The sequence below is a fragment of the Bufo bufo genome, chromosome 1 (genome assembly GCF_905171765.1).
Source record: "Bufo bufo chromosome 1, aBufBuf1.1, whole genome shotgun sequence".
Lineage (NCBI taxonomy): Eukaryota > Metazoa > Chordata > Amphibia > Anura > Bufonidae > Bufo > Bufo bufo.
In genome coordinates this window covers 594,411,098-594,555,276 of record NC_053389.1, presented here as the reverse complement: position 1 = coordinate 594,555,276, position 144,179 = coordinate 594,411,098, and the positions used below count along the sequence as shown (strand labels likewise).

At 45.5% G+C, this 144,179-nt stretch overlaps 1 protein-coding gene across 1 annotated transcript; it reads left to right on the top strand.

Annotated features, from left to right (window-relative positions):
• Positions 1 to 55,951: 55,951 nt before the first annotated feature.
• PRRT4 (proline rich transmembrane protein 4) lies at positions 55,952 to 106,776 on the top strand. Its single transcript, XM_040413506.1, has 3 exons — positions 55,952 to 56,045; positions 72,346 to 73,331; positions 104,287 to 106,776. The coding sequence occupies exons 2-3, from the start codon at positions 72,422 to 72,424 to the stop codon at positions 106,209 to 106,211; spliced, it is 2,835 nt and encodes a 944-aa protein (XP_040269440.1). The 5' UTR covers positions 55,952 to 56,045; positions 72,346 to 72,421; the 3' UTR covers positions 106,212 to 106,776.
• The last annotated feature ends 37,403 nt before the right edge of the window (positions 106,777 to 144,179 follow it).

Here is a 144,179-nt window from a genome sequence, read left to right as displayed (position 1 = left end):
ATCAGGGAGTCTATATGGGGTGATCACCACAGTCATTAATCACGCCCCTGTAAGGCTTCATTCAGACGTCCGGATGCGTTTTGCGGATCCGATCCATCTATTAGTGGATCCGTAAAAATCATGCGGACGTCTGAATGGAGCTTTACAGGGGGGTAATCAATGACAGGGGGGTGATCAGGGAGTCTATATGGGGTGATCACCACAGTCATTGATCACGCCCCTGTAAGGCTTCATTCAGACGTCCGGATGCGTTTTGCGGATCCGATCCATCTATCAGTGCATCCGTAAAAATCATGCGGACATCTGAATGGAGCTTTACAGGGGGGTGATCAGGGAGTCTATATGGGGTGATCACCACAGTCATTGATCATGCCCCTGTAAGGCTTCATTCAGACGTCCGGATGCGTTTTGCGGATCCGATCCATCTATCAGTGCATCCGTAAAAATCATGCGGACGTCTGAATGGAGCTTTACAGGGGGGTAATCAATGACAGGGGGGTGATCAATGACAGGGGGGTGATCAGGGAGTCTATATGGGGTGATCACCACAGTCATTGATCACGCCCCTGTAAGGCTTCATTCAGACGTCCGGATGCGTTTTGCGGATCCGATCCATCTATCAGTGCATCCGTAAAAATCATGCGGACATCTGAATGGAGCTTTACAGGGGGGTGATCAGGGAGTCTATATGGGGTGATCACCACAGTCATTGATCATGCCCCTGTAAGGCTTCATTCAGACGTCCGGATGCGTTTTGCGGATCCGATCCATCTATCAGTGCATCCGTAAAAATCATGCGGACGTCTGAATGGAGCTTTACAGGGGGGTAATCAATGACAGGGGGGTGATCAGGAAGTCTATATGGGGTGATCACCACAGTCATTGATCACGCCCCTGTAAGGCTTCATTCAGACGTCCGGATGCGTTTTGCGGATCCGATCCATCTATCAGTGGATCCGTAAAAATCATGCGGACGTCTGAATGGAGCTTTACAGGGGGGTAATCAATGACAGGGGGGTGATCAGGGAGTCTATATGGGGTGATCACCACAGTCATTGATCATGCCCCTGTAAGGCTCCATTCAGACGTCCGGATGCGTTTTGCGGATCCGATCCATCTATCAGTGGATCCGTAAAAATCATGCGGACGTCTGAATGGAGCTTTACAGGGGGGTGATCAATGACAGGGGGGTAATCAATGACAGGGGGGTGATCAGGGAGTCTATATGGGGTGATCAGGGGTGATCAGGGGCTAATAAGGGGTTAATAAGTGACGGGGGGGGGGGGTGTAGTGTAGTGTAGTGGTGCTTGGTGCTACTTTACTGAGCTACCTGTGTCCTCTGGTGGTCGATCCAAACAAAGGGGACCACCAGAGGACCAGGTAGCAGGTATATTAGACGCTGTTATCAAAACAGCGTCTAATATACCTGTTAGGGGTTAAAAAAAAAACATCTCCAGCCTGCCAGCGAACGATCGCCGCTGGCAGGCTGGAGATCCACTCTTTTACCTTCCGTTCCTGTGAGCGCGCGCGCCTGTGTGCGCGCGTTCACAGGAAATCTCGGCTCACGCGAGATGACGCCTATTGGCGTTAGCGTAGCCTGGGGGAGCCGCCGCAATGACGCCTTTCGGCGTTAGAGTTGCGGGAAGTGGTTAAAACACTGCACTTGCCACCATCAAAGGGATATATAATAGTTATTCAGCCGGTTAACTGGGTCGGTGTGACCTACCTATTTTTTGGGTTAAAAAACACTATACTTGCCACCGCAAGGAGTTCCCTGGCATGGCAGTTCCTCAGGCAGTGTGCTGACCACAGGACATGGGTGGTTTGCACACTGTTCAGTCAGAGCCTGAAGCAAGACATAAATGTTCTCAACCTGAGCACCACCTGCATGATCCGGCATCTAACCGAAAAGCACGAGCTGCAGTGGAGTAGACACCTCAAGAACCACGAAAGATCAGTGGCTCCTCCTGCTCCCTCTTCTGCTGTAGTCTTCGCCTCTTCCTACCCCTCTGGAGCGACAGGGCCACCTGGCACCCCGCAAACAGACGATGTGGCAGCCACACCACCATCACCCTGCATGTCCACACTGTCCCATTAAAGCGTTTAGCTGTCCATCCCCCAAAAACTGGAGAGAGCACCCACCCGCGGGCTCTGACCCAGAATGAGGTGAGTTGCTCTGCGGAACAGCAACATTTCACCTGCAACAAGTGAACTTCCATGCGGGACTTGGGTACCATGTTACGCTGCTTTGAGTACTCCACCAACATGGCCAGGGGTGATGACGCTGTCATCAGCCTTACTATCCCACTTCTATGTCTCCTTGAAAAACCTTTCAGGTGCTGATGGATGAGGATGTGGCACAGGAGGAAGAGGAGGAGGAACAGGGGTCATTCTCACAGTTATCAGGCCAGTCGTTCACAGGTGGCTCAGTGGGTGGGTTCCTGCACCAACAGAGGCCAGGTACCCAACTGTCCAGCAAGGGGACAGTTTTGGAGGAGGAGGGGGATCCCCGTTCACAGCAGGGTGGCACCCAAATCAGCTAACAGGCATCACTGGAGCGTGGCTGGGGGGATACAGAGGACACAGACGATACACTTCCCACTGAGGACAGCTTGTCGTTGCCTCTGGGCAGCCTGGCACACACGAGCGACTATAGGCTGCAGTGCCTGCGCAACGACAACTGAGTTACCCACATTCTAACCGGTGCTGATTACTGGGTGGCCACCCTGCAGGATCCCCACTACAAGGATAACGTGCCATCGTTACTTCTGTCACTGGAGCCAGAAGATGCACGAGTATAAGCGAACGCTGTTAGAGGCGATACTGATGGCGTTCCCACCTGACAGCGGGGGCTCAGTGGAAGCATGAGACCTGAGGAGGAGGTTGGGGCACCTTCAGCATCTCAGAAGGGAGGGTTAGCATGGCCGAAATGTGGATGGTCTGACTGATGGGTCTGCCCCATTTAACTTCCAGGTCTCCAAATTGGGCACATGGCTTGAGCTTGCCCTTTACGCCTTGGAGGTGCTGGCCTGCCCTGTGTCAAGTATATTGTCCGAAAATGTGTTAAGCTCAGCAGGGGGGGTGATCATTGACAGGCGCATCCGCCTGATCACAGCCAACGTGGACAAGCTCACGTTCATTAAAATGAACAAGGCATGGATCCCACAGGACTTGTCCGTACCTTGGGCAGAGTAAAGAGGTATACCGGCTGTACCCAGCCATTATTATACACCATTGCATTTTGTGCGTTCTCTTTGCTATTCACCAATGTTTTGGGGCCTCCACAAAAAAATACTAATATATATATGTACACTGCCTGTCCCACAAAAAATAAATAAAGATTCCCAATGGGGTTAAGGTCTGGACTCTGTGGTGGCCAATTCATGTGTGAAAATGATGTCTCATGCTCCCTGAACCACTATTTCACAATTTGAGCCCGATGAATCCTGGCATTGTCATCTTGGAATATGCCCATGCCGTCAGGGAAGAACAAATCCATTGATGGAATAACCTGGTCATTTAGTATGTTCAGGTAGTCGCTGACCTCATTCTTGGAGCACATACTTTTGCTGAACCTAGACCTGACCAACTTCAGCAACCCCAGATCATAATACTGCCCCCACAGGCTTGTACAGTAGGCACTAGGCATGATGGGGGCATCACTTCATCTGCCTCTCTTCTTACCCTGATGCGCCCATCACTCTGGAACAGGGTAAATCTGAACTCATCAGACCACATAACCTTCTTCCATTGCTCCAGAGTCCAATCTTTATGCTCCCTAGCAAATTGAAGCCTTTATTTCTGGTTTGCCTCACTGATTAGTGGTTTGCTTACGGCTACACAGCTGTTCAGTCCCAATCCCTTGAGTTCCCTTTGCATTGCGCGTCTGGAAATGCTCTTACTTTTACTATTAAACATAGCCCTGAGTTCTACTGTTGTTTTTCTTCGATTTGATTTCACCAAACGTTTAAGTGATCGCCGATCACGATCATTCAGGATTTTTTCCCCACCACATTTCTTCCTCGAATACGATGGGTCCCCACTATCCTTCCAGTTTTTAATAATGCGTTGGTGTCATGCCCTGCTCAGGCTATGTGCGGAGGTCTGCCAGATTAGCAGCACGTGTGTAGCCTTTTGTTTTGTTTTGGAGTTGAGCTTTTGTTTTGTTAAAGTATTCATTGACTGTGGTGCTGGGGTAAACCTTATTGATTTTCTTTTTCTTCAAAATCTGGGTCTAAGTACTTGCACTTTAGAAAGAGAGATTCCGGTTTTCGCAATTGATTCTTCCCCTCTTTCTCAAAGGAGTCTCAGGCCCCTTTCACACGAGCGAGTATTCCGCACGGATGCAATGCGGGAGGTGAACGCATTGCACCCGCACTGAATACCGACCCATTCATTTCTATGGGGCTGTGCACACGAGCAGTGATTTTCACGCATCACTTATGCGTTGAGTGAAAATCGCAGCATGCTCCTCTTTGTGCTGTTTTTCACGTAACGCAGGCCCCATAGAAATGAATGGGGTTGTGTGAAAATCGCAAGCATTTGCAAGCAAGTGCGGATGCGGTGCGATTTTCACGCACGGTTGCTAGGAGACGATCGGGATGGAGACCCGATCATTATTATTTTCCCTTATAACATGGTTATAAGGGAAAATAATAGCATTCTGAATACAGAATGCATAGTAAAACATCGCTGGAGGGGTTAATTTTTTTTTAACTCACCTTAATCCACTTGTTCGCCTAGCCCTGCATCTCCTTCTGGCTTCATCTGATCTCTGTGCAGCAACAGGACCTTTGGTGACGTCATTCTGGTCATCACATGATCCATCACCATGGTAAAAGATCATGTGACGTACCATGTGATGACCTGAGTGATGACATCAAAGGTCCTGTTGCTGCACAGAGATCAGATGAAGACAGAAGGAGATGCCGGCATCGCGAACAAGTGGATTAAGGTGAGTTAAATTATTTGTAAAAAAATTTTAACCCCTCCAGCGATGTTTTACTATGCATTCTGTATTCAGAATGCTATTATTTTCCCTTATAACCATGTTATAAGGGAAAATAATACAATCTACAGAACACTGATCCCAAGCCCGAACTTCTGTGAAGAAGTTCGGGTTTAGGTACCAAACACGTGCGATTTTTCTCACGCGAGTGCAAAACGCATTACAATGTTTTACACTCGTGCAGAAAAATCGCGGGTGTTCCCGCAACGCACCCGCACATTTTCCCGCAACGCCCGTGTGAAAGAGGCCTCACTCATATTGCTCATGGTATTCTGTTAAGGGTGGGTGATTCGCATATTGAGATTATGTCTTGTTTTGTCATGAAGGACTTGCCCACTCCTATAGTCTTAGGGTTACCGTGGTTGACAAAACATAACCCAATTATAGATTGGCAAGCAAGACAGATCATTGGTTGGAGTGAATTTTGTTCGGATAATTGTCTTGGCACATCTATCTCTGGTGTGTCTACTACGGCTCTACCTCAGTATCTCTCAGATTTTGCGGATGTCTTTTCGGAGGGTGGGGCTCAGGAATTGCCCCCTCATCGTGACCATGATTGTCCAGTTAATCTCATCCCAGGGGCTAAGTTGCCAAAGTCTCGGCTTTATAATCTTTCTCAACCTGAAAGAGAGGTCATGCGGAAGTATATTGCCGAGAGTTTGGCAAAAGGTCATATTAGGCCATCTAAGTCTCTGGTGGCAGTGGGTTTATTTTTGTAAAAAAAAAGGATGGATCGCTGAGACCTTGTTTGGATTTCCGGGAATTGAACCGTATTACGGTCCGTGATCCGTATCCCCTTCCTTTGATCTCTGATCTTTTTGATCAGATTGTTGGAGCCAAGGTCTTCTACAAGTTGGATTTAAGAGGGGCCTACAATCTGATCAGAATCAAGGAAGGGGATGAGTGGAAAACGGCCTTCAACACACACGAGGGTCATTTCGAGAATCTGGTTATGCCTTTTGGGTTAACTAACGCGCCAGCGGTATTTCAGCGATTCGTCAATGACATTTTCCAACATTTTGTGGGGAGGTTCGTGGTAGTTTACTTGGATGACATTTTAACCAGTTGCCGCAACAGTAACGCCGAAAGGCGTCATCGCGGCGGCTCCCCCAGGCTACGCTAACGCCGATTGGCATCATCTCGCGTGAGCCGAGATTTCCTGTGAACGCGCGCACACAGGCGCGCGCGCACACAGGAACGGAAGGTAAGCGAGTGGATCTCCAGCCTGCCAGCGGCGATTGTTCGCTGGCAGGCTGGAGATGTGATTTTTTTTAACCCCTAACAGGTATATTAGACGCTGTTTTGATAACAGCGTCTAATATACCTGCTACCTGGTCCTCTGGTGGTCCTTTTTGTTTGGATCGACCACCAGAGGACACAGGTAGCTCAGTAAAGTAGCACCAAACACCACTACACTACACTACACCCCCCCCCGTCACTTATTAACCCCTTATTAGCCCCTGATCACCCCATATAGACTCCCTGATCACCCCCCTGTCATTGATTACCCCCTGTCATTGATCACCCCCCTGTAAAGCTCCATTCAGACGTCCGCATGATTTTTACGGATCCACTGATAGATGGATCGGATCCGCAAAACGCATACGGACGTCTGAATGGAGCCTTACAGGGGCGTGATCAATGACTGTGGTGATCACCCCATATAGACTCCCTGATCACCCCCCTGTCATTGATTACCCCCCTGTCATTGATCACCCCCCTGTAAAGCTCCATTCAGACGTCCGCATGATTTTTACGGATCCACTGATAGATGGATCGGATCCGCAAAACGCATACGGACGTCTGAATGGAGCCTTACAGGGGCGTGATCAATGACTGTGGTGATCACCCCATATAGACTCCCTGATCACCCCCCTGTCATTGATTACCCCCCTGTCATTGATCACCCCCCTGTAAAGCTCCATTCAGACGTCCGCATGATTTTTACGGATCCACTGATAGATAGATCGGATCCGCAAAACGCATACGGACGTCTGAATGGAGCCTTACAGGGGCGTGATCAATGACTGTGGTGATCACCCAATATAGACTCCCTGATCACCCCCCTGTCATTGATTACCCCCCTGTCATTGATCACCCCCCTGTAAAGCTCCATTCAGACGTCCGCATGATTTTTACAGATCCACTGATAGATGGATCGGATCCGCAAAACGCATACGGACGTCTGAATGGAGCCTTACAGGGGCGTGATCAATGACTGTGGTGATCACCCCATATAGACTCCCTGATCACCCCCCTGTCATTGATTATCCCCCTGTAAAGCTCCATTCAGACGTCCGCATGATTTTTACGGATCCACTGATAGATGGATCGGATCCGCAAAACGCATACGGACGTCTGAATGGAGCCTTACAGGGGCGTGATCAATGACTGTGGTGATCACCCCATATAGACTCCCTGATCACCCCCCTGTCATTGATTACCCCCCTGTCATTGATCACCCCCCTGTAAAGCTCCATTCAGACGTCCGCATGATTTTTACGGATCCACTGATAGATGGATCGGATCCGCAAAACGCATACAGGCGTCTCCCTGGAGCCTTCCAGGGGATGTGATCACCCCATATAGACTCCCTGATCACCCCCCTGTCATTGATCACCCCCCCTGTCATTGATCACCCCCCCTGTCAGGCTGCATTCAGATGTCCGTATGATTTTTACGGATCCACGGATACATGGATCGGATCCGCAAAACACATACGGACATCTGAATGGAGCCTTATAGGGGGGGTGATCAATGACAGGGGGGTGATCACCCCATATAGACTCCCTGATCACCCCCCTGTCATTGATCACCCCCCTGTCATTGATCACCCCTCTGTAAGGCTCCATTCAGACATTTTTTTGGCCCAAGTTAGCGGAACTTATTATTTTTTTCTTACAAAGTCTCATATTCCACTAACTTGTGTCAAAAAATTAAATCTCACATGAACTCACCATACCCTTCACGGAATCCAAATGCGTAAAAATTTTTAGACATTTATATTCCAGACTTCTTCTCACGCTTTAGGGCCCCTAGAATGCCAGGGCAGTATAAATACCCCACATGTGACCCCATTTCGGAAAGAAGACACCCCCAGGTATTCCGTGAGGGGCATATTGAGTCCATGAAAGATTTAAATTTTTGTCCCAAGTTAGCGGAAAGGGAGACTTTGTGAGAAAAAAATAAATAAAATCAATTTCCGCTAACTTGTGCCAAAAAAAAAAAAATTCTATGAACTCACCATGCCCCTCATTGAATACCTTGGGGTGTCTTCTTTCCAAAATGGGGTCACATGTGGGGTATTTATACTGCCCTGGCATTTTAGGGGCCCTAAAGCGTGAGAAGAAGTCTGGGATCCAAATGTCTAAAAATGCCCTCATAAAAGGAATGTGGGCCCATTTGCTCATCTAGGCTGCAAAAAAGTGTCACACATCTGGTATCGCCGTACTCAGGAGAAGTTGGGCAATGTGTTTTGGGGTGTCATTTTACATATACCCATGCTGGGTGAGATAAATATCTTGGTCAAATGCCAACTTTGTATAAAAAAATGGGAAAAGTTGTCTTTTGCCGAGATATTTCTCTCACCCAGCATGAGTATATGTAAAAAGACACCCCAAAACACATTGCCCAACTTCTCCTGAATACGGCGATACCACATGTGTGACACTTTTTTGCAGCCTAGGTGGGCAAAGGGGCCCACATTCCAAAGAGCACCTTTAGGATTTCACAGGTCATTTACCTACTTACCCCACAAGTGACCCCATTTTGGAAAGAAGACACCCCAAGGTATTCCGTGAGGGGCATGGCGAGTTCCTAGAATTTTATATTTTTTGTCTCAAGTTAGCGGAAAATTATGATTTTCTTTTTTTATTTTTTTTTTCCCTTACAAAGTCTCATATTCCACCAACTTGTGACAAAAAATAAAAACTTCCATGAAGTCACTATGCCCATCACGAAATACCTGGGGGTGTCTTCTTTCCAAAATGGGGTCACTTGTGGGGTAGTTATACTGCCCTGGCATTCTAGGGGCCCAAATGTGTGGTAAGAAGTTTGAAATCAAAATGTGTAAAAAATGACCGGTGCTCTTTGGAATATGGGTCCCTTTGCCCACCTTGGCTGCAAAAAAGTGTCACACATGTGGTATCTCCGTACTCAGGAGAAGTTGGGGAATGTGTTTTGGGGTGTCATTTTACATATACCCATGCTGGGTGAGAGAAATATCTTGGCAAAAGACAACTTTTCCCATTTTTTTATACAAAGTTGGCATTTGACCAAGATATTTCTCTCACCCAGCATGGGTATATGTAAAAAGACACCCCAAAACACATTGCCCAACTTCTCCTGAGTACGGAGATACCACATGTGTGACACTTTTTTGCAGCCTAGGTGGGCAAAGGGGGCCACATTCCAAAGAGCACCTTTCGGATTTCACCGGCCATTTTTTACAGATTTTGATTTCAAACTACTTACCACACATTTGGGCCCCTAGAATGCCAGGGCAGTGTAACTACCCCACAAGTGACCCCATTTTGGAAAGAAAACACCCCAAGGTATTCGCTGATGGGCATAGTGAGTGCATGGAAGTTTTTATTTTTTGTCACAAGTTAGTGGAATATGAGACTTTGTAAGAAAAAAAATAAAAAATCATCATTTTCCGCTAACTTGTGACAAAAAATAAAAAATTCTAGGAACTCGCCATGCCCCTCACGGAATACCTTGGGGTGTCTTCTTTCCAAAATGGGGTCACTTGTGGGGTAGTTATACTGCCCTGGCATTCTAGGGGCCCTAATGTGTGAAATCCGAAAGGTGCTCTATGGAATGTGGGCCCCTTTGCCCACCTAGGCTGCAAAAAAGTGTCACACATGTGGTATCGCCGTATTTAGGAGAAGTTGGGCAATGTGTTTTGGGGTGCCTTTTTACATATACCCATGCTGGGTGAGATAAATATCTCAGCAAAAGACAACTTTTCCCATTTTTTTATACAAAGTTGGCATTTGACCAAGATATTTATCTCACCCAGCATGGGTATATGTAAAATGACACCCCAAAACACATTGCCCAACTTCTCCTGAGTACGGCGATACCAGATGTGTGACACTTTTTTGCAGCCTAGATGCGCAAAGGGGCCCACATTCCTTTTAGGAGGGCATTTTTAGACATTTGGATCCCAGACTTCTTCTCACGCTTTAGGGCCCCTAAAATGTCAGGGCAGTATAAATATTCCACATGTCACCCCATTTTGGAAAGAAGACACCCCAAGGTATTCAATGAGGGGCATGGCGAGTTCATAGAAATTATTTTTTTTTGGCACAAGTTAGCGGAAATTGATTTTTAATTTTTTTTTCTCACAAAGTCTCCCTTACCGCTAACTTGGGACAAAAATTTCAATCTTTCATTGACTCAATATGCCCCTCAGCGAATACCTTGGGGTGTCTTCTTTCCGAAATGGGGTCACATGTGGGGTATTTATACTGCCCTGGCATTCTAGGGGCCCTAAAGCGTGAGAAGAAGTCTGGAATATAAATGTCTAAAAAATTTTACGCATTTGGATTCCGTGAGGGGTATGGTGACTTCATGTGAGATTTTATTTTTTGACACAAGTTAGTGGAATATGAGACTTTGTAAGAAAAAAAAAAATTCCGCTAACTTGGGCCAAAAAAATGTCTGAATGGAGCCTTACAGGGGGGTGATCAATGACAGGGGGGTGATCAATGACAGGGGGGTGATCAGGGAGTCTATATGGGGTGATCACCCCCCTGTCATTGATCACCCCCTTATAAGGCTCCATTCAGATGTCCGTATGTGTTTTGCGGATCCGATCCATGTATCCGTGGATCCGTAAAAAACATACGGACATCTGAATGCAGCCTTACAGGGGGGTGATCAATGACAGGGGGGTGATCAATGACAGGGGGGTGATCAGGGAGTCTATATGGGGTGATCACCCCCTGTCATTGATCACCCCCCCTGTAAGGCTCCATTCAGACGTCCGTATGTGTTTTGCGGATCCGATCCATGTATCAGTGGATCCGTAAAAATCATACGGACGTCTGAATGGAGCCTTACAGGGGGGTGATCAATGACAGCGGGGTGATCAATGACAGGGGGGTGATCAGGGAGTCTATATGGGGTGATCACCCCCTGTCATTGATCACCCCCCTGTAAGGCTCCATTCAGACGTCCGTATGTGTTTTGCGGATCCGATCCATGTATCAGTGGATCCGTAAAAATCATACGGACGTCTGAATGTAGCCTTACAAGGGGGTGATCAATGACAGGGGGGTGATCAGGGAGTCTATATGGGGTGATCACCCCCTTGTAAGGCTCCGTTCAGATGTCCGTATGTGTTTTGCGGATCCGATCCATGTATCAGTAGATCCGTAAAAATCATACGGACATCTGAATGCAGCCTTACAGGGGGGTGATCAATGACAGGGGGGTGATCAGGGAGTCTATATGGGGTGATCACCTCCGTCATTGATCACTCCCCTGTAAGGCTCCATTCAGACGTCCGTATGTGTTTTGCGGATCCGATCCATCTATTAGTGGATCCGTAAAAATCATACGGATGTCTGAATGGAGCCTTACAGGGGGTTATCAATGACAGGAGCGTGATCAATGACAGGGGGGTGATCAGGGAGTCTATATGGGGTGATCTGGGGTGATCAGGGGGTGAATAAGGGGTTAATAAGTGACGGGGGAGTGTAGTGTGGTGCTTGGTGCTACATATTACAGAGCTACCTGTGTCCTCTGGTGGTCGATCCAAACAAAGGGGACCACCAGAGGACCAGGTAGTAGGTATATTAGACGCTGTTATCAAAACAGCGTCTAATATACCTGTTAGGGGTTAAAAAAAATCACATCTCCAGCCTGCCAGCGAACGATCGCCGCTGGCAGGCTGGAGATCCACTTGCTTACCTTCCGTTCCTGTGTGCGCGCGTTCACAGGAAATCTCGCGTCTCGCGAGATGACGCTTAGATGCGTGACTCTGCGCAGCGCTGCCACATCCGGAACGCGATCCTGCGTTAGGCAGTCCGGAGGTGGTTAAGGAATGTTTTGCGTCTACTCCCATTCTGGTGCAGCCCGATGTGTCTCAGCCATTCGTGGTGGAGGTTGATGCATCAGAAGTGGGGGTTGGAGCAGTGCTGTCGCAGGGTTCATCTCCTGGCAAATGGGTTCCGTGTGCTTTTTTTTCCAAGAAGCTCTTGGTCGCTGAGAGGAATTATGATGTGGGAGATAGGGAATTGCTGGCCATCAAATTGGCCTTTGAGGAATGGCGTCACTGGTTGGAGGGGGCGTCTCACCCCGTTACAGTATATACGGATCATAAGAATTTTGCTTACCTGCAATCTGCCAAGCGTCTGAATCCTAGACAGGCCAGATGGTCACTGTTCTTTACCAGGTTCAATTTTGTGGTTATTTTTCGCCCGGGGGTTAAAAACGTCAAGGCAGATGCGTTGTCTCGCAGTTTTCTGGGGGATGTGATTCAGAAGATCCTGCTCCGATTTTGGCTGATGGGGTGGTGGTCTCCGCTCTGTACCCCGAATTGGAGATGGAGGTGTTGGGAGCCAAGGAGGGGGCTCCTGGTTCTTGTCCCCCAGGGAGGTTGTATGTTCCTGATGGACTGCGATACAAGGTATTCAAGGAACATCACGATACTGTCCTTGCTGGACATCCTGGTGGTAAGTCCACCTTTGATCTTGTGTCCCGGAGGTTCTGGTGGCCCGGGTTATGTAAGAGTGTTGAGGATTACGTAGCAGCTTGGGAAACCTGTGCACGGTCAAAGGTTGCTCATACTCGACCTGCTGGTTCACTTCTTCCTTTGTCTATTCCGTCTCGTCCGTGGACGCACTTGTTTATTACGGATCTGCCGAGTTCCTCCGGCAAAACAGTAATTTTGGTGGTTGTTGACCGTTTTAGTAAAATGGCTCACTTTGTATCGTTAGCCAGTCTGCCCAATGCCAAGACTCTTGCTCAAATTTTTGTTGATAATATCGTGAAATTGCATGGCATTCCTTCGGATGGGGTTTCTGATAGGGGCACGCAGTTTGTCTCCAGGTTTTGGAGGGCGTTCTGCTCTCGGCTTGGCATTCAACTTTCGTTCTCTTCGGCTTTTCATCCGCAGTCGAATGGGCAGACAGAGCGTACTAATCAAAACCTGGAGACCTAATTGAGGTGCTTTGTGGCTGAGAATCAGAAGGAGTGGTCCTCATTCTTGTCCCTAGCAGAGTTTGCTTTGAATAACCGTAGGCAGGAGTCCACGGGTAAGTCGCCATTTTTTGGCGCATACGGTTTTCATCCTCAGTTTGGTACCTTTTCTGGGACTAGTTCCTCTGGGATGCCAGAGGAGGAGAGATTTTCTTCTGCCTTGTCTTCTATCTGGCGGAGGATCCAAGTGAATTTGGAGAAGATGGGTGAGAGGTATAAGCAAATGGCTGACAAGAGACGTATGACTGGTCCGGACCTGTGTGTGGGTGATCTGGTGTGGTTATCTACTAAAAATATTAAACTGAGAGTACCATCTTGGAAACTGGGTCCAAGATTTATTGGACCTTACAAAATATCTGCGGTGGTCAATCCAGTAGCGTTTCGTCTGGATCTTCCGCAGACTTGGAGGATCCATGATGTGTTCCACAAGTCTTTACTGAAGAAATATGTGAAACCGGTGGAACCATCGCCATTGCCTCCTCCCCCTGTTCTGGTTGATGGAAATTTAGAGTTCGAGATCTCCAGGGTTCTCGACTCAAGAGTTCTTCGGGGTTCCCTTCAATACCTGGTAAACTGGAGGGGATACGGCCCTGAGGAAAGGATGTGGGTTCCGGCTGTGGATGTTAGTGCCAGCCGACTGGTGAGGGCTTTTCACAGATCCCACCCGGATAAGGTTGGGCCGGGGTGTCCGAGGTCACCCGTAGAAGGGGGGGTACTGTCATGCCCTGCTCAGGCTATGTGCGGAGGTCTGCCAGATTAGCAGCACGTGTGTAGCCTTTTGTTTTATTTTGGAGTTGAGCTATATCCGCCTCCCTTCAGGTGCACTGGGTGGGATCGTTGGTTTGAGTTTAAATTACACCCACTCCCAGTGTCCTGTGCGGGTTATAGCTTCTGTCTGGCTCTGTGAAAGGAAGGAAGAAAGGATTTTCTGTTCCTGCTCAGAAAAGATAAGTTGGTTTTTGTTTTCTTGTGGTTGGCTGTCTAGGCTTTTAGAGAGACGCTTGCCCCCTCCAGGTTCTGAGGGAGAAGGCTGCCTTTATCTCCCTTTCACCATCTTAGGGATTTTAGGGAATTTTCAGCCCAGGCACGAGGACACGTTATTCCCTCCGAATTAGGGTTTTATAGGAGCTGGTAGCCATAGGCTCGAGGACAGGGAGTCCCCGCCATTAGGGGCCGTCCCTGGGCAGAGGGTATAGCTTAGGGTATGTAACTAGGGAGAGTCTCCCCACCCATAACCAGCTTACCCAGTCTTTTTGTGGATCAACCTACATTAGATAAACAGTATACGTCATGATTGTATAATTATTAAAAGTATTATTTTTCTTTATAAGGGTTAATTTTCTAGCTGTACTTACAGGACACGTTATTCCCACCTTCAGGGTCTAAACGTGGGCATAGAAGTATAGGGAGAGCTGGTAGGGATTTGTCAGGAGGTGACCTTGATCCCCAACTTCTCGCCTAGACATTTGTTTGTTTATTTTCTGTTTATCTGGTATCCTGTCTGCCGTGACAGTTGGACAGTTCTTAACCCAATTTTAGTAGTTTCTGCAATCTCCTTAGATGTTTTCTCTGATTGATGCATGCCAATGATTTGACCCTTCTCAAACAGACTAACATTTTTTTTCGACCACAAAATGTGTCTTTCGACATGGTTATTTAAGAAATGAGAAGCAACTCATTGCACCAGTTGGGGTTAAATAACTTATTGCCAGCTGAAATATAATCGCCCATGCAGTAATTATCCAATAGGAGGCTCATAACTATTTGCTTAGTTACATCCAGGTGGCGATTTTTTTTTTGGACAGGCAGTGTGTGTATGTATATATATATATATATATATATATATATATATATAAAAAAAAAAATATGAAATAAAAAAAAAAAGATTGGTGACCTATTCCGCCTGCACCACCACCACGTCCGCCTCCTCCGTCTGCACCGCCACATTCGCCTGCTCCTCCACTGGGACCTCCGCCTCCAGGCTCAAGATTGTTATGTCTTATATTGGCAGAGTAGAGGAGTGTACTGGGTGCACCTAGCCATTGTAGTCCAGCACAGTTTGTGCGTTCTCTTTGCTATTTCCCAATGTTTTAGGGCCTCCACAAACCCCCCAAAAAAAATGTTGGTGACCTCCTCCGCCTGCCCCGCTTTGTCAGCCTCCTCCGTCTGCACCGCCACGTCCACCTCTTCCGCCTGTACCTCCATGTCTGCCTCCTCCTCTACTGGGACTTCTGTCTCCAGGCTCAAGATTATTATGTCTTATATTGGCAGAGTAGAGAAGTATACCAGGCGCACCCAGCCATTGTTATACTCTAGCGCAGTTTGTGAGTTCGCTTTGCTATCTCCCAATGTTAGGTGGTCGACAGTTACCAACACCCCCCCCCCCCCCCCCTCCCAAAAAAATTTATTGTAATAAGACGACCCATTTTGAATCCATCCAGCTAATGTGGGAGAGGAAATTTTCTGTGGAGTGTGTCTGTAAAAGTCTTGTTTTTAAAAAAAAATTAACAAACTGTTGTATGAGAGGAAATTCTTCTGTGTAGTGTGTCTGTGAAAGTCATGAATTAAAAAAAAAATTAGGAACACCCACTTCATCCATCTTAAAGCCTTGTTTGCATTTCTGTGTCAGTGTCACATCCGTTAAAAAAAAGCGTACGTGTTTCATCCGTGAAGGTGTCCGTAAAGGATCAGCGGTTGGTCTATTTTTCCGTTTCCGTTTTCACAATCCGTGTATCATCTGTAATTCACTGCTGTTGCTCAGCTGAGAATTAATTTTCAAAGAATTTCCTATTAGTCTTCAGTGAAAAACGGACGCAACACCGACACAACATGGATTTGTGTCAGTGATTTTTACTACCCCATAGACTTCAATAGATAAAAAGTAGTGCATTTCCCCTTGATTATTTTACTAACCCACGGTCAGTAAAAAAATACTGAAATGTGAACAGACACATTTAAATGGGTACGTGTGCTGTCCGTGGAAAATGCGGACAGCACATGTCAGTTAAAAATGGAATTGTGAACGAGGCCTAACTGTTGTAGGAAAGGAAATTCTTCTGTGAAATGTGTCTGTGACAAATTCTTTTAATATATAGTCCCCAGATAGGGGACGTGTGAGATCTATAACTGAGACAAATTTTTTACCCAGTTTTAACCCAGAACATGCAAGCACCAAACTGTCACGCCGTGGCCCTTTACAACCTGACACAGAATTGACGGACACATGGAAAAACAAACAGAAACAGTGTTGGCTTCCTCCCCCGCCTCTTTCACCTCCACCTCCACGTCTGCCTCCTCCTCCACTCGGACCTCCACCTCCTGGCTCAAGATTATTATGTCTTATATTGGCAGAGTAGAGATATATACCGGCCACACCGCCAAAGATGGCTAAAGGTCACAGAATTGACAGACAAATAAAAAAAATTAAAAAACAGTGTTGGCTTCTTCCTCCACCTCCTGCGCCTCCTCCACTTACATTCTGATTGCCTGATTGGAGTCGGGAAGGAATTTTTAGTGGGAAAAATTGGCTTCTACCTCACAGTTTTTCTTTTGCCTTCCTCTGGATCAACTTGCAGGATAACAGGCCGAACTGGATGGACAAATGTCTTTTTTCGGCCTTATACAGGTCCTTCTCAAAAAATTAGCATATTGTGATAAAGTTCATTATTTTCTGTAATGTACTGATAAACATTAGACTTTCATATATTTTAGATTCATTACACACAACTGAAGTAGTTCAAGGCTTTTCTTGTTTTAATATTGATGATTTTGGCATACAGCTCATGAAAACCCAAAATTTGGAATATAACTTTGAAACGAAGTGCGGCCGAACCCCGACAACTAGTCATCCCTACTTGCAACGACGTCCGAATTTCTTGTCATTTTTTACAAGCCAGAAAAACACAAAAAAACTGTGAGGTGACACTCTCGGCATGATGCAGAAAATTTGTTTTCGTATCCAATTCCTTCCAATCACATTAAAGACAGTAGTGTAAATTCAGACTAAGGCCTCCTGCACACGACCATTCCCCCCCGTTTACTGGCCGTTTTTTGTGGTCCGTATACGGAACCATTCATTTCAATGGTTCCGCAAAAAAAACGGAATATACTCCGTATGCATTCCGTTTCCGTATTTCAGTTTTTCCGTTCCGTTTAAAGATAGAACATGTCCTATTATTGCCCGCAAATCACGTTCCGTGGCTCCATTCAAGTCAATGGGTCCGCAAAAAAACGGAACACATACGGAAATGCATCCGTATGTCTTCCGTTTCCGTTCCGTTTTTTGCGGAACCATCTATTGAAAATGTTATGCCCAGCCCAATTTTATCTATGTAATTACTGTATACTGTATATGCCGAACGGAAAAACGGAACAGAAAAACGGAACAGAAACGGAAACACAACGGAAACGGAACAATGGATCCGTTAAAAAACGGACCACAAAACACTGAAAAAGCCATACGGTCGTGTGCAGGAGGCCTAAAAGTCATGCATATAAAAATATTCAGAATTAGTTTTGCACAGATCTTTACCTTGGTGCCTGTAGATGCTGCTGAGAGCCTTTATTGGAGATTTGTTTTTTCTTGCAGATTCCACATGAATCAATGAGAATACAAATTGTGGTATGTTCCAGCTCACAGTATGCCATATTACAGAGCTACTGTATGTGCGGCAACGCAGCTAGTGCTCCTTAGTACAACCTTGTCCTTGCAGTCAGTGTGTATGACACTAGGTGGCAGCAGATACAAGAGGTTAACCTGTTCCTGACATCTGTCTCACAGGATTTCTACACGTTCTGTACAGATGTAAAGGGTAATATGAGAAATACATCAACGCCCTAATAAAATTGTATATTAGTGACTGTACGAGAAATTCTGATCATCGTGTTATTACCTGTCTACTCATTTGTGGTCACCCATAGATGTTAGATTATCAGGAGAGTGAAACCAAGGCTTGTTGGATCTGCTAACGAATGCATTTTTTATACACGCATGAGAGTCTAGAGATGTTTGCGTTTTTTTAACATTACATTACTATGCATGGCATGATGTGAAGCCTATACTTCCGGGATTGTAAAGCCCCAGGCCAGGCAATGTAAATACATTGAGCCATTAGTGAGGGCAGCAAAATTTCAGCTGAGCAGCCTTCAGAATTGTGAATGCAGCGCTGGATGATAATGCGCTATAATGCACTCTAGTTGTTTTCACACCTAAACTCTGGAAATTTTAGAAATATCAGGTCAGGAGATTTACCAAAGTTTGCCGTTCACACATAAGCCCGTAGATGTTCCATGTCAGACGCGTTCTTACTGTTCTGGGTACCTAGGCATGGGACGGGTACTTCAACACGCCCACTGTGATTTTGCGGAACATTCACTGCTGTGCTTGCTGGGACAAAACCTGGACTTAGTACTAGTTCACTGGGGCGAGAAAGTCTGGGTAAAGTCCGGGACAGATATTGCGGATGTTTGCATTCACATATACAGTACAGCTCCTCCAGGTAAACTCCACAAGATATCTAGGTTAGGGCATATGCACACAAATGTATTTTTAGTCTGCATCTGATACGCATTTTTTACTATGAGATGCAGATCCAATCTCTTCATTGTGGCCGCAAAAGATGTGGAAAGCACACTCATGTGCTGTCCGCATCCGTATGTACGTTCTGTTGGACCCGCAAAAAAATAGAACATGCCCTATTCTTGTGGTTTTATGGACAAGGATATGACAGTTCTATAGAGGGCAGGACATTGCGTTCTGCAAAATGCGGAACACACACGGCTGGTATCCGTGTTTTGCGGATCCGCAATTTTTCGGACCAGAAAAAAGGCAACGGCCATGTGCATGAGCACATACCCTGGGGCTCATGCACACCATGCACACAACTGTGTCCGTATTGCAGTCCGCAAACCATGGATCCGCAAAATACGGACACCTTCCATGTGCAGTGCACATTTTTTTCACTCCCATTACTAGAAATTATTATTCTTGTCTGCAATACAAACAAAAGTAAGACATGTTGTATACTTTGCTGACAGCACTTGGATGACATGAAAAAACTTGCGATAATCTTGCTGATCATCATCACTCTATAGGCACAGCATTAAGTCCGTCCAGGATTGGAACCAACCCCCTGGACAGATCAGTGAGTGAGTGGAAACCAAGGTTTTGTGTCCGCCAATGTACGATTATTTGTCCATGCTCCTCACCCCTTTCTCCCCTATGTAGTACTATCTAATGTAGTTACTGTACCTAACTTCTACATATCTCCCTGATAAGTGTTCTATATGGAGGAGCACTCACTGTTGTTCTACTATCCAACAGCAGTAACTGCTCAACACTGTCAATATGTTTGACAGATGATCATGCCCCCGCTGCCTAATCCTGCAGTGAGACGTTTGTGTTGGTCTTAGCCTGGTTTATTATTGGGCGTCGGCCACTACCGCATCTTCATGTGGACAGGTCTTGTCCAGCCCCCCTCTTTGACACAGCGGTAACTGTGACTTCCGCCCAGCCAACCACAGGATTCCTGCTCGTCATGATGTTCCATATCACATGGGGACACGTCATTTATACACAGCGCGCCTTCCATCATCGCATGGTGCGCCCTCCCCAACACATCCTCCACAAACCCCTAACCATTGCGGATGAAGAGGAAGGCGCTGCCTGGTGATCGTTTCCATCCATGTCCTGAGTGAGAGCCCCCGAATACACAGCGATTTTATTTTATGGTGTTCATCCCTGCACATCCCTAGGGGCAGGGAGAGTCACACGTTTTTCCAGCCTGGCCATACACGTAGACCACAGACTGCCCTTCACTTGGTTTATACAACTGATGGTGGTGTGCAGCGCTCCATCTTGGTTGCTGGTGCACACTGCCCTTTTTAACTTATATCTAACTAACCTTGGGAGGTGTCTATCTATTGCACAACATGGGGAGGGGACCAACATACTATTGGTCAAGCCTCCTGTCACTTCTAGGTAGGTGGGACAGACACCCCCACTGCCAGGCCATTTAAACTCACAGAAATGGTGGGAGACCAGGGGTGCCATACACTACTTCTGTGCTCCAAACTGCCACATGCAGATAACAGCAATTACTTTGTTTCTCTATGTCCCCCGAGGAAACTGGTCGACACAGCCCTGTCGTAATGCGTAGGGGCGACTTTGCTTCACTTTCTGTCACCTCTGTACAGCAGGACCAGTACCACCAGGGTCAGGGTTGAGTTGAGGGTCTCCAAACCAGAGAGGTACTCTCCAGAGGGGTCGCCCGTTTCGGGGCGGGTGATCCTCTTGGCTGGACGTACAGTTCAGACTAGGCCAAGTAAGGCAATTTAGGGACAAATACCAAATCATGCTGCCTACTCAAGAGGAGCCGAATTGTGACAACCCACTGCATCCTCTGCATACTGGAGTATCCCATACCACTGTGTGTCGACAGGAATGGTAAGACCACCCCGGTTACTATAGAGCACTGTTGAGTCGACAGCACCACTTTATTTGCTGCATTTTGCTATTGTTTTGAGCAATACTTTCCCTTTTTATACACAAGGACATTAAACATTACGTTTTTATATGATTACCCTGGGGTTGCTGGCCCCCTTTTGATTTTTCCATTGTTTTGCCGACCCAAAGAAATGAATGGGTCCATGTGCAAAGCACAAAAAAGGCAAATTGGACACGGATGCAAAATACTTGCAAATTGAATGACGGTTCCAGAGCCCTCCAAGTGAGAGCACTCTTTCTGTAAATCCCATCTAGTGAACACGTTATCATGGCCACGCCAGGAAAAGGGAATGTGACTCATTCTTGCAATTGGAAGGGTCCCCAGTATTCATACCCTTTAACATTTTGCACATGTGAACCTGTAAGGGTACTTTCACACTTGCGTTAAAGTTTTCCGGTATTGAGTTCCGTCCAGTATTCAAATGAAGTTTTATGCGAATCGACTTTGGATGTTTCATCTGAAGTCGATTCGCTCATCCCTAGTCGAGAGTAACAGGTGGTTGAGGTCCCCTGTTGTAGCAATCGGTAGTGACTCCCAGCAACTGCAGCCCCACCATTCTAATATTCATGACCTATCACCTTGATTAGATTATAGATGCTAACATCTTGAACACATCTGTAAGGGGTTAGCTACAAGGCGATCCTTGCCAAATGCTAGAAATGAATAAGGCCACAGCGCTGCTAGCATGTTTGTTGCCATCACAGAATCACACCAAAAAGTTTTTTCTTTTCAATTCTTGGGTCCGACAAAACCCTATTTATTTCTATGCTAGCACCACTTCACTGCGATCCCTCTGCAATTCTTGGGCGTGACGTTATTGGTCTAAATTCCAATAAAAAACTAAAATATATAATGTGACTTGTATAACAGCACTACATTGTATTTCTTTCATATTATTAAGTGTGTGTTCCTCCTGTCTGAGCAATGACCTCATCCCGTTACTGGTGAATAGGGGGATGTGATGACTTTGCTAAATGGGTGTGTGCTCAGTGGTTAATGGAGGGAATCAGTTTGGGGGGAGAGGTTGATGTCACCCCATTCACCACTCTGTCATCTCTGCTCGCTGTTTTCCCAGGGCTTGTATCTAGCTTAGTTGTAACTTATGAATAAAATGCTCATTGAGGTGTAACCACAACCGTATTGTTATTCAGTAGGGAGTTGGGATCTGAGTGAAGTTTGTGAGGAGTTTAGGGAGGGGGTTGTGACATCAGATGTGTTAAATCAAACTGCCACTACTATTAAAGTGCTGCCACACAACTCTGTGTGGGCCCCAAAAATAACACTTGACAACTTGTTTTGTAATTTTTAAGGCATATTTACCCAGATAGTGTGTCTTAACAGTTGTTTTTTTTAATGCGTTTTTTGTACGCCGTGAGTTTTTCAGTAACCCCCTGCAATGTAATTTATAGAGCAGTATGAGGAAAATATATTGGAACAGAAAATGCCACAACATGAAAAACTGCAGTGCGTGAGCGCACCCTTCCCTGACGGATGCGCTCTGCTATTTTAAATAGGCGCCTTTTCTTCCTACACGTGCAACTGCACGCTACCCCTGTATTTTGAGCGTAGCTATCTCCTATACCTCCTTATCTTCTCTAAGCGGCAACAGGTAATGGCTATTAATACGTTCATTGATGCGGATCACCTCTCATTCTTTCACTATCATCCTGCTCCTAATTCACTTGTGGAATTATTAGTTTATTTTCTCTCCTATATCAGATATGGCTCCTCCTAGACTTATATATAGTACCTTATTCCAATGTGATCATACTATAGTTAAGCATATGTACCGTATATATTGTATATATCTGAGATGTTGTATATAACTTTTAGGATTATTTTTGTACTGCAATATCTTACTTATATCCTATACTAGATACCCCCTATGGATCTCATAATCCGGATGGGACCTATTTGTTTTGTATTGTCTTATATTCTTGATAGACTGTTTGAATCATGAGTTGCTTGTATATTGACCCACTGCTTTGTTATTACTCTTCATCACAGTTTGATAAAGGCCATATTCGGCCGAAACGTCACTGTATGTAAAGGCCGCACTTCAATAAAAATTCACCCTTTTGTATCATAACTGCTGGAGTTTTCTTCATTGTTACACATGGGGTGGGAACCCGACTCCAAGCACACATTGGCGGAGTGCCACGAAGTTCTACACCATTACTGATCTTCCCAGACCGAGTGGAGCACCTGCTGCAACATCATGGCCAGTGGAACCCTATCCTTTCAACAGGAAGAAATTTCACTGATGCTATCTTAGGTCAATATTTCCGGTGAATTCTTAAAAACACCACCATCAGAGTTCAAGTCAAGGGACCTAGAGAGGGAAACCTGGAGGCTTTTGAACTACGAACTGCATTGTGTTACATTGGCTGAATACCTTAAAGGGAACCTGTCACCTCCAACAAACATGCCAAGCTGGCAGCAGTACCTTAGAGTAGCCAGCAGCATGTTTGTAACGATCATTTTCTTCCTGCAGGCAGATGAAGCAAAAGCTGTAAAAACTTTCTTTAATCCCCTGCCCGGCGCGCTTCTCTAGTCAGGCTTGAAGTCACGGAGGCAGCGGCCTCCTTGCTTCATGTCACGGTAACCACGCCCCCTGCCCTTCAAAGCCAGCCGAACTGTCGTGCATAAGCGCTGTCAATCACAGCGAAGGGGCAGGGAAGGGGGCGTGGTTACCATGACTTCAAGCAAGGAGGCCGCTGCCTCCGTGACTTGCAGCCTGACTAGAGAAGCGCATCGGCAGGGGATTAAAAGTTTTTACAGCTTTTGCTTCATCTGCCTGCAGGAAGAAACAAACACGCTGCTGGCTACTCTCAGGTACTGCTGCCGGCTTGGGATGTTTGTTGGAGGTGACAGGTTACCTTTAACCTCTTAAGGACACAGGGCGTACAGGTACGCCCTGATGTCCGAGTCCTTAAGGAACTAGGGCGTACAGGCACGCCCTGTGTATTTCTGATCACCGCCGCAGTATCGGCGATCGCAGCAAACCGTGATCGGTGTTGTGATAATACACCACCAATCACCAGCCTTAGATACTGAGAGGTGGTCGGTGATATCACCTCTCAGGATCGCATCCTATTGGCTGGACGGGCAGGCGGGGGTTAACTTCCCCCAGCTCTGCTTTCCTCCTCCACATTGCTTCCATGGAGCCAGGAGAGAGGAGCGTCCGTCCACCTCTGAGCCCAGCATCCCCACGTGAGCCACCATAGTGCTATCTGGCACTCAAAAGTTCGCAGGGACAGGTTTAGGGAAAGGTTAGATTAGGCAGGGAGACTGAGGGATAGTTTTAGGGGAAAGAAATTGCTTTTTTTTGGGCTTCACACTGATCGGGTGTCTGGGGTCCACAGCACACTCAGCTGTGCGACCCTAGACCCACCAGGGGTGCTGCAGCTTGCCCCCCCTGCCAACTGCCCCCCCCCCTCCCCCCCACACACACACACAATTTTTTTTGGGTGCAAGCGCTTTATTTTTATTTTTTTGTGCTTGCGCTGACTGTGGCCAGCACTCTTAGCGTCCGGCCACTGTTAGCGTATCGCCCACCCTACCGCTGATCAGCTTCGGAGCGCTGATCAGCGAGTTTGAATATATATATATTTTTTTCTATTAGGTTTATAAGTGAATGTGAACACCCGTTCCTCCACACACACGCACACTAAATAAAGTTTTACACACACGCACACACACACGCCGGATGTTCTTGGTCGAGGAGGCATACGTCCAGCTGCTCTCCGACTCCGAGAGCCCCAGTGAGGACGAGGATGACCCCACTTTCCTCTTGTCATCCGCGTCCTCCTCATCATCTAGTGATGATGATGAGCCCCCAAGGCGGCGGAGACGCCGCCAGGCGGAGCCAGGGGACCCCCATGCCAGAGACCCTGTGGCCCACACTAGTATGAGCAGCCCTGGAGCTCGTACTAGTTTTCCGCCCCACCAGATAAGTCCACCTGAGCCCCCTACCGGTGAACTTGTCTGGTGTACCCCAGAGGATTTTGAGCCCGTGATTCCTGACTATGTTGGCCAACCAGGAATCCACAGTGGGCTTCACTGAATATGACTTTTTTAGGTTTTTTTTCAGTGACCACTTTGTGAATCTGATGGTGGAGCAAACGAACTTGTTCGCCCAACAGTTCATTGCTCAACACCCGGGCTCCTTTTTGGCAAGGTCCGGTGGCTGGAGTCCGGTCAGTGCAGCCGAGATGAGGACGTTTTGGGGCCTCGTGCTGCACATGGGCCTAGTCAAAAAACCCAGTGTCAGGCATTACTGGAGTGGGGACGTCCTCTACCAGACCCCACTGTACTGTATGGCCATGACACGTTCCCGTTTTGAGGCCATTCGGAAATGCCTGCATTATGCAGATAATGCAGCATGTCCCCCCCAAGGTGATCCTGCGTATGACCGCCTGTACAAAATCAGGCTAGTCATCGATCACTTCGGGGCCAAATTTCTGGAGGCCTATGTACCTGGAAGGGAGGTCGCTGTTGATTAGTCTCTCATTGCTTTCAATGGGAGACTCATTTTCCGCCAGTATGTTCCCTCTAAGCGGGCGAGGGTACACTTACAAGTTTTGTGTGTACAAGGGGCGAGATTCCTGTATTGAACCCCCAGAATGTCCCCCCACTCTGGGTGTTAGCGAGAACCTAACCCACTGCTAGATAAGGGTTACCACTTGTACGTGGATAACTTTTATACTAGTATCCGCTTGTTCCAGTCCCTCGCCGCCAGATCCACATCCGCTTGTGGGACTGTGCGTAAAAATCAACGTGGCCTCCCTACCTACCCCCTCCAGGTACCTATCCCGACGGGTGAGACCCGTGCCCTTACCAGTGGAAACCTGTTGCTGGTCAGATATAAGGAAGAGGGATGTCCTTGTACTGTCCACATTTCACGGTAACGGCATCACCCTTGTCCCTGTGCGAGGTACCGCGGCAATGGTCCTCAAGCCCGATTGTATCGTGCATTAAAATCGGTATATGGGAGGAGTTGATCTCTCTGATCAAGTCCTCAAGCCATATAACGCCATGCGCAAAACCCGGGCATGGTACAAAAAAGTTGTGGTCTACTTGGTACAGGTTGCCTTGTACAACTCTTTTGTGCTGTCCTGGAGCACTGGCAACACAGGGAAATTCCTGCAGTTCTATGAGGCAGTCCTCAAGGCCCTGATCTTTTCTGACCGGGAAAGAGCAGGCCGGAGTACCTCGGGAACTGGAGGCGCCCGGATCATCCCTGGCCAACAGTTTCCAGGCGTGGTCCCCCATATTGGAAAGAAGCGACGGTCCCAAAAAAAGTGCAGAGTGTGTCACAGGAGGGGGATACGGAAGGACACCACCACTCAGTGTGACACGTGCCCCGGTCATCCGGGCCTCTGCATTGATGGTTGCTTCAGGGAGTACCACACTTCCATGGAGTACTAAATTTATGATCCTCTTCCCCAATTTTTATTCTATTTGGCCACAGACAATCGCTCAGAAAAAAAATAAAAACCTATGGCTCTCAGACTTTGGAGACACTAAAGCAAATTATTTTTTTTTCAAAAATGATATTATTTTGTAAAACTAAAATAACTAAAAAAAGTATACATATTAGGTATCGCCTCGTCCGTAAGAATCTGCTCTATAAAAATAACACATGACCTAACTCCTCAGATGAACACAGTCAAAAAAATAAAATAAAAACTGTGTAAAAAAAGGAATTTTTTTGTCACCTTACATCACAAAAAGTGTAATAGCAAGCGATCAAAAAGTTATATGTACCCCAAAATAGTGCCAATAAAACCATCCTCTCATCCCGCAAAAAATGAGCCCCTACCTAAGACAATCGGCTAAAAACTAAAAAAAAACTGACTCTCAGACTATGGAGATACAAAAAAATTTTTTTTTTTGTTTAAAAAAGGATATTATAGTGTTAAACCTAAATAAATTTTAAAAAGTAGACATATTAGGTATTGCTGCGTCCGTAAGAATCTGCTCTATAAAAATAACACGTGAACTAACCCCTCAAGTGAACACAATCAAAAAATAAAAATAAAAGCGGTGCCAAAACAGCCAAAATTTGCCAAACATTTTTGCCCAAATTTCCATTTTAATCCATTTTTTCCATTAATAAAGCAAGGGTTAACAGTCAAACAAAACTCTATATTTATTGCCCTGATTCTGTAGTTTACAGAAACACCCCATATGTGGTTGTAAAATGCTGTATGGCCAAACGGCAATGCTGGTTGTAAAATGCTGTATGGCCAAATGGGACATGGTGTTTTTTGACACCATGTCCCATTTGAAGCCCCCCTGATGCACCCCTAGAGTAGAAACTCAATAAAAGTGACCCCATCTAAGAAACTACACCTCCAAGGTATTCAAAACTGATTTTACAAACTTTGTTAACCCTTTAGGTGTTCCACAAGAGTTATTAGCAAATGGAGATTAAATTTTAGAATTAAAATTTTTTGTAACATTGCCTCACAAAAATGTAATATAGAGCAACCAAAAATCATATGTACCCTAAAAATAGTCCCAACAAAACTGCCACCTCATCCCGTAGTTTCCAAAATGGGGTCACTTTTGTTGGAGTTTCTGCTCTAGGGGTGCATCTGGGGGGCTTCAAATGGGACATGTTGTAAATAAACCAGTCCAAGTCCATCAAAATCTGCCTTCCAAAAACCATATGGTGTTCCTTTCCTTCTGCGCCCTGCCGTGTGCCCGTACAGCAGTTTACGACCACATATGGGATGTTTCTGTAAACTACAGAATCAGGGCAATAAATATTGAGTTTAGTTTGGCTGGTAATCCTTGCTTTGTTAGCGGAAAATGATTAAAATGGAAAATCTGCCAAAAAAGTGAAATTCTGAAATTTCATCCCCATTTGCCAATAACTCTTTTGGAACACCTAAAGGGTTAACAAAGTTTGTAATCAGTTTTGAATACCTTGAGGGGTGTAGTTTCCCAAATGGGGTAACTTTTTTGGAGTTTCTACTCTAGCGGTGCATCAGGGGGGTTTCAAATGGGACATGGTGTAAGTAAACCAGTCCAGCAAAATCTGCCTTCCAGAAACCATATGGTGTTCCTTTCCTTCTGCGCCCTGCCATGTGCCCATACAGTAGTTTACGACCACATATGGTGTGTTTCTATAAACTACAGAATCAGGGCAATAAATATTGAGTTTTGTTGGGCTGCTAACCCTTGCTTTGTTACTGGAAAAAATGGATTAAAATGGAAAATTTGCCCAAAAATTTAAATTCTGAAATTTAATCTCCATTTGCCAATAACTCTTGTGGAACACCTAAAGGGTTAACAAAGTTTGTAAAATCAGTTTTGAATACCTTGAGAGGTGTAGTTTCTAAAATGTGGTCATTCTTGGGTTGTTTCTATTATGTAAGCCTCACAAAGTGACTTCAGACCTGAACTGGGTTTTGGAAAATTTCAGAAAAATTTCAAGATTTGCTTCTAAACTTCTAAGCCTTGTAACGTCTAATCTTCTAAGCCTTGTAACGTCCCCAAAAAATAAAATGGCATTCCCAAAATGATCTAAACATGAAGTAGACATATGGGGAATGTAAATGAATAACTATTTTCTGAGGTATTACTATGTATTATAGAAGTAGAGAAATTGAAACTTGGAAATTTGCAAATTTTTCCAAATTTTTGGTAAATTTGATATTTTTTTTATAAATAAAAATGAATTTTTTTTACTCCATTTTACCAGTGTCATGAAGTACAATATGTTATGAAAAAACTGTCTCAGAATGGCCTGGATAAGTAACAGTGTTTTAAAGTTATTCACACATAAAGTGACACTGGTCAGATTTGCAAAAAATGGCCTGGTCCTTAAGGTGAAAATGAGCCCGGTCCTTAAGGGGTTAAGGTACAGTGGATCCCCCGTGCATTATGCATTCGCACAAGACCGACATTCTTTAAGGACAACATGGAATTCTGTGACAAAATTGAACAGATTTTGAATAAGTGCTCTGTCTTACAGGAGGCCATAAATAAGACAAAGATGGAGATTGAGACAATTAAAGAGCAACTTACAGCCATCCTTCCCACTGAAGAATACCACCAACTAAAAGAAATAATTAATTCAACTCTCCAACAACATCGTAAAGAGGTAGGAGCTACCAAGAGGACTAAGTTCCTCTGTGACACCGAGGACTATTGACTTAATCGCGTCTACAGATGGCCGGACACCGCTACTTCCAGATCAGGCAGATCAAGACTCAATCCCAATCCAGAGAATCATCCCAGTCTGGTTCTAATAGTGACTCTTATACCCAACCTGGATCAGATATACCACGTAATGTAAGAGGAAGAAGAGGATAGAGAGGAGGACCCACCACAACGTCACGTGGACCATCAAGTGTAACAACTAGATCCCAGGTACATTCATTGATCGTTAACATCTCATCACATACATTGGGACCAGGTGAAATGTCTATACTCGAAAAGGGACTATCCTATTTTCCGTCTGGCCAATTGGATACCTTCCAACTTGACCTAGACATTCAAAGACTTTTCAGAAATATTCGTCTCAAAGTACACTTTGCCAATGGTCCTAATACTCCTGATAAGGATATATGTAAACCTACAGTAGATCACAAGTCTCTATACGTGACTTAGGTCTACGGAATGAAAGCCATTTCATTCCCCCTAAAAATCAACCTGCAATAGAAACATTTGTTTCCCTGGTACAACGTGACATGACACAATTTAGAAAAGATCTTTCAAGGGGTAAATACAAATTCACACACAATCTGGATAGTGTACAGAAGCAAGCCCTCTCCTCCTTACTTAAGAGAAAAGACTTTATAATCAAACCAGCTGACAAAGGGGGAGCTCTTGTCTTAATTGAAAAAAGCCAGTATAGGGCAGAAATACATTGCCAACTCAATAATGACACAGTATACCATAAATCACTTGTGATCCAACTAAACAGATAAGAGACAAAATACAGAAGGCACATCAACATTACCATGCACAGAATGTGATCGACGATGCTACATTAACTTTTCTCTCCAATAGCAATCCGATAACACCGGTACTGTATACACTACCCAAGATACATAAGGACTTACATAACCCCCCAGGAAGCCCCATCATGTCATCTACTAACTCCACTCTCCATTCTCCTGGAGAAAGTCCTGACCCCGATCATTAAAAAGACAAGATCCTTTATACTCGATACTTCCACATTCTTGGACATTATCCACAAATTACATTCACTCCCACCCGATACTTTACTGGTCACATGGGATATAACGAGCCTTTACACATCAATACAGCATCAAAAAGGCCTTAGTGCAGTCCACAAGTGCCTTCTCTCCACCAACATGAAACCAATCATGGAAGCCTTTTATATAGATCTACTAGAGCTAGTATTGACCAATAATTTATTTTTATTCGAAGATGACTTCTATTTACAGCAGCAAGGGACCGCAATGGGATCGAATGTGGCCCTCCATATGCAAACTGCTATATGGCTGACTTTGAGGAAACCTACATCTATCCTGACTGACGTTTCAACACACAGGCTCTGGTGTGGAAATGCTATATTCTATAATCTTTTGCATATGGAGAGACCCATTGGATGCTCTCCTTGAATTTCATACCTTTCTCAATACTATCTACTCTGAATTACAATTTACCATCCACTTCCATTCTGAATCCATCAATTTCCTGGACACGATGGTCACCAAAGAATCAATAGGAACCCTCTCCACAGACCTTTACAGAAAACCTACTGATCGCAATAACTTACTTCATTACTCGAGCTTCCACTCACAAAATACAAAAAAATCCCTGGCCCATTCTCAACACACACGCCTTAGGCATATAGTCACATCGGAACAAACACGACAATTGAGAATAACTGAAATAAAGCAAAGATTTCTGGATAGGGGTTATCCTGAACATCTTCTCAAAGACCGAACGAGATCTAAAATTCCCCAATCCGCTACTAAATCCACGCGCATTCTGTTTGTACACACTTACCATCCTAGCATTAAAAAAATCCTGAACAATATCAAAAGCCATTGGCCCATTCTACAGAAAGCATATCCCGATATAACTGAACTCAAGAATCCCATATTGGCCTGCACCCTGCGACCTAAAAATCTACGTGATCTTCTAGTTAAAGCTGATATAGGATCAACCCACAAATTCCCTAAACAGATATTCCTGGCTACACAGAAAACCGGTACCTTTCCATGTGTACACTGTTTACAGTGCTCTAACGTCCGAAAAGGTTTGCAATTTTATCACCCACAATCAGGGATAATAAAGTTTGGAGCGCTCACGTGACATTCACACATGCGCTCCCAGCGGGTCCGCACACATGAGCGTTTACCCATATGAGAGCGAGACTTGGAGCGCTCCTCCCACCATCACGCATGCGTCACAACTGACACGCATGCTTCCTGGTTCGGACTGCAGTGCGCACCCGCCCCTATCGGATGCGCTCTGCTATTTTAAATAGGCGCCTTTTCTTCCTACACGTGGCGCATCTACTGACCTGTGCAACTGCACTCTACCCCTGTATTTTGAGCGCAGCTATCTTCTATGCCTCCTTATCTTCACTAAGCGGCAACAGGTAATGGCTATTAATACGTTCATTGATGCGGATCACCTCTCATTCTTTCACTATCGTCCTGCTCCTAATTCACTTGTGGAATTATTAGTTTATTTTCTTTCCTATATCAGATATGGCTACTCCTAGACTTATATATAGTACCTTATTCTAATGTGATCATATTATAGTTAAGCATATGTACCGGACTGTATATATTGTATATATCTGAGATGTTGTATATAACTTTTAGGATTATTTTTGTACTGCAATATCTTCCTTATATCCTATACTAGAAACCCCTAATGGATTTCATAATCCGGATGGGACCTATTTGTTTTGTATTGTCTTATATTCTTGATAGACTGTTTGAATCATGAGTTGCTTGTATATTGACCCACTGCTTTGTTATTACTCTTCATCACAGTTTGATAAAGGCCATATCCGGCTGAAACGTCACTGTATGTAAAGGCCGCACTTCAATAAAAATTCACCCTTTTGTATCATAACTGCTGGAGTTTTCTTCATTGTTATGCCATGAAAAACACCACACAAAAAAAGCCAATACATTAAAGTTCCAAAAACAAAACAAAAAAACAATAGAGGTCTATCAGAGATAAATGAAAAAAAAAAAAAAAAAAAACACCAGTACCAGAGTACTAAAATATACATGCTGCAAAAGAACACGGTTTGTCCTGTGTTTATATTTCCCATAGACTTCCATTTAAACAGGCACATGTGGATGGGCGTTTTTTAATGGAATTTTTGCACAATTTGTTTTGTACAAATGAAATCCCTATTCGCAAGGCATACAAAAAAAAATTATTAAGGAGAAAAAAAGTGAAGGGGTAGAACCACCTGGGAAAAAAGCCTCAAAGGGCTAAAAAGTCAGGAATTTTTAGCCTTTTTTAGGCCAAAAAACACAACATAAAACTGTGGTGGTTGGCTAACCATTGTATGGGCCATCAGGGGCGTACATAGAAATCATTGGGCCCATAGCAAGAATCTGAATTGGGCCCTCATGCCTTGTTCATAGCCCCTCCCACTACCCACACCTGACTCAACTACTCGTGCTAAAAAGCAATGGACTTTGCCTGCTGATTGTTATATAGTGTGCTACTGCCATACCCCCCATGAACTGTGCCTACTGTGCTACTTATTATATAGTGGCACACTATATAATAGGCAGCACAGCAGACACCGTTCCTTTTGGGGTGGCTATGGTGGCACACTATATATAATAGGCAGCACAGCAGACACCGTTCATGGGGGGGTGGCTATGGTGGCACACTATATAATAGGCAGCACAGCAGACACCATTCATGGGGGGGTGGCTATGGTGGCAAGGCTGTGAACAGGGACCATAACTGCCAGTATGTCGGGGGGCAGAGTTTGAGCACGCCCTTTTTTTAGCACAATTAGTGGTACAGAGAGATGTTATATATTTGAAACTATGTATAGGGAAGTAATAGACTAAAGACAGTATCCGTGCGGGTGGCGACACGCTGCCACCGACGCTGCAGCAAGTGGAATTGTTATGACACTATATGGCAGAGGATAGACAAAAACAGTAGCATCTTTAGATAATTAGTTTTAACATTTACGTTTATCACCTCTATATTATTTTATTATACGTAATAAATAAAAGTGAAGTTTTAATTCTGCAGTGACACGGGTGCTAATAGAGCGTACGTAGTCTTATGACTAATTTTAAAAATGCTCCAATGCTCATGTCAGAGGGGCTCAGTGGGGTGAAGAAGGGGATATGTCCGAGTTCAGCTCTGAACCTGGACAACCCCTTTAAGGCTCCATTCACACGTCCGCAAAATGTGTCCGCATCCTTTCCGCAATTTTGCGGAAAGGGTGCGGACCCATTCATTCTCTATGGGGACGGAATGTGCTGTCCGCATCCACATTTGCGGATCCGCACTTCCGCATCCGTGCTTCCGTTTCCGCAAAAAAATAGAACATGTCCTATTCTTGTCCGCAATTGCGGACAAGAACAGGCATATTCTATTATGTCGGCAATGTGCGGTCCGCAAAATGCGGAACACACATTGCCGCTTTCCGTGTTTTGCGGATCCGTGTCTCCGTGTATCCGCAAAACACATTGCGGACGTGTGAATGGAGCCTAAAGGTCATCTGTCAGCAGATTTGTACCTATGAAACTGGCTGATCTGTTACATGTGCACTTGGCAGCTGAAGGCATCTGTGTTGGTCCCATGTTCATATGTGTCTGCATTGCTGAGAAAAATGAAGGTCTAATAAATGCAAATGAGCCTCTAGGAGCCATGCTATGAGATGAGGGCTGTGATTGGCCAGCGCTACAGCATAGGAGAAAGAGACGCCGGCAGGCTCAAATGGGTGGAGCCTAACTATGACTTTACCGGAGGCTATCACCGGAGAACGGAGCGGCGCCCGGGGATAATAGTAAGTGCAGGGGGGTCCCTGGGCGCCGCTCTCCATGTATGTATATTCAGTTTACATACTTGATTCTGATGAAAGGTCCTCTTTAAGGACTTGGCCATTTTTTGCAAATCTGACCAGTGTCACTTTAAGTGCTGATAACTTTGACTTATCCAGGCTATTCTGAGACTGTTTTTTCGTCACATATTGTACTTCATGACACTGGTAAAATGAAGTAAAAAATAAATAAATTTATTTATAAAAAAAAAATCGCAAATTTACCAAAAATTTGTAAAAAAAATAGCAAATTTCCAAGTTTCAAATTCTCTACTTCTATAATACCGAGTAATACCTCCAAAAATAGTTATTACTTTACATTCCCCATATGTCTACTTCATGTTTGGATCATTTTGGGAATGATATTTTATTTTTTGGGGATGTTACAAGGCTTAGAAGTTTAGAAGCAAATCTTGAAATTTTTCTGAAATTTTCAAAAACCCAATTTTTAGGGACCAGTTCAGGTCTGAAGTTACTTTGCGAGGCTTACATAATAGAAACCACCCAAAAATGACCCCATTCTATAAACTACACCCCTCAAGGCATTCAAAACTGATTTTACAAACTTTGTTAACCCTTTAGGTGTTCCACAAGAATTAATGGAAAATAGAGATACAATTTCAAAATTTCACATTTTTGGCAGATTTTCCATTTTAATATTTTTTTCCCAGTTACAAAGCAAGGGTTAACAGCCAAATCAAACTCAATATTTATGGCCCTGATTCTGTAGTTTACAGAAACACCCCATATGTGGTCATAAACCGCTGTACGGGCACATGGCAGGGCACAGAAGGAAAGGAATGCCATACGGTTTTTAGAAGGCAGGTTTTGCTGGACTGTTTTTTTTTACTCCATGTCCCATTTGAAGCCCCCCTGATGCACCCCTAGAGTAGAAACTCCATAAAAGTGACCCAATCTAAGAAACTACACTCCTCAAGGTATTCAAAACTGATTTTAAAAACTTTGTTAACCCTTTAGGTGTTCCACAAGAATTAATGGAAAATAGAGATACAATTTCAAAATTTCACTTTTTGGGCAGATTTTCCATTTTAATAATTTTTTTCCAGTTACAAAGCAAGGGTTAACAGCCAAACCAAACTCAATATTTATGGCCCTGATTCTGTAGTTTACAGAAACACCCCATATGTGGTCGTAAACTGCTGTACGGGTACACGGCAGGGCGCAGAAGGAAAGGAATGCCATACAGTTTTTGGAAAGCAGATTTTGCTGGACTGTTTTTTTTTACACCATGTCCCATTTGAAGCCCCCCAGATGCACCCCTAGAGTAGAAACTCCAAAAAAATGACCCCATTTTAGAAACTACGGGATAGGGTGGCAGTATTGTTGGTACTAGTTTAGGGTACATATGATTTTTGGTTGCTCTATATTACACTTTTTGTGAGGCAAGGTAACAAGAAATAGCTGTTTTGGCACAGTTTTTATTTTTTGTTATTTACAACATTCGTCTGACAGGTTAGATCATGTGATATTTTTATAGACCAGGTTGTCACGGACCCTGCGATACCTAATATGTATAAAAAATTGCTTTTTTTACACCGTTTTAATTTTTAGTTTTTTACGGTATTCATCTGAGGGGTTAGGTCATGTGATATTTTTATAGAGAAAGTTATTACGGATGCTGCGATACCTAATATGTATACTTTCTTTTTATTTATGTAAGTTTTACACAATGATTTCATTTTTGAAGCAAAAAAAAGTGTTTAGTGTTTCCATAGTCTGAGAGACATAATTTTTTCAGTTTTTGGGAGATTACCTTGGGTAGGGTATAATTTTTGCGGGATGAGATGACGGTTTTATTGCCACTATTTTGGGGTGCATGTGACTTTTTGGTCGCTTGCTATTACACTTTTTGTGATGTAAGGTGACAAAAAATGGTTTATTTAGCACAGTTTTTATTTTTTATTTCTTACGGTGTTCATCTCAGGGGTTAGGTCATGTGACATTTTTATAGAGCCGGTCGATACGGACGCGGCGATACCTAATATGTATACTTTTTTTTTATTTATGTAAGTTTTACACAATAACAGCTTTTTTAAAACAAAAAAAATGATGTTTTAGTGTCTCCATATTGTGAGCCATGTTTTTTTTATTTTTTGGGTGATTGTCTCAGGTAGGGGCTAATTTTTTTCGGGATGAGGTGACGGTTAGATTGGTACTATTTTGGTGGGCAAACGCCTTTTTGATCGCTTGCTGTTGTACTTTTTGTGATGTAAGGTGACAAAAAAAATTGTTTATTTAGCACAGTTTTTATTTTTTATTTTTTACGGTGTTCATCTGAGGGTTTGGGTCATGTGATATGTTTATAGAGCCGGTTGATATGGACACGGCGATACCTAATATGTATACTATCCCCTATTTTTTACCATTTTTTTTAACTTTATTTGGGGAAAATGACGTTTTTGTTCATTTTTACTTGGAACTTTTAATTTTTGGGGGGGAAAACTTTGTTTTTTCTACTTTTTTTTCACTTTATTTTTTTTGTCCCACTTTGGGACTTGAACTTTTGGGGGTCTAATCCCCTTTACAATGCATTCCAATACTTCTGTATTGGAATGCATTGGCTGTATGAGTAATACTGTGTGTATTACTCATACAGCTTCCGGCCTGTGAGATCCAGGGGGCTGGATCTCACAGGCTCGTCACCGGAAGGCAGTGCTGATGCCTAAGGAAGGCATCGCGCTACCTTCCATGCCATCGGGTCCCCCCTACAGCCGCATGGGGACCCGATAGCACCGCTGATCACCGCCGCAAACCTCAGGTAAAGCCGCAAACCACAGGTCTGAATTGACCTGCGGTTTGCTGCGATCACCGGTGCGGGGGGGTCACATGACCCCCCCGGCGTTGTGACAGGATGCCCGCTGAATGATTTCAGCGGACATCCTGTTCCGATTAACCCCCGCCGCGCCGCAATGTAGTTTTAAAGTTAGGACGTACCGGTACGTCATGGGTCCTTAGGGACTCGGCAAACATGGCGTACCAGTACGTCCTAAGTCCTTAAGGGGTTTAACAAGATGTTTTTTATTTGCACGTATATGTTTATATCTGTATGTGTGGTTTGGCGGAGGGGGGCAGGTACATTCTTTGCACAGGGGCCCTCTGTTGTAGGTGTCCGCCCCTGCTTCAAGTAGCTGATCAGCAGGGGGTGCTGGGCATTGGACCTCCACCGATCACATAAACATTTCTTATTCTGAGGATATGTCATCAATGTAAAACACTTGGATGACCCCTTTAATCTCACACATTGACATGTTTCAGATGGCGTTTACACAGTGCAGATTTGATACATTTACTGCTTGCATTTGAGGTTTTTTTTTTACACAAACCCCCATCTGGCTTAAAAAATTGCAGCAGTAGTATAGCTATGTTGACACAGCCTAAGACATCAACATATTTGGGCAATATTTTGCTTCAGTATTCAGTAAACATGGGTGGGTTCAAAACACGGAAGAAGTGTCAATCTTTTCTGTAATACTGCTATATTTTAGCATCTGTATTGTGGCTTGCAACACCTGGCTACCCCATGGTTCTAATGAACCGAACTTTAATCACCTTATGTCAGGTTTCAGCAGCTGTAATACAGATGCTAAATTGGAGCTGTACCAAAACCTTCAGATGAATTTTCAAAATAAGCAGCCATGTGTGTATACTTGAGTGATCGCATTACATCTGATCATCATATAACTTGTATCTGGCATGTACAGTATTAGCAGTTTGTCTCTGAGCTTCTGGGAGGAAACTGGTTGCGCCCCATAAACTACACATTGTCGCTATCAATAAGAGACAGCAGATTCTGCTTCCTAACACCCTCTCACTAACTCATAATCATTTAGTAGCACCATAAAGATCATTATCGAAAAGTACTGAGCAGTATGGATGTCAATAAAGCACTTGGGATGAGATGTAACACTTACTATTAGCCGCTGAATCATTCCTGTACTGTGTCTGTCTCTATTTCTCTCTGCACTTCCTCCTCATTTCATCTCCATAGACTTCTATGAACTGATGTGAACTGATACTTCCTTGAGCTGACAGCCCATCTTGATCTCACTAGACGGATTTCAGAGGGAAAGTTTAGAAAGGGTGGGAGCAGAGGATACAGATGTGGCCACTGTTATTTTGACTGGCTTAGGCTACTTTCACACTAGCAGCACGGACCTCCGGCAGGCTGTTCCATCGGGTGAACAGCCTGTCGGATCCACCCTGCCGTTAGTGAACGTGTGCCCCCGGACTGCCGCTCCGTCCCCATTAACTATAATGGGGGCGGGGGTGGAGTTCCGGCGGAGGCACGGCAGTGCACGGCGAGAAGCTGCCGGAATATATGTTGGACATGTCGTAGTTTTATTCTGGCAGCCTCTCGCCGTGCGCTGACGTGCCTCCGCCGGAACTCCACCCCCGCCCCCATTATAGTCAATGTGGATGAAGCGGCAGTCTGGGGGCACACGTTCACTAACGGCAGGGTGGATCCGACAGGCTGTTCACCCGATGGAACAGCCTGCCGGAGGTCCGTGCCGCTAGTATGAAAGTAGCCTAAGGCCTCTTGCACACTAATGTTTTTTGTTCCGTTTCCGTTCCATTTTTTGCATTCCATAAACGGACCGTATACGGAACCATTCATTTCAATGGATCCGCAAAAAATACAGAAGGTACTCCGTATGACTTCCGTTTTCCGTATTTTCGTTTTTCCATTCCGTTCAAAGATAGAACATGTCCTATTATTGTCCACATAACGGACAAGGATAGTACTGTTCTATCAGGGGCCAGCTGTTCCGTTCCGCAAAAAACGGAATGCCCACGGACGTGATCCGTATTTTTGCCGGATCTGTTTTTTGCGGACCGCAAAATACTGAAAAAGCTATACGGTTGTGTGCAAGAGGCTTTAGGGTACTTTCACACTTGCGTTTTTCTTTTCCGCCATTGAGTTCCGTCCTAGGGGCTCTATACCGGAAAAGAACTGATCGGTTTTATCCCCATGCATTCTGAATAGAGAGTAATCCGTTCAGGATGCATCAGGATGTCTTCAGCTCAGTCTTTTTGACTGATCAGGAAAAAGATAAAACCGCAGCATGCCTGAATGCCGGATCCGGCATTTTTTTCCATAGGAAAAAAGGTGAAAAAAAGAAATGCCGGGTCCGTTTTGCCGGATGACACCGGAAAGACGGATCCGGTGTTTCAATGAATTTTTCTGACTGATCAGGCATTTTTAAGACTGATCAGGATCCTGATCAGTCTCGCTAATGCCATCAGTTGGCATACGTTTTGCTGGATCCGGCAGGCAGTTCCAGCGACGGAACTGCTTGCCGGATCACTCTGCCACAAGTGTAAAAGTAGCCTTACCACATTAACACAGCACATTACAGTAACCCAAGAAATTGTACTAAACTGACCATCCTGGCACATAATGATGGTTACATGAATAACTCTAGAACAAGGCAGTTTTCTCTGCTATGATATATTACCAAGTTTTCTTATATTCACCTGTAGCCCTGTACTACTGTGTGAAAGTACAGTTACCATTTAAACCAGGCATGCCCAACTTGCGGCCCCAGCTGTTGCAAAATGACAACTCCCAGCAGACTTGACAACCTACAGTTGTAGTTTTGCAACAGCTGGAGGGCCGCAGGTTGAGCATCCCTGATTTAAACTATATGCAGTTTATCATGTGCGATTATGGATGTAATAGACTGGAGCAGGTTTGCTATGGCAGTTGTACCAAAGACTGGTGCAAATTGTGGCCAAAAAATGGCATACTTGCCATGCACCAGATTACCTGTCAGACACTTTTTGCACCTCATTAGACACTAACCCTAAGTGTCTAGAAAAGTCATGGAGTCCTAACTGTGGCACCAAATTGTGGTAAAAGTAAGCCGACCAAGAGGTGGTATAAAGAAACATGTCTAACATTTCAAGCAAGATGCAACAAATCTATCAAACCATAGGCGCCTCTGATCAATTTGGCACATATTTTGCCTGTGTTCTCTAGGTTTCCGCTGCCTTTACGTTAGATAGTAGTAAAGAAGTTGTCTGAGATACTTAGGCCTCATGCACACGACCGTTGTTTGGGTCCGCATCCGAGCCGCCGTTTTGGCGGCTTTGATGCGGACCCATTCACTTCAATGGGGCCGCAAAAGATGCGGACAGCACTCCGTGTGCTGTCCGCATCCGTTGCTCCGTTCCGCGGCCCCGCAAAAAAAATATAACATGTCCTATTCTTGTCCGCAAAACCCGCGGAAGGCACACGGGCGGCTTCCGTTTTTTGCAGATCCGGGGTTTGCGGACTGCAAAAAACGGCACGGTCGTGTGCATGTAGCCTTAAAGGGAACCTGTGACCGGGATTTTGGGTATAGAGCTGAGGACATGGGTCGCTAGATCGCCGCTAGCACATCCGCAATATCCAGTCCCCATAGCTCTGTGTGCTTTTATTGTGTAAAAAAAACGATTTGATACAAATGCAAATTAACCTGAGATGTGTCCTGTATGTGAGATGAGTCAGGGACAGGACTCATCTCAGGTTAATTTGCATATGTATCAAATCGTTTTTTTTACACAATAAAAGCACACAGAGCTATGGGGACTGGGTATTGCGGATGTGCTAGCGGCCATCTAGCAACCCATGTCCTCAGCTCTATACACAAAATCCAGGTGACAGGTTCCCTTTAAAAATCTCAGGGCAGCCTCCTAATGGTATAAAATGAAAAAGGATGCTATACATCTTTCTATGTTGCTGGTCCAGTCCTCCTGCTACAGCTTGGTGGCAAACTGCAGTGGTGACATGCCACTATAGTGACAAGCTATATTGCCAGGTTTGCGGTATGCCCACCATGATTGATAATTAACTGCCACAGTTCCGCCACCAATAAAATAGGATTGATCCACCCTTCAACTATTTCCACCATCTACACAACCTGTCCAAACTGCTTCTTCAGTGCTTCCTGCATAGCTATGTTGAACAAGTCTAGCTCAGCCTCTGATACGTCTAGGCTATCACTCCTGTACTAGCCTTTACCACCAAACCTCATCTTTCTGTGGGCTACCACCAAGCCATCTAGTTCTTCCACTAAAGGCACTGTTTTTTGAACCTATTCTGACCCACTCTATCTTTTTGCGGAACAGACATACGGATGCGGTAAGCACATGGATGATCTTTGCGCTTTCCACATACGTATGTCTGTTCAACAAAAGGACTTGAAGTCAATGGGCCAGATTTATCATTACTCTGACAGCTCACTCCACTTTCACATATGGCTAAAGTCAGTTTTAGCCAAGTCAGATTTATGATCGGCCCTTTAAGACTGTAATAAATGTGGTTTGACGGTAGCAGTTTATCCATCAGTAAGCAGCTTTACAAAAGTCGCACATCTTTACGAAAAAGTCACACGTTTTTACGAAAAAGTTGCATGTTCTATTAAAAAGTCTCATAAGATAAGCATGGTCCTCACTGGAGTGAAATTGACCATTTTTTTGCGACTTTTTAGCGACTTTTTAAATAGTCCCAATAGTAAATCTGTCTAGAGATTCATTTACATAAGAAAACACGCCCACTTTCAGAAAACTGGCGAGCATAGTGCAGAGCAGATTTGTGCACAGTTTTAGCGCTTGCGCATTTTTTTGCGACTTTTTCACTCCATTATTCTGACTTGAGTTAATGATAAATCTGGCCCAATGGGTCTACTAAAAATGTGTATGCAACAAGGATTGCATCCATATTTTGCAGACCGCAAAATTCACACGGTCATGTGTATGAGGCCTAATCAGTTTGGTTGTGGTGTGGAAGGAAACCAGAGTATGCAAGGGAAACCCTCCCAGACATGGGGAACACACAGAATGTTCACAACAGCCAATGAGTAGGGATGAGCGAATTTCAGTTTTTGAAGTTTAGGTTCAGGTTTACGCTGAATTGCGGTATGGATTCTTTTACCACGGAGCATAACACAATTCAAGGACGGAATATCTTTAGAGGCATTCCGTCATAATAGAAGTCTATGGCCAGCAGAACGGATCCGTCCCGTTTCCGTCCATAACACAGGAATCCATAACGCAATTCAGCGCAAACTCAAACCTGAACTTCAAAAACTAAAGTTCGCTCATACCTACCAATGAGCCATTCTGCTTCGCATACAATTGTCATCTTTGCATTGAAAGCTTGTAAGGCTGGCCATGCACATTAAATAGCTGTTGGCTGAAAAATATTTTTCCCATCTGCCCCACATACATGGATGCTGAGCTCAGCCGAGCATGCATGTGTTCACAATAGGGGTGTAAACTATTGCCATACCCCTCTGGTGGTGGCTTATATTCCAGAGATGTTGAAATCAAATATGCCTGTCTCTTCTCTCCCCTGGCATCTGCCATTAGGGAAAATTTGGAAGAGACCTCCAAACACATTTTATGGTCAACTGGTTTCACTGAAACTGGCGGGTTCATCCAACATATATCTTAGGCTACTTTCACACTGGCGTTTTGGCTTTCCGTTTGCGAGATCCGTTCAGGGCTCTCACAAGCGCTCCAAAACGGATCAGTTTTGCCCTAATGCATTCTGAATGGAAAAGGATCCGCTCAGAATGCATCAGTTTGCCTCCGTTCCGCCTTGGAGATGGACACCAGAATGCTGCTTGCAGCGTTTTGGTGTCCGTCTGACGAAACTGAGCGAAACGGATCCGTCCTGACACACAATGTAAGTCAATGGGGACGGATCCGTTTTCTCTGACACAATATGGCACAACAGAAAACGGATCCGTCCTCCATTAACTTTCAATGGTGTTCAAGACGGATCCGTCTTGGCTATGTTAAAGATAATGCAAACGGATCCGTTCTGAACGGACACATGCAGTTGTATTTTCTGAACTGATCCGTCTGTGCAGATCCATGATGGATCCGCACCAAACGCGAGTGTGAAAGTAGCCTAATGTGTATGGCCAGCTTAAGAATGGAGCTATAAATCGCTAATGCATATTGCTGCAAATGCAGTTCTTGAATTCAGAGGTATACTGTAAAGATTACGGATGCAAAATCTGTAACAGCTCCGTCTCTCTTATCAGGTGTCATTTATAGTCCCTCTGTCTTCTAAAGTGGCAGAGGAGTCCACAGAGCGCCCGGGCACCATAGCCCATCTCTTCACCCTCCATGGCTACATCTCTGCCTGAATCTACAGGTCCATCCTGATTTCATTTCCTTTTCTAATCCAGCTGCCATTCCTGGGCTGGAGTTATCTCCTTGATCTCACCTACAGTTATAGGGAAGCGTCCCACCTACTAGCACTATTACTTAGCTTTGATGTCCGCAGCTATTCTGTACCTGTGAAATACCTGCATAGTGTTTACCTGTGTTTTATGCCTGAGGCTCACCAAAAGGTCCACAGGGCGAGTGGTTTGTGGATTAGGCTGAGTTCACATCAACCTTTAGCTTTCCGTTCTTCTGATCCGTCAGAAGAAGAGAAAACCACAAAAAGAAATAAATGGATCCTGTTGCATCAGTTGGAACCTGTTTGAGCCATTTCTGTCTGAAATCCATTTTTTTTTATGCAATTCTACAGAAAGATCGATCCAGCAAAAAGTTTTTGTGTTTCTCATAAGAAACGGATAAATCCTTAATTTGCAAATTGGAATAGTCTTTATACAAAATGGACAAGGGGACAGGGGGTCGTCTAAGATTATTAAAACTCTTGGACAAGCCCCCGAATGCTCTGAAATAAGAAAGGGTGCTATACTTACCTCTTGTCTGTGCAGCCAGCCCTCCTCGCTAATGGTTTACAGACTGCAGAGCGATGTATGGCACGTGTGGAAGGTCTCCATTTGGACGGCCCAGCTCGTCCTGTAATGGAGCAGAAGAACCAAAAAATACAGGGCAAAATAGCGCCGGTAAAATGCCATGCTCCCGAACCGAAACACGTCAGACCCCATTATAATGAATGGGGTCCATCTGGGGCTGCTTATCTCACTCATGTGTCGGATCTAGCCCCTATAATGGAGCAGAACAAAGTAAAGAACAATGCTGGTGTGAACCTAGCCTTAGTGGATTATATTTGACCCCTATCATCCCAGAGTCCTCAACCTCAAAACGTACTTATCGTATTCCGCCAGTCTGTGTTTCTTCTCCACCTTATGTTCATCCCTTTCCAAGTTTCCATCATCATATAGTGACCATTGTTCCTATACTTTATTTGTATATTGTACATTGATAATTTAACCCCTTTCATTTATTTATTTTTTATTCCTAGAGATCATCAATGTATGTCCATGCAATACAAGCTGCCACATGAGCTAGAGTCTAGGTAGGTGGATCCACCTACTTGTTTGTCTACAGTCATGAGAGTACTCTGGTATTCTTTTTTTGGGGGGATGTGGCTGTTATTGTCATGAGGGTAGTGAAGTTAAAGGGGTTTTCCAAGTGTATTTAACTGACGACCTATAGGTCATCAGTACCTGATCGGTGGGCTAGGTAAGCTGCAAGAAGGCCGTGGTGTTCACTAGAGAGCCGCGGCCTCGTCAAACAGCCTGGGTGTCAGACCCCAACTGATCACATATTTTTGACCTATCCTGAGGATGAGTCATCAGATAGAAAGAGTCAGAAAACCCCTAGCTCCGGTCTACACATGTGAACATCTGGTTTGACACGAGTCACGTGGCCACTGCGGTAAATTGACTGGCCGCAGTGGTGACGTGTCCCCCATGGGTCACGTGACCAGCGTGGTCCAGTGACGTGACACATGCCTGTCATTGCATGTTGATGTTTACATGCAGAGACTGAAGCAAGGAAGCAGCAGCGGGAAACTGGATCCCAACAATGGGGACCAGGTAGATATGCTTCACTCTAAGTCTGGACTCGTCGGAGGGGGGAGGATGTCTGAATGAAAGGCACCCTGACGGTGAACAACCACTGTAAGGTCCTTTTACACCAGCAGATCGTTTGTCGAGAAATGAGAGCCAGTCCACGGTATGGCATGTCAACAGAAGCTCATTTAATACATTTACAATGCATGTACCAATCATACTGCATGATCCTTCGGCCCTAGGGGCGGACTGGGAACTTAAACTGGTCCTGGAAAAAAAACTAAAAGGGACCCCTATGTTGTAGGCAGGTGCAAATTGACAGAAGGGGGCGTTACACAAGTAGGCCGGGGTAATAGAAGTAGACGGGTCCAGCAATACCCTAGCGCAGCACAAAAAATACGAGTCCAGCAGAACCAAACACCACAGTGCAGCACAACATGCTGCCTCAGCAGAACCAAATACCACAGTGCAGCACAACATGCTGCCTCAGCAGAACCAAATACCACAGTGTGACACAACATGCTGCCTCAGCAGAACCAAACACCACAGTGCAGCACAGTATACTGCCTCAGCAGAACCAAATACCACAGTGTGACACAACATGCTGCCTCAGCAGAACCAAATACCACAGTGTGACACAACATGCTGCCTCAGCAGAACCAAACACCACAGTGCAGCACAGTATACTGCCTCAGCAGAACCAAATACCACAGTGTGGCACAACATGCTGCCTCAGCAGAACCAAATACCACAGTGCAGCACAACATGCTGCCTCAGCAGAACCAAATACCACAGTGCAGAACAGTATACTGCCTCAGCAGAACCAAATACCACAGTGTGGCACAACATGCTGCCTCAGCAGAACCAAATACCACAGTGCAGCACAGTATACTGCCTCAGCAGAACCAAATACCACAGTGCAGAACAGTATACTGCCTCAGCAGAACCAAATACCACAGTGTGGCACAACATGCTGCCTCAGCAGAACCAAATACCACAGTGCAGCACAGTATACTGCCTCAGCAGAACCAAATACCACAGTGCAGCACAGTATACTGCCTCAGCAGAACCAAATACCACAGTGCAGAACAGTATACTGCCTCAGCAGAACCAAATACCACAGTGTGGCACAACATGCTGCCTCAGCAGAACCAAATACCACAGTGTGGCACAACATGCTGCCTCAGCAGAACCAAATACCACAGTGCAGCACAGTATACTGCCTCAGCAGAACCAAACACCACAGTGCGGCACAACATGCTGCCTCAGCAGAACCAAACACCACAGTGTGGCACAACATGCTGCCTCAGCAGAACCAAATACCACAGTGCAGCACAACATGCTGCCTCAGCAGAACCAAACACCACAGTGCGGCACAACATGCTGCCTCAGCAGAACCAAATACCACAGTGTGGCACAACATGCTGCCTCAGCAGAACCAAATACCACAGTGCAGCACAGTATACTGCCTCAGCAGAACCAAACACCACAGTGCGGCACAACATGCTGCCTCAGCAGAACCAAACACCACAGTGTGGCACAACATGCTGCCTCAGCAGAACCAAATACCACAGTGCAGCACAACATGCTGCCTCAGCAGAACCAAACACCACAGTGCAGCACAACATGCTGCCTCAGCAGAACCAAATACCACAGTGCAGCACAACATGCTGCCTCAGCAGAACCAAACACCACAGTGCGGCACAACATGCTGCCTCAGCAGAACCAAACACCACAGTGTGGCACAACATGCTGCCTCAGCAGAACCAAACACCACAGTGCAGCACAACATGCTGCCTCAGCAGAACCAAATACCACAGTGCAGCACAACATGCTGCCTCAGCAGAACCAAATACCACAGTGTGACACAACATGCTGCCTCAGCAGAACCAAATACCACAGTGTGACACAACATGCTGCCTCAGCAGAACCAAACACCACAGTGCAGCACAGTATACTGCCTCAGCAGAACCAAATACCACAGTGTGGCACAACATGCTGCCTCAGCAGAACCAAATACCACAGTGCAGCACAGTATACTGCCTCAGCAGAACCAAATACCACAGTGCAGAACAGTATACTGCCTCAGCAGAACCAAATACCACAGTGTGGCACAACATGCTGCCTCAGCAGAACCAAATACCACAGTGCAGCACAACATGCTGCCTCAGCAGAACCAAATACCACAGTGCAGCACAGTATACTGCCTCAGCAGAACCAAATACCACAGTGCAGAACAGTATACTGCCTCAGCAGAACCAAATACCACAGTGTGGCACAACATGCTGCCTCAGCAGAACCAAATACCACAGTGTGGCACAACATGCTGCCTCAGCAGAACCAAATACCACAGTGCAGCACAGTATACTGCCTCAGCAGAACCAAACACCACAGTGCGGCACAACATGCTGCCTCAGCAGAACCAAACACCACAGTGTGGCACAACATGCTGCCTCAGCATAACCAAATACCACAGTGCAGCACAACATGCTGCCTCAGCAGAACCAAATACCACAGTGCAGCACAACATGCTGCCTCAGCAGAACCAAATACCACAGTGCAGCACAACATGCTGCCTCAGCAGAACCAAACACCACAGTGCAGCACAACATGCTGCCTCAGCAGAACCAAATACCACAGTGCAGCACAACATGCTGCCTCAGCAGAACCAAACACCACAGTGCAGCACAACATGCTGCCTCAGCAGAACCAAATACCACAGTGCAGCACAACATGCTGCCTCAGCAGAACCAAATACCACAGTGTGACACAACATGCTGCCTCAGCAGAACCAAATACCACAGTGTGACACAACATGCTGCCTCAGCAGAACCAAACACCACAGTGCAGCACAGTATACTGCCTCAGCAGAACCAAATACCACAGTGTGGCACAACATGCTGCCTCAGCAGAACCAAATACCACAGTGCAGCACAGTATACTGCCTCAGCAGAACCAAATACCACAGTGCAGAACAGTATACTGCCTCAGCAGAACCAAATAACACAGTGTGGCACAACATGCTGCCTCAGCAGAACCAAATACCACAGTGCAGCACAACATGCTGCCTCAGCAGAACCAAATACCACAGTGCAGCACAGTATACTGCCTCAGCAGAACCAAATACCACAGTGCAGAACAGTATACTGCCTCAGCAGAACCAAATACCACAGTGTGGCACAACATGCTGCCTCAGCAGAACCAAATACCACAGTGTGGCACAACATGCTGCCTCAGCAGAACAAAATACCACAGTGCAGCACAGTATACTGCCTCAGCAGAACCAAACACCACAGTGCGGCACAACATGCTGCCTCAGCAGAACCAAACACCACAGTGTGGCACAACATGCTGCCTCAGCAGAACCAAATACCACAGTGCAGCACAACATGCTGCCTCAGCAGAACCAAATACCACAGTGCAGCACAACATGCTGCCTCAGCAGAACCAAATACCACAGTGCAGCACAACATGCTGCCTCAGCAGAACCAAACACCACAGTGCGGCACAACATGCTGCCTCAGCAGAACCAAACACCACAGTGTGGCACAACATGCTGCCTCAGCAGAACCAAACACCACAGTGCAGCACAACATGCTGCCTCAGCAGAACCAAATACCACAGTGCAGCACAACATGCTGCCTCAGCAGAACCAAATACCACAGTGTGGCACAACATGCTGCCTCAGCAGAACCAAATACCACAGTGCAGCACAACATGCTGCCTAAGCAGAACCAAATACCACAGTGCAGCACAACATGCTGCCTCAGCAGAACCAAATACCACAGTGCGGCACAACATGCTGCCTCAGCAGAACCAAATACCACAGTGCAGCACAGTATACTGCCTCAGCAGAACCAAATACCACAGTGCAGAACAGTATACTGCCTCAGCAGAACCAAATACCACAGTGTGGCACAACATGCTGCCTCAGCAGAACCAAATACCACAGTGCAGCACAACATGCTGCCTCAGCAGAACCAAATACCACAGTGCAGCACAGTATACTGCCTCAGCAGAACCAAATACCACAGTGCAGAACAGTATACTGCCTCAGCAGAACCAAATACCACAGTGTGGCACAACATGCTGCCTCAGCAGAACCAAATACCACAGTGTGGCACAACATGCTGCCTCAGCAGAACCAAATACCACAGTGCAGCACAGTATACTGCCTCAGCAGAACCAAACACCACAGTGCGGCACAACATGCTGCCTCAGCAGAACCAAACACCACAGTGTGGCACAACATGCTGCCTCAGCAGAACCAAACACCACAGTGCAGCACAACATGCTGCCTCAGCAGAACCAAATACCACAGTGCAGCACAACATGCTGCCTCAGCAGAACCAAATACCACAGTGCAGCACAACATGCTGCCTCAGCAGAACCAAACACCACAGTGCGGCACAACATGCTGCCTCAGCAGAACCAAACACCACAGTGTGGCACAACATGCTGCCTCAGCAGAACCAAACACCACAGTGCAGCACAACATGCTGCCTCAGCAGAACCAAATACCACAGTGCAGCACAACATGCTGCCTCAGCAGAACCAAATACCACAGTGTGACACAACATGCTGCCTCAGCAGAACCAAATACCACAGTGTGACACAACATGCTGCCTCAGCAGAACCAAACACCACAGTGCAGCACAGTATACTGCCTCAGCAGAACCAAATACCACAGTGTGGCACAACATGCTGCCTCAGCAGAACCAAATACCACAGTGCAGCACAACATGCTGCCTCAGCAGAACCAAATACCACAGTGCAGAACAGTATACTGCCTCAGCAGAACCAAATACCACAGTGTGGCACAACATGCTGCCTCAGCAGAACCAAATACCACAGTGCAGCACAGTATACTGCCTCAGCAGAACCAAATACCACAGTGCAGCACAGTATACTGCCTCAGCAGAACCAAATACCACAGTGCAGCACAACATGCTGCCTCAGCAGAACCAAATACCACAGTGTGGCACAACATGCTGCCTCAGCAGAACCAAATACCACAGTGCAGCACAACATGCTGCCTCAGCAGAACCAAATACCACAGTGCAGCACAACATGCTGCCTCAGCAGAACCAAATACCACAGTGCGGCACAACATGCTGCCTCAGCAGAACCAAATACCACAGTGCAGCACAGTATACTGCCTCAGCAGAACCAAATACCACAGTGCAGAACAGTATACTGCCTCAGCAGAACCAAATACCACAGTGTGGCACAACATGCTGCCTCAGCAGAACCAAATACCACAGTGCAGCACAACATGCTGCCTCAGCAGAACCAAATACCACAGTGCAGCACAGTATACTGCCTCAGCAGAACCAAATACCACAGTGCAGAACAGTATACTGCCTCAGCAGAACCAAATACCACAGTGTGGCACAACATGCTGCCTCAGCAGAACCAAATACCACAGTGTGGCACAACATGCTGCCTCAGCAGAACCAAATACCACAGTGCAGCACAGTATACTGCCTCAGCAGAACCAAACACCACAGTGCGGCACAACATGCTGCCTCAGCAGAACCAAACACCACAGTGTGGCACAACATGCTGCCTCAGCAGAACCAAATACCACAGTGTGACACAACATGCTGCCTCAGCAGAACCAAACACCACAGTGCAGCACAGTATACTGCCTCAGCAGAACCAAATACCACAGTGTGGCACAACATGCTGCCTCAGCAGAACCAAATACCACAGTGCAGCACAACATGCTGCCTCAGCAGAACCAAATACCACAGTGCAGAACAGTATACTGCCTCAGCAGAACCAAATACCACAGTGTGGCACAACATGCTGCCTCAGCAGAACCAAATACCACAGTGCAGCACAGTATACTGCCTCAGCAGAACCAAATACCACAGTGCAGCACAGTATACTGCCTCAGCAGAACCAAATACCACAGTGCAGCACAACATGCTGCCTCAGCAGAACCAAATACCACAGTGTGGCACAACATGCTGCCTCAGCAGAACCAAATACCACAGTGCAGCACAACATGCTGCCTCAGCAGAACCAAATACCACAGTGCAGCACAACATGCTGCCTCAGCAGAACCAAATACCACAGTGCGGCACAACATGCTGCCTCAGCAGAACCAAATACCACAGTGCAGCACAGTATACTGCCTCAGCAGAACCAAATACCACAGTGCAGAACAGTATACTGCCTCAGCAGAACCAAATACCACAGTGTGGCACAACATGCTGCCTCAGCAGAACCAAATACCACAGTGCAGCACAACATGCTGCCTCAGCAGAACCAAATACCACAGTGCAGCACAGTATACTGCCTCAGCAGAACCAAATACCACAGTGCAGAACAGTATACTGCCTCAGCAGAACCAAATACCACAGTGTGGCACAACATGCTGCCTCAGCAGAACCAAATACCACAGTGCAGCACAGTATACTGCCTCAGCAGAACCAAATACCACAGTGCAGCACAGTATACTGCCTCAGCAGAACCAAATACCACAGTGCAGCACAACATGCTGCCTCAGCAGAACCAAATACCACAGTGTGGCACAACATGCTGCCTCAGCAGAACCAAATACCACAGTGCAGCACAACATGCTGCCTCAGCAGAACCAAATACCACAGTGCAGCACAACATGCTGCCTCAGCAGAACCAAATACCACAGTGCGGCACAACATGCTGCCTCAGCAGAACCAAATACCACAGTGCAGCACAGTATACTGCCTCAGCAGAACCAAATACCCCAGTGCAGAACAGTATACTGCCTCAGCAGAACCAAATACCACAGTGTGGCACAACATGCTGCCTCAGCAGAACCAAATACCACAGTGCAGCACAACATGCTGCCTCAGCAGAACCAAATACCACAGTGCAGCACAGTATACTGCCTCAGCAGAACCAAATACCACAGTGCAGAACAGTATACTGCCTCAGCAGAACCAAATACCACAGTGTGGCACAACATGCTGCCTCAGCAGAACCAAATACCACAGTGTGGCACAACATGCTGCCTCAGCAGAACCAAATACCACAGTGCAGCACAGTATACTGCCTCAGCAGAACCAAACACCACAGTGCGGCACAACATGCTGCCTCAGCAGAACCAAACACCACAGTGTGGCACAACATGCTGCCTCAGCAGAACCAAATACCACAGTGTGACACAACATGCTGCCTCAGCAGAACCAAACACCACAGTGCAGCACAGTATACTGCCTCAGCAGAACCAAATACCACAGTGTGGCACAACATGCTGCCTCAGCAGAACCAAATACCACAGTGCAGCACAACATGCTGCCTCAGCAGAACCAAATACCACAGTGCAGAACAGTATACTGCCTCAGCAGAACCAAATACCACAGTGTGGCACAACATGCTGCCTCAGCAGAACCAAATACCACAGTGCAGCACAGTATACTGCCTCAGCAGAACCAAATACCACAGTGCAGCACAGTATACTGCCTCAGCAGAACCAAATACCACAGTGCAGCACAACATGCTGCCTCAGCAGAACCAAATACCACAGTGTGGCACAACATGCTGCCTCAGCAGAACCAAATACCACAGTGCAGCACAACATGCTGCCTCAGCAGAACCAAATACCACAGTGCAGCACAACATGCTGCCTCAGCAGAACCAAATACCACAGTGCGGCACAACATGCTGCCTCAGCAGAACCAAATACCACAGTGCAGCACAGTATACTGCCTCAGCAGAACCAAATACCACAGTGCAGAACAGTATACTGCCTCAGCAGAACCAAATACCACAGTGTGGCACAACATGCTGCCTCAGCAGAACCAAATACCACAGTGCAGCACAACATGCTGCCTCAGCAGAACCAAATACCACAGTGCAGCACAGTATACTGCCTCAGCAGAACCAAATACCACAGTGCAGAACAGTATACTGCCTCAGCAGAACCAAATACCACAGTGTGGCACAACATGCTGCCTCAGCAGAACCAAATACCACAGTGTGGCACAACATGCTGCCTCAGCAGAACCAAATACCACAGTGCAGCACAGTATACTGCCTCAGCAGAACCAAACACCACAGTGCGGCACAACATGCTGCCTCAGCAGAACCAAACACCACAGTGTGGCACAACATGCTGCCTCAGCAGAACCAAACACCACAGTGCAGCACAACATGCTGCCTCAGCAGAACCAAATACCACAGTGCAGCACAACATGCTGCCTCAGCAGAACCAAATACCACAGTGCAGCACAACATGCTGCCTCAGCAGAACCAAACACCACAGTGCGGCACAACATGCTGCCTCAGCAGAACCAAACACCACAGTGTGGCACAACATGCTGCCTCAGCAGAACCAAACACCACAGTGCAGCACAACATGCTGCCTCAGCAGAACCAAATACCACAGTGCAGCACAACATGCTGCCTCAGCAGAACCAAATACCACAGTGCAGCACAGTATACTGCCTCAGCAGAACCAAATACCACAGTGCAGCACAGTATACTGCCTCAGCAGAACCAAATACCACAGTGCAGCACAACATGCTGCCTCAGCAGAACCAAATACCACAGTGCGGCACAACATGCTGCCTCAGCAGAACCAAATACCACAGTGCGGCACAACATGCTGCCTCAGCAGAACCAAATACCACAGTGCAGCACAACATGCTGCCTCAGCAGAACCAAATACCACAGTGCAGCACAACATGCTGCCTCAGCAGAACCAAATACCACAGTGCAGCACAACATGCTGCCTCAGCAGAACCAAATACCACAGTGCAGCACAGTATACTGCCTCAGTCAGCAGAACCAAATACCACAGTGCAGCACAGTATACTGCCTCAGCAGAACCAAATACCACAGTGTGGCACAACATGCTGCCTCAGCAGAACCAAATACCACAGTGTGGCACAACATGCTGCCTCAGCAGAACCAAATACCACAGTGCAGCACAGTATACTGCCTCAGCAGAACCAAACACCACAGTGCGGCACAACATGCTGCCTCAGCAGAACCAAACACCACAGTGTGGCACAACATGCTGCCTCAGCAGAACCAAACACCACAGTGCAGCACAACTAGCTGCCTCAGCAGAACCAAATACCACAGTGTGGCACAACATGCTGCCTCCGCAGAACCAAATACCACAGTGCAGCACAACATGCTGCCTCAGCAGAACCAAATACCACAGTGTGGCACAACATGCTGCCTCAGCAGAACCAAATACCACAGTGCAGCACAACATGCTGCCTCAGCAGAACCAAACACCACAGTGTGGCACAACATGCTGCCTCAGCAGAACCAAATACCACAGTGCAGCACAACATGCTGCCTCAGCAGAACCAAATACCACAGTGCAGCACAACATGCTGCCTCAGCAGAACCAAATACCACAGTGCAGCACAACATGCTGCCTCAGCAGAACCAAACACCACAGTGCAGCACAACATGCTGCCTCAGCAGAACCAAACACCACAGTGTGGCACAACATGCTGCCTCAGCAGAACCAAATACCACAGTGCAGCACAACATGCTGCCTCAGCAGAACCAAATACCACAGTGTGGCACAACATGCTGCCTCAGCAGAACCAAATACCACAGTGCAGCACAACATGCTGCCTCAGCAGAACCAAACACCACAGTGTGGCACAACATGCTGCCTCAGCAGAACCAAATACCACAGTGCAGCACAACATGCTGCCTCAGCAGAACCAAATACCACAGTGCAGCACAACATGCTGCCTCAGCAGAACCAAATACCACAGTGCAGCACAACATGCTGCCTCAGCAGAACCAAACACCACAGTGCAGCACAACATGCTGCCTCAGCAGAACCAAACACCACAGTGTGGCACAACATGCTGCCTCAGCAGAACCAAATACCACAGTGCAGCACAACATGCTGCCTCAGCAGAACCAAATACCACAGTGCAGCACAACATGCTGCCTCAGCAGAACCAAATACCACAGTGCAGCACAACATGCTGCCTCAGCAGAACCAAATACCACAGTGCAGCACAACATGCTGCCTCAGCAGAACCAAATACCACAGTGCAGCACAACATGCTGCCTCAGCAGAACCAAATACCACAGTGCAGCACAGTATACTGCCTCAGTCAGCAGAACCAAATACCACAGTGCAGCACAGTATACTGCCTCAGCAGAACCAAATACCACAGTGTGGCACAACATGCTGCCTCAGCAGAACCAAATACCACAGTGTGGCACAACATGCTGCCTCAGCAGAACCAAACACCACAGTGTGGCACAAGATACTGCCACCCCGCTGCAGTATTCCACTGAATCACCATCCTGCGGATGGTAATAGTTGAATTCAGGAGGGCACTTGTGACCTCTGGTGAGATGCATAAGTACCTGAAGGTCCAAGCATTAATTAATGCTGAAAGGATCAGATGTACCCGACTGGTGGCCGTGGGGATCAGGCAGCTCAACGGGAAATTTCCCTGTGGGATCTATGGTCAGTTGACCCCAGGTCATCCCCATTAAGTTCGCATTAGTATACACAGGGAGAAGTGCTGCCGACAAACAACCTCAGCAAATGGCATTTATCTCGTACACAAAGTTAATACGAGTCACTTACTAATGTATTGTGATTGTCCATATTGCCTCCTGTTTTTCCATCACATTATTCAGGGCTTGTTTACATGTTTATGACAAATCTGCAACCCAGCAGCGGTGGTCATGCTTGTACACTATAGGAAAAAGTTCCAGTCTATGCTTACTCCTGTCGTCCTGGCCACCAGAGAGGTAGGTGGCGTTTTTCTATAGTGTGCAAGCACGACCACTGCTGATGGATTGCAAGATGGTCGTGACCATGGAAACAAGCAGTGTATAATGAGATGGAAATATGAATCTAGCCAGCAAAGGAAGGAATGTTACCAATAACAATACATTAGTAAGTGCCTTTTATTAACTTTCTCAAAATAATAAATGTCACTTGCTGAAGTGACACAACCTAAAAATCCGATCAGCTGACAAACAAGCACTTCCACCAAGCAACCGAGCACGTCCTGAGGTTCTGCCGGTATAGTCTAAATAGTAGTAGAGTAATAATCTCCCCGCTCTTATTTGTATAAGGATGCCTATGCAGAGGTGTATTGTAAGGTGGCATTGCACTGCTGGATGGAGACGTAACCTGAAGCTCTTGGGTCCAGATGCATTATTTCTACCACGGTCCCCCAGTCACCAGTTCCGGGTGTGACGGTAATCTCTCCATCCCTATGGCTACGCGCTGGTAATCCAGTGCATGGCCAGCAGATACAGCATTGTGGCATGTATGTGAGAATACATGGATACACTATCTGCAAGGAGACAGGGACTGGGAGGGGAACTGGAGGGAGATATAGTGACAGAGAGGAGGAGGGGATGACTGGGAGGTGGGATGGGGGAGGGAGAAACTCAGAGATGGGGCTGGTTTGGTAATGGAAAGCATTACTGTGAAGAGATGAGGTGGGATGCGGTGGAGAGCGGGCTCAGCACACTGAGGGGATCAGCATGGATGTGGATGGGTAAGTGATGCCTACCTCACATCTGGCTGGCATGTATCAGCCTCTAGAAGTGCACTTCTCTTGCTTTACCTCACTGTGCACTACATATGACTTACCTGACATTGCCAGGATGCAGATCTATACCTATGTCTTCTACAGGCTGTCTCCATTTTCCATAGCTGATGTGAATTCTGCACTGCAGCCGTCTACATAGATGAAGTGCACACCATTGTATTCCAAGTGCACAGTGTGCAGATGTGTGTGGTCGCTACTAGTGAGCGGGCTGTCTCACATGCACGCTGCGCTCCTCATTCTGCTTCACACAACTGGCCATAGACATAATGATTTCTCATCCCCTACAACCCATAATGAGAATTCTCCCCGATAACCGTCAGTTCTGCAGCACCGAGTAATCTCATCTGGTGAAAGACATTTGATCGATTGTTAGAATCGCTGATAGATCTGCGGAAGATAATTTGATAACTCCTTAGTAAATCACTAGGAGATGCACTGAACATACTACTGGTGTCTCTCTATCCGTGATCATGCGTGTATAATGTCGCTTGTGTTATTGTGCATATATATTGGATTAGGTATGAAACTATAGTGCCCTGACCCCACAAGAAATATCTTTTCTTTTTTTTTTTCCCCAGAAATGACTATTTCAGTGTCCAGTGTTACTGGCATGTGTATTGTATGTTTGACACTTTGTCACATGAAGCTCATGGATTGATTTGTGAATGTTATATCTTGACACTTGACATGATACATCCTGATATGATTCATGAACATTTGACACACATGCAATATATTTTCATGTCATTTTCTGTTATTATGATCAAGTAAAATGCTGCAGTTTACTAGGACGAAGCTTTCTCAACTCCATATAGATTTCAAGCCCATAGGAATGCAGCTTAAGCAGGGTACTGGCTCTCCTTAAAGAGAGAGTTAGGGTCTATCCACATGTCCGCAAATTGCGGATCCGCAATACACTCGGCCGGCACCCCCATAGAACTGCCTATTCTTGTCCGCAATTGCAGACAAGAATAGGACATGTTCTATTTTTTTTTCGGGAGCCGCGGACCAGAAGATCGGGGCCGCGCTCCGGAAATGCTGTGTGCTGTCCGCATCTCTTCCAGCCTCATAGAGAATAAATGGGTCCAGATTTGTTCCGCAATGTTGCCGAACAGATCTGGACCCATTCCATAGACGTGCGAATGGACCCTTACTGGAAGTCCTCTATGGTATGGAGACTTGGTGGCAATACTCCATGGGAAAACAATATGCAAAGGGTTATCTCCTGAGAAAAGAGAACCATCTCACTAGCACCTGTGCAATGTCTTGGATGCAGCTTAGGTAGGGTACTGGCTCTCCTTAAAGTGACTAGCCCTTAGTAGAGACTTACTGGAAGTACTCCATGGGAAAACAATATGCAAAGAGGTATTTCCTGAAAAAAGAGAACATCTCACCAGTGCCTTGGATGCAGCTTAGGACACTGCCTATCCTTAAAGAGACTATCCCTGAGTAAAGACTTACTGGAAGTACTTCATGGTCTGGAGACTTGGTGGAAAAGCTCCATAGGAAAACAATATGCAAAGAGGTACCTCCTGAGAAAAGAGAACTATCTTGTTAGCGCCAGTGCCTGAGTGTGATGTCTTGGATGCAGCTTAGGTACGGTACTGGCTCTCCTTAAAGAGACTAGCACTTAGTAGAGACTTACTGGAAGTACTCCATGGGAAAACAATATGCAAAGGGGTATCTCCTGAGAAAAGAGAACTATCTTGCTAGCGCCAGTGCCTGAGTGTGATGTCTTGGATGCAGCTTAGGTACGGTACTGGCTCTCCTTAAAGAGACTAGCACTTAGTAGAGACTTACTGGAAGTACTCCATGGGAAAACAATATGCAAAGGGGTATCTCCTGAGAAAAGAGAACTATCTTGCTAGCGCCACCTTGTGGAAGTGGCTCCCTATGAGTCACAATCATAGTTAATAATAATAATATTTCTATAGCGCCACCATATTCTGCAGCGCATTACAAATTCAGAGGGTTCATAATCAAAACAAAAGATATCACAATATTACTGGCTAATGTACAACTGAAACACTAGGAGTGAGGGCCCTGTTTGCAAGAGCTTACAATCTATGAGGAGATGGGGGTGACACATAAGGTTGATTGTGATATCTAGTAGTCAAGACATTATTGTACTGAAAGCTGACTTTTTAACAAGCCCTAGGACACAAGGGGAAAATAGCCAGGCCAGATATCCATCCGTAGACAGCTATTTCAGGGTGTTTGCTCCTCTTCAGTACAGAGTAGAATTCTGGCTGCCTGATACGATGCCTTGGAAACAGCTTAAGTAGGGTACTGGCACTCCTTAAAGAAGTCATTCCCATATGGAGACTTACTTGAAGTAATTGATGGTTTGGAGTTTTATTGACAATGCTTCATGGGAAAACAATATACAAATAGATATCTCCTGAAAAAAGGATCCATCTCGCTGGCGCCACCAGGTGTCGGTTTTGTTTTTTTCAGGAGATACCTCTTGGCATATAGCCCATAGGAATGAAATAGTTAACTTGGCCATTAAGATGACCAGGAATTAGGTAGTCACCCTGGAAGCAAATATTGTGATAGCACTATTGATGAGTGAAGCGAGCTTCAGATCCTAGATCCGAAGTCGCTTCGCTCAAAACTGTGGATTAATGCTGTACAGAAATCCGTCTCCATACAACATTAAAATGTACAGCCTCCAATGAGGTGAAGTTAGTTATTCGTGAACTCTCGCGAGACTTTGTTGGATAACTTCGATATTTGAGTGGAAAACCACCTTAAAACCTGGATCCGAATTCGGCTTTGGTTCCGACTGGTACCTCGAGTCACCGTACAACATTAATCTGAAGTTTCGAGTGAAGCGACTTCGGATCTATGATCCAAAACTCGTTTTGCTCATCACTAGATAGCACCCATATAAAAGCTGTGAATTTGATAGATTGCACTTAGATGTACTGTATGTTTTAGTTACCATTAGTAGACCATGGTATCACTACAGAGGTGGACAGATTACATTTTACCCACATTGGGCTTGGCTTAGCCACATGTGGCCAGACACCCAGTCTGATTTCATCCTTTATGTACAGTCAGTTACTGATATAGTTCAGTCCACCTGCTTTTTTTGTGGATCCTGCCTCACCCTGCCTTGTTTCAAGTCCATTCCTGTCTGAATCTTGTGTCTTGACCTAAACCTTGTATCCTATCTGAACCCTATGTCCAATGCCTGGACCTGTATCTGAACCTGTATCTGGACAGATGACTGTAGACTTTAGGAGCCAGTAAGACCAATCCAATGGTGGGTTTGATTGTGATAGGGCAAAATAGGAACAAGGTACAAATTTCTTGGTGCATTGGTTCCTTGGACTTCATTCTCAAACAGGTACCTTTGTTCCCTCATTCCACATTGCCAATGTATCACCTGTGAAGGTCATGCAAGTGTACAACTTCAGCTATGATGAGAAATGTTCTTTCTAACCTATGCAAGCTATGAAAAGTCAATGAAATTTCTCATAATACATTGTTCTCACAATTGGCCACTGCTGCAATTAAATCTTTGACTTTTTGTGATTGGAGCTCAGAGACGAATGAAAAGAAGTCTTTCTAGCAGAGCATTGTTGGCAATCCCAACTCATGGACAGTTTCTGATTTCTATATATGATAAGTCAGCAGATTTAGAAGCTAGGAAAACTCCATCGTGGAGTCCAGAGTGGCAGCTACAGTATATCATGTTCTCTCAGTAGAGATTGACCATGTTAATTGCAGGAGGATTGTTGCCTGAGTCCATTATGTGTTCACTACTACTCTTATGAGAATAATCAATGCATTGCATGTTAAAGGCTACATGTTATTTTAGTATATATCACAGGAGGCAGTCGTATTAAACCATATCCATTTAAATCTATCACTAGTACAGGACCCTTAATATTAGAGCGACTCCAATGGAGCTTAGAGGGTTCACATTTCATTTTTCCCTACACAAAGCAAAGCAAGATGGATTTATTCTGAAACTGTTTTCCAAAGACCCTCAGACTATGGAGTCATAGAGTAGTATGTGAGTCTGGCACTATTCCTTTTCATAAAGACTTGGAGAAAAACGGATATTTTGGAGGCCCATGACAACCAATCAGGGTAGTACTTCCATTTTCTAAAAGGCCTCTGAAAAGAGAGAAGAGGAATTAGATTGGTTGCAGTGGACATTTTTACAACTACTGATACCATTGTTCTGTTGTAGGTTAACACATGAGCTCAGTTGTGATCATACACTTAGGATGAAGACCTTTTGTCATGCACAGCACTGCCATCGTTGTTTTCACTGCTGTGTGCTCCAGCGCTCTCCTCCTGCCTCTGCTCAGTGCCTGCACCACATTGTTATGCAACATGTGCACACCAATGACACCATTCCATCTTAGCAGCATGTTTGAGCAAGTAGGTCCGTTAAAACCATTGCCTGAGCACCAGCAAAACAGTGGTTAACTTTTCGTGGTTTTGAGCTCTGTTGCTGTTCATCTGTTTCTGATGAGCCACTTAAGGTATGCTATATATACCCAGCTTGTTCTTTCACTCATAGCCTGAGGTTTAGTCCCAATTCAGATATCTGTTTTGTTTTTTTCCATGTGTGCAATTCACTGCACTCAGACAGCACACAGAACCATAGAGCTGCATGGTGCAATTCACACCTCTAAGTCAGGGAGGGGGAACCTTTTTGCTGCTGAGGGACATTTGGATATTTGTAGCATTGTTCACAGGCCATACAAAATTCTCAACTTAAAAATTAGACTGCTATATTTGGTCAAACATATAATTAGATCAGACCCTTACCAACCTCCATCAGCATTCATTCAGACCCCCCCCCCCCCCCCCCCACAGCCTTCATCAGCCTCATATCAAACCCTTCAGATCAGACACCCCAGCCTCTATTAGCCTCAGATCAGATTCCCCCCCCAGCCCCATCAGACTCAGATTAGACCCCCATATCAGATCTAATCAGCCTCAGATCGGACCCTCAGATCACATATAATCAGTCTCAGATCGGACTCCCCAGACCCCATCAGCCTTAGGGCTCTTTCACACCTGCGTTCTTGTCTTCCGGCATAGAGTTCCGTCGTCGGGGCTCTATGCCGGAAGAATCCTGATCAGGATTATCCTAATGCATTCTGAATGGAGAGTAATCCGTTCAGGATGCATCAGGATGTCTTCAGTTCCGGTACGGAACGTTTGTTGGCCGGAGAAAATACCGCAGCATGCTGCGCTTTTTGCTCCGGCCAAAAATCCGGAACACTTGCCGCAAGGCCGGATCCGGAATTAATGCCCATTGGAAGGCATTGATCCGGATCCGGCCTTAAGCTAAACGTCGTTTCCGCGCATTGCCGGAGCCGACATTTAGCTTTTTCAGAGTGGTTACCATGGCTGCCGGGACGCTAAAGTCCTGACAGCCATGGTAAGTGTAGTGGGGAGCGGGGGAGCAGTGTACTTACCGTCCGTGCGGCTCCCCGGGCGCTTCAGAGTGACGTCAGGGCGCCCCAAGCGCATGGATCACGTGATCCATGTGATCACGTCATCCATGCGCATGGGGCGCTCTGACGTCATTCTGGAGCGCCCGGGGAGCCGCACGGACTGTAAGTATACCGCTCCCCCGCTCCCCGCTCCTACTATGGCAGCCAGGACTTTAATAGCGTCCTGGGTGCCATAGTAACACTGAAAGCATTTGGAAGACGGTTCCGTCTTCAAATGCTTTCAGTACACTTGCGTTTTTCCGGATCCGGCAGGCACCTCCGGCAACGGAAGTGCATGCCGGATCCCAACAACGCAAGTGTGAAAGAGGCCTAAGATTAGACCCCCAGATCAGATCTAATCAGCCTCAGATCTGACCCCCATCAGACCTCATATCAGATATTACAATAAAATAAACTTACCTGGCTGGCTCTGGACATCGCTGCAGATCCAGGACTCCCACATTGCTTCTTCTGGTTACTACTATGTACTGTGACCTGACCGTGCATTACGTCCTGTCATTGTACTCATCAGGACGCAGAGCGGAGCCCAGAAGAAACGGTGCCTGAAAAATAGGTTATGCTCTGGCAGGGAGCTGGGGGCCAAACGAAATGATCCCACGGGCTGTCAGTTCCCCACCCCTGGTCTAAGTAAAGAAATTCATTGCATGCACTACAATTTTACCAAATTTCACCCACATTGGGCTTGGCTTAGCCACATGTGACCAGCCACTCAGTCTGGTCTCATCAGTTCATAGAGCAGTTCCTGATATAGTTCCGTCCACCTGCTTTTCTTGTGGATCCTGCCTCACGTCCATTCCTGTCTGAATCCTGTGCCTTAGGCCTCCTGCACACGGACGTTTTTTTTTCCCGTTTACTGGCCGTTTTTTGCGTTCCGTATACGGTCCGTATACGGAACCATTCATTTCAATGGTTCCGCAAAAAAAACGGAATGTACTCCGTATGCATTTCGTTTCCGTATTTCCGTTTTTCCGTTCCGTTTTAACATAGAACATGTCCTATTATTGCCCGCAAATCACAGTCCGTGGCTCCATTCAAGTCAATGGGTCCGCAAAAAAACGGAACACATACGGAAATGCATCCGTATGTCTTCCGTTTCCGTTCCGTTTTTTGCTGAACCATCTATTGAAAATGTTATGCCCAGCCCAATTTTATCTATGTAATTACTGTATACTGTATATGCCATACGGAAAAACGGAACGGAAAAACGGAACAGAAACGGAAACACAACGGAAACAAAAAACGGAACAACGGATCCGTGAAAAACGGATCGCAAAACACTGAAAAAGCCATACGGTCGTGTGCAATAGGCCTTAACCTGAACCTTGTATCCTATCTGAACCCAATAATCAGTGCCTGGACCTGTATCCAGTGTATGTACCTGTATCTGAGCCTGTGTATGAATTTTCAACCTAACTGTACCAGAACTACGAACTCAGAAATTGTGTTCCTGTGTTGTATTTCAGCTCTGCTGAACTAGGAGCACAGGGGGTCATTTATTAAGACCGGAGTTTAAGACGCTAATCGCTATAGCTGGCTGTGGACCTGCCGGCCTCTATATAACCTCGGCGCATCCACCGCTAGTCTAAATGTAAGACAGCTTCCTTGCTGGCTTAAATTTAGACCATTTTTAATGCCTAAAACAGGCGTAGAAAATGGTAAATGAGACGTGCTACCGGCCCGTCCCCTTTACCGCTCATGTCACACCCCCTTTTTTTAGACCTGGCGTGAGCGGGGAGAAGTCACAGATTGCGGTGCAAATAACCTATGCACCGTAATCTGCGCCAGATATACTCCTGAAAACAAACTGGAGTATATCTGATAGTAAATGATGCCCACAGTTTTGCTGTTACTGCTCTGCTGAACTGCAAACTATGAACTGAGGAAAGGGTTGCAAAAATATACAGGTCTAGAAATGGTTTCTAATGAGACTCTTTCCGTGTGGGGAGGGTGGATCTGATGTAGCCGCACCGCACTGCCAAGCCGCTGCTGAGATGCGGCCATAAACCCTTAGTTAATGACGTTTGCAAATTGTGTGAACGGGTTGCTGATTGTTAATGAAAAATGCAAACTGCGTGACCTTATATTATCAACAACCCATAAACGCTTGTACAATTTGCAGAAAGTGTAGACTTGGGGCTTTTAGCTGCATCGTGGCTGCATGGCTTGAGAAAGGACATCATCCTCATTTGCATGTTTTAAAATGATCATAAGGTGTATGCAATTCTTGCCTCTGGAACGTTATCAAACCACAATAGAATATATTAAACAGTATCAAAACAGTAATCCATTAGACCTGACAAATTACTTTAAGGCCGAGTTCACACGAACGTGTGTGACCCGTGCCCGTGCTGTGGGCCGCAATGCACGATCGCCGACTGTAGGTCAACCGCATCGGATCGCGGACCCATTCACTGTAATGGGTCCGCGATCCGCCCGTTCCGCAAAAAGATAGGACATGTTCTATCTTTTTGTGGAACGGAAGTACGGGACGCAACCCCACGGAAGCACTCCGTAGTGCTTCCGAGGGGTCTCGTTCCGTGCGGCCGTTCCGCAATTCCGGATTTGCGGACCCATTGAAGAGAATGGGTCCGCATCGGTGATGCAGAATGCGGTGATGCAGAATGCACACGGAACGCAATACGGCCACAGATCACACACAGTTCGTGTGAACTCGGCCTAAGAGCAGGGACTCTGAGGAAGTCACGAGAGATCCCAACCGTCTCTAGCCTCAGCTAAGGTCAGCGTTCTTACATTTACAGCATTATGTATTTTCTATTGTAAGGTCAAGAAGTCACTTATATACTACTTTAGAAGCCAATTTGAGTTGTCTAGTGTCTCAGCAGTAAAGGTGACCTCAGACGGTGCGGCCTAGCTACAAGATGTTCATGCGGAAAACAGTAGCAAGTACAGGTGCAGCCCAACAAGTACAGGCATATACTGGTAATCCGTATGCGGATCCCAGAGCCACGCTTCACTGTGTACGGGTACCCTTAGGCTAAATGCACACGATCAGGATTGCACGGATTTTGACCTGCGGTGTGGATTTTAAAATCCGCAGCATGTCAATTTATTTTATTTTTTCTGACCGGGTTTTCATCATTCACTTAGTAAAATCCGCACGCAAATCCGCAAGCAAATCTGCACCAATCGATGCGGATTGATCGCACAGATTTGCCTGCGAACACCTGCGGATTTCAGTGCGGATGCTGCGCACATGAATCCTGAACGTGTGCATGTACCCTTAAAGTGGTGGATTAGGATTGGAATAATGGATTAGATGTGGATTTTGGTCTTGGAATGCTGCAACTAAATTATGGTTTAATCCATTTAAAATATTATGATGAAGTTAAAGGGGTTGTCCCATGAAAAATATTCTACAGTTTTCAAACCAGCACCTGGATCTGAATACGTAATTGCATGTTATAAAAAAATTAGCATAGTTATTCAATAAAATGCCTCTGTTTTCTTATTTCTTTGACCTGCGCACTGAGAACGCCGCACATGCTCAGTTTCATCCTTCCACTGCCTCCTGAGCTGTGATAGGGAGAGCTGAGACACGCCTCCTGAGCTGTGATTGGGAGAGCTGAGACACGCCCCCTTAGCTGCAGCAGAAAAGACCCTCCCCTTGATCTGTCGACTTGATATAAATCTAGCAGAGCAATGAATGGGGAGATCTATGGATCCATGTGAGGTACAGGGCTGGTTCTAGCTGTGTTAGAAAGAGGTTGTCGTGTACTATATATCTGATTTTCGTTTTTTACATTGGTCATGGGATAATCCCTTTAAAAGTCACATGGTGAAGAGGCTGTCATGGTGACACTATATGGGACAGGTATGGGTGCTGCATCACTCACCTAGATTTTGCCTGGAGCCAGCCACCAAACTCCTATGACCATGCTACAGGCTGCAGCTTGGCTGCTAGGTCTCTTTTTGAGTGTGTATTGGTGTCTATTCATTGAACCTTGCCCTGCAGTTCTGCATGGTTTTATTCCCTTTTTTTACTCTGTGTTTAGCTGTTTGACCAATGAGCTCATCAGTCCTTCTTTATATGCTGGGCTGTTTGTTCCATGCCTGAGCTGAGCATTATATTCCTTTTGGTTTCACTTGCTTGCTAGCACAGCTGTAATTCATTTATCTGTCTGTGTACCAACTTCTGCCTGTATCCTGATCCTCTGCTGCCTGACATGACTTGTGCCTGTTCACCGTACTGACTCAGAGCCACCTTACCTGACCTCAGGACATAGTTGCGCATACTCTGCCTGCCCTGACCTCTGCATGTTTCCTGACTACATATATTGACTGATCCTTCAGTGCTTAGCACTAGTGTCTCTGACCCCAGTAGGTCAACAGACAACCAGATCGGGACTATTCCAAAAGTTTGCGGCCTGGTGGCTCCCCTGCAGTGATGACCAGATCCCTGTACATGGGTTAAACAGTGAAAACCAGATGACTGCTAGGATAACACCCTCAGGGCTAGTCCAAAGTCAAAATGATTGGTTGGCACAGTGAGTACATCCATAACAGAGGCATGGGGGAAAGTCAAAATGGTGCATAGATAAAACAGTTGCATTTACACACAGCGACTTTCTAGATCATACAGTCAGCATTTTTAGCTCTCCTGAACATTTATGATTGCAATAGTCATCTGCGAGCCTTCACACATTAAGATGATTGGAATCCACTATTAAAGGGGTTCTCCTAGAACTATGAAAATTAAAATACTTAAATATTACTAATACTTATAATATATTCCTAAATACCTTTTATTAGGCTACTTTCACACTCGAGCTTGGTGCGGATCCGTTATGGATCTGCACAGACGGATCCGTTCAGATAATACAAATGTCTTCATCCGTTCAGAACAGATCCGTTTGTATTATCTTTAACATAGCCAAGACGGATCTGTCTTAAACAACATTGAAAGTCAATGGAGGACGGATCCGTTTTCTATTGTGCCAGATTGTGTCATACAAAACGGATCCGTCCCCATTGACTTACATTGTGTGTCAGACCGGATCCGTTTGGCTCAGTTTCGTCAGACGGACACCAAAACTCTGCAAGCAGCGTTTTGGTGTCCGCCTCCAAAGCGGAATGGAGATGGAACGGAGGCAAACTGATGCATTCTGAGTGCAACCTTTTCAATTCAGAATGCATTAGCGCAAAACTGATCCCTTTTGGACTGCATGTGAGAGCCCTGAACGGATCTCACAAACGGAAAGCCAAAATGCCAGTGTGAAAGTAGTCTTAGTTATAATGGCTCATTTTCTCTAAGGAGCAATCATTAGGAGAAACAAAATGGCCGTCGTACTATTAGTACACACAAAACATGTCCCAATTACATTGCAGGACATTTTACTTCAGAGCACTGAGATAAAGAGCTGCCTCATCCTCCTCTCTGCTCTGCTTGTCAGGGATTATGATCCTAAATACAGCTGATAAGAGGCACATGAGGAGACATGAAGAACAGAGAGGAGGTGGGGATGTGGCTGAAAAGCAGCAGCACTTGTATGAAGTCTCTATTACCACAGCCCCACATTACTACACTCTGTCCTGTCCCTCTTCTCTGTACTTCATGTCTCCTCATGAGCTCCATTCCTACAGAGATTCAGCTAAAGTTCTTATCGGCTGTATTCAGGATCATAATCCCTGACAAGAAGAACAGACAGGAGGATGAGGCAGCTCTGTACCTCAGTGTTGTGAAGTAACATGTCCTCCTGTGTGACTAGGACAGGTTTTGTGTGTGCTAATAGGACGGCGGTCATTTTATTTTTCCTAATGATTGCTCCCTAGACAAAATGAGCCATTATAACTAATGAAAGGTATTTGGGAATATATTTATAATAAAGTAATATTTAAGTATTCTTTAATTTTCTTAATTCCTCGAGAACCCCTTTAAGATTACATAAAAACTGTGGAATTGTAGTCATTATCAAATTATGTAAAGCTACCACGTAGAAGGCATTGTATTACACTCCTTAGTAATTTAAGCAGTGCTTCATGTCATGCTCAAATAGTGTGATGGGCTATCACACTGGGCTTTTAACTCAAAAAGTTGGGTGCCAGTAGTAAGTTCCTTGGTGCATTGTAACCCTGGCTTCTGGGATTTCTTCAGAATACTATCAATGCTCATATTTGTAGCAAATTAACAGTCAACATATTGAGGAGAACCTAAAAACATAAGGAATAAAACACATTGCAAAAAAGCATAATACATAAGCTTCAAAAACAAGTGAAATAATACAAAGACATAGTAATACTGACAGTAAGATTGGATGAAAAGGGCAGAACTAAATGGCTACCATCGCCCAAGTAGCTGGAACTGAAAGGTTGTTGTGTGTTCTTTACTAATCATGTGCAGTGCAGCTCCAGGTCTCCATACAAGCGCAGTGGTAAGAGAACATTCCACCTCCACCTCCTTCGCCTGTGTTATACATTAAATATTTTTTGTCCTTGTGCTTTTCATAAACTGAATTCAAATGAGTATGAATCATAGCACTGATGGAAAACTGCAGCCCACACAGCAATTTGTTTTGTGTTACATTGTATGTAACAGGTAGGCAGCATGACACCATACATGAGGCATGCGTTCTCCCACCGTGCGTGTCACATAAAACATTTACGCATACAAGTGGGCCTCTTCCATTATTTATCATTTAAATATGTTCCACACAATTGACTTCATGTTCTCGACTGGAATTGTTCTGCTAAGATCTTTAATCAGAAGATGTTCCTGGGTGTTCTTCATCTGCTGCTACAACACATGGGCATTATCATGAGAATGCTACATGGCTTATATTTTTAATTGTAGATTTTTTAGACCTGTCATCAAATGACAAATAACCCCTGAAAAGGATTTATACTGAAAAGATATTAGCCGAACTACAATGACTAAACATTGAAAGTTCAGCAATTTCTTAGAACACGAGGTGTAGATGACAAGAACCAGAATGGATGAAAGGTTGCAGCATAGAATGACATGACTGTATTGTAAGGGATGAAAGGATCTGATAAATAAACTGTACAAAAATGAATATGCAGCCGACGTGTGGCAGAATACACTAGATTCCTTTATTGTGCATCTGTATATCATATTTGGGGAATCTGTTCCCTTTGATACTATACACAAGGAAAACACAAGCCAAATAAGTAAAGACCTGACTTTCTATCCCATCATAAAAAAAACTAAAATAACAGTTTTATCACTGACAGAAAACAGTCTGTCCCTTTAAAAGCAAGAAGCTGCTTGTAAAAGCTAAAAGGAGGCCTTAAAAGTATTAGTGACAATAAGGTTCCCCTAGATCAAAAGCAGTTTAATAGGGGAAAAGCCTGTAAATACATAGTTGGACTTTGCCAGTAGTGACATGAGAGGCTGCGTTATGCCGACAAGTTCACATTTAGGTTACAAATATGATACTATTTTATATATATATATATCTTCAGAAGGAATGCAGATTTCGCTCAGACACATCCTCTTGCCCGCAGAGATCCGGTGACCTGGTCATTGAGTCTCCAGTGAGATAAGACTGGAATTCTCTTCTGATCCCCAGAGTCCATGTAGATAACACCTGCAGTCCACTGATATGATAATGCACAGATACGTCTTACCACTCTTCAGTTCAAATCCAATGTTACAGCTTTAGGCCGCGAAGCATCTTGAAGTTGAATATTCATATAAATAGTTTTATGATTGTATAATAATATTTTGTTGTGACTTTAGATATGGCGATAAACCTTTCCTAATGAAGACACCTATGTAGTCTCAAGTGCTTGCCACTAAAATTTACTCACTCATTTAACATTTTTACTACTACTCCCGTTTTTTATCTTTCAAGAACTTTCTGGCTGTGTTCACATCACGTTTTTGACCTATGTTTAAAGGGGTTCTACAGGTTGTTTTAAAGGGATTCTGTCACCTCCCCTAACCGAAAATCGGATTTTAAAGCAGTCATGTAGCACAGCTTACCTTGAATCGGCTGTGATCTTCTATCTTGTAATCCGTCCAGTAGTTTATGATAAAAACGACTTTTATGATTATGCTAATTAGCCCTGAAGGTGCCCAGAGGGGCGTTTTGTTCCCCTTAGTGTGCCCAGTAACGTCCCTCTTACGGTGCCCAAAACGCCTTCCTTCCGACTGCCTAACCGCCCACAGCCTCTCGTCCCTCTCCTCCCCCTCCCTCACGGCCGAACGAACTCTCGCGCAGGCGCAGTACCCACTGAGGGCTGCGCCAGTGCAATCTGCAGGAGACTGAGGGCAGGAGCTTCATCCTTGTCACTGGGCATGCGCCGAGTGTTTGCTCACTGTAAATGTTTAAATACAATAAAGCTTTTGTTGATATAATAATACCTATTTTCCCCCCAAAAATAATGATATCCTATAAGGAGGGAGGGTGGGGAAGGAAATCGCTGGCAGGCAGGCAGGCTGGAGAAAACGCAGGGTGCATCAGCCGATCGGCAATCCTCTGCGCTTCCTCCCAGGCTGACTGAGGGAAGAGCGAGCATCTCCGGACGTCACTGGGCTCGGCGCATGCCCAGTGACAAGGATGAAGCTCCTGCCCTCAGTCTCCTGCAGATCGCACTGGCGCAGCCCTCAGTGGGTACTGCGCCTGCGCGAGAGTTCGTTCGGCCGTGAGGGAGGGGGAGGAGAGGGATGAGAGGGGCGTTACTGGGCACACTAAGGGGAACAAAACGCCCCTCTGGGCACCTTCAGGGCTAATTAGCATAATCATAAAAGTTGTTTTTATCATAAACTACTGGACGGATTACAAGATAGAAGATCACAGCCGATTCAAGGTAAGCTGTGCTACATGACTGCTATAAAATCGGATTTTCGGTTAGGGGAGGTGACAGAATCCCTTTAACTGATGATCTATCCTCTGGATAGATCATCAGCACCTGATCGGCGGGGGTCCAACACCTGGGACCCCTGCCGATCAGCTGTTTGAGAAGGCAGCGCCGCGGCCTTCTCACTGTTTACCACAGGCCCAGTGACGTCACGACTAGTATCAAGTGGCCTGGGTGCGGCTAAGCTCTGTTCACTTGAATGGAGCTTAGCCCCGCCCAGGCCAGTTGATACTAGTAGTGACGTCATTGGGCCTGTTGTAAACAGTGAGAAGGCCGCGGCGCTGCTGGAGCGCAGCTCCCTTCTCAAACAGCTGTTCGGCGGGGGTCCCGGGTGTCGGACCCCCACGGATCAGATGCTGATGGTCTATCCGGAGGATAGATCATTCGTTAAAACAAACTCTAGAACCCCTTTAAACATATAGACATGACTTGTATAATAAACAGACTCTGATGGATGCCGTACAGTGGAATCCATCACCATAGGGTTCCTATGGACAAAAAATAAATTTGGGCTAACATATACCTTTTTTTGCTGGAAAATGTTAATAAATGTGGGACAAAAACGGGATGTAAACACAGTCAGACATACTTTTTTTCAATTCCACACCATTCTCAAGGCCTGTTTCCAGAGGCTGTAAACCTGTGCAGACCTAATATTTCTCCCAGCTAAGAAGTGTATACCATTATATACTGTATAATCAGCTTGGATTTGAAACAGATACAGTACATTTTACCTACACTATAGGAGGCTATTCCTCCTGATCGCTCCCCCCCCCCCCCCCCATACATATGCAGGCTCGGCACAGCTGCATGCATATACTATATATCAATCTGCTTAGCTTCTCCTGTTCTATGACATGCTGCCTGCAGATTGCACTGCAGTTTGTGGTGACAGGTCCTCCTTAATGGAAACTGTGACCTTTTTCCAGTATGTAGATTTAATTGAGGCTAATAACACAATGCGAAAAGACCTGAAAGGAGTTCTCTGGGAATAAGGACTTTTTACATACAGGTAATGCCCACAACCTGCCTCCATAAATAGAAGATTCTCACTTACCTGCTCTCTGCCACTCCAGTCCTCTGTGCAGGCTTCTGCATATCCATGTTCTAGTCCTCGTACTGTTTGCATCCAGTGGTGCATGGTGTCCTGCTCCACTGCAGCCCATAACTGGCTTCAGTGGTGACATGGCCGCAAGCAGCACATCACTGCTGAAGCCAGTTATGGGCTGCAGCAGAGCATCTGACCATGACCATGCACTGCTGGATGTAAACAGTCTGGGCACCGGGAAATGGACATGCAGGGGCCAGCACAGAGGACTGGAGTGGTGGGAGTAGGTATAATTCTTCTATTTATGGAGGAAGACTGCAGGCATTTATGTAAAAAACCTTTATTCCCGGAGAACCCCTTTAATGTGTATGAGTATCTTTACTCAACTCCTAATTTAGACAATATCCAAAAGTACCTGTAAAGTAGTACAGGGGTGTAGCTATAGGGGGTGCAGAGGTACTGTAGCAGTTGCTACAGGGCCCAGGAGCCTGATGGGGCCCAAAGACCCTTGTGCTACATAAGAAGACACCGGTATTATAGAAAGTGCATCCTGGTCAAGTTACACCTCTGGCTGGAGGCAATTTTTGCCTCAGGCAACATGAAGGCTATGTGCTTCCCTGCGCCTGGCCACAAAGTACTGAGGGAAGGGGGGCCCAAGCTGAACTCTCGCAGCAGGGCCCATGAGCCTTTAGCTACACCACTGGTGAAGCCTATGCCTTCTCAAAATTATCGATAGACATTTGCCCATTCGTTCAAATCATTTTAGGAATTCCTTCTCAGGTGGTATAAAACACATTGACATCCAACAATATAAAGCATGTTATCCTGGACATTTCACTGTAATGTTCTTTATTTTTTTGCCGTCTAGTTTCTGCTGTCAAAGAAAAGTAAAGCCACGGTGACCTTGTGTTTGGCTGGTAGATGTTGATAGAAGAAGAGACATCATGGGTTTGTCACACTGGACATCGGTGAACATTTTCCTTTTGGCATGCATAGGCCTAAGCCTTCAGGAGGTAACACCCACTGAACACTTCTCACCGTCAGAAGAAGAACTGATTGTATCACGTACTTTCTCCCCAATTGGTCTTGCTCCAGTGACAGAATATCCTCCTTCAGAGGCACCTACATGGCTTGATGATAATGAAGCTTCATTTTCTGATGAAAGTCACACAGATATGTATCTGGAGCATGGTCCAACCTATAATACACCAGTTCTAGAATCAGACCAACTTCAGATTGATATGTTATTACTTGACAAAAGCCAGGAAACAGATGAATATGTGCAGACTGACACTCCAATTTATGAGCTAACAGACAGACACCGGACAGTGGTGGCTATTGTAGAACCTCCAATGGTGCCTCTTGTGACAGACTCTTATGGATCTGCATCTCCTTGGCCTGAAATCTCGTCACAGTTACCCTTTACACCTGACTTTACTACTGTTGTAAATTTTTCAATGGAACCAATTCCAGAGGCTGTAACCTCCTTGGAAACATTGTTATACCCTTTACTTGAAGAGGATGATGTACAGCCTGTAAATTCAACAGTTCTGAGTAGCACAGGACCTCAGACGGATGCATCTCCAGACCCTTCACTGCCATATATCTGGGACATAAGCAAGCAAGCAGTTACTGATTCTCGGCTTCATGAAGATGAACCCACTGAAATGGCATCTTTTGAAGTGCCCACTAAAGAAAATAACTTGGATGAAGTAAATGCTACTGAAGATGCACCATTTGTTATATCTGATGTAATTCCTGATAAGATCTTAGAAGTCTCAGAAGAGAAAGATGTCCACCAAACATATGAGGACGTTTCTAACGTAGCATCAACAATGACAGTAAACATCACTGGTAAGAAACATATTGCCATATTTAAGAGACAGGAAAGCATTACTTGTGTGGTTTAAGTGTTGAAAAGAGAAAGAGGTTTGGTTAGAAGAACCTATTTATTGCCTTGGTTCTATTATGGGATAAACATATCTTCAATTGTTTTTTTGTTTTTTTTTAGCTCTATTTGTCTTCTACAGCTTGAGTGAATTCTTATCCATTGCAAGCTGCTCAGTCCCATTCAGTGTGAAATCCGTCAAATGAGATCTGTGATGAGTGAGGCTGGAGCCCCTCTCTCTGTTCCCCTAAATGCAGATCTAATATGATATCCTTACAACCAAATAAGATAAATTTTCAGAAGGGATGTCAGCTTTATGAACTTTCAGGAGAGCAGAGAGATGGGCTGCAGACTGAGCCATCAGAGATATCGTCTAAAGGATTTCACACCGAACGTTACTGAGCAGCCTGCAATGTATGAGAATACATGCAGGCTGCAGAAGACAACTGGAACCATTTTTATAAATTAAGAAAATATGTTTTTATCCCATAAGGCCCTCTCCTTTTCACTGAAGAAACTGATGAATTGCATATACTTAACTCTACCAAAATGTAATTTTTTCCTCATACCCTATCATTTTATCCTTGGGTGATGCAGTGGTTTTATTTTTGATCAGATGTTCATAAGTTTTACGTCCCTATTTTAACAGTTCCACCATTATGTTTTGACAATACTAAATCCCAGCATATCAGCCTGTCCCAGTTACTAACATCACTGGTTTGTAATATAATCCATGAACAATACATTTATCTCTCCACCCAAAGCTTTCTTTTGACTGTTTCTTTTCAAGAATCCTTTGACAAAGGATTATTAGAGGATCAGAGTAGAGGAAGTGAGTAATATTTGGCTATTTTAATATGCTCACCCATACTACACCCATATCATGAATACCATTCTAGAACCATGGCTTCAGAACCTACACCATTTCTGTTCTTTCTTACAACGTCCATACGTAGGCTTTTATTTTACAGTTTTCATTGACAATCATTTGACTTTTTCTTTTGCATAGTATGGACCTTGGTTACAAAAAGAGAGTTTTCAAAATGTATCTGTAGACTTGAAAAATACTGCTGAGAGGGTACACAACCTCAAATGGTGCTTTCTGCCAGTAACACTACAGTATATAAATGAAACGCTAGTATCTCCACATAGCTTTGCCTTTGTAAATATCCATTTCTTTGCCACCTAGAGATGTACCTAGCAGTTTGGTAGATTCGCAAATTGTTTTTACCTGGTGCCCCCAGTGTAGTGTTCTGTAGATATCTGCTGGGGTGGCTGGATGAAAGACCTTCATCAAAGTGGCTTTGGTAGTGGATAGGCAAGTAGGAATTTGCAGCAAACGTCCAATGACATGTACCAGTAGGAGAAGTCCATTTGCTTGTAACTCTTGGCCATTCCATCTCTTTGCCTTCTTATTTTACCCTTATAATATAGCTTTGCAGTGCATCAATATCTTCTTCTTCTTTTTTTTGCCCACCTGTACGTAGGATTATGTAGAATGATGTAGAACCATCCTTCACATTGTGATAAAGATAGTCCTACCCAATTCTGTAAGTGTACGGCCACACGTTCAAGTTTTGAAAGCCAAAAGCTTAAAAATGTTCTACTTGCTTCTCTTTATGATCACCTCCTGTTTTGGGCTTCCAAAACTGCATCTGGAAACCTGAACATGTGACCTTACCCTGAGCATAAAATACGAGCCCAGGGATCAATTCTCAAATATATGCTTCATTTAACTATTGATCGCACCAGCTGAGGACCAACTGACACGTCCCTGGGCATCTAGACTAGTGGGAAATAGATCCCTTTATTTATTCAGCCTGTTCCTATACACTGATGTTTTTTTTCTGCATAGTGTATTAATGAGGGAGGCTTCCACTGCTCCAGAATGTGTCCTTTATACAAACATGACCTCCGCAGGTGTATACAATGGGTCTAAGAGAGAGAAGTATGGGTGGGGGTTGTTGCCATTAAATCTGCATTACATCTGTTCAGACTGCTAGGCTGTGGTACCCTCGGGGTGTCCGTGCCTGCCTAGCATTATACAGAACGCATGGAGAACTGTGTACTGACGGTGCTGTCAGTATGTTATAGAGCGTGTGATGACTGATTACTGTATATTTACTGTCTGGTTGATCATAGGCTGGCATTCACACAGCTGGCATTGCAGTGGGAACGCTGGCTCTCTGCATTCTATCAGTAGTGGTGAAGCCGTCTGAGCTCTAGCACTGCTGTTGCTATGATGCTGTAGCATTGGTTAAATATAACCGACACATAGAGACGCACAAGTCCTTCCCTCTGCTGATCAGTATGCTGGCCAAGTACTAACACTACCCAGCATCCTCTCTGTTACTGCCGTCGTCTCATTGAAAATTCTGCAGGCACTTATTTACCTCAGTAGCCTTTAAACACCACCGAGGACCATAGCAAGATCTCGACTCTGAAGAACATCAGATGTCGTAACCTTCTGATAACAATGCTTTATTATTATGTAACCCCATTTTGTTTGCTACTTGATTATATTGGGTTGAAGCCAGTCATTCCTGAGTGAGCACCGAAAATACGTTTTACTTCACATATCAGCTAGCGAGGCAGCGCTTCTATTTTAGGGCTCAAGATTCACCTTCTGGACCTTAGCTTTGGTCTACACCTTGGCACAAGTGTCTGACGAGGTGTCACTGATACCCTCTTCCTCCTGTTTGATACTGTACCACGTAATAGGATTGAATTAACCTCTTGCATATGCCGAAGACTAAAAGATTAATGAGTTACCCCTGTGACAAGTCTTCATAATCCTTTATTACAATGACTTCCTCATTAGGAGGGATCATTTCTCATGTCTATAAGATGAGAAACTGATATTGTGGAAAAGGTAGTTACAATATCTGAGACTAGATAGAACGAAGTGAAAATGTAAAGCTGGTCATAGACATAAATGGGGTCATTTATCAAACTGGTGTAAAGTAGAACTGGCTCAGCTGCCCAATCACATTCCTGCTTTCATTTTCCAAAGGAGCTGTCCAAAATGAAAGGTGGAATCTGATTGGTTGCTATGGGCAACTAAGCCAGTTCTACTTTACACCAGTTTGATAAATGACCCCAAAATGTCTCATACAAGATCAGATAAGATGCAAAGTTTTACATGGGTGAAGGTGTGGGGTGTCAGACTCTCGTCCATCATCATCAGCTAATGATGAAACTGAACAAACCCTTTAGGATCAGGATTGCGTGCGGATTTTCCGCGCTGATTTGCGTGCAGAAAATCTGCACCGTAGGTCATGTACATTGTATTCTATGTGAGAATTTGAAATTCTCAATGCACACGATGCTGATTTTTTCCGCGCTCATTTTGACCTGCGGCGTGGATTTTTAAATCCGCAGCATGTCAATTTATTTTATTTTTCCTGACCAGATTTTCTCCATTTACTTAGTAAAATCCGCACCAACTAATACGGATTGACCGCACGGATTTGCCTGCGAACACCTGCAGATTTCAGTGCGGATTCTCCGCACATGAATCCTGAACGTGTGCATGTACCCTTAAGATGACTTTACATAGACCAAACTGACAAACAGGGCAACTATTGGTAAGGCCGAACGTGTGTGACCCGTGCCCGTGCTGCGGCCCGCAAATAGCGGGCTGCAATGCACGATTGACGGCCATAGGTCAGCCGCATCGGATCGCGGACCCATTCACTTTAATGGGTCGGCGATCCACCCATTCCGCTAAAAGATAGGACATGTAGTGCTTCCGCTAAAAGATAGGCACTCCGTAGTGCTTCTGAGGGGTCCCGTCCCGTGCGGCCGTTCCGCGATTCCGGATTTGTGGACCCATTGAAGTGAATGGGTCCGCATCTGTGATGCGGAATGCACACGGAACTGTGGCCGTGTATTGCGGCCCGCAATACGGCCACGGATCACACACGTTCGTGTGAACTTAGCCTAAGGAGCATTCATTCTCGATAATTGCTCTGTGAAAAGGTGGCGCTGATGAGTTATCAAATGCTGGTTCATATTGATGGCCTATCCTCAGGGTAGCTCATCAGTATGAGATCGGTAGGGGTCCACCCAGCTGTAAGTAGAGGCCATGGAGCTCTGTCACATGGCCTAGGCACAGCTCAGTACCATTCAAGTGAATGGGGCTGACCTGCAGTACCAGGCACAGCCACTATCTAATGGATGGTGCTGTGCTTGGTAAGCTGTGGGGAGGCTGCAATTTTACCAAACCGCTGATCGGCTGGGGACCCCCATCCATCTCATATTGATGACCTATCTTAAGAGCAGGACATCAATATGAAAATCCTGGAAAACTCCTTTAAATGTGGTTTACCTGTAAAACCCAAAATCTAATTTCTTTTTATTTTTTATGTGCTTTTAACCAAGCTTCACCTGTAACATCTGAATACACAGTTAGGGCTCATGCACACAAACGTATTTTCTTTCCATGTTCGTCCCGTTTTTTTAGGGACCTTAAGCAGAACCATTCATTTCAACAGATGTTACTCCATGTGGATTCCGTTACCGTACGTCCACATGTCTGTTCGGCAAAAAAATTTAACATGTCCTATTATTGTCCGCATAACAGACAACGATAGGACTGTTCTATTAGGGGCCAGCTGTTCCGTTCCACAAAATACGGAAGGCACATGGACATCATCTGAATTTTTTGCAGATCCATGTTTTGCGGACAGCAAAATACATGTGTTCGTGTGCATGAGCCCTTACTGTCATTAGGAACAGTTGCTGTTTTTTATTATTCAAAAAATGCTGTCTATGGCCTCCTTCATAACACTACTACCCTAAATATGGGAGCGGTTCTAAGAATATGCAGGTAGTACCTTCAGGACGGAAAAGATATTTGGTGTGGAGACAAGGGAAAGTATGGTCACCTGTCCTGATGAGTCTGCTTCAGAGAATACTTACAGTCTTCATGAAAAAGGAATGCTATGGTATCTTTTCCCATGGCTTTGTGTTGTGCCATTCCTCTGTAATTCCCCCTGGAAATGTATGAATAAATTTACAACTGGCTGTTACCCTTCTCCTTGTCTCCTTGTCTCCTTGTCAGTCTGGCACTGTCCACACTGATTGGATAGTATCAGACTTTGCAGGGACACCCCAAACTAGTAACAACCAGTTTTTCATGTGTTCATAAACTTCTAATAGGAATAACCCGAGGGATGGCAGACAAGCAGAGTTATAAGAAAGGATGATCCAGATTTATTATTTCATGGGGAACATAATGAATGAGTTAAACACACAGGTCCTCGACATGGTGGAAAACCCAAACAGGTAAAACATTTATGAGGAGATTTATCAAACTGGTGTAAAGTAGGACTGGCTAAGTTGCCCATAGCAACCAATCAGATTCTACCTTTCATTTGTGACTGCTCTTTTGGAAAGGTGGAATCTGATTGGTTGCTATGGGTAACTAAGCCAGTTCTACTTTACACATTTTCACGCATGGTTGCTAGGTGACAGTCTTATAACATGGTTATAAGGGAAAATAATAGCATTCTTTAATACAGAATGCTTAGTAGGTGGTCAATTGAGGGTTAAAAAATAAAAAATAATTAACTCACCTTCTCCTCTTGATCGCGTAGCTGCTGGTCTCTTCTTACTTCTTTAATCATGAGCTGCCGGCCAAAGGACCTGTGGTGACGTCAGATCACATGGTCCAATCACATGGTCCATGGATCATGTGATTGGACCATGTGATATTCAGTGAAGAAGTCCAGGTCCACATTGAGTCACTTTCTGGGGTAGATGCCTAAGGCTGAGTTCACATGGGTGAGATTTCCGCGCGGGTGCAAGAAGTCCAGGTTCGGGTCTGGGTACCACATTCAGTTTTTTTATCACGCGCGTGCAAAACAAATTGCACCTGCGTGGAAAAAACTGAACAACGCAACGCAATCGCAGTCAAATTGCGTGCGCACTCGCGCTGGTTTACCGCAATGCACACACGACGCATCCGGAGTAAATTCAGGACGCCCGTGTGAAAGAGGCCGAAAGTCAGCCCCTTATTTAGAGAGTCTTTGAGGAACACGGCGAAAGACAAGACCTACCAAAATTGTAGGAGATATGGAGGGTGATACTACAATACGTACAGTAAGTTAGGGTGGGTTCGCATCACATTTTTGCCATCCTTTAGTTTTAATGGCTACTTTAAAAAAAAAAAAAAAAGGATACAAAAGCGCGGCACACCACGATTTTGTATCCTTCAGAGTCTGGTAAAAAAAAATATCGTTTTTTTTACAATGGAACTCTATTGTGTACAGTATGGCATCAGGCTAAGGCATCTGTTAACTTATACGTTTTTTTATATTTGTTAAACGGATGGCAAAAACGTGATGTGAACCCAGCCTAATGCAGTATGACAGTGAGGGGGTCCTTTAGGCTGTTACTGGGGGCCCAGTCATCACTGCACTATCCATGTCTATTCCCCGTGCACAGCACTAGATGCTGAAAGGATCATTAACTTGATTATTTGGGGCATCTGAAAATAAACCCACAATTAGATTAGTTTGTCAGCGGATATGTTCTGTGTATAGTAATCACATTTATGCCACGATAATATAGTTCTGACTCCCTGATTAACGGACGCAAGGGTCTGATCCTCTGTCAATCCGTCTCTGCCACCACGGTGACACACACCAAAAAGACCTATGACCCATTGATCTGTCCGAGCCGTGGCAGTCATATAATGACAGTCACATGGGATATAAGAGCATTAAAATGAATGGAAAGGGCTAGTGCAGGTTATATGGACGGCGTTATCTCAAGATGGGTATTATGTAGGCAGGAATGCAAAGTCCTGGGGGCAAGTAAAACACAGAGGGGCTGCGGGGTGTTGTCCATCCCTGGCTAAAATGATGCCCTGTGGAGTTAAGTAAGGAATGGTCTGAATGGTTTCCTGGGGGGAAGGTGGAAAGAATGGAGCGAAATTGCTGTAGAGCAAACACAGACACATTTAACATATAGACACAGTAAATAAACAGGAGAAGGTGGACAGGAACCAGATTTGTGAAAGAAGAGGGTGTGGGCCGAGGTTTACCCTAAGGTGAATGTAATAAATCCTACACTAAGGCCTCATGCACACAAAGGTATTTTTTTCTGTGTCCGTTCAATTTTCTTTGCATACTGTCTGCAGAACAATTCACTTTAATGGGGCCACACAAAAAAAAAAAAAACGGAAATGATTCCACATGCATTCTGTGTCCGTATGTCCACATGGCCGTTCCACAAAAAAATGTGAACATGTCCTATTATTGTCTGCATAGGACTGTTCTATTAGGGGCCAGCTGTTCCATTCTGCAAAATCCGTGTTTTGCAGATCCGCAATTTGCAGACCGTAAAAAACATCCAACGGTCGTGTGTAAGGGTGTTGCCACACATTTAGGGTTCTTATCCACTCCTGCATCAAAAAACCTGAACGTGTGGCATCACCCTAATGCCATCTCAATCCACCAGCTAGTGTGGCATTGCGAAGCATCTGCTCAATACTACTAAGGGCTCATGCACACGAACGTATTTTCTTTCTGTGTCCGTTCCGTTGTTTTTTTTTTGCAGACCGTATGCCGATCCATTCACTTCAATGGGTCCCCAAAAAAAACATAAGTTACTCCATGTGCATTCCGTTTCCGTGTGTCCGTATTTCCATTCCGCAAAATAGAACGTGTCCTATTATTGTCCACATTACGGACAAGGATAGTGCTGTTCTATTAGGGGCTAGCTGTTCCGTATTTTTTGCGGATCCGTTTTTTGCGGACCGCAAAATACATACGGTCATGTGCATGAGGGCTAAGAATACACTACTGAAGTTTTTGAGTAACAGCTGTTTTAAAAGAAAACAAAAAAACATTGCTTGTATTGCATTTTCAATCCAGTACAAGAAAAGAACGCATTGAGGGGAATTTATGAAGTAATATTTGTAGTCAGTTTTTCTTGAATCTGTGTTGGAGTGCTTTACACCAGAGTTATCAAGCACTGCCCATTGTTTGCCAAATCTGGTGCATCTTTAACCCCTTCCTGACAGTCATTTTTCATCTTCCTGAGAGAGCCTATTTTTGCAAATTTGTGTCACTTTATGACGTAAGTTTACAATGTGTTCATTTATTGTTTCTGAGAATGTTTTCTCATAACACATCGTACTTCATGTTAGTGGTAAATTTGGGTCAATATGTTTCCAGAAACATCCCATATATGGTCATAAACTGCTGTATGCACACACCGCAGGGCTCAGAACAGAAGCAGCACCATTTGTTTTTTGGGGGCAGATTTTGCTGGAATACTGTCACATTTGAAGAGACCCTGGGGTACCCCCTACAGTGGAAGCCCTCAAAAAGTCACCATATTTTGGAAACTACACCACTCAAGGAATTTATTTAGGGTTGTACTGAAGACTTTGAGTCCACAGGCGTTTCACAGAATTTAGGGCTCTTTCACACTTGCGTTGTCCGGATCCGGCGTGTACTCCATTTGCCGGAATTACACGTCGGATCCGGAAAAACGCAAGTGAACTGAAAGCATTTGAAGACGGATCCATCTTCAAAATGCATTCAGTGTTACTATGGCAGCCAGGACGCTATTAAAGTCCTGGTTGCCATAGTAGTAGTGGGGAGCGGGGGAGCGGTATACTTACAGTCCGTGCGGCTCCCGGGGCGCTCCAGAATGACGTCAGAGCGCCCCATGCGCATGGATGACGTGATCCATGCGACACGTCATCCATGAGCGTGGGGCGCCCTGACGTCACTCTGGAGCGCCCGGGGAGCCGCACGGACGGTAAGTATACTGCTCCCCACTAAACTTTACCATGGCTGCCAGGACTTTAGCGTCCTGGTAGCCATGGTAACCATTCAGAAAAAGCTAAACGTCGGATCCGGCAATGCGCCGAAACGACGTTTAGCTTAAGGCTGGATCCGGATTAATGCCTTTCAATGGGCATTAATTCCGGATCAGGCCTTGCGGCAAGTGTTCAGGATTTTTGGCCGGAGCAAAAAGTGCAGCATGCTGCGGTATTTTCTCCGTCCAAAAAACGTTCCGGTCAGGAACTCAAGACATCCTGATGCATCCTGAACGGATTTCTCTCCATTCAGAATGCAATAGGATAAAACTGATCAGGATTCTTCCGGCATAGAGCCCCGACGACGGAACTCTATGCCGGAAGAAAAGAACGCAAGTGTGAAAGGGCCCTTAGAAATGCTTAACTGTGAAAATGAAAAATGTAATTAGTCTGGAGAGGACTCATTGGGGGTTATTTATTAAGGGACTTGTGACTATTTCTACAACTAAAACAGTCACTTTTTTTTACTGGCTGTTTTACAATATTTAGTTGCATGGCCCGTTCCACGCATCGGGGACCGCAAATTGCAGTCCCCAATGCATGGGCACCATACGTGTGGCTGGTGCAGATGGATGGAAACCCATTAAAATATTTTTTTTTTTGCGGTGCGAAGGCATGGACCGAAATGCCACTTGATTAGGTCAGTGATCTGTCCACACCACAAAAAAATAGAACATGTGTAAGCCGTGTACTGGGGAGGGCTCCCCAGGATACAGTGAAGTCACGAACGAGGAAAGACATCATCTCCAACACCAGCTTTTGCAAAAACTGAATTTTACTAACATGTGGTAATAAACACAACACAAATGCTGGGAACATAAAATACATTTACATACACCCAGCCTGAAGGCTGAGACCCCTGTGTTGCATAGCACGGTACCCTCTGATGGATGCTGGAGGAAATTTTGCGGTAATTTACCTACTGGCGGGCACAACTAAAACTGCCTCGCCGTACTTATTACCCTGAAGCAAACACGAACAATTGTTTGAGTGCTTAGTATGGGCTAGCCTGCGGTGCAACACAACAGTTTACAATCTTACCGTGCTCTATAGTATTCCCCCTCCCATGACTAGTTCGGTAGCACGTGCCTGAGTATTACTTCTGAGCAAAACGCTGAACTGGATTGAGTTCGTGGGGGGGATTATCAGCTCTCAAATGTGCAATTTCCCTTTTAGTAATGGAGTCCTTGTAGTAACAGTAGCAACACTTTAGACCTGTCACAAAGCAGAGACCCTAACTAGCTAACTACAGGCCTGGTCTTAGTCTCTAGATAGTGAATAGTTGGAACACACTCTAAAATAGAGAAGTTGTGTGGGTGTCATGGCGCCAAAAACAGGGCAATAGCCTACATTCTACAAGCGCCCGTTGGCCACAGAGCCCCCATACAACGGACCACAGAAGTCCATACTGAAATATTAGCAAGCGGCTCATCCAGTGATCTGAGGAAGGCTTATATGCCTGATAAACGTTTAATATGTAAACTGGAAAACCGCCTATGCAATAAAATACTGCACTTATAGCAAACAAGTGGAATTCAGGAGTCTTTCTCTATATTGGTCTTAGTCTCTAGGCGCCAACACTGCAGTGAGGTGCGAGCACGATCTTACCAACCCGGGTCTGCTCTTTATCCGCTGATAACTCTGAGCCGAACAACCAGTCTCTCCAGCAAACATGAGATCCAGCAGGGTATGCAGCTTTGTTCCTCAGCTCTCATCAGCCTTCCTGGAAACAATCCTCCTTTCCCTGGACAGGATCTGGGTCTTGGACAACGATCAGCTTCACTAAGGTGCAGCTGTAGTCACTGAGGGGTCCTCTCACTCCTGGATCCATCAGATCCTCTGCTCACACACAGTTTCTCAGTCCAGCTAGATTCTAAGGGTACTTTCACACTTGCTGCAGAGGATTCCGGCAGGCAGTTCCCTCGCCAGAACTCCCTGCCGGATCCGCCAAAACGTATGCAAACTGATGGCATTTGTCAGACAGATCAGGATCCGTTTTGCCAGAACGCTCAGGGCCGGATCCAGTATTAATGCATTTCAATGGGAAAAAAATGTGTTCCGGAATTATGGACGGAGATAAAACCGCAGCATTATCTCCGTCCTGAAAAGTCAAAAAGACTGAACTGAAAACATCCTGATGCATCCTGAACGGATTGCTCTCCATTCAGAATGCATTAGGATAAAACTGATCAGTTCTTTTCCGGTATTGAGCCCCTAGGACAGAACTCAATGCCGGAAAAGAATAACGCTAGTGTGAAAGTACCCTAAGATGGCTGCTGCTTCTTCTAGCAGGTTCTGAAAACCACAACTCTCATGAATATGAAAATATATGCAGTCTGTTAGCTGTGTCTTGGAAACAGCGGCATCTTGTGGCCAAACAACAGAATGTCAGTCCAGATCATTTAAAGGGGTATTCCCATCACAATGATTACTGTTTAATCTGTTAATGATGTGCCAGTGATAATTTTTGTAAATATATTGTATTGGCAAATTCCCACCCTTCTTGATAAAATTATTTCCCTCCTACCTCAATGTTGTCATATGGTATCCCATAGATACGGCCACCGCTGGCCTCCTGAATTCATGGGCCGCGCTTGCGCAGAAGACACTTTATTTTCACCCAGCCGGCCGCTCATTGCAGTCCTGAATGCGCACGCTGTCGCACGCGCAAGGCTTATTTCTACAGTGCGGCGTCTCATACAGAGCCGTGCATGCCCTGTATGCAGCGCGGCTCTGTATGAGACGCCGCACTAAAGAAATAAGCTTTGCGCATGCGCGGCAGCCTGAGCTCTCAGGACTGCAATGAGCGGCCGGCTGGGTGAAAAGAAATGGCTTCTGCGCAAGCGCTGCCCAGGGATTCGGGAGAGAAGCAGTGGCCATAGGAGACACATGAATGAGCACAGCAAGGAGTGTGATGTCAGAAAGAGGCATGGCAGGGCGTCACTCAAACTGCCTAAGCGCATCCAGCCTTAGGCCTAGTTCACACGAACGTTTTTTTTGCGGGTGTACGGGCCGTTTTTTTGTGTTCCGTATACGGTCCGTACATGGAACCATTCATTTCAATGGTTCTGCAAAAAAAAACGGAATGTGCTCCGTATGCATTCCGTTTCCGTATTTCCGTTTTTCCGTTCCGTTGAAAGATAGAACATGTCCTATATTTGGCCGAAAATCACGTTCCGTGGCTCCATTAAAGTCAATGTGTCCGCAAAAAAAACGGAATACATACGGAAATGCATCCGTATGTCTTCCGTATATGTTCCGTTTTTGCTGAACCATCTATTGAAAATGTTATGCCCAGCCCAATTTTTGCTATGTAATTACTGTATACTGTATATGCCATACGGAAAAATGGAACGGAAAAACGGAACAGAAACGGAAACACAACGGAACTCAAAAACGGAACAACGGATCCGTGAAAAACGGACCGCAAAAAACTATAAAAGCCATACGTTCGTGTGAACTAGGCCTTAGAAGCAGGAAACCAGGAAGTGAACAGCAGAGCTGGCTGCGGGTGAGGACGAATTAGCAAGATGGGAAAACCCCTTTAACTTCATTTAAACAAACACAATGTTCAGACAATGAGAGCTGTTTCCCCATCTCACACATGCGGAGGTACGGACAGAAAACCACAGAAGCACTCAAACGAATGGGTCCACATCTCTGATGCTGTACACAAACAGCCGATGCACGTTTATTGTGGACCTGCTGTTTATGTGCATGAGGCCTTACATCGTGTTCGGCAGTTGGGTGGGGCTGGGGTTTCGTCAAATTTAGCCTCCATTCACACGTCCGTAACGTGTTTTGCGGATCCGCAAAACACGGACAGCGGCAATGTGCGTTCCGCATTTTGCGGACCGCACATTGCCGGCACTAATAGAACATGCCTATTCTTGTCCGCAATTACGGACAAGAATAGGACATGTTCTATTGTTTTCGGAAAACGGAAATACAGACCCGGAAGTGCGGGTCCGCATTTCCGGAGCCAGGCCGCACATAGAAAAGAATGGGTTCGCAATTTGGTTCCGCAAAATGCGGAACGAAATTGCGGACATGTGAATGGACCCTTACTGACATTTATGTCTGGAAACAGATGTACTGTAAATGTTGGTGAAAAACTACTCTGGCTAGGGACTAGAGTAGTTTTTACGCCAGGTGCATGGACTGCTGTAGATTTGCCTAATTTATAATGAGACGCACAGACTACTGTAGATTTGCCTAATTTATGACGAGGCTCACGGACTGCTGTAGATTCGTCTAATTTATTACAAGCCTATTATTAGGCTTAGTGGCCCTTGTGAAAATTACAAGATTTTAATATTTCTAAAATATAGATATAGATATTGACATGGAAAATGAAAAATAAAATCAGCAAAAGTTTAACATAAAAACTTGATTTAAACAATGGGTAATTTTCTGATGATGCATCCCCTTTAAGGGGGGCTACACACCATGTGAATTACATGCCATTTTCCCCCACAGATTTTTGTGCGGTGTAATACAGTACCAGCAAAGTGTATGAGATTAGACAAATCTTACGTTCACTCTGCTTTTTTCTTAGGTGTGGAAAGTGACCTGCCTTGTGCAGGGTATGTTCACACAATACATTTTGAAAATCAGCCTACAAAATTTTTATTTATTTTTTTCAGCTTTTTTTTTTTTGCATATTTTGATTTTAACCAGTGGGTGTTCACTTCAGTACAAAACTGCATTTTCAGCTTGTGGTTAATGGCGCAGATCTGTGCAAAAAACCCACGAACACGCACAGAGCAGTTTATTTTATTTTTTTTGTTTTATTTTACGCTTCTAGTCATTTTCAATGGGAAATTCAGTGAGGATTCTGCCCCAGGAAAGGGCACGCTGCTTCTTTTTTCCTCATGGAAATAAACAATTGCCAATTCCCATTTAAATGTAACGGGAGGTGGTTTTGAGGTGGAAACGCTCCAAAATCAGTGCCAAAAAACTGTGTGAACTGGCCCTAAGTCTCCCATACACATTATTGTATTGTTAGTCCAAGCCCATAGAGAATGGCAGGTTTAGCCAACTATCTCATTTGTGTGGGCAGCTCCTGATGACGTCATGGAAGAGGAGGATTGGGCAGACTGATGCTTGTGTTCCCCCAGGAGACGTCTGACAGCAGATCTCTCCTCTGTCCCCATTGACTACACATACACACTCAGCCAAACTGTACGTGTATGGTGGAGCCGGGAAAGGTAACGAACAGTTACTGACTGTGTATGGCCATCTTTAGACTACACACATTTAGCTGCCACTTCTCAAGACTTGACTTCTTCTGATGGGAATTTGGCTGAATAAGACCTATCTGAAGTCGGTGAAATGAACAGTGTTGGAGGTAGCCATGGCTCCCTAGCTGGAATGACTGGATCTAGCAATTTGTATTGACGGTCATTCAGACCTACACCTATGGAGCAGATGGAGATATGCGCCTCATTTTCCGCTCTCCTTCAGTGATCTTTGTCTGTAGGGAATCCTCTCCCTTCCTGCTCATCTGTGTCCCATACTCGGGTCCTCCGGCTCAGTTGTGTCTGCTTCTCCCCCACCCTTCTCTGTTCTTCTCACTTAATCTGTGCTGAGGTTTCCTAATAGATTCCACTACTAGGGCCAAGTAGTAGAGCACATTGACACTTTGAACGTTATCCAGCAGTGAAGCAATAGACTGAATATTCTCCTTTTCATACAGCAACAATGATGGATTTTGGAATTATTACACAACCGGTGGCAAAACGTTAAGAAATATATAGGAAGGTAGAAGTGAGGCGGCATAGCTGGCGTGCCTCGGGTGTCACATGATGTGCTGCAGCTGGTGGGCGAGGGCTTCAGGGCACTGACAGTGACAAATAATGACAGTTGAATGGTTGTCACTGGTTGCAGAAGGGGCTGTCGTGTGGCGTCTGGGGCGGCAGTGATTTGGTAAGTGGTTTGTAGATACAAGTACTTGATTTTCGACATGTATAAAAGAAAACAGTGATCTTTTAATGTCATGGTTGCGATCATTCATATATGGGATGACATTACGCAATATTTCAGGTGTTGGCGCTAAGGGCACCTTCACACAACATTTAGCTGCTCGGTTTCTAGTGCATTAGGCTTGTGAAAGAAGCAGTCTATATCTTCTGCCTGCACTTAGGCTTTGTTCACATTAGCTTTTCGGAGGTGTCTGGAAGGTTTCCAGTAATTTTTTCTGCAGTCTGCAGAGCTCTTCTTGCCATCAGAAATACTGACACCCCAATGGGAGACTGATACATCCCATTCTAAGTCAATGGAGTCTGTTAGGTACTGTCTGACAACAATCTGACAAATGGGAGCTGTCATAGTCCCGCTATGAACAGAAACTATTACGCTAATGTACTGAACTACATTGTCCAGCATACCAAACTGCAGTTTAGTTCACTAGGGAGCTATCATTGCCTGTGTATCTGTTCACTGGGGGTAATTTACAAAGTCCAGCGTTATACACAAGACTTTGTTCCCCCCTACACTGGCAGAGAAAGCGCCTAACTTATGATGAGGTACAGGGCTCATCATTAATTAGGCACACCGTCAGCGGTCTCTGTGCCTGAAGTAAAAACTACTCCAGCCTCGTTTCCTGGCGTAAAAGATCATAAATGTGTCAGGCCTGATGCCCCGCCGCACCCTGTCTCTCCCAAGTGGTGAGCACAGAGCAAAAAAGGCCATGTGACAAAATATTGCCTCAGAAGCATTGAAAAAGTAGCAAAAAAGAAATTTTGCAACTTTTTTTACTCCAAAAACCGGCAAAGCGCTGTAAGTAAATGCCCCCCCTCCGACGTGTGTTATTGATGTGCTTCTTACATATGTCTCTACTAATGGTCTGTAACCGGTGGCTCTCCGGCTGTGATGAAGCCACCAGTCTCTGGAAGCTATGGTTAACTTTAATGGCATGCTGAGCTGTGTCGGCTCTGGAGGTCCGCAGGATGAAATATGTATGTCCATATGATGTATGTAACCTTCAGTTAGCTCATGCGTTCATAACACTACCTCTGTAGTGATTATTAGGGTTGTCTTACTGTAGATTGTACCTACAGCCCAGTGGTGTAACTACCGGGGAAGCGGCTGCTTCGGGGCCCGGGCTGCCAAGGGGCCCGGTGCCCCGGCAGCGTGTGTGACATTTTATTTTCAAGTTAGTTAAATATGATCGATTCTAGTCTTAATGTTCAGGGCCCCCTCGCTTACTGTCTCCTGATGTGTCTGGGATTCGAACCCACAACCTTCATGTATCAGAGGCAAAGCATTTACCCACACAGCCATAAGGGCTGCATTGCCACTGATTGTGGAAAATATGAGACTTCTACTGTTGTAGCTGGCTAAGTGTACATCTATACACATGACAGCTGCCCCAACACCCCCAGCACTGCTATATCTCTATATATATAGCTGCCCCAGCACACCCAGCCTGCAGCATCTAATACACATGACAGCTGCACCAGCACACTCAGCTTTACTATATCTCTATATATAACAGCTGCCCCAGCAAACCCAGCTCTGATACATCTATACACATGACAGCTGCCCAAATACACCCGGCTCTGCTACATCTATACACAGGACAGCTGCCCCAGCACACTCAGCTTTGCTATATATCTATCTACTGTATAGCAATACTTAGAGATATATAGATGTAGCAGAGCTGGGTGTGCTGGGGCAGCTGTCATATATAGAGATATAGTAGAGCTGAGTGTGCTGGTGCAGCTGTCATGTGTATTAGATGTAGCAGAGCTGGGTGTGCTGGGGCAGCTATCATATATAGAGATATAGCAAAGCTGAGTGTGCTGGGACAGCTGTCATATAGAGATATAGCAGTGCTGGGTGTGTTGGGGCAGCTGTCATGTGTATAGATGTACACTTAGCCAGCCATAACAGTAGAAGTCTCATATTTTTTCAGTCATTGGCAAGGCAGCTCTTATGGCTGTGTGGTTAGGTGCTTTGCCTCTGATACAGAAGGTTGTGGGTTCGAATCCTAGCACAAACTTTTCTGAAATACAAGCACTGACTCCATATATGGACATACAGGGCGGGACACAGGAAGAGGCTGCATCGCATCGCTGACATGGAGGTAAGTGTTTATTTTTATTTTTTTTAATACCCGACTGTTACTGCCATGGGGGGAGCGGGAGGCACTTGATACTGGCACATGGGGGAGGGGGGTTGGCACCTGATACTGGCACATGGGGGGGGAGAGGCACTTGATACTGGCACTTTTTTTGGGGGGGGGGGAGATGGCACTATGATACTGGGACATGGGGGGGAGGAGAGAGGCACTTGATATTGGCACATGGGGGGGTTTGGCACTATGATACTAGCACATGGGGGTTGGGAAGGAGAGAGGCACTTGATACTGGCACATTGGGGGGGGGAGATGGCACTATGATACTGGGACATGTGGGGGGGGGGAGAGAGGCACTTGATACTGGCACATGATGGGGGGGCATCTATGGGGACACTTACTGGCACATTATTGGGGGGCATTATGGGGGACACTAGGCTGGCAGCCTATCAGAGGCCGGACACTGAGGGGCATCTACTGGGGCACTATATATGGGGCATTTTATACTGGTACATTATGGGGGGCACTAGCAGGAAGGGGGGAGAGGAGCACTATGGGGGAATTTACTGGGGGCACTATATAGGGGTATTTTATACTGGGACATTATGGGGGCACTATGGGGACATTAGCTCAACTGGGGGCATTACAAGGGGGTATTTTTGCACTGTCACATTATAAGGAGAATTATTTCTACTGGGGGGGCATTATGGTGGGCTTTATTACTCCCCCATGGTATGACCCCCTAGTAGCAGCACCAGCCTCTCCCTGCTCTGCTATCCCTCTGCCCCTTCTCCAAATCCTTATTATGAAATCTTTCTCATTAGGATAAAGCACAACATCAGCTCCACCGAGCCTGCGGCCAAAGTGTTGAAGTGGCGTCCGAGATCCCAAGGGCCAAGCCAAGTAACTGTAAGTTTTCATATGAAATATGTTTATGTTATACACATATAGCATATACTGTGCCCCACAATATACAGTATACACTGTGCCAAAGGAGTGGGGTTTACACAGGAGGAGGGAGGTGCGAAGCGCGCTGGGGGGCCCTTACAAATATTTGCTGTGGGGCCCAGTCACTTCTAGTTACGCCCCTGCTACAGCCACAGGCGTAGATAAATCCAAAATGTCTCTGCACAGCGCGAGAGACGGGAGAGGAGAAACAACAGCGTAGTACAGAACCAGAAAAGTGTATCAGATGAGACAAATCTCATATACACTTTGCGGATGTTTTCCATGTGGAAGTTGACCTACCGTGCGGATTTAGAAATCTGCCACATGTCAATTATGTTTGTGGGTTTAGCTGTGGATTTCTGCCTTTTCTAATGAAGGGTGAGATCTGCGGCAAAACCACATCTAATCCTCACCAAAAACCAGCCAGTGAGTGCCCCGAAGGGAAGAAAAGGGCTGACCGGCTCATAACAATGCTAGAGTGAGGACCGCCATTGTGAGTAACTATTACCATCATGACGCCCATCCTCTACAGTACCCACTTCTCGGGCCTGTTGCACATGTAATACTATAATGTATGACCCGGAGACATAACTTTGCTTTACTTTACCTGGAAAAAGATTTGCAGATTGAGTTTGTCTGGTGTCATGCTTCTGTGTGTCCAGAATGGGTGTCCTCTCTAGCGTGCTTCTGTGTGGGTTGGAAGAGTCCCTTGTGCAGTCCATCTCACTCCCATCATTGTCTCCCCTCCCCATGCATGGCCAGTGGAACAGAGCCACAGTGCTTTGCATTCCAAAGAGTAGGAGTTCCTGAGCCAGCAATGCATCCAGATGGGGGATACCCTTTAGAGTGGTGGGGGGTCTGACTACTGGGTTTCCCACCAATCATGAGAATAAGGGTTCAGTGTTCCATGTATAAATGGCAATCACGCATATGTACAGATGCTTCACTAAAACTTTATAGAGCTGCTGGAGATCCCATAGAGCAGGGATCACCAACCTTCGGCACTCCAGCTGTGGTGAAACTACGACTCCCAGCTTGGCAGTTCTTGTATCTCCAGTAGAAGTGAATAGAGTCTGCTGGTAGTTGTAGTTTCACAACAGCTGCTGACCCCTGCCATAGAGCATGCATGCCCCGACCACTGCTCCGGTAAAATAGGGAGTAGAGGGCTCAGAAACCTTATTCTCATGATTGGTCATGTGTCAGAGGTCAGACAACCAGTTGATAGGGGATAACGTATTCCTGCTAAAATAACCCTTTAAGTATATTTATTTCTATAGCATAAAGTTGACCCAAAGCTTGTAAATCAAGTCAGATCACAATACAGGGGCACTTTTCTAAGTAGCAAAAGCTATCTATCATCTCTCTAGTCCATTTCTAATTGATTCTTAATTTTAACTAAACCAGTTCCAATGTGCTCATTGTAGAACACTTAATATCATATGTGCTTCCTCCGCAGTGAGTTGTAGGAGCATCGGCTCCCTGGGAATCGCCTGAGTTTTAGAAAGTAGGTTAGTAGGTAGTGCTGATGTCCAGCCTGTGACAAGGCTGTCATCTCATATCTGGCTGATGAATCTGTTTTCCGTGTGAGCGATGAGATGACCATTTATTGTAGATTATCTAGGGTTGCCGTCAGCCGTCTGGGTGGCCTGGAAATGAAACAAGCTGTCTGATTAGATGAGGCTTATGTTTCCCTTCTGTATGCAGCCAGTTGCACACGACAGCAGGGTGCACTGGCTGTCTTACTTGATCAGTATATATTTCCATAACCAATAATTCAGAATCTCATGCAAAAACATTACTGTAGAAAATAAAACATTTGATTGAAAAAAGTGAAATACATGGATGCTAATTACATTGACGTGTATCACTGAGGGCACTAAAAGTCCTAAAACTTAACTTTTATTATATTGCTTCATATAAAATTGAAATACAACTTGGATTGAAACATCCTATTTGGTGTGTAGAAAGCTATCAACTGTTAAAAATAAGCGGTGGGAGGCTGAGATATTGGGATACTGGAAAGGGAGTTAACTGTCCCTAGTCTTACCCTCCACCATCTGCTCAGCCCAGAGATACACCTTGATGGTAGATATACTCTGTCCGCATACCTAGGACTGATCTGTCCTTAGAAAGACCCTATTACATTATATATCCCAACTATCACAGGTCACAACGCGTTTCCCCCGCCAGGTAAAGCAGAGGGTTCATCAGGGGACAATACTTGTACAGGTCACTACAGAAAAAATTTGTGGCCTAAAATTGGGCTATCAGCACATTGATATAAGGGCAAAACGCACAAAAACATGGAACCACTGGTACACACAGAAACTCCTAAGTTGTAGAGTTCAGACAGCAGAATTGTTACCAACGAAACAATAATCACAGCCGCTTGATAATCATACTATAAATCAGTGCATGGCCTGATATTGCCTGCACCACAGCGACCAGTGTTGTCTCCATTAGATAATGAGTAGAATCTTACATACCAAACTGCTTGAGATGCGAGTAAGGTTGGGACAAACTCACAGTCTGCCGGTAGTGGGGCCAGGGAAACGTTCCTGAGGCCAGATGACAGCATCTTTTGCAGCCCCGTTGAAGTGAATGGGTCCGCATCCGAGCCGCCAGATGCGGACCAAAAACAACGGCCGTGTGAACGAGGCCTTAGGGCCACAGCCATCACTCCCATTCTCCACACACTCCTCAGCGGGTTGCAGTAACACCAGTGCAGCCAGTAGTGGGGTTCTGGTCCATATGGATGTGGGTAATAGTATTGGGGTGCTGGTAGATGGGGGTCGTAGTACACCACAGTACATACAGTCAGGTCCATAAATATTGGGACATCAACACAATTCTAAGATTTGTGGCTCTATACACCACCACAATGGATTTGAAATCAAACTAACTAGATGTGCTTTAACTGCAGACTGCCAGCTTTAATTTGAGGGTATTTACATCCAAATCAGGTGAACGGTGCAGGAATTACAACAGTTTGCATATGTGCCTCCCACTTGTTATGGGACCAAAAGTAATGGGACATAATAATAATCATAAATCAAACTTTCACTTTTTAATACTTGGTTGCAAATCCTTTGCAGTCAATTACATCCTGAAGTCTGGAACGCATAGACCTCACCAGACGCTGGCTTTCATCCCTGCTGATGCTCTGTCAGGCCTCTACTGCAACTGTCTTCAGTTCCTGCTTGTTTTTGGGGCATTTTCCCTTAAGTTTTGTCTTCAGCAAGTAAAATACATGCTCAATCGGATTCAGGTCAGGTGACTGACTTGGCCATTGCATAACATTCCACTTCTTTCCCTTAAAAAACTCTTTGGTTGCTTTTGCAGTATGCTTTGGGTCATTGTCCATCTGCACTGTGAAGCGCCGTCCAATGAGTTCTGAAGCATTTGGCTGAATATGAGCAGATAATATTACCTGAAACACTTCAGAATTCATCCTGCTGCTTTTGTCAGCAGTCACATCATCAATAAATACAAGAGAACCAGTTCCATTGGCAGCCATACATGCCCACGCCATGACACTACCACCACCATGCTTCACTGATGAGATGGTATGCTTAGGATCATGAGCAGTTTCTTTCCTTCTCCATACTCTTCTCTTCCCATCACTCTGGTACAAGTTGATCTTGGTCTCATCTGTCCATAGGATGTTGTTCCAGAACTGTGAAGGCTTTTTTAGATGTCGTTTGACAAACTCTAATCTGGCCTTCCTGTTTTTGAGGCTCACCAATGGTTTACATCTTGTGGTGAACCCTCTGTATTCTTTCTGGTGAAGTCTTCTCTTGATTGTTGACATTGACACACATACACCTACCTCCTGGAGAGTGTTCTTGATCTGGCCAAATGCTGTGAAGAGTGTTTTCTTCACCAGGGAAAGAATTCTTCGGTCATCTACCACAGTTGTTTTCCGTGGTCTTCCGGGTCTTTTAGTGTTGCTGAGCTCACCGATGCGTTCCTTCTTTTAAAGAATGTTCGAAACAGTTGTTTTGGCCACGCCTAATGTTTTTGCTATCTCTCTGATGGGTTTGTTTAGTTTTTTTCAGCCTAATGATGGCTTGCTTCACTGATAGTGACAGCTCTTTGGATCTCATCTTAAGAGTTGACAGCAACAGATTCCAAATGCAAATAGCACACTTGAAATGAACTCTGGACCTTTTATCTGCTCATTGTAATTGGGATAATGAGGGAATAACACACACCTGGCCATGGAACAGCCGAGAAGCCAATTGTCCCATTACTTTCGATCCCTTAACAAGTGGGAGGCACATATGCAAACTGTTGTAATTCCTACACCGTTCACCTGATTTGGATGTAAATACCCTCAAATTAAAGCTGATAGTCTGCAGTTAAAGCACATCTAGTTTGTTTAATTTCAAATCCATTGTGGTGGTGTATAGAGCCAAAAATGTTAGAATTGTGTAGATGTCCCAATATTTATGGACCTGACTGTATGTGTCATTATGATATAGTCATCAAATGGAGGTGCTGACTGATGTCTCCCCGTGCAGAAATCCTCATTCTGGAATTCGCTGGTGGTCTGAGATCAGACATTATCATGGCCGTATCTATGACTGGGATTGGTCATTGCAGTCATTTTTCAGTGGGGTCTTCTATGGAGGCATTTACCAAGAGCCAATTATTGGGAGATAAGCAAGGAGTAGAGGAAACCAGCTCACTGGAAAATGTATTTTAGATTTTTTTTTTATTAAACATATGGCTCTTAAATCAAAAGCAGGCAACACTTCCGTTAGGCATTGTGCCTAAACATTAGGTAGTCTGACGTCGCTGGAGTAGTGCCAGTTCTCCAGAAATGACAGAGTAGTAAACGCTTTGGCTAGTAGACTGCACAGAGAAAGCATATAAAGCAGTGCCTGACATATCCCTTACTCCCATTATCGTTAATAGTATTTTTCATGCTTTTACCCATAGTTTTTAGGCTGGAGTTTTGTCCCATAAAAGCTATCGTACACGTCATTGTCCTTCTACTTGTGGACAACTTCTTGTTTGCCCCATGTCTTTCATGGAAAGTTGTAATAGTGGAGAGCACTGCATGTTGGGATGACCATTGCTTATCATGTGGCTAGCCCAGAATACCTCCATTATAGTCACATTGCATTGCCCTGTGATTATACCGTATGTATGTGCTGTATAATCATGTAGAGCACTTAGGTATCAGCTATCTCCAGGTTATGCTGTGTTAAATTCACATTTTAAAGGGGTTGTCTCACCTGAGACATTGGTGGCATATGGCAAGGCTATGTCACCAATGTCAGATAGGTGCGGGACTCATCTCTGGGACCCGCACCTATCTCTAGAACAAAGTTCCCAAAGTGAAGGAGAGCGCTCTGAGCATGTGCGGCTGTCCTCTATTTATTTCTATGGGAGCGCCGACTATAGCTGCACGCTGGCGTCTTCATTCTTTTCTGTGGGAATTCTGAAGATAGCCACTCGTCTGTTTTCGGCACTCCCATACAAATGAATGGACGCCGGCCATGCATGTGCAGCCACCGCTCCATTCACTTCTATGAAACTGACGGAAATAGCCGAGCCAGCGTGCAGCTATTTTTTCTGCTATCATAAAAATAAATGGAGGGCAGCCACACATGCGCAGTGTGCTCTCCTTCACTTTGTGATGTGCACCCAGCCTAACTCATATAAGGCTACTTTCACACTAGCGTTTTTACTGGATCCGGCAGGGTTCAGCAAAAATGCTTCCGTTACTGATAATTCAACCGTCTGCATCCGTTATGCCAATATAGCCAAGACGGATCCGTCATGAACTCCATTGAAAGTCAATGGGGGACGGATTAGTTTTCTATTGTGTCAGAGAAAACTGATCCGTCCCCATTGACTTGCATTGTGGGTCATGACACATGCAAGTCTTGCGCCGCATCCCAGGACGGAAAGAAAACTACAGCATGCTGCGGTTTGCTCTCCGGTATGAGAACGGAACGGAATGCATTTCGGAGCATTCCGTTCTGTTCAGTTACGTTTTGTCTCCATTGACAAAGAATGGGGACAAAACTGAAGCGTTTTTTTTTCCGGTATTGAGACCCTATGGCGGATCTCAATACCGGAAAATATTAACGCTAGTGTGAAAGTAGCCTAACCAGAAATCAAACGAGTATATTACAAATACAGGGGATATGATCAGGATTTTCCAGTTACTGTCCACATGGACAAGGTTTCTCAGACAGGAAATTGGAGTTTGCCTTGTTTGATAACAAGACTTTCTGGGTCTCTGTGGAAAGGGAATCAAATTACTACTTTACCCTTTTATGTTGGTATATTGTACGTGCGCGTCTTCGTGGAGGATGATCACAGCATTGCAACCTGTGATATTTCTTTGTTCTCTCTTGGGTTGGTAGAAATGAGGGAGTAGAGTACTAACACATATAAAATAATCTTCAGTGTAGACAGGTATGACAACTGTCCATATGGTCCCATCTTAGAACGGGCTTTGTACCTTTCTCGTTTATGGCTGTACAGAAATAAGGATTAGAAACGCATGTCAAATAAAAGTGATTCCAACCTGAACTGTCCATGGTCTGCACCAGAAGCGATTCCAGATTAAAGGGAACCTGTCACCGGGATTTTGTGTATAGAGCTGAGGACATGGGCTGCTAGCACATCCGCAATACCCAGTCCCCATAGCTCTGTGTGCTTTTATTGTGTAAAAAACCCGATTTGATACATATGCAAATGAACCTGAGATGAGTCCTGTCCCTGACTCATCTCACATACAGGACTCATCTCAGGTTAATTTGCATATGTATCAAATCTTTTTTTTTTACACAATAAAAGCACACAGAGCTATGGGGATTGAATATTGCGGATGTGCTAGCTGCCATCTAGCATCCCATGTCCTCAGCTCTATACCCAAAATCCCGGTGACAGGTCCCCTTTAAGCACTATTAGGACTCATTCACACAGTACAGTCTAACGCTGATGCCAAAGCTGAAAAAAACAGATGAGAAGTATACAGTAAGGCAAGGGCTACACGGTGACACTGGTCACGCGAAACCTGTCGTGGACAGGATCGCTCGGTAGCCGTGATCCCATAGAAATTAATGGGATCGTCGCGGCAGTCGCAAGAAATCCAACCAGTGTCGCCGTGTAGCCCTTGCCTAAAGGTGGCCATACACATTTATTGTTCAAAATGGATGATTTCAACTAAAACAATCATATAGTTGCTAGTCCAGTCCATGAATAATCTTCTCATCTCTGCCCCTTAAAGGGATTGTCCCTCGAAAAATATTCTACAATTTTCAAACCAGGACCTGGATCTGAATACTTTTATTATTACATGTTATTAAAGGGAACCTGTCACCTCCAAAAACCATCTGAAGTTGCCAGCAGTCGCTGCCCCCTTGACTTCAAGCATGTCGAAAGAAGCGCGCCGTCAGGGGATAAAGCAACGTTTTCAGAGCTTTTGCCGGAACAAAACAATGGTCAGAAACACGCTGCTGGCTACTGTCAGGTACTGCTGGCGGCTTCAGATGGTTTTTGGAGGTGACAAGTTCCCTTTAAATAAAATATAACTGTATAGCGCCACCTGCTGTTTGTTCTTTGTCCCACATCTGACACTTTAAAACTGAAGGAGTGCTCCAGATCACTTTTGGATGCAGGATGTCCTGCACATATTGCTGAGCTGTTAGTGTCCCTCATCTCGCTACTAGGAGTGACCAACTATCGTATGCAATGGCTCCCCAGATCATCACACCAGCAGTTGGGGCAGTATGCTGCTCCACAGCAAAGGCAGGATTGAGACACACACCACAAGGCCTCTATGGGATCCCAAGCAGAATCTGAAATCATTGCTAAAGACGATACAGTTCCATTCTTTAGCGGTCCAGGTTTTTCATTCAGGACACCACTTCAAGCGAAGGCGACGGTGGTTGGCTGCAGGACAAGAAATGGGCACCATGACATCAAATTTCCTTGTACTACCCGCCTGGAAATGAGAGCAGAGACGGGGGTTTGTAATGAAGGTGCCACCTTTGTCTGGATCATGGACAACTAAACTGTGGGAGCTTCTAGTGCTTGTCAGTGGATGAAATGATCATCTCTACTGATGGGCTGTAGGGAGCCTGTTTTCCATGTGTTCTCCCTCATGTAATTACTGCTCCCAACAACTCCTAACTAGTGTTGAGCGAACTTCTGTTTTAAGTTCGGCGTCTAAAGTTCGGCTTCCAGTTAGCGGAGAATACCGATATGGATTCCGAATTCCGTTGTGGTCCGTGGTAGCGGAATCAATAATCGGCCATTATTTATTCCGCTACCACGGACCACAACGGAATTCAGAATCCATATCGGGATTCTCTGCTAACCGGAAGCCGAACTTTAGACGCCGAACTTAAAACAGAAGTTCGCTCAACACTACTCCTAACAGCTAGGTCAGAACAGCCTAGATGTCGGGCAATTTGTCAAAACGACCATCCTGCTTCTCTAAGGCTGGGTTCACACGGGCGTGACTGATTTGTTCAGGATGCGTCCCCGGTGTATTGCGGCAAACCCGCGCAAGTAGGTACCCAATTGCAGTCAGTTTTGACTGCGATTGCGTTCCGTTGATCAGTTTTTATCGCGCGGGTGCAATGCATTTTGCACGCGCGTGATAAAAAATTGACTGTGGTACCCAGACCCGAACTTCTTCACTGAAGTTCAGGTTTGGGATCGGTGTTGTGTAGATGTTATTATTTTCCCTTATAACATGGTTATTAGGAAAAATAATAGCATTCTTTAATTCAGATACAAAAATAATACAGTGAATAGACGGTCATCTTAGCAACCATGCGTGAAAATCGCACCGCATCCGCACTTGCTTGCGATTTTCACTCAGCTTCATTCACTTCTATGGGGCCTGAGTTGCGTGATAAACGCACAATATAGAGCATGCTGCGATTTTCACGCAACGCACAAGTGATGCGTAAAAATCACCGCTCATGTGCACAGCCCCATAGAAGTGAATAGGTCCGGATTCAGTGCGGGTGCAATGCGTTCACCTCACGCATTGCACCCGCACGGAAATCTCGCTCATGTGAACTCAGCCTAAGTCCAAAATCTGTCATCCAGGCACAATGTCTTCAACGATCTCTCACTAAGGCCCCTTTCACACGGGCGAGTATTCCGCGCGGATGCGATGCGTGAGTTGAGCGCACTGCACCCGCACTGAATACCGACCCATTCATTTCTATGGGGCTGTTCACATGAGCGGTGATTTTCACGCATCACTTGTGCGTTGCGTGAAAATCGCAGCATGCTCTATATTCTGCGTTTTTCACGCAATGCAGGCCCCATAGAAGTGAATGGGGTTGCGTGAAAATCGCAAGCATCCGCATGGAGACCCGATCATTATTATTTTCCCTTATAACACGGTTATAAGGGAAAATAATACAATCTACACAACCCCGATGGGTACCAAACATGCACGATTTCTCACGCGAGTGCAAAACGCATTACAATGTTTTGCACTCGTGCGGAAAAATCGTGCGTGTTCCCGCAACGCACCCGCACATTTTCCCGCAACGCCCGTCTGAAAGAGGCCTAAGGCCTCTTGCACACGACCATGTCGCATACGACCGTGTCGCATACGGTGGGTCCGCAATACACGGGACACCGGCCATATGCATTCCGCATCATGGATGCGGACCCATTCACTTAAATGGGTCCGCAAATCCGGAGATGCAGAAAGGAACGGAAGCACTACGGAGTGCTTTCGTGGGGTTCCGTTCCGTGCTTCCACTCCGCAAAAGGATAGAACTTGTCCTATCTTTTTGCGGAACGGACGGATCGTGGACCCCATTCAAGTGAATGGGTCCGCGATCCGCATGCTGCTGGACCACGGTCGGTGCCCGTGTTGCGGTCTGCAGCACGGGCGCGGTCATCACACTTTCGTGTGAAAGAGGCCCAAGGGTTCATGCATACAAACGTATTTTGTTTCAGTGTCTGTTCCTTTTTTTTTCAATGAGGCCGCAAAAAACTGAAATGACTCCTTGTGCATTTTGTTTCTGTATGTCCGTTCTGCAAAAAATAGAACATGTCCTATTATTGTCCGCATTATGGACAATGATAGGACTGTTCTATTAGGGGCCAGCTGTTCTGCAAAATACAGAATGCACATGGACGTAATCCGTGTTTTTTGCGGATCCGTGTTTTGCGGGCCGCAAAGTACATACTGTCATGTGCATGAGCCCTAAGAAGTACACTACCCAAAAGTAGCCTCTTAGAGCCTTTTTATAGGGCGAGGGAAGCACTTTTACCCCTTCTTGTGGTAAGACCCAGTGTCTAATCAGACCACACCTCTAATCATTTACACGCTTGCCTGGGACAGAACCGTCAGCCGAGTTTTGCAGCAATCCAATATTTCTATCTGGATGTGTTATTATTAGATTTTTATCAATGAGTGTGTTTATTTCATTCATTCTGCCTACAGATTTGTGTTGCATTTGTGTATCTTCCTAGAAAAGAGACATTTTGCTGGGTCTGCCATTTATTATTGGAATTGCAAGGCTAAAAGCACCGTTTTGCAGAAACATGGTTTTCTTGTAGGAAATCCAGACAATTCAGCAGTATTCTAGAACTTAAAAACAGCAGTTTTAATATAAACCACGGTAGAGGAGGAGGATTGTCTTGTCCTAATGTTTGGTACAAACTGCACTGCACCAGGAGGTTTTCCCTTAGGTCTTCATTAGTAATATTCTGCAATCTTTTATGGACGTGAGGTCCGAATAGCCTTCTATGGGTTTGGTTTAGAAGTTCCAGTAGTGTGATGAGTATCCATGGATATGACCAAGATGGTTTATGTTTACAGACATGTTCTTCTAATAGCGGGGAAGTTAAATTTAAAGGGGTTGTCCCACAAAAAAATATTCTACAGTTGATTAACAGTCACCTGGATCTGAATACTTTTGTAATTGCAAGTAATTATAAATTATTCAATGAAACAGCCTTCTGTTTGTTCTTTTTTAAATTTCTCTCTAGGCCTCTCTGAGGTGGATGCACATGCTTAGTTCTATCCTTCAACTACAGCAGAAAGGACATGCCCCTTGAGAAAGGACACTCCCCATGAACTACCAGCAGCATACAAATCTAGCAGAGCAATGAGCGTGGAGATCTCTGGACCCATGTGAAGTACGGGGCTGGTTCTAGCTTTGTTAGAAAAAGACCGTCATGTACTATATGATGTCTGATTTTCATTTGTACATTAATCATGGGATAACCCTTTAAACAGCTGCAGAGATATGTTTTATTTATTTATATGCAAATGAGCATCAAGGGGCCCGCCAGAACCCTTGGAGCACCGCTGCTGCACACAAAGGGAAGGGGGGAAGTGTGCAGAGCACAGGGACGGTAAGAAAGCAGTGCTCCAAGGACCCTGGCAGGCTTGTTGGTGCTCCAATTTTCTCATTTGCACTGTGGTATTTGGCTCTACTTGGGTGGTATTATGTGCTGTAATATGGTAACGCTGTTCACGCCTACTTGTGCTGCCCCGCATTCAGTCAATTTGGCCCTGTCTACAATATGGAGCTACTTTTTTTATATATTTTTTTTCCAGGACCACATCAAGTTCCCAGTCTGCCCTTGAGAATAGCTGTGCATGGAAAGCCAGTAATCTCAATGGAATAAAAGGCCTTGAATTTGTCGAGTTGCCAAGGTTTACTTGAAAGGTTTTGGTTTCGGTATAAATATCCCAATCAGAGGCCGATCAGCACTGCTACAATCCCAGTTACAGGGATTTTTTATATCAGACATCAGTGGTCTCCTAGCTAGCGCACCCCGGGACAATTGCCGTCTCAAGATTTCCACACTCCAATTAAGAGGTATACAAATCTAAAGTATACAAATCTTGAGACTACATTTGTGCAGAGGTGTCCCAAAATCAACACATCCCATATACACAGTGTCCCTCAGAAGTCAAGCATGTATACTGAACCTGCATTCGAATTCTATGAGACTGCTGAAGATGACATCTTTTGGCTTTCTCCATTAGTCCCATATCTCATAGACTTTGGAGTGGTAGCACATCCGTTTGATGGCTGCTCCATTCAAACGGGGAACATGGGACCTCTGTTCTTGTCATCAGTGGCGGGTCCTAGCAGTAAGACCTCCATTAATCAGACACTTTAAGGGTCCATTCACACATCCGCAAAATGGGTCCGCATCCATTCCGCAATTTTGCGAACGGGTGCAGACCTATTCATTTTCAATGGTGCCGGAAGGTGCTGTACGCATCCGCATTTGTGGATCCGCATTTGCGGATCCACACTTCCGCATCCGTGCTTCCGCAAAAAAATAGAACATGTCCTATTCTTGTCCGCAATTGCGGATAAGATTAGGCATTTTTTATTATAGTGCCGGCGATGTGCGGCCCGCAAATTGTGGAATGCACATTGCCAGTGTCCGTGTTTTGCGGATCGGCAAAACACTTACGGACGTGTGAACGGACCCTTAAGGGGTTATGTGATGATTGATGTACTATAAAATGTTTGATTTCCATTTTTTACATGACTATCTATTTCTAACAAGTAACAACCAGCCCTGTAGCTCATTGATCCAGAGCTCCCCTGTTCATTGCTCCAGTTGCTCTGCTGGATTTCTTTGGGGAGTTTCCTTTCTGCTGCTGCAGCTCTCTATCACAGCTCAGGGGGTGTCCTTTCTTAGGGGCATGTCCTTTCTGATCCATCTCTCTGCCTGTCACAGCTTTGAACAGTAAACATGGCTAGTTGCAGTTGAAGGATGGAGCTGAGCGTGTGCAAGCACCTCAGTAGGTGAAGGTTCACGTTAACATACCGATCAAATACCAAGGGGCGCCATTATAATAAAATAAAGAGAATATCTCACAAATAAAGCATTTTTGTAAGAAAAAATTACAAAAGTAACTAGTTTTTCATGCAGAATTGTATTACAATAACATTTAATAGTAGAACAGCCCTTTTAAATATTGATTCTGGGAAGGCCTATTAAAAAAAACTATTTATACATATATTTTTATTTTGTGATATATAATTTACCTATTTACTTTTTTTTCTTTTTTTTGCAGATACTGGTTTTATTTTGCATGGCTCAACAGCCCCAACAGATCCTGCTTCTTGGGACTGCAATCACTCTAGTTCTGAAAAATGTGATTTCAGCATGACTCAGAGGCCCACTCCCCATGAAGTAGAGCCCACTCTCCTTGGACTTTCCCCGCTTCTGTCTTCTCCACCGATTTTTATTACACTGCATGCTGACTGGAATACATCTGTGGCTGACTGGGGTATTGCTTGGGAAGCTCTGGTATATGGCTCTGTTGGGCTATATGGATCAGTGGCTCTACTTGCTTTACTTTCCATTTTCTGCCTCGTGTTCAGATGCCCCTCAGGCGGTTTTTATTTCTCACTTTTACACCTACTGCTGATAGCATTAGGTGTCAGCCGAGCCTTCTCCCTTTTTTATGATGCATATGGTCACCAGGATCGTCTCCCGGCTTTCACTGCTTTGCTTCTGCATGACCTAGCCTTTCCCTGTATGACTTCAAGCTTCAGTATTGCATTCCTCTTGCTGTGTTCAAGATGCCGTCTTCAGCACTCATCTCCAAGCGTCCCACGGCTCTGCCTCTTAGCTTCTGCAGCATTGCTTCACTTTATCACTGCAGGAGGAGCAGTTGTAGTTGTTGATCTTTTACAGCAATTCCCCTTCCTTCTTCTGGTTTCTAGGGGATTTTATGTCATATTAACTGTTGTTCTGTCTTTCTCCTTCTTCATCTTTTGTTGCATTGCAAGAACCCAAAGCACCCAAATCTATGACCTTAAAAGTTCTGCTCCCCCTACAGAATATATCAGTGGATGTCCTCTTGCAAACCTGAAAGACTGGTGCAGAGCAACACATGTAGTTCTTTTGTCTGCCTGTTTTGGCATTTTAAATGCCGGCTTACAATTGTATGCTGTACTGTACGCCCTGGGCTATGGTGGTTCCATTGTTTTTAGCCCTTGGCCTTGGTGGGCTTTCCAGTTAAGCTCAAGCCTCTGTGAAGTTGGAATATGTTTCCCTCTTGCACTCATAGGAGCCTACCCAATTTTTTGTGCCAATGAAATTGGAAGAACCAATTGCTGGACACAGGTATTTCGTCTTTCCCCTGGTCATGTTACAATGAAGGCACCTATATTACAAACCAGTCATCAGTGGGCTTCTTCTCAACATGAAAAGCTACTTGTCTGTGACACCATCGCTAGGAGTGACTCGGAATTCTTCCCACTCTACACTCTAGTGGAAAAACGCCCAAGTCATGGAGAGGACCTCAGTTTAATTTACCACAGCAACAAAAGCCTCGAGGTTCAAGGTTTAACCCTTCCCCATGGTTCCAACACACCGTCATATATTAGTGTGCAAATAGACAGTGACTCAACTGTTGATTTTCACCCCCCATCTCCAATCAACCTGAGGCGAAGCATTGATGAGGCACTTTTCAGTGAATCTTTGATACCGAAGAGTCTCTTTCATGGCACTGCCTTGTCCAGTAGCTTGTCTCTCACAGTAAAAAGTTCCACAAAAATGGAAGACTGTGTCTTTAAAGAAAAGGCCTCTGATAGGGGATTATATCGAACTTCTTCTTGCATGGAGATAGAAGGAGGACTACCATTAATACAGCCTATTCCAACCACTAGGCATGACACTCCAGCTTCCTCGTCTCCAGGGGTATGGAGAGGAGAGCAGAGCACTGCTAGCTCTTTGTGCAAAATGTCATTGGATGGATCATCCTTGGTGCTTTGTTCCAGTCCAGAACATGTAGCTCCCTCAACTTGCAAGCTTGAAGGAAAACAGGAGCCAGGTTGCAAATCAAAAGAGGTATACCATACACTTACTCCACCATCAAAGGAGTCATTGGATACTACAGCTCAGCCAGGAGATAGCCTGAGCGATGACTTGATAAATGTTTTTGGACCAATCGATGCTTTGAGTGTTTGCAGTGACACCATTGACTTGTAAATGAAATGCAGTATTAAAAGAGTCAAGCAGACATCTCACATATGATGCACATATATTGGGCAGATGTGGTTGTTGTCAGAACTGACATCTATATATGAGAGTGGTTTCGATTCTAGAGAATCAAGATACGATGTATTTAGATTTAACGTATTTTATATATTTAATCATTAAAGCTTACCATCTTTAAAAGCAAAGACTTTTATTGAGCCGTAAAATATTTAATTGTGCAGTGGTTAGACCCGATAAATTACTTTTCATCTTGGATCTATAGAGACATGGACGATGCCATATTTATATAGTATTTGGCTGCCATTTTTCTGTATTAATGCATTTTCTAGTTTCCAGAGTGTGGTCCTATATCTAAAAGTGTGAGCCAAGGATTTATATATGGTATACAACACTGGATACTGAACAACAAATGGACAGACCAGATCAAAACCGCAGAAGAATAAAATGTTGCAGTTGTGATAACAGGTATATTTTACTGTGACAAATATACCTGAACAAAACCAAACCTACCTCATGCACACCTGTCATACTTCTGGGACATTTAGGCCTAGTTCCCACTTCAGCGATTTGGTCAGTGATTGTGAGGCAAAACCAGCAGTGGAGCCTCCACAGACATAAGGTATAAAGTCTAAGAATTCCGTGCGGGTGCAATGTGTCAGGTGAACGCATGGCACCCGCACTGAATCCGGACCCATTTACTTCAATGGAGCTGTGTACATGAGCGGTGATTTTCACGCATCACTTGTGCGTTGCGTTAAAATCGCAGCAAGCTCTATATTGTGCGTTTTTCACGCAACGCAGGCCCCATAGAAGTGAATGGGGCTGCGTGAAAATCGCAAGCATCCGCAAGCAAGTGCGGATGCAGTGCAATTTTTCACTCATGGTTGCTAGGAGACGATCGGGATGGGGGACCCGATCTTTATTATTTTCCCTTATAACATGGTTACTAAAATGTGGATTGAGGGGTTAAAAAATAAAACAAATTAACTCACCTTATCCATTTGATCACGCAGCCGGCATCATCTTCTTGCTTCTTCTTTCAGGACCTGCAAAAGGACCTTTGATCATGTAATCGCTTCATTCAGCAGGACCTGCACTGACGTCACCGCGCTCAATGATTACGTCAAAGATCCTTTTGCAGGTCCTGAAAGAAGAAGCAAGAATCCCTATGCAAACGAATAGCATTTGTTTCCGGATCTGGCTGACAAATGCATTGAAACACCGGATCAGTCTACTTTTTTTTGCATTTTTAAAGGTCTGCGCATGCACAGACCGGGAAACCAGATCTGGTTTTCCGGAACACTTGGTACAGGATCCGGCATTAATATATTTCAATGTAAATTAATGCCGGACCCGGCCTTCTGGCAAGTGTTCCGGAATTTTGGACGGAGAAAATACCGCAGCATGCCGTAGTATTTTCTCCAGCCAAATACCGTAAGAGGGACTGAACCGAAGACATCCTGATGCATATTGAACGGATTGCTTTCCATTCAGAATGCATTAGGATAAAACTGAAGCGTTTTTTTCCGGTATTGAGCCCCTGTGACATAACTCAATACCCGAAAACTTTAACGCTAATGCACACGGCCGCAATTTGCGGAACGGCACGGACAGCCATTAATATAACTGCCTATTCTTGTCTGCAAAGCGCGGACAAGAATAGGACAGGTTATATTTTTTTTGTGGACCACGGATGCGGACAGCACACGGAGTGCTGTCCGCATCTTTTGCGGCCCCATTGAAGTGAATGGGTTCACATCCGAGCCGCCAAAACTGTGGCTCGGAGGCGGACCAAAACAACAGCCGTGTGCATGAGGCCTTAATGCATTTTTCACGCACGTGATAAAAAACTGAAGGTTTACAAACAACATCTCTTAGCAACCACCGTTTTTCACGCAGCCCCATTCACTTCTGTGGGGCCAGGGCTGCGTGAAAAACGCAGAATATAGAACATGCTGCGTTTTTCACGCAACGCAGAACTGATGCGTGAAAAAAACGCTCATGTACACATACCCATTGAAATGAATGGGTCAGGATTCAGTGTCGGTGCTATGCTTTCACTTCACGCATTGCACCCGCGCGGAAAACTCACTCGCGTTAAAAGGGCCTTATACTTCTTCCTGGTGGATCCACTTCTGGCTTTGCCTCAAAAAACGTAATCAGAAACTGCCACAAAAAGCTGTGTGACACTACCCGGCCTCTTTCACACGAAGGATACGGATTGTGTCAGGATACTTTAAGTGAAACTCGCACCATTTTGCAAGCAAGTTCAGTCAGTTTTGTCTGCAATTGCGTTCAGTGTCAGTTTTTTATGCGCGGGTGCAATGCGTTTTTCGCATGTGAAAAAAACCTCAAGGTTAACAAACAACATCTCCTAGCAACCGTCAGTGAAAAACGCTTTCCATCCAGAATACTTCCAGATTAGGCTACATTCACACGACCGTATGTGTTTTACGGTCCGCAAAACAATGATCCGCAAAAAATGCAGATGACGTCCTTTTGGCATCCGTATTGCATCAGTTTTTTTTGCGGATCCATTGTAACAATGCCTATCCTTGTCCGCAACATGGTGTGCTGTCCGCATTTTTTGAGGACCTATTGAAATGAATGGGTCCTCATCCAATCCGCAAAAAAAAACTAAACAGACACGGAAACAAAATACGTTCGTGTGAATGTAGCCTTAGGGCTTGTTCACACGACCGTGTGAAGCCCGTGCTGTGGACTGCAAATTGTGGTACGCTAAGAACGGGCACCTGGCGTGTGGCAGCCGCATAGGGATCGCGGCTCCATTCACTTGAATGGGTCCGCGATCCCTCTGTTCCGCAAAAAGATAGAGCAAGCACCGTTTCGCATCTCCGGATTTGCGGACCCATTGAAATGAATGGGTCTGCATCCGTGATGCGGAATGGCCGTGGAACGGGATCCGCAAATGCGGTCCGCAATACGGGCACGGGCTTCACACGGTCGTGTGAACAAGCCCTTACAATGTGTTTTTCATTGAAGCCCCATTCACTTCTATGGTACCAGGGCTGCGTGAAAAACACAGAATATGGCCTCTTTCACACGACCGTGTGTCCCCCGTGAATGGGTCCGCAAATCCGGAGATGCGGTGGGGAACAGAAGCACGGAACGGAACCCCATGGAAGCACTACTCTATATTTTTGCGGAACGGACGGATTGCGGACCCCATTAAAGTGAATGGGTCCGTGATCTGCAAGGCTGGCCCACGGTCAGTGCCCGCACATTGCGGACCGCAATTTGCGGTCCACAGCATGGGCACGGCGGGACAACGGCCGTGTGAATGAGCCCTATAGAACATGCTGCGATTCTCACACAATGCAGAACTGATGCATGATAAACAACGCTCATATACACAGACCCATTGAAATGAATGGGTCAGGATTCAGTGCGGGTGCTATGCGTTCACTTCACTCATGGCATCTGCGCGGAAATCTCGCACCTGTGAAAGGGGCCTAAGATTTCCACGCGGGTGCAATGCGTGAAGAGATGCCAGCTGCGCGAACAAGCGGATTAAGGTGAGTTAAATAATTTTTTGATCCAACACGAAGAAGTAAAAAAATCAGCGGCACTCACCACTTGCAGGATGTCATCATTCCGTTTATTATTGCGATTTGCAAGACATGCATAAGAGCATCACAGGGCTGAGGCGGACAAACCTTTACTTAGAACAAAAACCGCCTAAGCGGTGTAAGACAATTAGGCCGATGTTAGAAAGGTTCCGTGAGCACCTCAACTCCATCAGAACAAGGAAAGGCTGCCCCCCCCCGTCTTATAGACCATGTATGGCAGAAACACGGGGGAGATAAAAAATGCCTGGGCTTTGCTGGAGTTGAGGTGATCCCATTCATGACACAAGGAGGTGACAGGCATCGCCTCTTATTACAAAAAGAAGCGCAATGGATAATTTGCACGGATGCCATGGGACCCCTAGGTCTAACCCTAAGTTCACACCTGAGCGTTTTACAGCGCGTTCCTACGCGCTGTAAAACGCACAACAAGGAGAAACCAATGCTTCCCTATGGGAATGGTTCTCACCTGGGCGTTTTACAGCACGTACGATCGCGCTGTAAAACGCCCGACGCTCAAACAAGTACTTGAGCGGTTTTTTTGGGCGTTTGTCGCGCGTTCCCGTACATAGACTTTGTGTGTTCGCCTGTCTCTGTATGCGCGCTTGTAAACGCCCGTACAATCGCGCATACAGAGTGCTCCTTTCAGAACGCCCAGGTGTGAACCCGGGGTTAATGATCAAAATGATCTTGGTGTATTTATCTGAGATTTTACTTGATTGCTGTGGATGATTTTCATTGTAACACGCACACAGGTGAGGCCCTTTTGCGTTTGAGAACTACACACCCCTCATGGGGTTAATCTCACGCTCCTCCTTAAATAGGCCGGCACACCTGTCTGCGTCACACAGGTAGCCGGAAGAAGCACAATCGTGCAAAACGGCCGTCGCTGCCTTAGGTCCCTTTCACACGAGCGAGTTTTCTGCGCGGGTGCAATGCGTGACGTGAACGCATAGCATCCGTACTGAATCCTGACCAATTCATTTCTATGGTGCTTTGTACATGAGCGTTGTTTTTCACGCATCAGTTCTGCGTTGCGTGAAAATTGCAGCATGTTCTATATTCTGCGTTTTTCACGCAGCCCTGGCCCCATAGAAGTGAATGGGGCTGCGTGGAAAACACATTGCATCCGGAAGCAAGTGCGGGTGCGATGCGTTTTTCACTGATGGTTGCTAAGAGATGTTGTTTGTAAACACGCGCGTGAAAGACGCATCAAAACACATTGCACCCGCGCGGAAAAAACTGAACGCAACCGCAGACAAAACTGACTGAACTTGCTTGCAAAATTGTGCGAGTTTCACTGAACGCACTCTGAACGCATCCGACTCCAATCCGCAACGCCCGTGTGAAACCAGCCTTACACCGCTTAGGCGGTTTTTGTTCTAAGTAAAGGTTTGTCCGCCTCAGCCCTGTGATGCTCTTATGCATGTCTTGCAAATCGCAATAAAAAACGGAATGATGACATCCTGCAAGTGGTGAGTGCCGCTGATTTCTTTACTTCTTCGTGTTGGATCTGATTATACTGTAGTTTGGCTAAAGCAGGCACCACCGTCATCTTGCATAGTATATACCCGGCATACACAGAGGACCTTGTCTAAATTACTTGACCAGCGATCTATGTGGGTGTAGTGCCGCCTGAACGTTCTTCAGTGTTGTTAAATTATATATATATTTTTTTTTAACCCCTCCAGCCCTATTTTACTATGCATTCTGTATTAAGAATGCTATTATTTTCCCTTATAACCATGTTACAAGGGAAAATAATACAACATACACAACACCTAACCCAAACACGAACCTCTGTGAAGAAGTTCGGGTCTGGCTACCAAACATGACGATTTTTCTCACACGTGTGCAAAACTCATTAAAATTTGGCATTTTCCCACGACGCACCCGCATCTTATCTGGGCCAAAAACATGACGCCCGTGTGAAAGAGGCCTAAGGCCTGTGTGACACACAGTTTTTGTTTTTTTTCAGTATTTTTGAAGGGTTTTGTGGTTTTTGGTGGCTGCCATTTTTGCAGCATTGTTTAGGCATAAAAACAACAGTTTAATGTTGCATAGAAGTGTACAGAAATATTAAATGGACACAAAAATAATGCATTTTTTTTGGGTCAATTGCCTTTTTTTTTTAAACTGCAGCATGCTCTGCGAGTTGGTGTTTTTTTAAATACGTTTTCCCCATAAACAGAAACAACATCCTAATGCTCGTAAACACCAGAATTTCCTGGCATTTTGTACAAAAAACACCACTGTATTTGGCAGTAACATAATGGCACTGTTCTTTTTTTTATAGGTCAACAAATGGCAGGTATACAAAAAAATATATACCGTAATACTTGCACTTGCACCCCATATGCCTCCATGCCATTTTTGTAAATATGGCCTAAATATTCTACATATTTACAAATATTGCCTCATTTTCACCACCAAAAGGTCTGAAAAATTACAGCTTATAAAAATGTGTTCCAAAATGTTACAGTTTTTATATTTGATATACTACAGATGTATATTATGGCCTCAGAACACTGGTGTATTTAGGTCAGTAGTTTGGAACATAAAGAAAAAAAAAGTTAAAAAAAGAAAGATCCGTACCTCTGCCATGTTTTAGATCCACTGCCGTTTTTGGCTTACAAATTCTGATGGAAAGTACTGACCAAAATATACAAGTATGAAGGCCTTTGAGAATGCCAAATGTGAGGTTTAAAGGGGTTTTCTGGAATTTATGTGGTTTTCAACAGATATGCTCATGTAGTTGCTTACATCATGTACATTTCCCCCATGCTTTTTTCAACTTGGACTCTCCTGACCCGTTTTCCCCATGTAAACTAATCCTATATGTAGCACTTCCTGTTGTATCCAACCAAACCCATGAGGCACTTCCCCTTTCTCTGCCATGACTCCAGCACCATCCCTAACCACGCCCAGGTAGTTTATAGCTCCTCCCACCCAGCTAGTTACATAGACACTCCCCCATCACTGCCCCTAACAACCAGCTAGTGTATAGCTCCTCCCACCCAGCTACATAGACACTCCCCTATCACTGCCCCTAACATCACCCAGCTAGTTTATAGCTCCTCCCACCATGCTAGTTACATAGACACTCCCCCATCACTGCCCCTAACACCGAGCTAGTTTATAGCTTCTCCCACCAGCTAGTTACATAGACACTCCCCTATCACTGCCCCTAACAACACCCAGCTAGTTTATAGCTCCTCCCACCAGCTAGTTACATAGACACTCCCCTATCACTGCCCCTAACATCACCCAGCTAGTTTATAGCTCCTCCCACCAGCTAGTTACATAGACACTCCCCTATCACTGCCCCTAACATCACCCAGCTAGTTTATAGCTCCTCCCACCAGCTAGTTACATAGACACTCCCCTATCACTGCCCCTAACATCACTCAGCTAGTTTATAGCTCCTCCCACCAGCTAGTTACATAGACACTCCCCTATCACTGCCTCTGATGCTGCTCTGACACACCCATGGACATATCATTACAGAAAATAAGAAAGAGCTGAATGGACATGGTCATGTGACCACAACCTAGAATGGAGGATAGGAGCAATAAAGGTAAAAGCAATACATTACAAAATGACAGCTACCTTTATAAATGTTTATTTTAAAGGCTGTTGATGCAAACCGGAAAACCCACTTTTATACAAACTTTTAATATGTTGTTCCTAACCACCTAAAAAATATTTTTCTAATATACTTTATTTATGAATTTTCTATTTTTACCATACTTTTTTATCCCTTAGGGCTCTTTCACACTTGCGTTATTGTCTTCCGGCATAGAGTTCCGTCGTCGGGGCTCTATGCCGGAAGAATCCTGATCAGTTTTATCCTAATGCATTCTGAATGGAGAGAAATCCGTTCAGGATGCATCAGGATGTCTTCAGTTCCGGAACGGAACGTTTTTTGGCCGGAGAAAATACCGCGGCATGCTGCGCTTTTTGCTCCGGCCAAAAATCCGGAACACTTGCCGCAAGGCCGGATCCGGAATTAATGCCCATTGGAAGGCATTGATCCGGATCCGGCCTTAAGCTAAACGTCGTTTCGGCGCATTGCCGGAGCCGACATTTAGCTTTTTCAGAGTGGTTACCATGGCTGCCGGGACGCTAAAGTCCTGGCAGCCATGGTACGTGTAGCGGGGAGCGGGGGAGCAGCATACTTACCGTCCGTGCGGCTCCCCGGGCGCTCCAGAGTGACGTCAGGGCGCCCCAAGTGCATGGATCATGTGATCGCATTGGACACGTCATTAATGCGCATGGGGCGCTCTGACGTCATTCTGGAGCGCCCCGGGAGCCGCACGGACTGTAAGTATACCGCTCCCCGCTCCTACTATGGCAACCAGGACTTTAATAGCGTCCTGGGTGCCATAGTAACACTGAAAGCATTTGGAAGACGGTTCCGTCTTCAAATGCTTTCAGTACACTTGCGTTTTTCCGGATCCGCAGTGTAATTCCGGCAAGTGGAGTACATGCCGGATCCGGACAACGCAAGTGTGAAAGAGGCCTTAAGCGCACCATTCACTGGTGCGCTAAAACTCAGTTCTCCGTACACCGCTGAGCAGTCAGCGGTGTACAGAGTACTCATTTTGTGAATGGGCAGCAGCGCTACGAGTACGGGCAGGAGCGCATACTGCAGACATGCAGTTCTCTTAGCTGAGCAGATCAGGCAGAAGCAGGAGACCACTCCGCTCAGCTAATCCTGGCATAGTATATGGGTACAGGGTATCCATGTGCTATGCCAGCAGTTAGTAATAGTCCAGGGAGCACTGCGCTACTGCTGCCCATTCATAAAATCAGTACTCTGTACACCATTGACAGCTCAGCGGTGTACAGAGAACTGAGTTTTAGCGTACCCGTAAATGGTGCACTTTGGGGATGAAAAAGTATGGTAAAAATAGAAAATTAATAAAGTATATTAGAAAAAGATTTTTTAGGGGTTAGGGACAACATATTAAAAGTTTAGTTACTCTATAAGGTTCTATTATCAAATGTAGTAAAAAGTATTTACACCACTGTTAGACTTGCAGTTTTTGTGATGTAAAGCCTGAAATCAACATACTCTACATCATGTAAATTCTTTTCCATTTTTAATGTGATCTTGCAATATAAAAAAGTCAAAGATAGATATTTTTACCAAAAATCCTTAAAAAATGAAAATAAAACTATCCTTGCTGCATAAAAGTAGATAGCCTTTTCTCATTAGCTAATAGATGTGTTCAGAGCTAACCTATCATGTTCTTAAACGAATGGAGGGTGAGTAAGCAAGGCTGGCTGTTCACGGGAAGGACTATATTCATAGGAGAAACATCTGCGTGTGAAAATCTTTCAGTTCATGTGAATGCAGCAAGCTGATGAATGGGACAGTCGTAGAAAGTACTTCCATGGAGCTGTCTCTCTGACTATACCCTAAGGCCTCTTTCACACGAACGTGTGCGCTCTGTGGCCATATTGCGGATCCGCAATACACGAGCGCCGTTCCGTGGGCATTCCGCATCACGGATGCAGACCCATTCACTTGAATGGTGCGGAACGGAGTGCTTCTGTGGGGTTTCGTCCTGTACCACCGTTCTGCAGAACCTATAACGGAATACCCTAAGGCCTCTTTCACACGGCCGTTTTTTTTTCCCGTTTACTGGCCGTTTTTTGCGGTCCGTATACGGTCCGTATACGGAACCATTGATTTCAATGGGTCCGCAAAAAAAACGGAATGTGTTCCGTATGCATTCCGTTTCCGTTTTTCCGTTTTTCCGTTCCGTTTTAACATAGAACATGTCCTATATTTGGCCGCAAATCACGTTCCGTGGCTCCATTAAAGTCTATGGGTCCGCAAAAAAACGGAATGCATACGGAAGTGCATCCGTATGTCTTCCGTATCCGTTCCGTTTTTTGCGGATCCATCTATTGAAAATGTTATGCCCAGCCCAATTTTTGCTATGAAATTACTGTATACTGTATTTGCCATACGGAAAAACGGAACGGAAAAACGGAACGGAAACGGAAACACAACGGAAACAAAAAACGGAACAACGGATCCGTGAAAAACGGATCGCAAAACACTGAAAAAGCCATACGGTCGTGTGCAATAGGCCTAACGCAAGTGCGAACCCGCCTTTAGTGGTATTATGGTTTAAGTCTGACCTCTAGTGGTTGTTTTCGTGTAAGACAGGTTCATATTCACTAAGATTTGTCTCATTGGTTTGCGTATGAAAAAATTGCGCAAATGTCTGTTAAAAAAAAAAAAAAGTCTCTTTCGATACAAAAAAATTGTGCCAGTTCCCCCTCAAAACATACAGGAAAAATTAAGCCTGGTCAGGGGTGGAGTAGAAATAAGGATTCTTTAACACTGGGGTTAGGCTTGTCCGGCAGGGGAACAGCCTGCCAGATCCGTACTAACTGCAGATGCGGCTGCAGGACGGAAAACATGCCGAGAGGCAGCCAGACAAAAACTGCAGCATGCGGAAATAAGGCGCAAAACAAAGACAACTCCAAAATTAGTCTCAAAATAAGAATTAGAAGAACAAGGTGCAAATGCCTCCTAAACAGACGCAAAATCAGTTGGTAAATGAGACATAAAAAATAAACAGCTTTCTTAGGGCTCATGCACACGACGTATGTATTTTGCAGTCCGCAAAAAATACAAATGACATCCGTGTGCATTCCGTATTTTGTGGAACGGAACAGCTGGCCCTTCATAGAATAGTACTATCCTTGTCCGTAATGCGGACAAGAATAGGACATGTTCTATTTTTTTTGCGGGGCTACAGAACGGACATACTGATGCGGACCCATTGAAGTAAATGGGTCCGCATCCTATCCGCAAAAAAACAGAACGGACACGAACAACGTTCATGTGCATGCAGCCTTAGGGTCCATTCACATGTCCATAGTGCATTGCGGATACGCAATACACCCGGCCGGTAACCCCAAAGAAATTCTTGTCCGCAATTGCTGTCAATAATAGGACAAGCTCTATTTTTTTTCCGGAGTCACGGACCGGAAGAGCGGCGGCGCGTTCCTGAAATGCGGATGCAGACAGCACACTATGTGCTGTCTGCATCCATTACTGCCACATAGAGAATAAATGGGTCGGCACCCATTCTGCAATTTGCGGAACGGATGCGGACCGATTATTACGGATGTGTGAATGGAGCTTTAGGCCTCTTGCACACGACCGTATGGCTTTTTCAGTATTTTGCGGTCCGCAAAATGTGGTGTTTTTTAATGCATAAAGGTAAAACGTGTCAACTCAAATTCACCACTAAGTATGATGTGTCACGAGAAAACAATCGCAGAATGGCTTGGGTCAGTAAAATCATTTCAGAGTTGGGCCTCATGCACACGACCGTATGTATTTTGCGGTCCACAAAAAACGGCTCCGCAAAAAATATGGATGACGTCCATGTGCATTACGTTTTTTGCGGAACGGAACAGCTGGCCCCTGATAGAACAATACTATCCTTGTCCGTTATGCAGAAAATAATAGGATATGTTCTATCTTTGAACAGAACGCAAATATGGAAACGGAAGGCATACGTCCGTTGTTGTTTTGCGGTTCGATGGAACGGAAGCGGAAAGAAAATACGTTTGTGTGCATGAGCCCTAAGGCCTCTTGCACACGACCGTATGGTTTTTTCAGTCTGCAAAAAACAGATCCGAAAAAAATACGGATAACATCCACATGCATTCCGTATTTTGCGCAACAGAACAGCTGGTCCCTGATATCCTTCTTCGTTAGGGTACTTTCACACTAGCGTTATTCTTTTCCGGTATTGAGTTCAGTCACAGGGGCTCTATACCGGAATAGAACTGATCAGTTTTATCCTAATGCATTCTGAATGGAGAGTAATCCATTCAGGATGCATCAGGATGTCTTCAGTTCAGTCTTTTTGACTGATCAGGACAGAGATAATACCGCAGCATGCTACGGTTTTACCTCCATCCAAAAAAAATTTTCCCATTGAAATGCATTAATGCCGAATCTGGCCCCAAGTGTACCGGCAAAACGGATACGGCATTGCGGTCTGCGCATGATCAGACCGCAAAAAAAGGGAAAAAAAAATAAATGTAGGATCCATTTTTCCAGATGACACCGGAGAGACGGATCCGGCATTTCAATGCATTCGTTTGCATACGTTTTGACGGATCCGTCAGGCAGTTCCGGCGACAGCACTGCCTGCTGGAATCCTCTGCCGCAAGTGTGAAAGTACCCTAAGGGTCCATTCACACGTCCGCAAATGGGTTCGCATCCGTTCCGCAATATCGGGAATGGGTGCGGACCCATTCAGTCTCTATGGGGATGGAATGGATGCGGAGAGCACACGGGCGCCGTTCCGTGGGCATTCCGCATCACGGATGTGAACCCATTCACTTGAATGGGTCCATAAATCCAGATATGCGGAATGGAAGCATGGAACGGAACCCTACAGAAGCACTACGGAGTTTCGTCCCATACTTCCGTTCCGCAAAAAGATAGAACATGTCACTTGAATGGGTCTGCGATCTGCTGCGGCTGCCCCGCGATTGGTGTTTGTGCGTTGCGGCCTGCAGCACGTTCGTGTGCAAGAGGCCGAAATTGGAGAGAAAAAAAAACTCACATGCAGAACAACGGATCCGTGAAAAACAGACCGCAAAACAACAACGGTCGAATGCATGAGCCCTAAGGGAAAGATCTGCTCCTGTTCTGTGTTAAGAGACACACCTGGTTTTGGCTCACAATCACTGATGGAAATCCCTGACCAAAACACTGACTGTGAATAAGGCCTTAAGCCTCATTCACACGTCAGTGTTTCACGGACGTGTGCTGTACGTGTTTTCCATGGACAGCACACGTCCCCATTCATTTTACTGTGTGTATTCAGACATCAGTGTTAGCACGGTCCGTGGGTCAGTGTTTTTACCACGGATGCATGCTCTATTTTGTCTGTGTTCACGGATCCATCACGTCCATTATAATCTTTGGGTCTGTGAAAACCACGAATGCAACACGGATGCCATCCGTGTTGCATTTGTGTTTCACGGATAATTAAGAAGAGATGCTTTGAAAAAAAAAAATTCAGCTGTTCAGTGTCAGTGAAACACGGATGCAACACGGACAGCAAAAAACGGACACACTGACCCAACACGGACAGCTTCATCACTGACCACCTGCTCATGGATTTGAGCACGGACACAGACGTCTGAATGAGGCTTTACTGTGGTTTACTCCAGAAACTGGTGAGTTATAGCTGGTGTGCACCAGCCCGTGGTGTAGATTTGAGTTTCTGGTGCATGAAGAGCAAAAGCTGCATCTAATTTATTAAGAGACATCTTAGGCACCTTTCACACGGGCGAGATTTCCACGAGGGTGCAATGCGTGAGGTGAACGCATTGCACTAGGCCGGCAGCCAAACAGAGGCCGGCGCAGGCGGCGCGATGATGTCATCACGCCGCCTGAGCCCTGAGCCGTACAGTGCGGGACACAGGCCGGAAGAGGCATGCATCACATCGCTGCCAAGGAGGTAAGTATAAGTGTTTTTGTTTTTTTTTCCTCAATACTGGTGGCTACTGGCACATGATGTGGGGGGGGCCTATGGATACTGGGACATTATAGGGGCGGCCTATGGCTACTGGCACGTTATAGGGGGGGGCCTATGGCTACTGGCACGTTATAGGGGGGGGCCTATGGCTACTGGCACATGTTGATGGGGGGGCTCAGGCTACTGGCACATGATGGGGGGGGGCTATGGCTACTGGCACATGATAAGGACGGCTCTGGCTACTGGCACATGATAGGGGGGCCTATGGCTACTGGCACATGTTGATGGGGGGTTCAGGCTACTGGCACATGATAGGGGGCCTATGGCTACTGGCACATGTTGATGGGGGGGGCTCAGGCTACTGGCACATGATAGGGGGGCCTATGGCTACTGGCACATGATGGGGGGGCTCTGGCTACTGGCACATGATGGGGGGGCTCTGGCTACTGGCACATGATGGGGGGGCTCTGGCTACTGGCACATTACATAGGGTGGGCTCTGACTACTGGCACATGATATAGGGTGGGCTCTGACTACTGGCACATGATATAGGGTGGGCTCTGACTACTGGCACATGATATAGGGTGGGCTCTGACTACTGGCACATGATATAGGGTGGGCTCTGGCTACTGGCACATGATATAGGGGGGGCTGTGGCTACTGGCACATGATATAGGGGGGGCTGTGGCTACTGGCACATGATATAGGGGGGCTCTGGCTACTGGCACATTATTGGGGGACATCTATGGGGGCACTTATTACTGGCACATTCGGGGCTCTTCTTACTGGCACATTATTGGTGGGCACTATAGGGGCATCTACTGAGGCCACAAAGAATGGTCATTTTATATGGGGGCTCTGTATAGGGGCATTTTACACTGGGACACATTATGGTAGGTACTATGGGGAAGGTGGGAGAGGAGTACTATGGGGTCATCTACGGGGGCACTGAGAAGGGGTATTTTATACTTACAAATTATGGGGGACACTGAGGGCATCTACTGGGGCACTATATATGGGGCATTTTATACTGGTACATTATGGGGGGCACTGGGAGGGGGGAGAGGAGCAGTATGGGGGCATTTACTGGGGGCACTATATAGGGGTATTTTATACTGCCACATTATGGGGGCACTATGGGGACATTAGCTCAACTGGGGGCATTACAAGGGGGTATTTTTTGCACTGCCACATTATAAGGAGAATTATTTCTACTGGGGGGGGGGGGGGGGGGGCATTATGATGGGCTTCATTACTCCCCCATGGTATGAGCCCCCTAGTAGCAGCACCAGCCTCTCCCTGCTCTGCTATCCCTCTGCCCCCTTCTCCAAATCCTTATTATGAAATCTTTCTCATTAGGATAAAACACATCAGCTCCGCCGAGCCCCCGGCCAAAGTGTGGAAGTGGTGTCCGGGGACCCCAAGGGTCAAGCCAAGTAATTGTAAGTTTTCATAAGAAATATGTTTGTTATACACATATAGCATACACCATGCCCCACAATATACAGTTTCTTCTGTAAAAGTCATCAAGTGTCATGTTTTTCGCCAGTTTTGGTGACAGTCACTTCTTTATACTATGCGATCGCCGAATCAGATCGGCATCGCATAGTACTGTCCTGTGTGTGTGTGTGGCTCCTCCCCTGCCTTGCTGCGCGGCCGAGTAGCGTGACCGCGACCGCGTGATGATCTTAGACTCACGTGACGTCGGCCTGGCCGGGATCTCTACTGTGCCTGTAACTGTTTGACGAAATACACTTGTGAAAGTAAGTGTCCCTGAATGACAGTTAGGAAATGGGGTCACTCTAATGGGGCTGCGTGAAAATCGCAAGCATCCGCAAGCAAGTGCGGATGCGGTGCGATTTTCACGCACAGTTGCTAGGAGACGATCGGGATGGAGACCCGATCATTATTATTTTCCTTTATAACATGGTTATAAGGGAAAATATTAGCATTCTTAATACAGAATGCATAGTACTATAGGGCTGGAGGGGTTAAAAAAAATAAAATTTAACTCACCCTAATCCACTTGTTCGCGCAGCCCGGCTTCTCTTCTGTCTTCATCTTTGCTGTGCACAGGAAAAGGACCTTTGATGACGTCAATGCGCTCATCACATGGTCCATCACCATGGTTGTAGCGGAGGGGTAGCACGATCCACAAGGTCTCCGCTGGTAGACAGGAAAAGCAGGCAATGATCCAAATAGGCCGGTACAGCATACAATCCTTCCCTCCCAAGAACTGTAACGGAACGCCTAGCACCCCGACCGGGTACCTCCGTCGATAGTTGCTCCAAGTGCTTCCAGAGGACTCCAAGCACTCCACTTGACCCCGTCAGCACTGCAGACCCCACGAACCGCCGAAGCTTGGTGGAGGTCTCGCCGTCTCCTACCCACCCTGGACCTATGACAAGGCTCCAGTGGGTGAACCTCTCCCAAATCCAGAGACAGGAACCAGGAACAGCTCTTACAAGAGCTAGGAGTTATAGCCAGGGGAGTATACAGCGTATAGCAATCCCCCACACATGAGACGAGGCTCTATGTTGAATGTAAAACAGGAACTCTCTTTATTTTAACACACAAGCATTTTATACACATCTTCCAACAAAGTTACCACCCCAGGGTTTTGTAAAAACAGCCAATAACAACATACAATACACTCAGACACTCCCACACAAAATCCTCCCCTCTGTCCGTGATAGAATTACCTCACACTGGGTTGATGACTCAAACATACAATGTCCCACCCTTTACAATACACATAGACATTTAACACATTCCCAGACAGCTCAAGTCTGAGTGCATATCATTAGGTGGATGCCGCTCAGAATACACAAATACAATACAATTAGCTATCTGGGTCCCCTCACATAACATACAATACAATTGCATGAATGCTGGCGGTTTTCATGCAGCCAGTATAGGAACGTTACAGCCCACCTGAACCATATTACACAAAACATATATACGCTTGGTTCTTTAAAGTGGCATACACATATGCAATAACATTGTACATACAGGAATGACAATATACAGTGGCTGGGTTTGCCACAATGCTCCCCCAGAACCAAGCCGGCATACCCAGTTTGATCCTAACGGATCGGCTTGGGGATGTCCGGAGGAGTACTCAGAGTGGTTAGGTGGTGCTGTGGTGCGAGCCTGTTGCCGTGTCTCAACCGGATAAGCTTCATGGCTGATGGACTGGGGAACAAAAGCTGAAGTCAGCTCCCCCAGGTCGTTGCCCAAAATAACGTCTGCGGGTAAGTCCTGCATCAGGCCCACCTCCACATTCCCATTCCCCGCTCCCCAATTCAGGTGGACTTTGGCCGTGGGGATCTTGTAGATCGCTCCCCCTGCTACACGCACTGCCACGCCCTCCCCCGTGAGGTTGCCTTTGGGTACTAGGTGGTTGCGGACCAGCGTTATAGTAGCCCCAGAGTCTCGTAACCCCTGTACCTTTCTCCCCTCCACCTGTACCTCTTGTCGGTGCCCTTGGCGGTTGTCAGAGGCGGCTTGGATAGGGTTCACCTCATGTAGTGTGCCCAGGGGTTCCTCGGTGGAAGCTAGGACCTCGGGTACTCTGTAGGGTTCCGCTTGGGCACAATGAACCGCTGCCCGGTTGTTGGGTACCGGGGGGTTCCAGCTGGGCCGTGGTCGGTTGCGGGGACAGTCCCGCTGCATATGTCCCTGTTGGTTACAGGTGTGGCATCGTATCGGGGGGCGAGCTTGATACCTGGGGGTGTAGGTGTTATTGCTTACCCCCGGGCGTGCTGGAACGGCTGTGTTTACGGTTGGTACTGGTGTGGTAGATCCATAGATTGGTTTCGATTGAGTGCGCTGTTCCCTCCTGGTATCCTGGAACTCATCTGCTAGCTTGGCTGCGTCTTGTAGGGTGCGTGGCTTCCGATCCCGCACCCAATTCTGCAGGTGCGCGGGTATCCCGTCAAAGAACTGCTCCATTACCATGAGTTGGAACAGGTCTTCCAGGGTGTTAACTTGGGTGGCCTCCAACCACCCCTTTGCCGCTCGTTGTAGGCGGTGTGCCCATTCTGTGTGAGTGTCTCTGGTGAGCTTTTTAATGTCTCTGAACTTTAGTCGGTAGGCCTCGGAGGTAATCGCATACCTAGCTAAAATGGCCTGTTTTACTTTGGCATAGTTTGTACTATCCTCGTCAGGTACGGCACGATATGCCTCTGCGGCGCGACCAGATAGTCTCCCTGCCAGTAGGGGTACCCGATCCTCCACACTTATATTGTGCAACTGGCATAACCGTTCAAAATCCTGCAGGTAGTCATCTACCTCACCTTCCGCTTCCGAATAGCTCTTAAAAGCTTGGTAGGGAATTTTAGCTTTCCCTGGCAGGATGTTAACAGGCGTCGTAGCTCTTTCTCCAGTCTGCTGGTTCATCTGCGACCTCCGAAGCATGATGTATTCCTGCACATCTCCAAAAACTCGGTCAGCCATCTGGTCATATAGCGCTGGTGGAAGTAGAGCCATCCTGCTCCTGTATTCCTTCTCAAATTCTGTTGGCTCCTCCTCCCTTGGAGGTGCTGCAGCAGCCGCGGCTCTGTCTCCTTCCATTAGCTCTGTGATTAATATAACCTTTGTCTTGTTGCTGGCTACTGTTCCCCTTGCCTCCAGTAACTCTTTCAAAGTACTTCGTTTCAAAAGTGCATAATTCGTGCCCATTCACCGGCCGTTCGTGAGTTTCCACGTGTTCCCGGGTTCCGTTTTCAACCGAATGAGTAAACTCACGAATTGCTGCTTCCTTTCTTCTATTCGCTAGAATTCTGCCGAAAGTTGCTTTGCTGGGTAGTCGAAATCCCACTGCTGCCACCAATTGTAGCGGAGGGGTAGCACGATCCACAAGGTCTCCGCTGGTAGACAGGAAAAGCAGGCAATGATCCAAATAGGCCGGTACAGCATACAATCCTTCCCTCCCAAGAACTGTAACGGAACGCCTAGCACCCCGACCGGGTACCTCCGTCGATAGTTGCTCCAAGTGCTTCCAGAGGACTCCAAGCACTCCACTTGACCCCGTCAGCACTGCAGACCCCACGAACCGCCGAAGCTTGGTGGAGGTCTCGCCGTCTCCTACCCACCCTGGACCTATGACAAGGCTCCAGTGGGTGAACCTCTCCCAAATCCAGAGACAGGAACCAGGAACAGCTCTTACAAGAGCTAGGAGTTATAGCCAGGGGAGTATACAGCGTATAGCAATCCCCCACACATGAGACGAGGCTCTATGTTGAATGTAAAACAGGAACTCTCTTTATTTTAACACACAAGCATTTTATACACATCTTCCAACAAAGTTACCACCCCAGGGTTTTGTAAAAACAGCCAATAACAACATACAATACACTCAGACACTCCCACACAAAATCCTCCCCTCTGTCCGTGATAGAATTACCTCACACTGGGTTGATGACTCAAACATACAATGTCCCACCCTTTACAATACACATAGACATTTAACACATTCCCAGACAGCTCAAGTCTGAGTGCATATCATTAGGTGGATGCCGCTCAGAATACACAAATACAATACAATTAGCTATCTGGGTCCCCTCACATAACATACAATACAATTGCATGAATGCTGGCGGTTTTCATGCAGCCAGTATAGGAACGTTACAGCCCACCTGAACCATATTACACAAAACATATATACGCTTGGTTCTTTAAAGTGGCATACACATATGCAATAACATTGTACATACAGGAATGACAATATACAGTGGCTGGGTTTGCCACAATGGTGATGGACCATGTGATGAGCGCAATGACGTCATCAAAGGTCCTATTCCTCAAAGAAGAAGACAAAAGGGAAGCCAGGCTGCGCAAACAAGTGGATTAAGGTGAGTTAAATTTTTTTATTTTTTTTTTAACCCCTCCAGCCCTATTGTACTATGCATTCTGTATTAACCACCTCCGGACCGCCTAACGCAGGATTGCGTTCCGGAGGTGGCAGCGCTGCGCAGAGTCACGCATATACGCGTCATCTCGCGAGACGCGAGATTTCGCTCAAAGCCGGCCCGCGCATGCGCATCGCGGGCCGGCAAAATTAAAAGAAGTATTTCGTCACCAGCCTGCCAGCAACGATCATTGGCTGGCAGGCTGGCGATTTTCAAAAAATCCAATCCAAAGTCATATAACAGATCATATTAGTAAATATGATCTGTTATATGGCTTGTCTGCTCCTGTGCTGGTCCTTTTCGTCGGTTGGATCCAGCACAGGAGCAGACTGAACTGTGAGTAGCACCAACACTACACCTTAGCCCCAGATCACCCACCTGCACCCCAATTAACCCTTTGATCACCCCTTTGATCGCCCCTGTCAATCACTAGTGAAAGGAAAAAAAGTGATCAGTGTAAACTGTCACTTTTTTTTTTTCACTGGTATTGGCTGTTAGGTTTTAGGGATAGTTTAGGCCCCTTGGTTAGGTAGTTAGCGTCAGTTAGCGCCCACCCCACTGCACCGCAGTCACTTTTATTCGCTGTTTAGCGTATCGCTAATCAGCATTTGTACTTTTATAGTATCTGTAAGTGATCAAAACTGATCACGGTCAGATCTATAATAGTATTAGTGTCACTTTAGTTCGCCCTCCACCCAAAACGCAGTGTTTGCCCGATCAGGCCTGATCGGTCGCCCACACGTGCGTTCACCCACGCCCGCCCCACCGCAGTGACAAAAAATATGTATTTTTTGATCACTGCACATTCATTTTACACGCACTGCGGCGATAAAAAAATCAGTTTTGATATTTTTTATCAACCGCAGCGGCCTCCGGTACTTCGCTAGCCTCCCCTTTGTAAGACAGGTTTGCTTTTTTTCTTGGGTAGTCTCAGGGAATACCCCTAAATTTAGTAGTCCAAAATGTCAAACAGGGGGTATTCTTCTGAAGAGGCCTACAGGATTCTGACCCAGTCGGATGAGGAGTGGGAACCCTCATCTGACGAATCTAGCGGGTCAGAATATGAACCTGTGGAAAGCAGTGGCTCTCTGACCCAAAGTTCGGACGAGGAGGTGGAGGTCCCTGGCAGCACCAGGCGTACCCGGCCCCATGTCGCTAGACCACAGGTTACGCAGGATCCGCTTCAAGAGCAGCAGAGTGGGGCTGTCGCTGCCGGATCACGTGGTGAGGCATACACCAGCAGCGCAGCCCTTCCTGGACCTAGTACCAGCACTGCCGTACAACCTGGTGAAGTAGCGAGCACCAGAAGGGCAGTTGAAGCTGGTACGGTGGCACGTGCAATAGTTACCCCGTCGCAGCCACCGCACAGACAGGCCCGTAGAGCCCCTAGAGTCCCTGAGGTGCTGGCAAATCCTGATTGGCAGTCACCAACTTCAGCCGCACCAGTAGTTCCCCCTTTCACCGCCCAGTCTGGAGTTCGGGTTGAGACGGCTCAAATCGGTTCGGCCCTGGGATTTTTTGAGCTGTTCTTGACTGCGGAGCTCTTGGACTTAGTCGTGGCAGAGACCAACCAGTATGCCACACAATTTATAACCGCTAACCCGGGAAGCTATTATGCCCAGCCTTTCCGGTGGAAACCAGTCCAAGTTTCCGAACTTAAAATTTTTTTGGGCCTTCTCCTCAACATGGGCCTGACAAAAAAGCATGAATTGCGGTCATATTGGTCAACGCACCCAATTCATCACATGCCCATGTTCTCTGCTGCTATGTCCAGGACACGATTTGAGACCATCCTGCGTTTCCTGCACTTTAGCGACAACACCACCTCCCGTCCCAGAGGCCACCCTGCTTTTGACCGGCTCCACAAAATTCGGCCCCTCATAGACCATTTCAACCTGAAATTTGCAGATTTGTATACCCCTGAGCAAAACATCTGCGTAGACGAGTCCCTAATACATTTTACCGGGCGCCTTGGCTTCAAACAATACATCCCAAGCAAGCGTGCCCGGTATGGGGTCAAATTGTATAAGCTCTGTGAAAGGGCCACAGGCTATACCCACAAATTTCGGATCTATGAGGGAAAAGATCAGACCCTGGAGCCGGTCGGTTGCCCTGACTACCTGGGGAGCAGTGGGAAGACAGTCTGGGACTTGGTGTCACCCTTATTCGGCAAGGGGTACCATCTTTATGTGGACAATTTCTACACAAGTGTGGCCCTCTTTAGGCATTTGTTTCTAGAACGGATTTGCGCCTGTGGCACCGCGCGAACTAGTCGCGTGGGCTTCCCCCAACGGCTTGTAACCACCCGTCTTGCAAGGGGGCAGAGGGCTGCCTTGTGTAACGAAGAACTGCTCGCGGTGAAATGGAGAGACAAGCGTGACGTTTACATGCTCTCCTCCATTCACGCAGACACGACAATACAAATTGAGCGAGCAACCCGTGTCATTGAAAAGCCCCTCTGTGTCCACGACTATAATGCGCTCATGGGAGGGGTGGACTTCAATGACCAGATGTTGTCTCCGTATTTAGTTTCCCGCAGAACCAGACGCTGGTATAAGAAGGTGTCTGTATATTTAATTCAATTGGCGCTCTACAATAGTTTTGTTCTCTACAGTAAGGCTGGGAGAACAGGATCCTTCCTCAAATTCCAGGAAGAGATCATCGAGAACCTCCTTTACCCAGGAGGTTCCGTGGCCCCATCCACCAGTGTAGTTAGCCGTCTACACGAGCGACATTTCCCCAGTGTCGTTCCTGGTACCTCAACCCAACCGTCACCCCGAAAAAGATGTCGTGTCTGTAGCAGGAGTGGAATAAGGCGTGACACCCGCTATTTCTGTCCTGACTGTGCTGACCACCCTGCCCTATGCTATGGAGAGTGTTTCCGGAAGTACCACACACAGGTACACCTAGCATAGGGATCACATCTCACCAGGACAGGCACACAGGGCTATTAGGGCCCATTCACTCACAGCTGCTGCAAACCTCTCCTTTCACCTGGGATAAAGTGCATAACGTACTTCGCCACATCTTTGGGCGATTTGCGCTTTGCACATTGTCCCATGGGGAAGGAGAGGTTTGTTCTATAAAGGTAAAAAAAACTAAACAAAAAAAAAAATACCGGTAAGTAAAAAAGTTAAACGTTCAGTTAAAAAAGTTTAAAAAAAGTTTCTATGTTCTGTTCAACAGTTAATAAAGTTATTGCTTTGCGGCCTGGTTTTTTCTTTTTTGTTTTGTTTTTTTTACCTTCCAGGTGGACCAACCGATCGACCAGCTGCAGCACTGATGTGCATTCGGACAGAAGCATTGCGCTGCTGTCAGATTACACGCAAGTCGGTGTATGCGGCGCTGCAAGACGAGATTTCTCCTCTGCAGTAAAAGATACGTTTGCCGAGGCATATGAGCTGAGGAGGTGGCGGTGTTCATATACTTTGGCAAACACTTTGTATATATAAAAAAAAAAATCCCGGCAATGATTTATGAATCCACATCGATTGATGTGAATGGAGAAATCTGGTTTGCCAGGGCATACGAGCTAAGTGGGTATGGATGTTGGGCGGAGCTCCTATGTCCTGGCAGACGCCTTTCCCCTCCTTTTTCTTTTTTTGGCAGAGATTTTTTCATCCACATTGATCGATGCGAATGAAGAAATCTGTGCCGTTCATTTTTTTCTTTCAGCCCAGAGGCTGAACGGAAAAAAAAAATCTCATTACCCGTATGCTCAATATAAGGAGAATAGCAGAAACTCCTAATGCTGGGCATACATGTAATGATTGCGGAGACCCTCAAATGCCAGGGCAGTACAAACACCCCACAAATAACACCATTTTGGAAAGAAGACACCCCAAGGTATTCGCTGAGGGGCATATTGAGTCCATGAAAGATTGAAATTTTTGTCCCAAGTTAGCGGAAAGGGAGACTTTGTGAGAACAAAATCAAAAAAATCAATTTCCGCTAACTTGTGCCAAAAATTTTTTTTTTCAATGAACTCGCCATGCCCCTCATTGAATACCTTGGGGTGTCTTCTTTCCAAAATGGGGTCACATGTGGGGTATTTATACTGCCCTGGCATTTTAGGGGCCCCAAAGCGTGAGAAGAAGTCTGGTATCCAAATGTCTAAAAATGCCCTCCTAAAAGGAATTTGGGCACCTTTGCCCACCTAGGCTGCAAAAAAGTGTCACACATGTGGTATCTCCGTATTCAGCAGAAGTTGGGGAATATGTTTTGGGGTGTCATTTTACATATACCCATGCTGGGTGAGAGAAATATCTTGGTCAAATGCCAACTTAGTATAAAAAAAATGGGAAAAGTTGTCTTTTGCCAAGATATTTCTCTCACCCAGCATGGGTATATGTAAAATGACACCCCAAAACACATTCCCCACCTTCTCCTGAGTACGGAGATACCAGATGTGTGACACTTTTTTGCAGCCTAGGTGGGCAAAGGGGCCCACATTCCAAAGAGCACCTTTCGGATTTCACAGGTCATTTACCTACTTACCAGACATTAGGGCCCCTGGAAAATGCCAGGGCAGTATAACTACCCCACAAGTGACCCCATTTTGGAAAGAAGACACCCCAAGGTATTCCGTGAGGGGCATGGCGAGTTCCTCGAATTTTTTATTTTTTGTCACAAGTTAGTGGAAAATGATGATTTTTTTTTTTTTTTTTTTTCATACAGTCTCATATTCCACTAACTTGTGACAAAAAATAAAAATTTCCATGAACTCACTATGCCCATCAGCGAATACCTTGGGGTCTCTTCTTTCCAAAATGGGGTCATTTGTGGGGTAGTTATACTGCCCTGGCATTCTAGGGGCCCAAATGTGTGGTAAGGAGTTTGAAATCAAATTCTGTAAAAAATGACCTGTGAAATCCGAAAGGTGCTCTTTGGAATATGGGCCCCTTTGCCCACCTAGGCTGCAAAAAAGTGTCACACATCTGGTATCTCCGTACTCAGGAGAAGGTGGGGAATGTGTTTTGGGGTGTCATTTTATATATACCCATACTGGGTGAGAGAAATATCTTGGCAAAAAACAACTTTTCCCATTTTTTTATACAAAGTTGGCATTTGACCAAGATATTTCTCTCACCCAGCATGGGTATATGTAAAAAGACACCCCAAAACACATTCCTCAACTTCTCCTGAGTACGGGGATACCAGATGTGTGACACTTTTTTGCAGCCTAGGTGGGCAAAGGGGCCCACATTCCAAAGAGCACCTTTCGGATTTCACAGGTCATTTTTTACTGAATTTGATTTCAAACTCCTTACCACACATTTGGGCCCTTAGAATGCCAGGGCAGTATAACTACCCCACAAGTGACCCCATTTTGGAAAGAAGAGACCCCAAGGTATTCGCTGATGGGCATAGTGAGTTCATGGAAGTTTTTATTTTTTGTCACAAAGTAGTGGAATATGAGACTTTGTAAGAAAAAAAAAAAAAAATCATCATTTTCCGCTAACTTGTGACAAAAAATAAAAAGTTCTATGAACTCACTATGCCCATCAGCGAATACCTTAGGGTGTGTACTTTCCGAAATGGGGTCATTTGTGGGGTGTTTGTACTGTCTGGGCATTGTAGAACCTCAGGAAACATGACAGGTGCTCAGAAAGTCAGAGCTGCTTCAAAAAGCGGAAATTCACATTTTTGTACCATAGTTTGTAAATGCTATAACTTTTACCCAAACCATTTTTTTTTTACCCAAACATTTTTTTTTTATCAAAGACATGTAGAACAATAAATTTAGAGCAGAATTTATATATGGATGTAGTTTTTTTTGCAAAATTTGACAACTGAAAGTGAAAAATGTAATTTTTTTGCAAAAAAATCGTTAAATTTCGATTAATAACAAAAAAAGTAAAAATGTCAGCAGCAAAGAAATACCACCAAATGAAAGCTCTATTAGTGAGAAGAAAAGGAGGTAAAATTCATTTGGGTGGTAAGTTGCATGACCGAGCAATAAATGGTGAAAGTAGTGTAGGTCAGAAGTGTAAAAAGTGGCCTGGTCTTTCAGGGTGTTTAAGCACTGGGGGCTGAGGTGGTTAAGAATGCTATTATTTTCCCTTATAACCATGTTATAAGGGGAAATAATACAATCTACACAACACCTAACCCAAACCCGAACTTCTGTGAAGAAGTTCGGGTTTGGGTACCAAACATGCAGATTTTTCTCATGCGAGTGCAAAACACATTACAATGTTTTGCAATCGTGCGGAAAAATCACGCATGTTCCCGCAATGCACCCGCATCTTTTTCCGCAACACCCGTGTGAAACCAGCCTTAATCTTAATAAATAAAGGAGCCTCTCACTCCACTTCACAGGATATCAAGACTGGCATAGGAAACACCTGTCCTGATTAGGCCTCATGCACACAACTGTGTGCTGGCCGTGCCCGTGCTGCGGACGTGGATCCATTTACTTGAATGGGGTCCGTGATCCACATCTGACGGTACGCACCACAAAAAAGTTGTGCATGCACTTCTTTTTTGCAGTGCGGAGGCACGGACAGAAAACCCACAGAAGCACTGCACACTGCACCATATATCCACACTGCATCGTATATCTTCCGGATTGTGGACCCATTCAAATAATACATGATAAGGTGCGCCAGTGCTGGTATATTGCGGGCCACAATACGGGCACGGACCTGAGGCCTTATGCACACGAAAGTATTTTGTTTGAGTGTCCGTTCCGTTTTTGTTTTTTTTTGCGGATAGGATGCGGACCTATTCATTTCAATGGGTCCGCAAAAAATGCGGACAGCACACAGTGTTCTATCCGCATCCGTATGTCCGTTCCGTAGCCCTGCAAAAAAAATAGAACATGTCCTATTCTTGTCCGTTTTAGGCATTGTTACAATGGATCCACAAAACACATACGGTCGTGTGCATGTAGCTTAAATCTTATGTTTTCTCTGAAGCACTGCAGAGTAAGGCCTCTTGCACATGACCTTATGTATTTTGCGGTCTTCAAAAAAACGGATCCGCAAAAGATACGGAGGACATCCGTGTGCATTCCGTATTTTGCAGAACGGAACAGCTGGCCCCTAATAGAACAGTACTGTGCTTGTCTGAGTTCCTTCCATTTTTTGTGGACACATTGAAATGAATGGTTCCGTATACGGTCCGCAAAACAAAGGAACGGAAACTAAATGAAAATACATTCGTGTGCAAGAGGCCTAAAAACTTTGTTGTTCAAATCCTGGCAGTCTCACCGGTTCCCTTAAGGGTCCATTCACACGTCTGCATGTGTTTTGCGGATCCGAAAAACACGGACACCGGCAATGTGCGTTCAGAATTTTGCGGACCGCACCTCGTAGGCACTCTCATAGAAAATGTCTTTTCTTGTCCGCAATTGCTGACAAAAATAGGACATGTTCAACGGAAGTGCGGGTCCGCAAATGCGGATGCGGACAGCACATTCCGGCCCCATTGAAAATGAATGTGTCGGCACCTGTTCCGCAAAATTACGGAACGGATGCGGACCCATTTTGCGAACGTGTGAATGGACCCTAAAGGGATTTTTCAGGATTCCTATGGTCATGTAGTTTCTTACTTCATGTACCTCTTCACTTTGTCCTGTTTCTTTTTCAGTTTGGACTCTCCTGACCCATTTTCACCATGTAAACGAATCCCTCTGGTTTGTCTCCATCCTTTAAGTATCACTTCCTGTTGTTGTGTCCAACCAAACCCATGATGCACTTCTCTTTTCTCTGTCCTAGCTTGAGCACCGCCCCTAACAACACCCAACTAGTCAATAGCTCCTCCCACCCAGTTAGTTACATAGACACTCCCCTATCAATACCTTTGTTGTTGCTTTGGAAATAAGAGCTGCATGGACATGGTCATGGGACCACAGAACAGAAAGCAGAAGCAAAAAAAGTAAAAGAAATACATTACACACTTACGGCTACTTTCACACTAGCGTTTTTCTTTTCCGGCGCTGAGTTCCGTCCTAGGGGCTCAAATCTGGCAAAGAACTGATCAGTTTTATCTCCATGCATTCTGAATAGAGAGTAATCCGTTCAGGATGCATCAGGATGTCTTCAGTTCAGTCTTTTTGACTGATCAGGCTTTTCAGAAAACCGTAGCATGTTGTATTTTTACCTCCGGCCAAAAATCCGGAACACTTTGACTGAACGCCGGATCTGACCTTTTTCCCATTGACTTGCATTAACGCCGGGTCGGGCGCCGTGGGGTTCCGTCAAACTGGATCCAGCTTTTGCATGTTAAAGTCCATAAATGGCGGATCCGTTTTTTTCAATGCATTTTTTCATTGTGATCAAAATACTGATCAGGATTCAAATGTAATCAGTTTTCACACGTTTTTCCGGATCCGGCGGGCAGTTCCGGTTACGGAATTGAACGCCGGATTCAAACAACGCTAGTGTGAAAGTAGCCGTACCTTCATAAATGATCATTTTAAGGGATGTTGATGCAAACTGAAAAACCCCTCTAAAGCATCTTGAAAAGTATCCCAAAACATACTGATTAGGCCTTGTGGACGCCGGCACTAAAAGCAAAGCTTGAAAAATGCACCCTCTGTTTGTATCTGTTCACCTTAGTGCCATGGCTTCCGTTCATAACACAGTTCATAACACGTTTGCCAGCTGGAGTCTGCAGGATAACAGTCATTTTGTCGGCAGTCATAGTGCTGCCATCGAGAATACCAGAACCCCCGAAGGAAAGAATAAAAGGTCTAACGTCTGCAAAGCATTTTCCAGGTGTTTTTTTTATGCAGCTTGGCGAGAGGACAGCGAATGGCTTAAGAACATTAGGTGACAGCTTTCCATGCCTGTCAATGGCTGCATGCGCTGACGTCTGAAGCAGTGATACAGTTAAATCAGAAGTATATGTACAAGGCCTGACCAAATCATGGTCCCCAGGTTACCCTGGCAACTGAGAAACGTGTGCTGGCAACCACAGCGTTCAGTCCCTCTAGTGCTGCGCTCACTCTGGATACCAGCTGTGACTAAAAGGCCGGCTTCCAGCGCATCTGCATCGACGGATGGAGGGCTCCTCAAGCTGAATGTGATAACTTCTTGCTGCAGCCAGGGTGGAACGCCTTTATTTCTTAGAGACAGTAATTAGATGACACATAGGGTAGTACAACGGTGGCTTACAAATCCGCTATACGTGGTTGCAAGATGCTCTGCACAAGGTCAACGAGCCACAAAGGGATTCAAACTGTTCCATTTTTAAAGGGCAAGTTCACTTTTCAACACCTTTTCAGTTTATATACAACAACAATGGTATGATCTGTATGTAAAAGCTTAACCCCTTAAAGGGGTTATCCGAGTTATGGGAAAAAAAATAAAACCTAACAAAATTAATCAGGATATACATATACATTAGTCAAGCTTGATTTTTTGAAAAAAGAACGATCCTTACACCTTTTCTAGGTTCTGTTATTGCTGTGTTTACATGCAGCAGTAACAACAATGACTCATCTCTCCCTCATGAATATTTGTGGGAGGGGTTGATCTGTTATATTTGTGGGAGGGGTTGAGCTATTAGCCGCAGTTAGAAAGTTGGAGGTAGCCGCGGCACAAGTAAGGATCGCGCATGCGCGATCAACTCACAGCCGCACGGACTGTAATGCAGAGAGGTGGGGGCGTGGCCAAGGCTGATGACGTTCTGTTGACATGGCTTAGTCACTCCGACAAGCAGAGAGCTCATGTCAACGGAACGTCACAGCTGATGACGTGGGCGGTCACATGACTGTTTAGTGTAGCAGAGAAACGGCACAAGATAGGTACAGTAAGTGATTTAGGAAAACTAAGGTATAGGAGAAATAAAGCCATAAAGATAAGGTTAAGTTAACTCGGATAACCCCTTTAAGGGTGGGTTCACACTAGCGTTAGGGATTCCGTTATGGCTATCCATAAGACGGAAGGACGGATCCGTTCTTCTGCCCATAGACTTGTATTATGACGGAATGCAAAACGGAAGCCTTTAAAAGGCATTCCGTTTGCTCTCCGTCCTAATAGAAGTCAATCGGAATCAAAACTGATCCGTCTGGGTCCCGTTATGCAAGACGGAAAACAAAGTCCTGTCGACAGGACCCAGACAGATCCGTTATGCTTTCCCATAGACTTCTATTAGGACGGAAAGCAAATGGAATGTCTTTTAAAGGCTTCCATTTTGCATTCTGTCTGGGCATTTCGTTATTTTCCGTTATAACCATGTTATAACGGAAAGCCATAACGGAATCCCTAACGCTAGTGTGAACCCACCCTTAAGGATCACTTTTGGCTTTGCATTTTCATTTTTTTTTTATTCCTCACGTTCTAATAGCCATAACTTTTTAATTTTCCATTCATACGTTGTATTTTTAAGGGCACCATTTAATTTACCATGTTTGTTATTGCAAAATGGGGGGAAAAAAAGTCTTTGTGGGGTTAATTGAAAAAAAAAAAACACAACACAATTTCAAGATTTTTGGGGTTTTGACATCACCGAGTTCACTGTGCGCTAACAATGACATGACATCCCTATACTGCAGCTCAATATGAATACGGCAATACCAAACTTAGGCCTCATGCACACGACAGTTTTTCTCGGCCTCCGTTCCGTTTTTTTTTTGCTGATAGTTCATCTGTTTGTGTTCCGTGTCCGTTGTCCATGTTTCTCAGCAAAAAAAATAGTGCATGTCCTACTTTTTTCACATTTGCGGACAAGGATGGGCATTTATTACAAAGGAATCTGTGGAAAAAAACGGATCCTCCAAAAAAAAACTGAAGCCGCATCCGTTTTTTTTAGCGGACGCACAATTTGCGGACGCAAAAAACAACTGTCGTGTGCATGAGGCCTTATATAGTTTTTTTTTTTAGTTTTTTTTTACTACTTTTAAAAAAAATCTAAAGTTTCCATCCACAGAGCTGTACCATATTGGTACCATTTTTGTGGTATGTACATTTTTTTTTTTTTTTTGTACGATTCAATTTTTTTGGGGGGGAAAAGGTGACTAAAAAACAGCGAATCGTGTGTTTTTCATTTTTTATTCCGTTACAGCATTCACTGTGCCAGAAATTTAATAGTTCAGACTTTTTCGGATGTGGTGATACCTGATTTTTTTTTTTTATTGTTTATATATTTTTAGATTGAAAATTGGGAAAGGGGAGTGATTTAAACTTTAATAATGGCGTCTGTGTGCATTTCGTATTTTGCGGAACAGAACAGCTGGCCCCTAGTAGAACCGTACTATCCTTGTCTGTAATGTGGACAATAATAGGACATGTTCTATTTTTTTGTGGAATGGAAATACGGACATATGGAAAGTTTGGAAACGGAATGCACACAGAGTAACTTCAGGTTTTTTTGTGAACCCATTGAAATGAATGGTTCCGTATACGGTCCACAAAAAAGACGGAACGAACACGGAAAGAAAATACGTTTGTGTGCATGAGGCCTAAGAATACTCCCTTGGTGCCCCCATCAGACTGCATTTGCAGATCCGCAATACACGGGCACCGTTCCGTGTGCATTTCGCATCACGGATGCAGACCCATTCACTTCAATGGGTCCGCAAATCTACGGAGTGCTTCCTGGGGTTCCAGTCTGTGCCTCCGCACCGCAAAAAGATAGAACATGCTCTATCTTTTTGCGGAACGGAGGGATCGAGGACCCATTTAAGTGAATGGGTCACGATCCCCATGCGGCTGGGCCACGGTCGGTGCCCGTGCATTGCGGACCGCAATTTCCTTCTAGAATGCTCTCATTAGTAATACTGCCCCCTACTGGACCCAACAGTGATAATTCTCCCCAAGAGTGCCCCCATTAGTAGAAGTGCCCTCCAGTATTAATAATACCCTCACAGAGCCCCCAGTAGAAATAAGGCCCCCTATTATTCCCCCAGTGGTAATAAAGCTCTCTATAGACCCCTTGTGACGGTCACGTACACTACACACAGGGGGGAGGATAGTGACCACTGCGCTCCACCCTCACTCCTGGCCCTGCCTAATTGCCTCGCAAGTCCTAATGACAGGGGACAACTAGACGGCAGTCCCGAACTTAGGATACGTGCTGGGAAGACAAATAACGGAATGTGAACGGACCGGGTCAGAACCAAGAGAGCTACGCAGTACAAAGGGTTAAGCAAAGAATGGTCAGGAGAAGCTGGGGTCAAATACCAGGAGAGTAGAGAAGTACCAGAGGAGTCCGCAAAGAGTAGTCAGGGGGGAGCCAAGGTCACAATACCAGGAGGGATGCGCAGTACAGGAGGAGCAGGCAAAGGATCGTCAGGAAACAGGATCAGGTGAGTAATCAGTAGTCCAACAAATAGCCAGGAACCTAGAATTAACAGGCAACCTGTGGCCAGCAGGCTGCCTGTATTTATAGTGGAGTCTGAGGGTCATGTGACGTGGCCAGCGTCACATGACCGACAGACAGACAGACAAGTCGAGCACTGAGTGATCAGCTCAGCGCTCAAGGCAGACCTAGGAGCAGGGAGCCTCCCAGCTAGCAAACCCGCCCTGGGAACGAGGCCAAACACAGATCCTCGCTCCCGAAGCTAAGCAGCAGGTCTGCGGCTGATGGGAGACCGAGTCAGCCTTTGGCGCCCCGTGACACCCCTCAGTAGTAATAAGGTCCCCATACTGCTCTTAGTAGAAATAATGCGGATCCCTCCTATGGAGCCCCCAGTAGTAATAAGAACTCCTAATGTCCCTTGGATTTAAAGTGCCCCCAGTATTTATACTGCCCCCTACTGTTATAATGCTCGCCCTGAAGCGCCCCAAGTATTTATAATGCCGCCTGTAGTGCCCCCTGTAGTTATATTCCTCCATTTAGTGTCCTCAGAAATTATAATTCCTCAGCACCTCCGCCATACAGTCCCATATAAATAACACTTTTTCCCTCCCTCATAGTCCCATATAAATAAAATCACACCATCTCTCCAGCCCCATACAATATACAGTCCCATGTAAGTAACATCCCTCTCTATCTACAGCCCCCTCCTAAATACAGTCCCATGTAAGTAACATCCCTCTCTATCTACAGCCCCCTCCTAAATACAGTCCCACGTAAATAACATCACACCATCTCTCCTGCCCCTTCCAACATACAGTCCCATGTAAATAACATCACCCCCTCCCCAACCGCCTTCAACATAGTCCCATGTAAATAACCTCACCTCCTCAATATTCAGTCTCATATAAATAACATCAGCCACCTCCAACATGAAGTCCTAGGTAAATAACATTACCCCTTAACATTCAATCCCATGTAAATAATATCACTCCCTCCCACAGCTGCCTTCAACATGCAGTCCCATGTAAATAACATCACCCTACCCCAGCCACTTCCAAATTTCAGTCCCATGTAAATAACATCACTCCACCTCACTGTCCCATGTAGATAAGTTCCCTCCCTTCAGCCCTAACATACAGTCCCAGTTAAATAACTACAACTCCCAACATTGCTCTTCCTCTCACACTGAGTAATCTTCACTTACCTCTCCTCATGTAGCAGATCTCACCTCAGCCTCTTCCCAGGACTTCTCTTCACTGCTGAGCCTTCCTCTCCTGCACTGGTCACATGATGGTGACATCATCCCAGGTCCTTTTCAGCTACTGCATTTAGAACTGATCACAGGTCCTTCAGCTCTTGCAGGGCATTAGATTCAATTGTATTGCTGTCCAAAGGAAGGCAATACAGTATCTAACAGGCAGGCAGGACATTCGGGGCCTGGGACAAAACATCAGGGGCCCAGGCCTCGAATGTTTTGAACTAGCAACGCCGCTGCCTGTAAGACAGATTTACTATTAGGCAGTTTGATTTGGAGATATTGGAGACGGCTATTTTTTCATGGCCCACCCTGTATAATGTGGCCAGGGCTCACGCAGACTAACAGATTTAAAATTGCTTACGCCAGTTTACTAGTGTAATTTCAGATTCTGTCGCACAGACCTGACGAGTGCATTTGATAAATTGCCCCAGAGAATGAAATTTATGACAATTGATGCAAAGAAAAAGTGGAGGAATTTCTAATAGAAACCAGATTTTCAAACAGATTCCACAAAATTTGGAAAATGAAAGCAGCAACATGATTACTTGCAACTGGGGTTAAAGGGCATCTGTCTGCAGACAGTTACATGTGCATTTGGCAGCTGAAGACATCGGTGTTGGTCCCATGTTCTTATGTGCTCGCACTGTACAATATTACTATATGCAAATGAGCCTCTAGGAGCAACGGGGGCGTTGCTGTTACACCTAGACCAGGCATGATCACATTTACACTGCCTGTTCCTGTCAAAGTACAGAGGGTGTGGCAGTTGCAGAGAAAGCTGAGCCTCTATGTGTAACGGCAACGCCCCCGTTGCTCCTAGACGCTCATTTGCATATACTAAAACATCATTTTTCTCAGCAATGTGAGCACATATGTACATGGGACCAACACAGATGTCTTCAGCTGCCAAGCACATATAACAGGTCAGACAAATGGGAGCAAGTCACTGCTGCGGCCAGCTATTGGATGAAGAGCTGGCCATGGAGCAACAGAGACCAAACCCAGCGGCGGGGACCAAGTAAACCACTACAGCGGGTCGGCCGCTCTTTGAGGTCTGATATAATGTTGGATAATCACTTTAATAGGTTCCTGCTGGTCTTGTCCTGACACCCCCCCACAATCATGAAACCCTTGTGTGAATGGAGACCAAAAAACCTCCACTCCATTCACTGTTTATGGGGCTGCTCAGTACTGTGCATGGCAGTCCCATAGAAATGAATGGAGTGGTGGTCACATTGTCCACTACCGATCCCTTCTCGTGATTGTGGGTGTCCCCAGTGATTAGGCCCAAAGCAATCATACATTTATCACCAGAGGTCGCCTGTACAAGCAATTTTAGTCTCCAAAAGAAGTCTTATGCGTATTAATATTTTTTATGCTATTAATGAGCGCACTGTGCGCTGTAAACCGCACAGCGATACTGCTGGTGCCTGAAATGTCCAATAACAAAGCTCCGCACAGTAATGAGCTGCTGACTGGTCAGACTGCTGGACCATTTGGCGCACAACTGTGAGACTGCTCTGGAGGGTGAGGAACAATTGGGAATAGGTGCTACCCTCCTTAGGACTAACACGGGTGAACAGCAAGAGGAGGTGCTGGCAAGCAGGAGCCGCCAACTGCATAATGGCAGTGTCCCGCAGCAGGGAACCGTGCACACTCTGAACCCCACTTTTACAGGAAGGTCAGGACTGGAGCGCTTATTTCTATATCTGGACATGTAAGTGGCAAACTGCTATAGCACAGCCACTATATCGCTTTTAAACAATATAAGGAATAGATATGAGCCTTTATATAACTGCAGAAGAGCAATTGATAAACACTGTCATTTATGAATTACTGTAGATAGGGGAGGGCTGGCAGCCTTAGTCCTGGGGGGCAAATCCAGTCAAGTGGCCCATTTTAGCCCCGCCCATTATTAAAAGCCCCTCCTACATATAATAGGCCACTCCCAACAAACACTGTACAGCTGAAATTCTATAGTTGAGGCCTGTCTCTACACATCATACGAAGAGGGGGAGGTCTGTCCTGGCTGCACTGCCTGCTTCACATTATACAATAGACAGCCGGCTACAGCCAGGAAGCTCCTCCGCTCTCCTCCCTCCCCTGATCCTGCTCAAGGCTTGTGGTTCCCCCCCACCATCTGCCACCCGCCCGTGGCCTGCTGCTCCCTTTCGCTGTCCTCATCCAGCTCTGAATCCTCCTTCTGCAAATGGCAGGGGGGAGACGGAGCATCTCCTCTCCTACATAGCGCCACATACCTCTTACATCCACACCTTTGTTGTAGACGTTCTCTTTCTTTATCTTCTCCATTCAGACCAGACCACCATGATGATTTTTTTGCCATCTCCTGTGTCTTCAGAGATTGAGAAACAGACATTAGTTTCCCACATTTCCATCATCTTCACATCTTATGAAAAAACCTTTCCTGCAACCCCCAATACTATACTGCAGAAACAGTCCCCCTGGAAATACTACTACCACACAGATAGTGCCCCAATACTGTGCCCGCTATGCCCCCAATACTATACTGCAGGAAATAGTCCCCCTGGAAATACTACTACCACACAGATAGTGCCCCCTTAAACAATTATTGCACACAGTGCTCTAAAAAATAACTGCGCCCAGACACTAATAGTATAAAGATAATGTCCCCCAAAAATAATTGTGCTAAGCTGATACTGTGCCAGGGTGCCCCCAAAGTAACAGTGCTCCCCAAAATCCCACCAATAGAAATAATTCTCTGCCAGAGCACACTTAGTAGTAATAATGCCTCTATAGTGCCCTAGTAATCATGTTCCTCATAGCCCCCCAGTAGTAGTAAAGCTCCCCATAATACCCCCTAGTAGTACTAATTCTCCCTATAATACGACAGTACATGAAATACCCCCGCTTAGTGCCCACAGTTGAGCTAATGTCCCCATAATGTATGCCAGTATAAAATACCCCTATATAGTGCCCCAGTAAATGCCCTCATAGTGCTCCTCTCCCCCTTCCCCATAGTGTCCCCCATAATATGCCAGTAAAAAAATGCCCCTTCTTAGTGCCCCAGCAGATGCCCCTATAGTGCTCCTTTCCCCCACAATGTGCCAATAAAAAATGCCCCTTCTTAGTGCCACCATATGCCCCAATAGTGCTCCACTCCCCCATAGTGCCCCCAAATAATGCCCCATAGTGCCGCTCTCCCCTATAGTGCCTCCCATAATGTGCCAGTAAAAAATGCCCCCTTAGTGCCACCAAATGCCATAGTGCCCCCCATAATGTGCCAATACAAAAGGCCCCTTTAGAGCCCCCACTTCCCCATAGTAAATGCCCCTATAGTAACACCAGATGCCCCATAGTGCCGCTCTCCCCTATAGTACCCCCCACAATGTGCCAATAATTAAAAAAAGCCCCTTTAGAGCCCCCAGATTCCCCCATAATGTGCCAGTAAGAAATGCCACCATAGTGCCAGCTCCCCCCCATAGTGCCAGCTCCCCCCATAGTGCCAGCTCCCCCATAGCCATAGTGACAGCTCCCCCATAGTGCCAGCACCCCCATAGTGCCAGCTCCCCCCATAGTGCCAGCTCCCCCATAGCCATAGTGCCAGCTCCCCCCGCAAAGAAAAAACAAATATCACCAATAGAGAATGACTCACAAAGAATGTGAGTACACGTGCTAAGCCTGCACGTACGATGTAACACCAAAAAAGAGAAACAAGGCTAGCACAAATAATGATGGATGTAAACTTTATTATAGTCTCAACAAGAGACAAAAATGTATTAAAATGCACATAAAAGACAATACAATGGTAAGTGGGGAGCACTCAGAATAATGGAGCACCACTGGATAACAGAACATATCAAGGCTAGAGGAATGATACAAATATCCTAAAATGTGTACGTATGGCACAAAGCCAAATATCAAATATATAAAACCTAGCCAAGGCTTACAGACCTAGATCAGGGTGAGGTACAATACATGCCAAGATATAAAGTGCATAGTGCAGAGAATGACAAAGTGCACAAGTATATCACATAGAAAAAGCCATAGAAAAGCCATGAAGTAAATACCTGAGTGGTGAACCAACAGAGCCCCAACGCACGTTTCGCGTAAGCTTCTCCAGGGGGGAGAGTGTGTATAGAGGAGGCTAGCAGAGTGACTTTATAGCTAGATAATTAATCTGTATAATGAACAGCTGAGAAAGGGGCATGTGTGGCCACACATAGAAAGGAAGCGAATGCGTTCCAGCCTGGAACGCATCGCGTCACTTCCGGTTACAAAGAGGGGCGGTCCTAATCATGGGACACATCGCTGTCAGTATATGAAAAAAACAATAGTAGGTACTAACATACCAGAAGGACAAAGAACACATGGAGGACTACGCATGTGAGCCCTAGTAGATGTGCGCCCAGAAGTGAAGCAGCACCTCAATGTAGCAAGCCGATATGCCGATCCAGCGGAACCGGAAGTGCGTTCCACAGACGTGGAACGCAAACCGGAAATGCGTTCCATCAGCACAAGAGCGCACATACTACAGGGAATGAACGAGTACCAGCATAAAATACATAGCCAGCACAGAGCTGATATGCCGGGCCAGATGAACATACATAGACAGATACATAAAAATTGCGTTTCACCGGCATGATGCAAAGTATTAGTCACATGACCAGGTGAAACACAGAATACTGATCACATGACCAGGTGGACCAAAACTGTCTGAAGCTGGAAAACATATAAGACTATCAATGTGTGAGACAAAACAATTCATATAAAACACAATAAATTGAGTGAGTACGTTAATCAAATATACATACGGTAATTAAAATACAGAGTGACAAGTGCAGCGCATATAAATGCACAATAAATATATATATAAATCGATAAAAAATCAATAATGACATAGTGAAAGTTGAATACAGGTAAATATATATAAAAATATAAATGGTGTACAAGTGACATATCAAGTAATCAAAAATATATACTGTATAATAAAAACGACTACATATACAGGAAATGGTGATAAAAATACATTAGTGCACAATGGTCAATCAGTCCGTAGCTCCAACATGTGAAGGCCTCCGTGTAGAAGAATCAGACAAGAGAAATTAAACAAAAGGTTTATGTGAAGCGGCCGCACCTAAAGCTAACAGAGAAAAGAACATAATTTAAAAAAGTCACAGTTAAAAGTAGATATACAAATAGGACTGCTGAGGAGAGAATCCTCACAAAGCCCAGCCTAAAATAAACCATGAGTGGCCAGGAATCCAAAACCGGACCCAAAAACCACTCATGTAAAGACACACTCAGAGGAGGATATATCAAGGAACAAAATACTAAGTGCTGATAGAGAGTAGGTATCGCAAAGAACAGGCCCATAAAGCAAATGAAAGAATTTATGGCAGAAAGGGGGCAAAACTTAAACCCTCATTCAAACCATAGAG

Excerpts from the sequence above, each read along its gene's own strand:
- PRRT4 (XM_040413506.1), top strand. The coding sequence starts at position 72,422 with ATGGGTTTGTCACACTGGACATCGGTGAACATTTTCCTTTTGGCATGC. Across the intron at positions 73,332-104,286 it reads AATGACAGTAAACATCACTG|ATACTGGTTTTATTTTGCAT; the intron begins GTAAGAAACATA and ends TTTTTTTTGCAG.